We start from the raw sequence: 143328 nt of genomic DNA on the forward strand, positions 1-143328 counted from the left end.
AGAATAGGAAGAAGAGCCTGAAAGCCCGGAAGATACTGAAAGCGGGTTAGAATGGAAAACCAAAACGATGTCGTGTTTCTGTTACAAGAAAACAAAGAAAAAAAAAACAAAAAACCTTCATTCTTTGCTTTTATTCTTTTCATTTTCTTTTCAGTTTTTGGGTTGGGTTGCACTTGATTTGGTGATGTAATGAGAATCCTTGTTTCAATGATTTTTCTCCCTATACTTACTCAATACATCTTAAATCCTTCAATTTATACAATTTGCAATGTTGGTGGAATAGCTCAAGATAAGGCTAAGCCTCATCTAGTATATATCAAACTAGTTTATTCAATATATGTCATCAAATTAGTTTATTCAATGTCTAGATACGTACATTTACATATTGTAGACGAATTCCATTGTAGTAACTTTTGTTTGGGTTATGGTATAAAGTAAACACAACTTTGTTCAATGAATTCTATTAATTCTAGTTTATTCGATTTCCATTTTTTTGGGTTTACTATAACATGTTATCCATCTAGAAATTCCTTCTATCGAAATGAATGTTGTACTGGTTGTTTTGTAAACAAAATTCTAGGCTGAAGAAGAGATTAACAATAATGCACTTCTGCATCTTCTTGAATTGTGTTTAGCAATGTCATCTTTCCTCTTTTGGAATCTAGAACCCCAATCAATAATGAATTAAATGAGTATATCGATTTAGTTTAATATGTGGGTGTAGTTTGTTAGACGCCATGGGTGCTTAATTAATTTGAAACAAATGCTGTACTGATGATTCTTTGTTGCTATGGGGAAACAGAAGGGCAGGGGACACGATTGTTGGGTAGCCTGTCTTTTGTGCATCTCGGAAGGTGTTATTCGAAGGGTGTTTTGGATGGTGCTGGTTTTCTAGCCGTGGTAACGGCCCATTTTGTACGAGGGGAAGATCAGCAACAACCTCAGACAACCATTTTGATAAAATTTGCTGAAGAGGTGACTGTTCAATTTTTCTGAATTAGAATTTCACACACAACATTGGAGTTTCAACTGCATGGGCAGTTGGATGCATTTCAGTTAGATTCGATGGGAGTGGACGTGCCAAATTGCCAATTTACGTCCACTGACCCTGTGCAATATTTGAAAGTCCATCAATTTTCACTCCCCAAATATATTTAGCACAATGCTAGAGGTCATCGGGAGCTCACTGAACTTACGAGCATCAACACCCTTGTCATTGTTCTTGTTGAAAGCCAAAATCAAAATCCGGAAAACCCAGTGGAAATGAAAAAGTGCGAGAAGTGACCTGAATAATCAACGGTTTGGGGTTTGGTGATTATGTTGAAGGAGATTTGAGTTTTGGTTGGAACAGAGAGATGTCTAAATATAAAAAGTGTTTTGTCGTTTTGGGATAAAGCGCTCTAAAAGCCGTTCCTTGCTTTCATTGTATTATTGTAACATCAAGGAATGACCAAGGTTTTAAATATCGGTATCTTCATATCTATCGATACTTTGAAAAAGATCGAGAGATATCGGAAATATAGGGGATACATGATAACAAAATGCCGTTTTTGAAAAAAAAATCAATTTATTAGAAATTTAGAATTACATATAAATACATATGAATGTCAACTTCATCTACATCCAAAAAGAGACTCTAGGCGGTTGAAAAGTCACTCACTGGTCTACGAAAATGCAATAATCAGACCAAGACATATAACTCATATAGTGCGAATTGTAGTGATGAATATGATAATTATAGATCTCTTTAGAGATGCCGACTGTTTCCTCTATAAGGGGATAATAAGGATGAACTCAACTGGATGACTGATCATATACTTCTCCATATTGATTATATCCATAAGCATCATAACCAAATTTATTGTTGCCTTCATGAGATTCATTTGAGATCCCACTGCGCTCTGTGCCTAAACTGATAGAGTCAAAACTTAAGGCAATTGAAGAAACATCAGATGGGGTACTTTGATCATCAATTGCACCTCTAGTCCTCCTCCCATATCAGGTCTTCTCTTTAGCACCATGACCAGCTGTTCTCACTCTGTGGTCTTCATCTTGGGTGGTATGATCAAAATTACCTTCACAGGTAAATTGGTTTAATCCTCCATCCACAGAAGATTGTCCATATTCATATATTTCACCTCCACCACCTGTTCCTCTTCCACCCTCTCCACCATCATCAGAACTATCTGGAGTTGCTGTACCACCCCACGCATCATCACTATCTGAATTATCTTCTGAGTTTTTAACAACTTCTTCAGATAAGACTCTCTCTACGTTGATTTCAGCATTAGTTGCAGTTTCTACAACTTGTGGAAGAGGTCTTGACTTCCTTCTGCAATGTCATTTGACCTCATTTGAATAATTGAACCTTTATCTTCTTTCTATTATTCAACTACAGAGTTACAAACTACATACAGAGTTACAGACATAGTCATAGACTACACAGTACCAAATCTCTCCTCACACAGATTTGCATTTAGAGAATTACTTCTCACCCAAAATCGCCTTGAGGGTATTTCTCCTCACCTAGATTCGCCTTGAGGGGATTTTTTTCCTCACTTAGATTCGCCTTGAGGGGATTTTCTACTCACCTAGATTCACCTTGAGGGGATTTCTCCTCACTCAGATTTGCCTTGAGGAGATCTCTCTTCACACAGATTTTCATTTAGAGAATTACTGAGTTTTTTTTTTATATCAAATTTTACAAATATTTCTTCACTTTATCGGGGATATATTGCAAATATCTAATATATCGGGGATATTTGACGATGTCGGAGAAATTTCGGTCCGTCGAAAAAAGGAGATATCGGAAATATCGCAGATATTTAAAATCTTGGGAATGACTAGTAGTAAGGTAAAGGCAAGAGAGTTGGTGTTCATGTATGTCGGTGTTTATGTATGCCCCTACTTGATATCTCTTAACCATTTTGCCCTTCTATTTTTTGTATTTCCATTTTCACTATTTTATTTGTTTTTGGTACTAAGAGTCTCGCTTTATTCAAATGTGGAATCTCTTCCAACAAAAAGAAGATTAAAAGTAAACTGTAAAACAAACACTCTCCCGGAGCCGAGGGTTTTTTATTGGAGCTAATTGACCATGTAGGTATTTTGTTTCCTTCTTGAGAGGGGAAGCAACATTTCATTTTCTATTTCTTTGAGATGGGAAGTAGTTGACTATCTAACATAAACTATTATTAAATTACGCTTTTAAATATTTTAAAGATTTCTAAATAGGCTGAAAATTTGCAGAATTGATATATGTTTATAGATGTAAAACTTGAGTGGTTTAGATCAATAAAATGTAATTGAAAAGTGGTTCCCGTAGATGTCTTAAACTATTTAAAAAGAATATAAATCCTTTAGTCAAAAGTCATTGCATTCTTCACCAGCTTATAGAGATATTGTGAATACCACTCCAAAATAAAGAGAGAGAAGCTATTCAAGTATTCAAAGTAGGAGAGTTTTAAATCCTGATTTTGACGTCTTAGTCTATCCCATAACATGAAATCATTTTAGACGTACGTGCATAAATACAAGATCGAAGATATGCATACTGCCCAAATGTTGTCATTTCTATTCCAGAACTTACGCTTCTAACTAGATGAATATATATAAATTAACCTTTGATTGAGGAGCAGAAGTTAATAATTCATCTTTGATAACGTACACCAATCAATGCATTTCTGGCAAAGAAACTAATTAGTTAGTTATTGCATCGGCATAGGGATATGAACAATAATAAATAAAGTCAGTATGGGCATGTGCAACAGTGTATTTGTAGGCGATTTTTAGATATGCGTATGATATAATGCTAGTACCCAATCCAGAAGCGAAGTAAATATCACACGCATACTGTGATAGTCGCCTACAATGTGAATTGAGATTGAATCTAATCTATATCTCTTTACCGAAGAAAAAAATTAATGCGAGCTGACTAAATCCATGAGAGCAATAAACTTGATCAATATTAATTTGCAGGCTGGTATTCACTTAGTATATAGTAGTCATCAAAAGGAGATATATTGATAAAATCGTATTAAAAATCATATCGATCACAGAGAAACAAAAGCAATCTTGTAATACAATATATATATATAGAGAGAGAGAGAGAGAGAGAGAGAGAGAGAGAGAGAGAGCAATGCATGTACTCATATGCTTATATCATACTAAATCTGAGCAACTAGGTTTCCTTTGAATTAATCATTTCACTTTTGTATCTGACCTTCCCTCCTGTTCCATGCTACTGACTTTGTTTGATAAAGCTTTTCGATTCTTCTGAAGCTCAGTCGGGAGCTTAACGTCAGTTGCCAAACCAACAATTTCAAGAAACCTTATCAGATACCAAGTAATATCAATTTGCCACCATTCAAAACCTTGTCGAGCTGAGTACTCAAAAGCATGGTGGTTATTGTGCCAACCTTCTCCATGAGCTAGCAATCCAAATAACCTAAACAACACAATTTATTATATAATTAAATCACCGAGAAACATAAACATGAACGATGTACATAGTAAAACTACAATATGTAATACTATTAATTACCAATTGTTTTTGGACAAATCACCAGTATCCCATACTTGGTTTCCCCATATGTGGCAAATCGAATTTATCGAAAAAGTTACATGGAGAAAAAATACCGTTCTCACAGCCTATAAAATTATAATAAAAACAAAAAGAAAATAAGCAATAGTTAACTATTGGTTAAATAGAAAGGACGATGCATTTAGAAATTAGAAAAGGTAAGAGAAATTCTATTACCAGTGCCCAAACTAAATAGGGCATTCCTCCTATGCGATAGAGTACAACTCCACAAGCAATACAGTGATAAGGGTAGGTGTAGTGAAGAAACTTATAGTAGCTTTGTTTTTTCAAATCTCCAACATTGTATAGCCGTCCATCATACTGCACAATTTAAGTTAATGAATATTAAGTACGTGTTAGTTCAACCAAAAAAAAAAAAAAACTCAACTCTTATTTGTATTGGAAACAGTGAGTGAGGAGATCAAACATGCAGGAGACTTATACATACACTTCCAAAACGTTTACGAAAATCAAAGATCCAACCAATGTGACTAAACCAGAAACCCTTAAGAGGGGTATGAGGGTCGCTCGGGGTGTCCGTAAACTGGTGGTGACTCCTGTGCGAGCTAACCCATTCAAGAGGACTTCCCTATAAAACCGAAAACCAACTCCATAACTTTATAAATTACGTACAGAAAAAGCTTCAGCTTTTCCGATGTGAAATACATAACAATTAAAACAAAAAATGAAATTTAGGGTATGGCTGAACCTGAAGTGAATGAACGGCGCAATAGGCGAAGAAGTATTCGAGCCATTTGGGAAGCTTGAAGCTTTTGTGGGCGAGATTTCTATGGAAAGATAGAGTTATTCCCACACCGGTGACATAGTAGAGTACTACCGCCAACCAAAATGCTGACCAAGTGAAGTAAAATGGAGCCAGAAGAGCAAGGAGATGTATAGCAGTAAGGGTGAAAACACTAGCTATGTCGACACCGTTCCATTGCCTCCCCAGAAAATATACCGGCTTCTGCACCACCCAAAGTAGCCTTGCCATCGTCTTCAAGCTAAGCTTATATTAAGCTATGTTGCTTCTTTCTTCTGTAGTTGTGTATGAGTGTGTGCCCATATATATACACACGCACACGTACATGCATATTATAGCGAATGTAGGTGGAAGCTAATTATGGGAGCTGCTCGTTAGATTGTGATATTAATTGTTCATATTCATTAGAGTATTGGACTGCATGTATGCATTTACTTTTCGATGGTTTGAAGGGACTTCATTTTTGCCTTAATTAGTCGAACCATGCATGCATCATTTTTGGCATCGACTCATTAACTTCTCTCTTTATTTGGTAATTGATACGTACAAAAATATTAAAACGAGTTGAATTTCTGGCAGTGGCCTTCTTTTTCTAATCGGTTGTGCTTGTGTAGGTGAGGCTAGTATTGGTGTACCGTATACGTCACTAATTCTTCCAATCTGTACAAGTCCATATCCTTTTCTCTTGGGTTGAATATGTAAACCGTAACGAAGAAAAAGGAAAACTTATTAATTATGTACTTGGAGATTCAATAATTTTGCTGTTAGGCTATAAGTATCTAACCTGCAGATGCCGGGACAAAAACTAAGCATTAATTAACGGCAGCATCTATTGGCCGGTGGCCAAAACCATTGTCAGACTTGGTTATGGTTGGCGGTTGGTCGAGGTACAGATCGATCATTCATAGAGTATCAAGAGTTGCAGCCTATATAGAGAGTCGACTTACATAGTCTAATTATTCTATAGTCGCAGACGTCATGTGGTGGTCTGAGTCAATAATATTACTGAATTTAGTGAGGATCGTGCAGCGGGGTGAAAAAAAATTTAACTTAATAGACCAATAAGAAATAAGTACAAATTATTTGGACTAATGACATCAATCCGGATCATCACGTGTACAATGGTCCGAAATCATATTACAATCACTACTAGTAAAACAGCTAGTAGACACTGATTTCAATCCGTATGTGTAACTCTCATTACCCACTGAAATCTGTGTGGGATGGTCATTAGCCACCCTACACTCACGGATTAAATTTCTGTCCCATTTGAGGGGGGTGGCCATTGACTTTTGCGTACACAAAAAAGAGTCCGTGTGAGTTATTTAAAAGGGACCCACCAATCTCTCATTTGCTGTATATCCATTAGGAACATCAGTGTGAATGAAATATTGCACAAATCAGTGTGAACCCCATATACAATTTATAATTTAGTAAATTTTAGAAATTATAATTTTTTTAGTAAATTTTAGGAATTATAATTTTCAATTCTAATTAAAATATCTTTATATCTAGCAAAAATTTCTCAATTTATTGAAAAATAAAAGTCATATACGAAGGAGGCTTCTCGATCCCAACAAAAACATAGATCTCGATCCAATACAGAGAGATCAAACAAAAGGATAAAATCTAGTATTCTAGAATGAAGATTAAACCTCTGCAATAAGTAGAACTTATTGACAACATAAGAAAACTAAACAACAAAACACAAAAAAAAAATACATAAACAGAAAGAAAGATTGCAGCCCAGATCCAACTTCAAAACGTCGCGAAAAATGCCAATCCAAGCATCACTATTCCAGCCACCCAACAGATCGGACCAGATCCAACCTAACACATGCAAGATCTCCAACAAAACAGCGATCACAGAGGTGAATCAACCAAAAAGAAGCGCATACACCGACGATATCATCAACCACCCTGATGGGAGCACCGACGTCATCTCCTTTCCGATCCACCAAAACTGATCCAGCAACACGATCCGCCTTCAATGTTTGGGGCTGCTTCTTCTTGATCTATCTGCGCAGGGGCGGAAGCTCGGATTTTCTCTATATGCGTTCCACACAGACTAATATGAGTGGTTGTTTGATTAGAAGGAGATGAGACAGAGATTGGGATATTTGAGTATTTGAAATAGGCTTGGGAAAAGAGAGGAGATATCGACGCTCGACTGTAATTAAAGACCATAGCAGACGGGTAGACAGAGAGAGAGAGTAGATAAATGGAGTTTTTTAGTTTTGAAAGGCAAGAAAGAGAAGAATGCAGTTTTCACGTCCATGTACGTGTACCTAGTTAATTTTTTCAGTTAAATCCATTCATTTCAATCCACACTGATTTTTGTAAGTATTTATTTACTCACACTGATTTATGTGAGTGATTATTTACTCACACTTATATCTGTGAGTATTTATTTACTCACACTGATTTCTGTGAGTATTTATTTACTCACACTGAATTCTGTGAGTGATTATTTATTCACACTGACATCTGTGAGTATTTATTTACTCACACTGAATTCTGTTAGCAATTGTTATTCACATATTATGTTTTGAAATTCTTTCTAATAAATCTTTTAATTTTGAGGAAAGAAATAAAAATTTATTGAGTATAAAATTGTTTAATAAATTATATATTTATTATTCACACGGATATCTGTGTGTAAAAACTTTGTTACAGATATCTATGAGTATAAAGTTATTTAATAAATTATACTTTTGTTATTATTATACACGAATATCTGTGTGTAAAAACTTTCTTACAGATGTCTATAAGTACAAAGTTATTTAATAAATTATATATTTTTATTACACACAGATATCAGTGTGTAGAATATTTCTCACAGATGTCTATATCTATTAAATATTTAAGACACACGGACATCTGTGGCAAACATTATCTCACACAGATTTCAGTGACAATATTGTCAACATGTGCTCATGTAGGGTCCAGTAGATCATTTCACACTGATATCTGTTGCTAGAAACTAAATCCCACAGATTTTTTATCAGTGTGAAAGTCAGTAGGTTTAAAATCAGTGTGCAATAGCATTTTTGCTGGTAGTGAATGTTCCCTACAGAGAGTACTGCAGAAGAAGTAGTTATAATTTTGGCTCCACAAGCAATGGGGATACCAATTGCTAGCGTATCAGTCAAACTTATTACATAATTAAGTTCACATTCATATAGTCATTTAATTATTATCGGAATTATTTCAATGGTTTATCAAATACTTATCCATCTTTTTGTTTCATCCCAGCAGATAAAGCAAAATGTTTTGGAATTCCGACTTATTGGTTGGTTTGATATCTTTAAGTATTTATGATCTTTGTAGGAACTCAAAATATAAGCGGTTCAAGTTGAGCTTGTATTAATGTATAGTATCCCGAAATAGTATAAGTTTGTACTATGAAGCTTGAGGAGTTAAGGGCTTATGCACTCTATTACGTGTTCGGTAAAATATGTTGGATCAGAAGTACATTACTCCAAATTAAATGAAAAGGCCAAATAAAAAAACCAAAAATAAAAAACCAATGTCAAAGTTTTGGATTACGTTTAATGTTAGTGATGTGACTGTACATTTACTCAAATGAAGATAACTGCGAAAGTGCGGAAAAACCAGTTGCATAAATATGATGCATTCATGAAACCTTCTATTTAGGTTACTCCAAATTATGCTTTAGTTTGGATTATTTCACTGCAAGATGAAATAATCTAAACTAAAGCTGATAATATATACGTCCAACAATGGGAGAACCGCGTACTCTACCGTTCACAGAACGTACTATGCAATATTTTTAATTACAAAAGCTGATAATATATATGTCCAAAGTATTTTCCCGTATTTATATCATTAATACTAGACTCCAAACACACTCTATGGGTGTGGATAATTACGTGGAAAGTTATTCCACAGAATGTGGAGAAAATTGCTGCACATATTTTGCTTTTGATTTTTTTTTGTTAATTTTATTTATTTATTTATTTTTTTTTTTGAAAGGATTTGATTTAATTAGATATCAAAGCCATGAAAATAGGCCAGAGTCTAACAGAACTTACATAAGAAGAGCCGGAACAAACCGGATGTCCTATGTAAGTCACACATAAACTCATTAAAGTCTAAATGGTCGCTCGCTGAAACAGCAAGCCAACAAACTAAGTAAGAATAATCTCACTTCCTAAGGCAAAATCATTCATCTAGTCTAATCTTCCAGCACTCAATTGTGGTACACATATCAACTAGAAACATCTTAGAAAATATATAGAAATCACTCCCACTTGAGAAGGCTTGAAGTTCAGAATGTCTAGAAGCTTGTGGGACTTAAGCAAGCGCAGGTCCCTTCCCCGCAGGGTTGGAACCAACACCCTCTACAGCCTCCTTTGTTGCCAACAACCTCGGCATCAGGTTGCTCCTCGGGCCCTTCTGAAGATTCTGCAGTATAAAGCCCAAATTGAGTCCCCTATACACAGGCCCAATCAGCGGCCCATGCAGATCAGACCCAAATCCAGCCACAACCTCAGGCCCAATCAAAGTCAGCGGCCCAGTATCCAGCCCGGTCAAACCAGTGGTCAGCCCTAGGTCAAACCTAAGGTTCCCCGCCGGTTCTTCCAATCTCTCTTCTTGCTCGCAGCCCTTCACTGTAGTCACATCCAGGACCGGTAAAACAATCCCAGCCAACTCCAGGTCCTGTCCAATCACCGTCGGCGTCACGGCAAACCCTCCTGCCGCCTTCGTCCGCCCAGATCTGACATCGACCAACCAACTCCGACACCACGACACAGGGCCGGATCGCCGACACCAAAGCCGCAGTTCCGATTCGATCCGCCGACCCACGGCCAAAAAAACACCCTCAGTTGAGAATCCCATCAACCGGAGCCTTCGAGAATCTTGGTCGAGATCCTGACGTCGTTGCAGAAGAGACCACAGACTCTTCAATCCCACGTCGTCGTTATCTCGCCTTTGCCTGGGCTGGAGAGCACGAGACTCGCCGCCGCCATCACGAAAAAGAATTTTCGCTGTACCGGGTCGCTCCGCAGGTTTCGGAGACCCCTTTGCCATCCTTTTTAAGCTTGGCTCTTTTATTTATTTATTTGTGAATTGACCATTTTGTCTTTCTCAAATATTTCAGTTCAAATGTTTTTTTTTTAATATTTGAGGGATATTTTGGTAAATTTTTTTTGCTTTGGCTGACACACTATCGAGTCTACATGATGGCCGACGACATACCCCGAATCTCCACCCAAACCAAATGTCGGTTGAGTGGGACCACCTGAATATCATCGATGCCATCATAGTCACCTAACACCACCATCACCGACTTGTAGAACCATGGTTCTACTTACCAATTGGATCTTTGAATTGATAATGAAACCTTTTATTAGGCCAGATATTGAAAATGGGCAACATGAAACGATTTGAAATAGGCCAGATATTGAAAATGGGCAACATGAAACGATTTGGGTCGAGAACCGTTGGTTACTAGTAACCTTGCAACAAGGAACACATCAGTCCCCTCGTCCTTTTCCACCTTGAAGCTTAATCACCCTAGATAGCCAATGTCGCCATTATACAAGCTGCCATATCATCAATTGCCGCCATTGCAATTTGGATTAACAGGAAAGAGAGACAGATGAAAGAAAATTGCTAAGCTAAGAAAACCTGGTTGGTAAGAAATCATATTGGAAATGAAGATGAAAGGAAATCGGGGAATGAAGAAACAATAAGAGAGAAGGAGAGGGAAAGGAGGAAGGTATGATACGTTTCTCATTTATTTATTTATTTTTTAAAAGAACCATAGCTGTAAATCTGACATAGTGTTACTACAAAACCTTCCGCCTTTGACACTAGAGCCTATTTCCGTTTACCACCTCATTGTACCACATTCATCATCGTAGGATTTGGATATGCAGCGGCAACAGATGTGTAAAGACGTGCAAGGAGTTGATTAATAAATTATAAATTAAAATAAAATCAAGGGGAGGATTAGAGGAAAAAGGGTAACTACATATTATACAAGGCCATATTAAAAAAAAAAAAGCAAAAGACAAAAAAGTTAAGGAAATTCTTCACCAAAAAATTAGCCACAAAATTTAAAAAAAAAAATTGGAACATTTTTTTCCACCACGTTCTATAAAATAGCTACCCCAATAGTTTTCTCCCATACCCTATCCACACCCATACGATGTGTGTTTGGCTTCTAATTTATACTATTATTAAGAGAATAGAGTTTGTCAGTCAAAACAAAAAATTTTTACCAAAATATCCCTCAAATATTAAAAAATATTTGAGCTGAAATATTTGAGAAAGACAAATGGTCAACTCACAAATAAAAGAAAAACAAAACGAATTTAACCAAAAAAATTAAAAATCAAAACAAAATATGTGTAGCAATTTTCTCCACATTTTTTGGAATAACTTCCCAATGTTAAAGGAAAACTGAAATTGGGAGAGAATTGAGTCGTCCTTTCATTGATAATAGGGGCCTTTTTATATAAAGGATTACAAGACATAGAATCAGAGTTGTACAAGGAAAGATAATCGTACAATTAATCGGATATCTATGAATATCTTCGAGAATATCTCTAATTTTAAACCCTATTACAACTAGGTCAAGTAACCTAGAGTTTGGGCCAGACACATGTTCTGGATTTACTTGAACACTCCCCCTTGTGTCACCCAAATGTGGTGCTCTTCTCGTTGCCTCATTAAAAACCTTGCCGAGTAACAAAAACCCAGTGGGACAAAAATAACCTCGGTCGAAGGGGAAAAGGAGCACAACAAACCCTTCACGTTTCGAGACCATACATGTAGACATCTCCCCCTGATGACTACGGTCATGGGAGTTCGGATAACTTCCGCAAAAGACGCTACCAACATGTTCCTCGAAAGTGGAATTTAGGCAATGACTTAATGAGCAAGTCTGCCCCACGTCCTCATATTGAACCTAGTTCATTTTGATCTTGAGGAGAGTTCGCTGTTGCTGATTATCCTTGGTGTTGTCACTTTTGATGTAGCCTTGCTTCATTTGTTCAAAATAAGCAGCATTACCCTAAATGCTCGTAGGCTCATTTGTGGTAGACTTCAAACCACAATTGTTCGAACATGCGTAACTATGGATCCAATCCATATACATTTACGAACCACTTCGTGAAGAGCAATAATCTCTGCATTGTTCGAAGATACAACGACTAGGGTCTATTCTGTAGACCTCCAAGATATCACGGTCTTTACCTATGGTGAACACTTAACCAGTTTGGGAATGACCTATGTATGGGTCAGAGAGACACCCAATATCAGCAAAACCTTCCAAAATACATGTCGTTTTGGGATGGGGATAGTGGACACAGGCCACTGGCCACTGTTGCGGCGTTCCTGGTGTGTGATGGGTCCGAATCCATCATCTCTCTGTAGGGATAGAACAAACCCATATCAATCGTACATCTCAAGTACTGAAAGATATCTTTTACACCAATCCAATGGCGTCGTGTTGACGCAGAGCTATACCTTAGCTAACAAATTTACTGCAAATGAGATGTCCGGTCTTGTGCATTGAGTTAAGTACAATAATGCGCCTATTGTACTTAAGTAAGGCACTCTTGCCTCTAGCACATGGTACGCTCAAAGCAAGCGCATAATTTAACCCTGAAAACATCGTTAGTAGTATAAGCAAATAGGGATCGTTCTATTCCGGGGATTGAGGGTACACCTGTCATTGTCAAAAAATAAATAAAGAATTAAAATAATAAAGTAAAAAGTATTATGTACAAAAATAAAATAAAGAATAAAAATATATACAAGTTAATATAAAAAGGGGGGTTTTGAGATTATAGAATTGGAATTAAAATTAAATGAAATAAAGAAAGTGTAAAAACACATATACAAGGGTGGAACACAAGAAACAAAGATCAAAACTACAATCATATGAATGAAATCCAATTACAATTCCTATAGTTGATTATCTATGTCATGAGAAATAAGTTGACCATGTGAAACATTCGAAGCAAATGATTTCCCATATTTTACTTTCCTTGAATATTTAATCTAAGTGAAAGCACCTAAATTAAACCTATTGAACATGCAATCATAGTCTAGAAAACTAGCTAATCAAGAACACATTCAATGCATGAAGAACAAAGAAAGGATGTCAACCAAAGTGCACAACCTAGTATGAAAAAGTCCATCTATTTGCAATCCTCCTTAATTGATTTCGACTTTTGTCCAAAGCCTTTACTACTTAAATCTAGCACCAATTACATGCATATATCCTAAGTTGGCCATCAAAGAACACATACATATAAAAGTTTTCCATAATCCAAAATCAATTAAGCAATCTCACATAAGCAACATAAAAATCAACATAAAGAAATCACAATTTTTATTCAAACATAGAAATTGGGCTTAAACTTTGCCCTTAATGTTATTGTTAACTAGAAACAAATTCCTACGAAATTAAATAAGGAAAAAGAATGAATTACACCGTGAGTTGGAGATGGAGATGGAGTGCTTGAAACGTTGAAATCTTGAATCTTGGAAGCAAGCCTTCAAGGTGGACGATGGAGGATATGATATTCCCGGCTCCTTCTTCTTCTTCTTCTTCTTACTTGAAAACGCAGAATTTTGCAACTAGAGAATGGAGAGAAAAATGGAATGGAAATGGAGAGACAAAGAAGATGAAATGGATGAAGGAATGTCTTTAGAGTGAGAGGAGAAGGTGTTTATATAGGGAAGAAAAAGAAGAGTGAAATGATAAATGGAAGAAAAATAATGAAAGTGGTTTGTAAAATATGGAAAAGATGGAGTAATGATGAAATGAAAGCAAGGCATGAAGGTGTAGAAGTATGGAAGTGATGATGATCTATTGGAGCAGAAAAATATATCCAAGGAAAAAGAGAAAAGCATCTAGCTTTCTTCATGTGGGTAGGAAACATGAACATGTGATGTTGAGCTGTTTTTTAGATCAGTTTCTGCCCCTTTATTCCTTCAATTATTTCTCCAACAAGCATTCCCAATTTCACTATGACCTCTTCATAAAAAATGTTCCATTATGAGTGTAGATCACCCTGGTAAAATTTCAGATTTTTATTCCATGTGGTTGGGCCGAAAATGCTGCTGGACCTCTTACAGGTCCAGTTTTCCAGTTTTGCTTCTGTAGAAAATTGGGTTGATTGTTTGAAGGCCTTCCACTCAACAAAAGTTCTTGCACTCTTCATAAGAAATGATCCTTGGGCTGTCTAGAATGGATCTGGAAAGTTTCAGCTCATTTGAAGTTCATTTGGTCCGGCGGCCGCTCCTTCTTCCTTGCTTGGCTTGGTTTCTCCTAGCCGGAGTAGGAAAATGTGTAAAATTGACATTTTAGTACATTTCCATTTTTCTCCACCATTTATAGGTAAGTGTGGACCTAATGCTTATTTCACCATCATTTACTCCAATGTACCTAAGAAAATAGAAATTGAGTTAAAAATCGATTCGTTAAGGAATTAACTAAGCAAAATGTGAGGAATTAACTATTAAAATACCACATTAAAATGCTCCTATCAAATTCCCCCACACTTAGCTTTTGCTAGTCCCTTAGCAAAATCAAAAACTAACAAACCAAAAAGACTATGACACAAAACAAAGAAACCAACGAAAAAAATGACTAAGTATGGAAACAAAAACACAAAGACTCAAAGAAACCAAAAACGTAAAACACAAAGCAAAACACAAAGAAAAAAAAAAAAAAAAAAAAAAAAAAAAAACGTCACACATAAAAGAGTAAATTCAAAGACAAAGACCAAGATGTTGACATCACAAAGACCTCTATTGCCCTTTAACATATTGTCTCAGAAATCTCTTACTTTCACAACACCAAGATTAGCACTCAACCAAGAATCAATGTTAAGCATTCGAGAGTTAATTAAAACATATGATCCACACATACACAAGTAGGACTTGGTTGTAATAATGGTGATTGGGGTTTAGCTTAGCATGCTTCAGACAAGTATGATTCATATCCTCACAAGGTATATCCACTTTTTCTTCTCTCAGATCAAGGCAATGCTTAAAAGCTTATAATCACTCATTTATATGTGAGAGAACATATTTTAAGGCAGTCAAATAGCTCACATATATAAGAAACGAAAAGCACTTTGTGAATATAATTTTTTTTTTCAAAAGATCTCATGAAGGATATCAACTACTTGCACGAATGGACCCAAGCCATAGGTTCAACTCTTGTAACTCATCTCCACATCAAAGGCTGTCCCATCTTAAGGATCAAGAAGGTCCTCTCAAAGGTTGTAATGGGGCTAAGGCTCAAGGTTTAAAGAAATGAAAGGTAAGGATTATCAAAGTGTCCTAAAAACCTAGTAGAGCTCGTATGAATGTAGAGATCTCGAAATATTTCACCAAGGCATTGCAAAAACGTCACTTCCCCATAGAGGTAATATAAGAGGGCCAAATGTCTTCATGTTGGGCCCAATCTTCAATATAAACTTCCCTTGAACTCTAGTGAAATGGACAAAGGCCAAATTTTTCTGTAGTGGGCCTTCAATTCAAAGCAAACTCCAAAATCACTAAGTATGGGGGATGAAAGTCCATAAACATATATATATTTTTTTTTCTTTTTCTTTTTAGCCGTACACAATTTTTCTCTTTTCTTTTCATTTTTCACGGCTTCAACATATCTTTTTCTTTATGGACAAGTCTATCCCTACACTTGAACTTTCACCTCTTCTCAATCTTCATCCTTAGCACCAAACTCATGTAGTATGTCTCAAAAGATAGCTCCACTAAGTCCTTAGAACCAAGGGTAGGGTTGTAACTATACTAAGCTTCATGGTTAAGGATTTTAAGGGTGATGAACGAAAAGGCTCAAAGTAGGCTCAAAGGGGCTTATCTAGGGGGGTCCCACGACGGGCACAAATGGGGACACAAGTTTATTTGGCAATGGTGGTAATTCCTAGAGAACCTCTATCCCTTCCAGAATCAGGGCCATGTATTGATATCACGTCTCAACAAGCACAAGAGCGAATTCTAGCATTCTCTAGTCCATTAAACTTAATCTATGGCAAGCAGTCAATCAAGATGAAAGAATAATGAGATCATCAAAACATCGCCAAGAAATTAAGAATATATTTTTCATTTCACTCCAAGAAAAAGGGACATGGTTCAATTATCTCACATGGCTTTATGAATCACAACTCATCTTAACATGCTCATATTCTGTACCAAGGTCATGCAATCCATATCCACTACAAGGCACACATTTTTCATATATCTCAATTAACCAAAGAATACCATGTTTAAAATCATCTCAATGTTGTGATCCTCTTTTAGTCATGATTTCAGAGATATAGAATCATCCCAGACAGTTGAAAGGCATCCTAAGACTCAAAACAAAAACAAAAACAACGAAATTTTTTATATTTCTGACATTTTTCGATTTTTTTGTTTTGTTTTCTTTTTATGACAAAAACTAACTACAAGCATTAATCCTTCCCCCCACACTTAAATCATACATTGTCCTCAATGTTAAACAAGTTAGAGCATGCAATGAACAATTATCATGTGAATGGAATGATTAACTCAAGAAAACCTAAAAACAAAAACTAAAAACGCAAATAACAAAGATACAATCAGAAAATAGTAATAGAGGAGATAGAGTTTAAGAGAGCAAATCTGCGTTGATGGCTCCTCCACAGCTACGGTTGAAATGGGTTGCCTCCCATGCAGCGCTTAATGTTTAAAGTCTTTCAGCCTAGACTTGTACCTCCATTTACTCCTTTGGAGGAGCGGTATGCGGGCGAGTGGCAGCCTTCTTGCTGGTTTCAGCCTTCGGAGGAGGGTTCTGATGGAGTGACATAAATAAAAAAAAAAAAAAAAAAAAAAAAAAAAACGGGGGAGGCAAGGTTCGAAACCTTAACCTGCTACACGAAACCTTTGTCCCCAACCACTGGAGCACAAGCTGTGCTTAATATAATGTGTACAAATTTTATACTTATTATGTCATAAACGAACATAATAAAAATAAACGAGAGGCGAGGTTCGAACCTCAGACCTCTTGTACACGAACTTTACACTCAACCACTCGAGCACGGCTGCTCACGTTATTATCCATACCAATCCTTTTATTTAAACCAACTGTTTCAACTGTTTCAACAATTCGGCACAAAACATCCAAGACTGTTTCAGAAACTCGGCCCATCATGTCCAAAACTGTTTCTGAAACTCGGCCCATCAGGCCTCCACCCACAGCTACAGTGATGCCTTGATCCGAGACAGGCCCAAGTACGGCCCACTTGTGTCACGGCTTATCCCTTCCGTGATTTACGGCAGTCAAATCTGCTTTCGGCTACAGCTGTCCGCCACAGCGCCTCGAGATTCCCTCGGTCCCCTTACACGCTCTCCACGCGCCAACAACTTTTCCGGGTTTCAGGGCGACTTTAATCCAACGCGTAGAATGAATCACAGGAATCGTCCATCCAACGGTGGAGATCTGCTCACCTCGCTCTATAAATAGGTGCATTCTGAGGGCGCAACTGTTCACTCCAAAGGAACGAAAATCTCTCCTGAGTTCCAGCCCCTCTCTCCCAACTCTTCAGCTTTTCCTCTTCTTTCAAAACTCAAAATATTTCTTCTTCGATTCAATCCTTCTCTTCTGATCTTCTCTCCCATCTAGTTGATTCAATCCCATCTTTCCTCTGAACTTTCAGATCTCCAACACACCATCATCATCCTTAATCCCTTTAACAACAACTCCTTCAAACACTCGACAACTTTACTCTTCGATCTTCACATCCCCTCAACCCATCACCATGGAACCACGAACTCTGCAACTGATGGAGCTACAAACCCAGCAACAAATCGAGGATGGAGGAAACAACCAAGCAGCCGGGAGTAGTGCCAACACAGATTTCTGGCGAAGCCGTGCCAGGTGGGTTCCTACTCCAGATCAAATAAGGATCCTCAAGGATCTTTACTACGACAAGGGAGTTAAGCGCCCAACTACAGAGCATATTCACGAGATCTGTCTCCAGCTGAACCAGTATGGACATGTTGAGGGCAAGAACATTTATTTTTGGTTCCAGAATGTCAGGGCTCGAGAGAAGCAGATGAAGAGGTGCAATCAGGCTGCTCAAGTGCCCATGGGAACTAGTTCTCCTGGTACTGGTGGATCCATTGATCTCAATTTTGGGTCCACTGGTTCTACTGGTGCTGGTGGATCCATCGACATCAATTTTGGGCCAGCTGGTGGATCCATTGACATCAATTTTGGGTCCACTAGTTCTACTGATGATGGTAGATCCATTAATCTCAACTTTGGTTCCACCGATTCTACTGGTAATGAAGGATTTCTTGATTTAAATTTTGTTTCATATTCTTCCTCACACTTCAACACTAATACCAGTACAACTCTTTTGGCACAACAGGAGGACAAACATCCCTGCAACAACGAGGAGGAGATCACCAGGAGATTGAAACTCTTCCATTGTTCCCCATGCATGGTGAGGACATCTTGGGCATCATGAAGACTACTTCCGAGGGAGGTAGCGGTTATGGCGGTGGCTCTCACATTTCCCTTGAGCTCAGCCTCAACTCCTACAGAGATGCAGACATGGCTTAGTATAGAGTATTATTATTATTATTATTATTATTTTTTTTTTTATTATTATTATTATTATTATTATTATTATTTTTTTTTTTTTGTAAATAGCTGAAATTAATAAGACTGAATGAATGCATTTTTTAATTTTTTTTTATTTTATTATTATTATTTTTTTTTTTAAATTTTTTTTTTTTATTATTATTTTTTTTTTTGTAAAAAGCTGAATTTAATAAGACTGAATGAATGCATTTTATTTTATTTTTATTTTTATTTTTATTTTATTTTTATTTATTTTTATTTATTTTTATTATTATTAAAAAATATAGGACTCAAAAATATTTATAGGACACAAAATGAAAGACAAAAATATTTATAGGATTCAAAATGAAAGACAAAAATATAAATCCCTTCCCCCACACTTAAATATTGCATTATCCTCAATGTAATCAATTAAAAGCATGCAATGAAATAAGTAAGCATATAGGGATGGAATTTACGAAAATAACTACTAAAACAAAAAGAAAATGGAGGAGTAAAAGGGGAAGAGAAAGCAAATCTGATTATATTCTGAATTGGGTTGCCTCCCAAGCAGCGCTTGTATTTTACGTCTTGCAGCCAGACGGTACCTACATTAAATAAAGTTAGTAACTTAATATTAACAAAGAAATACAAAAAAAATAAACAAGTAACTATGAATTACAAACTACAAGTATAATTAACAAGTATTTTGTACATAAGACACAAGTTAAGTACACAAGTGAGTATAAAACGTAAAAAGTATTTTTACAAGTATAAAGTGTGAAACAACAAAATAATTTACACGTAAAGAGTATGCACAAGTATTTCTTTTGTTATAAACATTATTGATATCAAATCTAATTCCAAGCGGTAAATCAAGTGGACGTGCGGCCCAAGTATAGTCGTCTAGACACAAAGTCCCTCCTACATCCGTTGGGCAACCTTACTGAAATGGCCAGGTAGGGGAGAGTGAACACGAGAGGAAAAATCCATTTTGGCATGAGCTAAGCCCATTTATAAGCACTTCTGGATTCAAAAACCCGTCATGAACGTTGTCCCCTTCCTAGACACCATCTCACATAGGATATTCTTACTAGGATGTAAAAGGTCCTAAGTGTGTTAGACAGTTCAATGAATGTTAATAAAGGCCGCCCTCAACCTTAAAGGACCTGAACTAGGTACCAATAAGGGGTTTAGGCCAATATTAATAAACACGACTTCACCTATTCCTTCTTTAATTTACAACTCACAATTAAACTCGTATTCAACAATAAAAAAAAACAACCTAGTTAATTTAAACTAAGTATCAAACAGTTTATATACAACAATTATAAACAAAAACAAGTGATTTTTCAATTCCCCGGCAACGGCGCCAAAAATTGGTACGCTCAAAGCAAGCGCATAATTTAACCCTGAAAACATCGTTAGTAGTATAAGCAAATAGGGATCGTTCTATTCCGGGGATTGAGGGTACACCTGTCATTGTCAAAAAATAAATAAAGAATTAAAATAATAAAGTAAAAAGTATTATGTACAAAAATAAAATAAAGAATAAAAATATATACAAGTTAATATAAAAAGGGGGGTTTTGAGATTATAGAATTGGAATTAAAATTAAATGAAATAAAGAAAGTGTAAAAACACATATACAAGGGTGGAACACAAGAAACAAAGATCAAAACTACAATCATATGAATGAAATCCAATTACAATTCCTATAGTTGATTATCTATGTCATGAGAAATAAGTTGACCATGTGAAACATTCGAAGCAAATGATTTCCCATATTTTACTTTCCTTGAATATTTAATCTAAGTGAAAGCACCTAAATTAAACCTATTGAACATGCAATCATAGTCTAGAAAACTAGCTAATCAAGAACACATTCAATGCATGAAGAACAAAGAAAGGATGTCAACCAAAGTGCACAACCTAGTATGAAAAAGTCCATCTATTTGCAATCCTCCTTAATTGATTTCGACTTTTGTCCAAAGCCTTTACTACTTAAATCTAGCACCAATTACATGCATATATCCTAAGTTGGCCATCAAAGAACACATACATATAAAAGTTTTCCATAATCCAAAATCAATTAAGCAATCTCACATAAGCAACATAAAAATCAACATAAAGAAATCACAATTTTTATTCAAACATAGAAATTGGGCTTAAACTTTGCCCTTAATGTTATTGTTAACTAGAAACAAATTCCTACGAAATTAAATAAGGAAAAAGAATGAATTACACCGTGAGTTGGAGATGGAGATGGAGTGCTTGAAACGTTGAAATCTTGAATCTTGGAAGCAAGCCTTCAAGGTGGACGATGGAGGATATGATATTCCCGGCTCCTTCTTCTTCTTCTTCTTCTTACTTGAAAACGCAGAATTTTGCAACTAGAGAATGGAGAGAAAAATGGAATGGAAATGGAGAGACAAAGAAGATGAAATGGATGAAGGAATGTCTTTAGAGTGAGAGGAGAAGGTGCTTATATAGGGAAGAAAAAGAAGAGTGAAATGATAAATGGAAGAAAAATAATGAAAGTGGTTTGTAAAATATGGAAAAGATGGAGTAATGATGAAATGAAAGCAAGGCATGAAGGTGTAGAAGTATGGAAGTGATGATGATCTATTGGAGCAGAAAAATATATCCAAGGAAAAAGAGAAAAGCATCTAGCTTTCTTCATGTGGGTAGGAAACATGAACATGTGATGTTGAGCTGTTTTTTAGATCAGTTTCTGCCCCTTTATTCCTTCAATTATTTCTCCAACAAGCATTCCCAATTTCACTATGACCTCTTCATAAAAAATGTTCCATTATGAGTGTAGATCACCCTGGTAAAATTTCAGATTTTTATTCCATGTGGTTGGGCCGAAAATGCTGCTGGACCTCTTACAGGTCCAGTTTTCCAGTTTTGCTTCTGTAGAAAATTGGGTTGATTGTTTGAAGGCCTTCCACTCAACAAAAGTTCTTGCACTCTTCATAAGAAATGATCCTTGGGCTGTCTAGAATGGATCTGGAAAGTTTCAGCTCATTTGAAGTTCATTTGGTCCGGCGGCCGCTCCTTCTTCCTTGCTTGGCTTGGTTTCTCCTAGCCGGAGTAGGAAAATGTGTAAAATTGACATTTTAGTACATTTCCATTTTTCTCCACCATTTATAGGTAAGTGTGGACCTAATGCTTATTTCACCATCATTTACTCCAATGTACCTAAGAAAATAGAAATTGAGTTAAAAATCGATTCGTTAAGGAATTAACTAAGCAAAATGTGAGGAATTAACTATTAAAATACCACATTAAAATGCTCCTATCAGCACATCTTCGTCATCATCCTTTGGACGAAGAGGATCCTTTTCAGGATCAAGACTACGGACGATCATGGGGGTGCTTGAAGGTTTGACCTTGTCAAAATGCCTACCATCTATTAACACGATGCTCAAGTTTTAAACCGAGACATAATAGTGTTCTCCCAAAATCTTTCATCTCAAACTCAGATTTCAAGTGTTCAGCGGTTTCCCTTAACTCTTTAAGGGCTTCCTACAAAGATCATGTCCAACATGAACCGCGATAGAATCTGAAACTTGTTATAGAAAGGCGCGGGCATATCCCTTCCCAATCAAGTAGTCACTTTAGTGAGCGTTTCAACCTTATTGCAAACGCGCTCCGTGGTCTAGAGCCACTTGACTTGGGTAAATGAAGTCCACCATGAACCTTCATGCATATTTAGTATCTAGATCCCCACAGAGATACGTAGTGACCACATTCGTAAGCTGCATGATCAGTTATTCGGAAACTACCAAACTGACAGGGTAGTGGAGTGCAATGACATCCATTACGAGAGAATATGTCTCATCGTAGTCGATTCCAGGGCGTTTTATGAGAAGCCTTGCGCCATAAGGCGAGATTGCCATATCTTTTTCTCATCACGCTTTCTAACGAAGACCCATTAGTCAATAGGTTTTATGTTAGGAGGTGTTAGCATCACTAGCTCAAAGACCTTCCTCTTCATTAGAGAATCCAACTTAACCTGGATCACATCTTTCCATTTAGGCCAAATTTCTCTAAGTTGGCATTCATTCATCAACGGAGCGTGGTTCGATATCATCTGACTCAACAAACTCATGCGCAACGAAATGTGCAACTACATCATCAATTATGATGGAGTTTCTTTCCCACGTCTCATGTACACTAGTGTAATTTTCATAGAGCTCTATATTCTCAGGAGGTTCTGACGTTGAGGCGTCCCCCAACGATAACCATAACCCGGAAGATTCTCATGAGATGGATTTTGAGTCTTGATGATCAAATGATTGGAATGTGCCAAAGTATCCTTCGAACCCACGGGCCTCTTACGCATGCTAGCTGGGGCCATGACCTGTAACGCCAGAGTGCCACTTTCTTTGGCGTTGGTGCCATGCCTACCTCTGTGTAGGGTGGCGCTACGTCCTCTCGTAGGGACGTCCTTCCTTGCAGGCATATTTGCAGTAGATATGTGTGATCTCGTCATTTTTTTGGGGATTGAGATGAGACATAGTGGGGACAGGCCACGATAATTCCTGTCGTTCCTGCTGAACATCCATGTTCTTATCTCCCCCTAACGACGGAAAGACTGTCTCATCAAAGTGACAACCTGCAAATTTAGTGGTAAGGAGATCGCCTTGCAAGGGCATTAAGTGGCGGACGATTGTTGGAGTCTCAAATCTAACGTAGTTTCGCATTCGTCTGTAAGGACCCATCATAGAGCGCTGTGGCAGCGCAATTGGTACATAAATGGCACACTTAAAGATGCATGAGTACGATACTTGTACCCACTCACTAGCTGTAACGCAAAGGTAGATTGAGTGGCAGTGGGTCGTAGACGAATTAGCATAGTTGCATGCGATATTGCATCATCCCAAGCGGATATAAGAAGATTAGTGCGCATTACCAATGTCTGGGATACCATCGTAGTCGTTTCTGCGAGACCATTGGGTGTGTTCATGGGAATATGATGTCCAATATCAGTCCCAATGCAATAACCATCGAAAGTCTTCGATGTAAACTCTCTAACATTGTCAATTCCAATTGACTGAATAGGATGATCCGGGGAGTGAGCTCGTTGTCATATGATATGTGCTAGGAGTGTAGCATAAGCAGCATTACAAGTGGACAATGGCATAACACGTGACCAGCGTGTTTGCATGTCAACCAACATCATGAGATATTTAAACGTCTGCAAGTTGGTTGAATCAGTCCACAGAATCCCCATGGATTCTATGTAAGAACAGAATGAGTATTTTCATATCCTTTGCATAGGACGGTCTTAGTCCTAATTTCCCTACGGAACAGGCTTTGTAAAATGAGCGAGGGGCCTTAGAAGCAACCAATGAGGATTTTGGTTGGACCTGAGAGTCAGAAACACTATTTGAAGAAAATTTGGTGATTGCAGCATCACCTAGGGCGCCATCACCATGATGGGCACCATCCATGGCGTCATGGATAGGGACTGTGCCAGCCCTAGGCTAGTGGTGGACTGCGGCGGCGCCAGAGGCAGGACGACAGTGACACTTAGTCCAGAAATCAACTTTTGATTCATGCTTCGTTTCGCTCGAGAGAAAGGATGTCCATGTGAAGTCTTTAGTAGACGGATCATCATATCATGACTAGGATGGCCTATCCTATCGTGACAAAGCCAATATGTGTCTAAATCCAAGAGATATTCTCTCATGACTTTATTGGATTTAATACCTCGAATAGTGACATAGAGTCCACTAGAGAGACACATAAACTTCTCTAAGATGCGCCTTTGTTCGCAATCGTTAGAGGCATTGCAAAGGAACTCATTTCCATTCTCTACATGCTTTTTCGCATGAAATCCGTTGGCTATTCATAGATGCGATTTGCCCTAGGAGCGTAGAGAGTTTCTGTGACAGTAATTAAGGTGCCATTTGGGAACTTGGGCTATTCCATGTCCTTGAATTAATACTAATGACCCAGCCATAGTAGTCACAAAGTAATATTCTCATAATCAAAATTGAGTCATAATGAAAAGAACTCGAAATTTTATTCATAAGCCAAAGGAGTACATCATTGTCTCTTAACCATTAGGAGAATGTAATCCAAATGCTAGCTAATGCAAAACAAAGGTAGTCGCTTGACTTCTTTCGGTAACTCCAAAATAAATATGATCAGGTGAGTAGAGAGATGTCGGTGGAGCAAAGCTCGCTTATGTACCACTTATCTCAAAACCTTCCTAGACATCATACTCATTTTGGATGAGCCTATGTGAAGAAAAACTAAACCAATGGCATTTACTACAAAGTATATGGCAATTGCCTATTACATCTCTTGGAAAAATAAAGACTTAGACAGAATTGGTGATCTATTGATCCCAGCCAGATTTGTAGTCTTCAACCCTTCACTCTAGATCATCTTCATGATCTTCTTGTTCCACATAGTGAGCATCTCTTGCTTCACAATATGCTTTGTAGGCGGTGGCAATTTCTTCACGAGCTCTACAAATGTGTGCCCAATGATCGGATACTCCACATCGAGAACATACATCTCTATGCTCAGACTCCATTGATTGAGGCGCTTTGAAAGCGTCATTTAGATGGCTTTTAGTATTGGTGGCGCCACCGACATGGCCAGAGGCGTTGCCTCCCTCTCTCTTTCCACGTTGACCTCTTCGGTTCCGTGTTTGCCTATTTTGGCGGTTACCTTCCCAAGTAGAGCGATTATATGGACCAGAACGTCCAGAAGTATCCCTAAGATTAGGGTTTCGCTCTTGGCGCCCTCTCTTAGGGGCGCGACTATAATTGGATTCCGAAATATGCTTTGTTTCCACGGATCTCGAATTGTAGTTCTTCACAAAGATGTTGTCATGCTTTTCAGCGACATTCATAGCTCCAATGAGCTCATGAAATCTTGTGATCCGTCCTGCAGTAACATCAATTCGATAGTTCTTAGCAACCATCAATGCAGAGACGGGGAAGGTAGAGAGAGTCTTCTCAATCAACATCGCATCTGTGATCTCTTTACCACAGAATTCCATTAAGGATTTAATGCGAAGTGCTTCCGAGTTGTAGTCAAGAACTGACTTGAAATCACAGAAGCAGAGGCTATGCCATCTCACTTCTAGGTCAGGAAGCAGGGAGTCACAGATGTTGCCAAATCTTTCTTCGAGTGAGACCCACAACCTTCTGGGGTCTTCTTCATTCATACACTCATACTGGACTGAATCATCCATATGACGAGTCATTAGGATGATGGCTTTCGCCTTATTTGCCTCTAAGCCTGCTCTATTTGCTTCCAAAGCTTGAGCTTGCTCAACAGTTAGCACGTCCTGGCTAGGCTCGAGAATCGTATCCAGGATTCCATCAGCCTTGAGATGCTGGCGGACATCACGAACCCACTTGTGATATCCAGAGCCAGTTGTTCCCAATGGAGCAAAGTCCGATTTGTTCAGGTTACTCATCCTGAAAGAGAACAAGAAAAATGGTTGGTTTCGGAGCGGAAAAAGCTACCACGAAAACATATAAAATTTCGGAGCGTAGTCGCTTCCAAGAAATTAGGAATTTCTGAGCGTAATCGCTTCCAAGAAATTCAATTCCAAGAGGTATTGGATTAGATCGAAACAGTGACGTAAGTGGTCGATCATAAATTCTCTACAAACTCTAAGTTTGGAGATCTCAACAAGCTCCAAGCTTGGAGTGAGCACGAACCCCCACAGTTCAGCTTTTGGTCTCCCCTATGAAGAAGAAAGGGGGGTAGAAGAAGGGATGTTGCAAGTCCTCGAGAAAAAGAAGAGAAATTGAATTAAAAAATGGAACTTTTAGTAAAAAAACACCTCGAAATAGGTCGCCGGAAAATTTGACCGGAAAAAGTCACTCGAAATATGGCAGGAAAGTTGACCGTTCTGACGTGGCATGCTGCTAATGTGGCACTGGTGCTGACGTGGGAGATGACGTGGCGCTTTGCTGACATGGCAGATGACGTGGCAGAGTTGCTGACGTGGATGGTGACAGCATGCTGATGTCAGCGGCCTGGGCTGCCTTTTTTTTTTTTTTTTTTTCTTTCTCTCTCTGCCGTTTTTTCTGCAGAAGGTTCAGTGGGCCGGTTCACTGACTTTTAGGCCGGTTTTCACTGTTTTTCTTCCGGTTCCAGAATTCAGGGATCAAATCGCTGCTGCAGGAAAATTTTGGTAGCAATCGGAGGTCCGGAAGGTGGTGAACCGGTGGAGTATTTGCTGCGGGTGGTTTGGAGCTTCCGGTGGCCGGTTCGGTAGGTTTCCAGCCGGTTCTGGTGGTTCTGCCGCCGGTTCTGGACTCCTGCTGTGTAGGGCTTCAAGGTGTGATGTGGAGGCAGAAAAGGATTCAAGGTTTTGTATTCAAATTTAGGGTTTTTGCTTCTTGAATTAGGGTTTGGCTATTTGTTTCAGGGTTAGAGCTTCGTGCTGATAACATGTTTAAGGAAAACTGAAATTGGGGGAGAATTGAGTCGTCCTTTCATTGATAATAGGGGTCTCTTTATATAAAGGAGTACAAGACATAGAATCAGAGTTGTACAAGGAAATATAATCGTACAATTAATTGGGTATCTATGAATATCTCCAAGAATATCTCTAATTCTAAACCCTATTACAACTAGGTCAAGTAACCTAGAGTTTGGGCTGGACACATATTCTGGATTTCTTGGACACCCAAGTAATTATCCACACCCATAGAAGGTGTGTTTGGAGTCTAGATTCATTTAAAGAAAGGGGGAAAAACTGTAGCTTTAAATTTGCCACGATGCTATCGCCAAACCTTCTGCCTTTGACACCACACCTAGGGTTTGGATAAGTCGTGGGAACATATGTGTAATGACGTGCAAAGAGTTGATTACTAAATTTTAAAAAATAAAATAAAAGCAAGTGGAAGAGTAGAGGAAAATGGGTAACTATATATTATACAAGGCAATGTTCAAAAGAAAGAAAATAAAAAGAGAATACAAGGTATATGTCATGGACCAGTAGCAGGAAGCCAGGAAGGAGACGCCACATATAAAATACAATGGAAATATTCGTTGATGCCCATACCAAATAGAAGTGCTTTTTCTTCCTATCTCTTGTAGCTTTTCGTTTGTTTTGTATTGGTATATACTTGAGCTACTGAAAATTCGAAAAGTAATATATCCCCTGCCACAAGCAACCTTAGATTTACTTGGTCAATGATTTAGGCCAAAATTACATGGTATGTAACTTGGGACCGAAATAATCACATTTGAGGGAGAAAAATGTCCTAAAATAATTGAGCCGGTTGAAATTGTGATTACGAAAAAACTACCACTGATTAAAAAAAAAAAAAATTGTTATTACAAAGACTGTTATGAACCTTCCCTTGTAAAGCTTAGGTTAGATTTTTACAGCTTCTTAAGCTTTTGGATTAGATTGTTGTAAACAAATTGGATTAAACCAATTGATGAGTGTAGATAGAAATTACAGAATATCCTTTAACCCAGCCCTTAACCTCTAAGATAAAATATCAAGTCGACTATGAAAGCAACATGATACCAAAGAGCCAGAGATAGACACTCCAATCGAAATGAAATGAAAACGAAATGAAATGAAATCTAAATTCCTGTAGAAGGCTTTTTGCAGAAGTTGAAATATAGGGAGAGAAGCACACCCTAAACTTAGAAGACTTTTTCCCCACTAAATGAAGAAACACAAAAATATCAGCATCGAAGAAGAAACACCTTGCTGCATTATAAAGGTCATCATTCTTAGCGGATTACAGGCAATGATCTCATATTCTACATTTCTGTTAAGTTTGGCATAAATCTTTCCAATGCATATTGCAGTGATCCGCTTCAATCTTCAAACTACTTGGTAATCAGTCTCCGGCTACATGAACTTGCAATTATTCAACAGGTGAGGTTTGGAAATTAAGGCCTTAAAAACTACTGCGTTGGAGATGTAACATTTTACTTGAGACAGACTTTCAAGATCCTTAGGAATTGCATCATGAGTTAAATTGCAGCCAGGAAACAGTAATGCTCTTAAGGAAGCCAGAGGAGAATATTTGCAACAATTTTCAAGGCTAAGTAGAGAAAAGTTTCAGGTTCTTCAATCTTCCTATGGAGGCTGGCAATGCTGTTATGGCTGTATTATTTAAAAGAAGAGTTGTCAACCATCTTCCCAATGCCGGCATCCAATCTCTCAAATTTCAAACAGCCAGAAAGAACAAGCGTTTCATTTGCTTTCAACTCATAGAAACTCCTTGGAAGATCCTTCAGCCTTATGCAGTATTTGAGATTTACCAAGGCAAGGTTTTTGAGATCTCCAATGAACGTACTGGTGAATTTCACACAAACAGTCTTTCAGGATCAGATACGTACTGAAGATTTGGGAGTTTTGAAAAGTCTGGTGATTGTTTCAGGTCATGCGAATGACTGAGATTAACAAACTTCAACTGGATGGAGGATGAAGAAGTCCATCCATAATATAAACCCTTTAAAGAAAAAACACATCGGCCATATTTGTTGATTTATCTGTTCAATAAACACGTTTACAAACCAGCCATTAAATTGAAGAAAATATTATTCTAATCAATATTATGATAGCAAAAAGGTGTTGCTACTGATTCAGTAATTCTTGTACAATCAATAGACATGAGTCAGTGAACTGTTAGAACTACGTACAAGAGCTGTAATGATGACAGATCAGCAGCTGCGGAGAAACAAAGTAGCTAAAAATGTGCATACCACCATATCCTCCTACTGCCTTAACATATCTTCTCTTCTTGTCAGACAAATCGGGTCGTGTGTATCTATATACAAATTCAGAGTAAAAGCAACTGCTCTCTGGTGCTCTAGTTTTGAATCAGCATCAAAACTCACATTTGTGAGAAAAGATCTACCGCCCAAGTTTCTACTTCAACTTATCCACAACAAGGACAGGGTTAGTCATATCCAAAAAATAGCAAATCACTGGCTTTGGGTTTTCGATTTCATTTCAGTGACAGGAAACCTGTCTTCAGGTTGCTTTCGCCACATATAATTTGCTGCTTCAAGCTACAGAGGATGGACCAAAAACTTGTTTTGATTTACTGCCCAGTGAGACTTTTCTGTTCCTGCATCTAATGCAACTACATGGGTCACTGATGAATCCACTTCGGTTGAACATATGGCTCCCAGCTGCTCCGCCATCTTCCACAGGTGATGATTATCAGCCTGGACTTTTGAAGAAATTATACGGCTGAAAACAACTTTGCACCCCTTCAAGACTTCCTTCCTAACAGTTTTCAGAACCTACAAGAATACCCATATCCTATTAATATCATTGTCAGAACTGAAAGTAGTAGAGGCAAAGCTCTCCAATAATATATATCAAACATAAGAAAGAAAGGAAAGAGGTGAAGTTTTAGTTAAACGCAATATTCACCTGCCTTGCGTCTCTATATATAAGATTGCCTCCCAATTCCTACAAGATAGTTCACCAACAATGGATTAGTACACAACAACACCATATACTTTAATCAATAGAGACAGCAAGATGTACATACATAGAAGAAAATCTTGTGGATTCACTTAAGAAGGTCAAGAACATTTGCAAGAGCTCCTTCAGGCTCACTCTCATCACTCTTCAACTCTGAAAGAGACTCACAAGTGAACCCAAATTGGGCACAACTAGATCTAAAGAAATGATATCTTTCCATCAAAATTGTCCTTGTGCTTTATCCATGCCTACAATAACAGATAGCAACATCGAGAACCTATCAGAAGATTAACAAATTCACACATCATTAAAATGATTGCTAGTGTATCCTAAACATAATTTACTTGTATAAAATTTGTTTTAACATATTCTATCATACTGCTCGAAAAAGAATTGTTTAATATAAAACATGCAGAGATCATTAATTTGTGACTCTATCCAAACATAAAATCTATAATAAAAAGTTCATTTTCTAAACATTTCTTTTTTGAAAATATATATTGTTATAACATTAGGCAGTTAAGCTAGTTCAATGAGAGGTAATATATCTAGCTGGGCAACCCATGGATGGAAGATGCTATTATGACAATTTCAAACAAAGTTCTTCAAGGGAAATTCTGTTTAAACCACAAAAATTGGCTCCCCTTTAACAAGGTTAACTGGATATGAATGCACTTTAAAATTTCCAGTATTAACAAGGAAAAACTTACATTTTCTGTATCATCTAGTATCAGAACAGCACTTTCTTGCCCAACCACAATATCTAGACCCTTTTGATGTTTTTGGGTACCATCATCACGTGATATCACCCTATCACCAAAGTACTCTTTTTTGGGATCAAGCAACTTGGCCATTTCCAATGCATAGGCTCGATCACCCATAGTGTACACGTACATTTCAAACATTTCACTGGCTTTCTTCAAAAATGTCCTAATGAAGGGCCTTAACTTGGTCATCATACGCATAAAGTCCAGTCTGAAAAGGCTGCCCTTCAACTCATCTGAAAGTATCATATTGCAAGCAAAATCAAAAGATTCAAGTCAATAGTCCTTAGGGTAAATATACAAGCATGCACCTAAGCAACCAAGAAATGTGTAAAAATGAAGCACTAAAGATGCTACACAAGAAGAAAGACTTCAAAAGACTACATAAAATACCTGGCAGCGAATCTGGTGGGCTCATCAAATATTCTTCTTCTGCCGTCATATGATTCAGCTGGGTGGAATTTAGCAGTGTATGATCAAGATCCAGTACCAAATAAAGTTTCTTATTATTTAGTGATTTCCTAATGTCTGTGTTGCGTAACCGGTCGATTTCATCATTATTAAGTCTCAATCCCTGCACAAGAAAATGTTTCACACTGTATCACATCCAATATCTGATAACGCAAAAATGAAGCTACAATATATGGAAATGGATACATGCTGGATAGGTATCTTTCTATAGTAAATTTATAATTGCATCAGGTGATTAGTAAACGAATACAACTTAACAAGTCAGACCTGACTGGGACAAACAATGAATGCATGCAATGGTTATGATTGTTTCCAAACAGTAAGTTTATTTTTTGCATGAGGGCTTCAGTAAATCATGAATTACAGGTGACACCTAATGTGAAAGAATAGTGCTGTACAAACTAAATTATGGAAAACCATATGCACGTATACTTCCAGTAACCCAAAGCATTCAAACATTTCAAATTTCAACTAGTCATCCAGGGAGCACCTTGTGTATGTACCCAAATGTCACACCAGACTGCTCAATCAACCTCTGGCCACAAAGAAAACACATATCTCCAAATGACCCAGGATGTGCACACGTATCCTCCGTTGCCGATGCTTCTGCACATAATTGCAAGAAAAGCTTAAAAATAGGAAAGAGTAACTATATTCTTTGAGGTGGAGAAAAAATCATATTTGAAATAATATCCTGTGTTCAAAGCAATTTAAAACTTGGATGTTTATTAGTTATAATATCCTGTGTCCAAAGCAATCAAAAGTTGATGGTTATTAGACATGTACTCTCTAGCTTTCTCAGCCACACACACACACACACGAGCAAACACACTCATTTCTGTGGGGATTGAATCGCACACTAATACCTGAATACATGGTACATTCACTTTTCCCAAATAATCTACTTGTCTCTTAAAGAGAAAAAAAAATTACTAGTGGCTAAGTTTCCCGATTGAAAAAACTTTTATGTTTTCTTAAACAGGAAAGATGTTTCCTCCGGAACACTTTTGCCAGAAAATGAGAGTTTCCTTAGTTTTTTTCCTGGCATTGTTATGAAATACCATAAAACTTTTTCATCATCATAACTGAAGCATAGTGAGAAAAAAAAAAAAAGTTCTACAAGTGTAAATTTCAAAAATCTACCAAACGACGTTTTTCATCAAAACAAACAAGGCCAACAGCAAAGCAGTTCATCAAGTCTTTAGACAAACAACCAATAAACTTGATTCATATTCGAACATTTGTTATACATCTATACATATACAGCCCACAATAACAGCATTTAACTTTTCAGCTTTCACCGATTTTTAATAGACAGGAAAATAGACCAATAGGTAGATAAACATAACAAAAATGAGAGAATAGGAGCACTGTAGTAAGTCTTTGAACAAAAGCTCACTTACCAAGTAAGTTGGTCTTATGTATGCGTCATCTGAGACAGTTCAGAACACTTTGTACAGTATCAAGAAGTCATCTTCCACTGTTTGGAGTTAGAAAACAAAACACAACAGAATCCAAAAGATATCAATATGTTACCTGACTTTTGTTTTGGAACTCCTTGTGAAGTCGATCCATTATTTTCCTCTACGCTTTCCAAAGTATCTCCCTTACGCCTTTTTATCCTGCAATGCAAGTCACAAATCATATCTAAATCACTTCAAATAGAACTCTGACTTATAGTTTTACACAAATTGTACAATCTAATAGAAACTGCATTAAACACAAAACAAAGAAAATCTCCACACCTGCTCTCACTTTCAACATCACTGCCATCACCATCACCATCACCATCAGCTTCTTTATCTTCTTCATCTTCTTCCTCTGGTGATGACTCCGAAGAACCGGAGTCTAGTTCTCTCTCAAGCAACCCGGCAAAGTCATCACCGCTAGAAGAGTGTACTGGAGACTCGGCCAGACTCATCTAAATTGTACAGGGAATCGAATACTTTAACAAATGTTCACCTCAAAGTCGATGTAAATAGAAGATACACATAAAGTACCTCAAAAAAACACCCCACAGAAAAAAGGATCAAGATTTCTACTATATTTAACCCCCCAAAACAAAAGGACATAACTTCTCAACACTTATGGCTGCAACAATACCAATATTTCTACTCGTAGAAAATAAGAAAAATAAAGAATGTAGAAAGATAGCAACTTATATACTTTCACAGCTGATCAAAGCATTATTGCACAATGCTCAAAGAGCAACTAGGTCATGAACAACCAAATTCGTACCGAACAAAGACCTAACAAGTGATAAGAAGCTAGCAATTCGATTAATACTACGAGAATGAAAAGAAGCGTAGAAATCGATTTGGGTGAAAGAAAGCGGTAAAGCGAGAAGGAAATCACGAAGCCTAGCATTTATTTTATGATTTATGTTGCATTTATTTTACGACACAATCAAATTTAAACAGAGTACAGATCTCAAATCAAAGCTTAATGTCTCAACATACAGCCTGTTATTATCTAATTATTACAAAACTAATGCTTTATAAGACACACTTATTCCAGAACTAATACTCCCCACATCTATGCCTCAATTTCTATTTCATAATTGAAGCTGCATCAAACAGACACTTATATATAAGGATACAATACAGGTTGTTCTTATAGAGGTACAACAATGGTTTTGATAGGGAGGTGATATAAGCAGAGGCTAATTCTCAACTAATAACTGGTTAAAATTGTAGGAAGGCAATTTTAAAGTTCAGGGCTTCAAAAGAAATACTCTTTCAAAAACTTGAAAAACGTGATGCTCCTACTAGGCTAAACAACACATAAGATCAACAAATAAGAGTTTAATTGAAAACGATCATGGAAGTAACTAATTAAACAGGAACAGTTAGTGAAAGAGCTGCAGAGTAGGAAATCATTGGAAAATGGGGTTTTGGGAAAAATTTGGTATGCATTCTTCCCAATCCCTCATACCTATAACTTCATATCTATCACCCTTGCTCCCTTTCCCTCACTCCTCACTCGAACAAAACTGGAAGAATAACAAGAAGAAAATGACTTGTATTGGATCTGCCTGGAATCAATTTCCTCTCGGTGCAACAAATTTCGCTGAATAAATTCACAGAATTCCCAAATCTAAAATTCGAATCAAATGTACACTTGAACACTAGAAAAAGTTACAAAATTTGCTGGAAATTGAAAAACTCTGTCACATATAAGAAGCCACTCACCTATTTATAAGATGAAAAATCAAACCCACAAATGAAAAAATCTATTGTTGATATTCCCAAATCAAAAGCACACAATGAAAACCAAATTAATCGGCAAAAAGAAATTAAAATTGAAACCTCAAAAACAAAATGTACCAGAAGAACCATGATTGATGAACTTACTGAGATTTGAATGGCGTGGTGATTAGTCACCGTTTGAGCGTTCTCATCCTTGAACAGACTGAAATTTGAGAGTGAGATCTGTCGCGCAGGATATTACAAAGAGAAATGGATGAGAGTGTAATTTTTCAAAGAGACGCTGAGCTGGTATTTTTAGAGTTTCATTTACTTTGTTCCACTACAGTAGGATAACTGGATAAGCCGCTTCCCATGTAAGTTTCTCTTCATTGGCTTCTGTATTATACATATACTAGAGCTAGCACCGTGCTTTAGCACTGTTTGAGTGAAAGGACGGTTCTGCCCTCTGTTTTTCGTGATTTCCGGCCTGATCTCTCGTCCCGGCTAGGTCCTGATGTCTCATCCTGGGTAAATCGCTTTAGTCCACTCAGGCCTTGTCGAGATGAAAAGTCGCTAGGTCCTGATGTCTCGTCCTGGCTAGGTCCTGATGTCTCGTCCTGGGTAAATCGTTTTAGTCCACTCAGACCTTGTCGAGATGAAAAGTCCAGGTATTGCAATTCATCTATAGAGGATGGTACTTCACTTATGGCTGTGCCACTTATAACAAGAGTTCTCAAAGAATCCATTTTTCCTATATGCTTGCTCAACTTCTTAAATCTCGAACAGCCAGAAAGAACAAGAGTCCTAACAGAACGCAACTTGTAAAAATCCTCCGGAAGGTCCTTGAGCTTAGTGCAGCCTTTAAGATTTAGCAAGGCAAGTTGAGAAAGATCTCCAATGGACCTGTCAATCTCTGGCAAATTCACACAGTCTTTAAGGATCAAATACTGTAGATTTGGGAGTTCTGAAAAGTATGGTGATGTTGTTAGGTGCTGTGAATGACTGAGATTAAGTATCTCCAATTTCCAAAGCCGCTGTTAGACAACACCAAAAAAAGAACCAAGGAAAAGAATCAAAAATCCACAAAGAAGAAAAGCAGAGAGTGATGTAACGTAATAAACCAGAGGGAAGATGTTTGAAAGTTTCTTAATATACCTCCCTGAAATGCTCCCAGGGACCGTCGTACTGCAGGTCCAAAGAAACCAGGTAAAGTGTATTTTGAAACTCATGTCCAGTGAACTGTTTACGGAATCCTCGCAAGCAGAGCCATCTTAACTTCTTGGGAAGCTTGTTGAAGTCTCCAGTGAGTTTTACATACTTGAGTTGGAGCAATTTCAGTCCCCTCATCTTTCTAAATGCATTTGTACTGAATCTCAAGTTGTCATATCTTCGTGAATTTAGAGCGAGTCCTTCAGTCTCTTCAGTTCCCTGTTAACAGAAGGCACTAAATTAATAAAAAAAAAGGATTATTCGCACGTGAGAATATCAGAATATGATTTATCCACAGGCGTGCGGAAGAGTCATGAATGCATTTTAACTTTCTTACTAGTTACTACCACAATGTCACAATGAAATGACTGGATTACGGACACTAGAATATGAAATTAATGAAGCAGGACTATTAGAATTAGAGATAGGATGGCTTTGCGTAATTGAGCACTACTTCTTCACTATTAATTAGTATTAGAGATGGGAATAGGATGCCTATGCTTGTCTTGATTGGGCTGGGAGTACTTACAGATTCTTCTGTCAAAACATCTATTACATCTTCCTGACGCCACAATCTACTACGTCTTTCAGGGTGGTTCGGGCATTCTTGACGAACAATTTCTCTGCCCATGTCTCGAAGCAAATCATGCATCACTACCTTGTCTTTTTCATTAACAGTTACGAGGCAGCGTTCAGAGAGGACACTAATGGCTACACCTGCAAAAAGACCACAGCCTTCCAGTATTTTTATGACATGGTTTTTGTCCATTCCAATGAAGAAACAACATATGTGGAGGAATATGTGCCTCTGCCACTCCTCAAGTGCATCAAAGCTTATTCTGAGCTTTGACTGAATTTTGCCATCAGGAATTTTTTCCAATTTCTTCAGTGTGCCCTTCCAATCTCCTATGCTCCTTCCAAAGAGGAAAGACCCTAAAATTTCAAGAGCCAGTGGTAAACCTCCACAGTAAGTAACCACACTTTTTGAGAGTTCGATATAGCCTTTTTTAGGAGAATTTTGAAAGGCATGCCGACTGAAGAGCTCAAGAGCTTCTTCTTCATTCATTTCTTGAATTTGAATTAGATGATGTCTTGTATCCACTTCCGCTAGTTGTAGCAAATGTCGGTCTCTTGTTGTTATGACAATTCTACTTCCCGGACCAAAGGAATCACGCCTTATTGCCAATGCATTCAATTGGTCCTCATGATCTACATCGTCAACAATGACAAGTACCTTTTTGCTTCCAAGTTGTCTTCTGATCTCATTGATGCCTATGGAAACATGAACTATCTTGGTTGGTTTTAAGACATCAGAAAGAAGTCTTTCTTGCAGAGCAATCTTACCACTTGAGTCCTTTGCTGTTTCCCTAACATCTGCTAGGAAACATCTACTGTCAAAGTCATGATAAAATTTGTTATAGATGGCTTTGGCAACTGTTGTTTTGCCGATTCCACCCATACCCCAAATTCCAACCATGCGAACAGCATTATCTAATCCAACACCTAAACACTTGGTAATATCTTCAACACGAGACTCTATTCCAACTGGGTAGGGAGCTAAATTCAAGTATGGGGTGGTCAGCTGTCTGCATATCTCGTCAACAATGCTATTGATAAACTCTGCTTCATGCCTGTCAATTAGATTCAGAAGCAGAACTAAGAAGTATAAAGAAATCACCACATTGACTAAAGTTTTTTTTTGAGTTAATTACTGTTTACTCCCTATACTTATAGGGTTTCGTCGTTTCAGTCCCTGACCTTCGAATTTCACCTAAAAAGTCTCTGAACTCCCAATTTCCTCCTAATTAGTCCCTGCCATCAACTTTCAGTCAAAGACCCCGTTATTTTGCTGACGTGTCATTAATTTCAAGCTAAAATGTCTATTATACCCTTACTTACTCTTTTTTAATTTATTTTTTTCTTTTCTCTCCTTTTTTTTTTCTTTTTCTTTTTCTTTTTACATCTTCTTCTTCCAGCTCTCTCTCCTCTTCTTTTTTATCTCCGCCATCACCCCAATCTGCCATGGCTAAGCCAGCCACCCAAGTCATCTGCATCTAACGAGCACACTTCGTGCTTGTCGCCGCCAATAGAGAATCCAGTATGTGTGTTCGATCGGGGTCGATCAATTTGACCCGATCTTAATCCACCCAGATCCAAGAATCCTCTCCTCCACCTCCATAGCCCCAGAGCCCCCGTCATTGCTCTGATCAAAAACAAATGGCGGCTTCCTCGTTCGGCCTGCCATAGCCCCAGTTCCGGTCCGAGGTCAAGTCGGTCAGGCTCCGCCGCGACCGAATCGTAGTTGTTCCCGATTCCATGAAACTTCCCTCCTTCTTCAAATTCCTTCTCGAGATTTGAGAAATCCCAGTCGTATTGGTAAATCGACTCCAACCGATAACGCCGCCTTCCATAGATTTTGAAGGTTGTTCTGCTCTTCTACGTATTCCTGTTCCGGCTAAGGCTGCGAGGCCTTGATGCTCTTGGCGCGTGTGGCGGTGGCTTTGGGTTTGGTGGCGGCCTCCTTCTTCGCCGCCGGCCAGGCCTTTCTCTTGGCTCCTTTCCTCATTGTAAGGTTTGAATTTCGGACAGAGAGAGGCTATCGAGAATTTGGGTTTGGTGAAGAAGGTGTTTGTTTTGGGATATTGTTGCTTTATTTACTGGTTTGGGTTTGGAGAATTTCGGCCGTGGTATGATGCCATGCGGTGGCGCAGCGAGCTCGTGATCTGGGTTTTCAGTTGACGCCAAAGCTCTTGGTTCAATTCAAAGCTTTGGGATATTGTATTTCAATTTATAGATTTGAGATAATTGTTGCTTTATTTACTGGTTTGGTTGCGATAATTTAGAGTTCAGCTTGTTTTTACTTCTCTTGCAGATGGTGGAGGTGGTGGGTGGCGTTGGCGTTGGTGAAGGAGGAGAGGAGGAGATAATGGAGAGGAGGAAGAAGAGGTGGTGGTGGTGTTGGCGTTGGTGAAAGAGAGGAGGAAGAGGTGGTGTTTGGTGTTTGGGAGGTGACTGAGGTGGTGGTGGTGGTGTTGCCATTGCCGTTGGTGAAGGAGGAGAGGAGGAAGAGGTGGTGGTGGTGGTGGTGGTGTTTGGGAGGTGAGAGAGTGCGAGAGAATGGAAGAGGAAGTAAAGAGAAAAATAAAAAATAAAACAGAAATTTTTTTAACTGAGGGTAAAATAGACATTTCGGCATAAAATGGCTGCCACGTTAGCAACTTAACAGAGAAATTGACGGAAAATTGACGGCATGGATGAATTGGGAGGAAATTGAGAGTTCAGGGACTTTTTAGGTGAAATTCAAAGGTCAGGGACTGAAACGATGAAACCCTATAAGTATGGGGAGTAAACAGTATTTAATCTTTTTTTTTTTTTTTTTTTTGACTTTGTGAAGGGGCACCCAAAGGCTTCCTAGGCCCAAGATAAACCCCTTCGGCGCATGTGAAATGCTCCAACTGTGCATTGCAGCACAGTGCCTCGCCACTTTGACAGCTTCGGGGTTCGAACCTAGGTTGGGGAGCACACCCAACTAGACAAGAACCACTAAGCCACTTGCAGTGGTTTTGACTAAAGTTTAAAGGAGAAAAGAAGGACCAAACTGAAAAGATAGGAAGTAAAATATATATATAAAATAAAATAAAAAGGAAAAAAGAAATATATATATATATATATATATATATATATATATATATATATATATATTTATATTATATAAAAAAAAAGGAAAAAGGAAGAGTATTACCTATCAGCAATATCGAAGCCAGCCAAATTCGCCGCTCCTCTAAGAGCAGCTCTCCACCTTGCTATCTTATCTCTACCTTGATGTACTGTGGCTTCATGTCTCTCAAACGCATGAGCAAAGATACCGGTCTGGTTTCTGACATGTGAAGGATCGACATGATAGAATATTGGGAAAACCCGTTGCCTTTGTGTTTTTCTACACTCCATGATCTGCACCAGCTCCTCGAGACACCAACTCGAATCCGCGTAATTTTCTGAGAAGACGATGAGTGAGATCCTACACCCTTGGATTATCTCCACCAAATCCTCCGCTATGTTTTCTCCCCTTCTTAGTCCCTCGGCATCCCTAAACGTCCTGACTCCGGCACGAACTAGTGCCGCGTAGAGGTGGTCCGTGAAGGTCCTCCGTGTGTCTTCACCTCTGAAGCTCAAGAACACGTCGTACGTGTAGTTAAGGAACTCCGGTGGCCTTGAGGATGGTGTCCCCGATGGAAGCGATGAGGATGATGACGATGCCTTCATTGGAGTAAAGGGCTATGGATGCAGTGGTTTAGATTTGAGAAATGAAGATGGACAATCGGTAAGAAGAGCAAGTGTTAGAATTTGTGGCTTTGATACCACTGTTGTAATTTGATGCGGAAGCTTTAGAAGTAGTGGGCCAGGACAATTTGTTTAGGACGCGTTTCTTTCACCCAGTGACAGCGACCTTTTTTCTCCAGTTCTTGTTCATGGCCCCACGTTGGTTTCCACGAACCGACCTTTTCTTTTCTCGTAATGCGTAGAGATGGACACCGGATCCAAGGACTATTATTCTTGGCAATTTCAGACTCCGTTTTCCTTGGTCATTTCCAAGAAGTGACTCGTAGGAAAGGAGGGATTAAATTGAACAGCCACCCAGCCTTTTATGCAGTTAAATTCCAAGTATCCCATTATCAAAAGGAAGGGAGATGCCTTTAGCTCTAGAAAAAGTAATCATCTAATTACATTTTAGTTTCCTAATTATGGGGTGTTTTCAATTTCATACCAAAATATCAAAATTTTATCACTTACGTAGCTTAATTTGACTTTTTTTTTTGTTATTTTCAGTAGTTTTAATAATAACTTAACTTGACTTTGTTCGTTATTCAAAACCCCAAATCTTCCTAGATTACATATCACTATTAATGAATTAGTGAGCATAGAATAGTCCCAGACAACGTGGCAGTGTCATACGGTGGTCTGTACCAATAATATTACTCAAATTTAGTGGAAACCATTGCAAGAGGTGATAGAATAATAAAAATAAAAAAAACTGAACCAATTAAGATTAAGTGCATGTCATATAAACCAATGATATCAACCTGAACCACCACGTTTATCATAATCCTGGAGATGAACCTCGGCTTTTGGAAAGTTTTTTGTTTTTTGTTTTTTTTTGAAGTCCAATTTTTCCCTTTTACAAAAAAGAAAGAAGGAGCATTTTCAAATCCATATGGCTTATTCTCATTGTCCCCCCCAAAAAAAAAGAGAGAGGCTTCATCCGTTCTCTTACCCATCTATGTAGATTCTTAGCAAGTCGGATCAAGCTTCAGCCAATTACATAATATAATAGTCATTTCAAGCTTCAACCTCGCGTTCTGACCAAAAAAAAAAAAAAAAAGATGTTTCAACCTTCAGCCTAACAAATCATATAAGAAAACAGAACATCATGAAATTCGATCCAAAGATAGAATTCATATATTACATCTCGTGGAAGCATCACCAATCCAGTTTGATTAATAAAAAATCATATATGATAAACAACTTAGATCTCCAACTTTTCATAAAAGGACTACACCATCACCATCTATGGTGGAGGAGAAGCAGGAACTTTTTTCTTTTCAGAATAATTTATTCTCAGTTTTTTTAAGGTACAAAAATGAAATTGAAAATTAAAGTTAAAAAACTTGGAGAGGTCTACATACTAATTTAGAATATATGAACAAAACCACCCTAATCCGGGATCATATAATAATTTTTCCCTGTTAGAACCCCTCTCCAACTACAATTCCTCTTAGGGTTTTTTCCCACTTAGATCATGTGGAGAGTAAAAATTTTATGAAATTGAAGTAAATTCACAGACTCCTCACTTTAGAGGAGCCGGATCCACATAACAAAGATCCTTCATCGAAGTTCCAACGCAGACAAGCCATGGATTGACCTTGAAATTAGTTATACATTCCCATTTTGTTCTCTACTTTTCTACAGACCAAACACATCAAAATACAAAATTCCAAACTCTGCGTTTGCTTCTCTTCTCAATTCCGTTTTCCTAGCAAACACACAGAAATTACACAAGTAAAATAGTCAACAAACAGCACCTATATCCATCCGGAATATTATAGATATTTTCAGGATCTGACTGGAATATAAATACTTTGCAGTACTTGATCACCAGTTTCCCTGCAGCTTCTCTGATTTTGAGATTTCACTCAATTATTGCTTGAATTTCTACCTTAACTTTCAGCTGCTTTTTCTGTTATCTGTACTCATTTCGATACTGGAATTAAACTATTGGGGGAAGAATTATAAACATAACAAACAAAGATGAGAACAAACTATGCGGCAAAAAGCTTGCTGCTGTATGTGATATTACTCAAAGTGCTGATCAGATGACTCATGTCTTGGTCCTGCCTGATTACCAGCATCACTTGGAAAATATTCGTATGGGATAGGCTCACACCCATTCAAGACTGAACCCAGTTTTCTTCACTCTGAAACCAGATCCAATTGCAAACCTCCACAAAGTCATCACCTTCCAAATTGAGGGAGGGAGGGAGGGGGAGAGAGAGAGAGAGAGAGAGAGAGAGAGAATTTGGAATTATAGTTGGTAAATCTCCACTTGCAGGAAGGTTTGTGCAATTACAGAAACATGGACGTTCAAGGTGGGAAAGTGTTGAGAATATATACATCCCACATGGGAAAAATGAGACATTGCCTATGAGTTTATAAGGGTTTGGGTCACTCCATCTATTGCCAATTGGTTTTGGATGTGAACCTCAGATTACTTTATCATGGTATCAGAGCGGGTTATCCCAAGTGTGCAAGCCTCGCGCCCACACGGGCTACGTCACCCAAAGTTGTTCACGTGTATGGCTTGAAAATTCGCCACACACGCGGGGGCGTATTGAGAATATATACATCCCACATGGGAAAACGTCACCCAAAGTTGTTCACGTGTATGGCTTGAAAATTCGCCACACACGCGGGGGCATGTTGAGAATATATACATCCCACATGGGAAAAATGAGACCTTGCCTATGAGTTTATAAGGGTTTGGGTTACTCCATCCATTGCCAATTGATTTTGGATGTGAACCAACCAGGTTTCCTTGATGAAGAAAATCAATTCCTATGAACTTTAGAGAGAATCCATGCCAGCAGAGCCATCACAATGTTTAGAAAGATGGTCATAGTCTCCAATCAGCTCGACATAGTTGAGTTGTGTACAATAATAATGATATGAAGCACTGAAATGCGATGGAGCGTTATATGCTTTTGCATAAATGAAATTTGCAACTTATCTTTAGTATTGGATATGGGATGCATATGCTTGTCTTGAGTGGGAAGTACTTACAGATTCTTCTGTCAATATATCCAGTACATCTTCCTGACGCCACACTCTTCTACATTTTTCAGGGTCTTTGGGGTATACTTCCTGATGCCCATGTCGCGAAGCAAATTGTGCATTGTGAGTTTGTTTTTTTCACTAACAACTACAAGGCAACACTGAATGAGGACACTGATATCTATTACTGCAGAAAGACCACAGCCCTCGAGTATTTTTTATGACATAGTTTTTGTCCATTCCAATGAAGAAACAAGATACATCGAGGAATAAGTTCTTCTGGTTCTCACCAACTGCATCAGAACTTATTCTGAGCTTTTTCTGAATTTTTCCATGAGCAATTTTTTGCAATTTATTCCATGTGTTTTTCCAATCTCTTATGTCCTTCCTTCCAAAGCGAAAAGACCCTAAAATTTCAAGAGCCAGTGGGAAACCTCCAAAGTAGGTAACCACACTTCTTGAGAGTTCCAAAAATTCTGCCTCAGGACAATTATTTTGAAATGGGCCGACTAAAGAGCTCAAGAGCTTCTTCTTTATTCATTTCTCAAGTCAGATGTATGGTCACTTTAAGTTCCTCCAGCAAATGTTGATCTCTTGTAGTTATAATAATTCTACTTCATGGACCAAACAAATCACGCCTTATGGCTAATTCATTTAATTGCTCCACATCATCTACATCATCAACAATGAACTGATCTTTTTTTTTTCCAAGTCTTTCTTTTATCACAATGATCCCTCTAGGCAGCATCACCAACTTCTATTTTGGTTGATCTTACGATATCAGAAAGAAGTCTTTCTTGCAAATAAAACTTGTACCTTCAAAACTATGATAAAATTTGTTGAAGATGGCTTTGGCAACAGATGTTTTGCCCATTCCACCCATACCCCAAATTCCAACCATGTGAACATCATCATCTACTCCAACACAAAATGATTTACTAATCTCGTCAACGCGAAAATCTATTTCCAACCGGGTCGTTGGCCACATGCAAGTATGTGTGGGTCTCAGCTGTCTACTAGTCAGGTCAATAATGTCATGGAGAAACTTTCCCTCATTCCTGTCGATTAAATCCAGAAATAGAACTAATTATAGGACTCAGTGCGCAACTACAATGCTGAATTGAGTTAATATCTTATTGATAGTGACTACAGATTGCCAGAGGAAATAAAATTTATATAAAGGGTGAAGCTGTACAGATGCTAACAAAATGGACCAAAAAGAAAAAGGAAATTAAATTTAACAGCTAGAAGTAAAAAAAGGGCAAGTAATTACCTATTAGCAGTAGTACGAAGATGGAAGCCAGACAAATTTGCAGCTATCCACCTGGATACATTCTCTGATATCTATTTGCAGCTTTATAAATTACAAATGCCTTCGCAAAACTACCCGTCTGATGCCTGACATCTGAAGGATCAACATGATAGAATATTGGAAAAACAGCTTGCCCCAATGTTATTCTACACTCCATGATCTTCACCAGCTCATCAAGACACCATGTTGAACTTGCATAGTTCGCTGAGAAGCCTATGAGAGAGATCCTAGACCCTTCGATTGCCCTGATCAATGACAGTGATATATCTTCCCCTCTCCTTATTTTGTTGTCGATGAAGGTATGGATTCCAGACGCAACTAATTTACTGTTGAAGACTTGAAGTGGCTCGTGAAGTAGTTGTGTGCGTCTGCACCTCTGAAGCTCAAGAACACGTCGTACCTTTCTGTGAAGGAGGAGGATGAAGGCATTTCTGATTTGCTTCTCCCTCTGAAGCTCAAGAACCCGTTCTACCTTAAGTAATTGCTAATAAGAAATGAATAAAATCCAATGCTCACTCCATCATCTAGAGAGTGAGGTGGAATCTTTTCTTTTCCAGGTAATTCCCATGAATAAACTCATGTAGGACTTCAGTTGACTAGCTTTTTATTATTATTATTATTATTTTTTACTTTTTTTTTTACCAGCTTTTTCTTTAGTTACAACAAACCTTTAGCCTAAATTGATTCTGTGACAAAAAAAAAAATCTCTATTTTTCTTTTCATACCTATCATTCTGACAAGAATGTGCACATAACAAATGCAACACAAGATGCGGTTGCTAAGGCTAGATTTGTGGCCTCGACTGAACTACATATATCAGTCCATCTTTTACCACACATTCAATGTCCTTAGAACAACCGCAAATGCCTTGCGCAATTCTTGACAAGAGTGAGACTTGGAAGGCTCCATCAATGATCATCCGACCACTCAAGTAGTCCAACACAATATTCTCCTTTTTATCCACGATGACACTGCAAAGTTAAAATACACATTAAATGGCTCTCTTTGGGAAACAGGGCAAGACAAAACAATGCTTTGCATTTATTCTTACATTTCAAATAAATGCCTTTTCACTATGAATGCAGAAACTCAAATGGTCAAATTGACTCTTTGCACCTATACCATGTGACTGTAGTGTTTACTGTGTCGAGAGGCCAACAAAATGAATCTTCATCTACTTTGATTATGGTCATGTTCACAATTCCAGGAAGGTTGACTCAAAGCAACTTGACCCAACAACCGAGCAAGTTGACTCAATTCCAGGAAGGTTGATTCTTGGGAACCAATAATGCAAAAGACAAATTATAAAGTAGTGAAAATTCAAAATAGATGTTGGCTTCATAACCAAAACTAATTGACAATGGACGAAGTTAACCCTTACCTTGGAATCCCTTAAAATAGGTCTCTATTTTCCAACATGGAATTCATATTATCAACACTAATGTTTGCCCATATGATGGTGCAACTGTAAGTGACCCAGATATATCACCAGGCAACCACAAGCTGGTTACTAAATGTTAATTGTTGAAGAAACAAGCTAGTAGAGTAATATATGCCGTTCAAAATGTTGGAAGAGATTTAAAATTCAAACTTCCCGTTCCAAAAAAATAAGAATAAAGGGAAAAAGTTCTGAAGGAATATTCTGTAACTATATTAATTCATGCAAATATTTATTAGGCATATGCTTAAACAAAAGTAACTGAACATTCATACGCTTACCTTGAAAATCAATTAGTTTCAGCATAAATAGTAACCTGCGGTCGCTAAAGGCTAGATTTGTGGCCTTGACTGAACTACGTATATCAATCCATCTTTTACCACACCTTCAATGTCCTGAGGACAACCATAAAGGCCTTCTAATATCTTCCCCACGTCTGCAATTCTTGAGAAGAGTGAGACTTGGAAGCCCCTATCAAAGATCATCCGATCACTTGAGTAATCCCACATAATCTTCTCCTCTTTATCCATAATTACACTGCGACATTATCACAACCATTAAAAAAGGCAAGACAAAAGAATACTTTGAACGCATGCATTCTTCCATTTCCAATAAATGCCCTTTTACTAAGAATGCAGAAACTGAAATGGTCAATTGCCTCTTTGCACCTATACCAAGTGATTGTGGAGAGTTGACTGTCGAGGCCCAACAAAATAAATCTACTTGAACTTCACTAATTCTGATCGATGGCAAAGAAATGTTAACCAATGACTGACTGGCGATTTCAATGACTGGATGGTTTTAACTTTTAGCCGCAGCATCATGCCAATTAATTGTGAGATATCCTAGGTTTTTCTTGCCTTACAAACCGTCCAAATGTATCCAAAAAGTACATAACTTTCTGAAGCTGACTCCTCCAGTCCAGGAGTGAGAAGATGACAGTTCTTCATTCTTTACTTAATTCATATTTAAAAGTTAAGTTTAGGACAAACCTGTCATGAAGCCCAGCACCTGCATATCCTTCCAGAACCTTAGCATTCGAGTCTGTTCTGAATATGACAGACTGCTTGGTATACAGCCCTATTGGCTTGCTTGGATAACAATTAACCTGAAAGCCATAATCATGCTTGAGATGTCGATTTGTGAATGAAGCAAATATTGTCATCTGATATATTAAAAGTTTCCTTACGATAGGAGAGTTTAGATTGGCTTTCTGGGTTATGAAGCTCATGGCTCGTCCAGGATATGCACCCACCAAAGTCTCTCCCAAGTCCTTAACTATCTGTATTTTATAAAGAAAGAATGATGATCACATTTGATGGGGTGGTGGGGGAGAGATTTCAAACTCAGAGACAAATCATACCTCTCTGTAAATTTCTGCAGTATTCCCTGACAAGGGGAATTTTTTGTGTGAATAACAAAGGCATAATCGGCACATATGATTTCTTGAATTTACAGCCATGCATATGTTCTCATGGTCTAGTTTAGCTTTCTTACGACTAATAAAAGCTCTTTCATTCCACTTTGAAGCCCAAACCAGTTGAATAGGGAAAACAACAGATGTCATAATAGCATCATATGATGGATCTTACGTCACCAGAGTCTTGTAGTCGTGCACAAATTTCTGCCTGATAATCTTCCCTCTCTTGAGTATGTACCCAAATGTCACACCAGACTGCTCAATCAACCTCTGGCCACAAAGAAAACACAGATCTCCAAATGACCCAGGATGTGCACACATATCCTCCATTGCAGATGCTTCTGCACATAATTGCAAGAAAAGTTCAAAAATAGGACAAGAGTAACTACATTCTTTGAGATAGAGAAAAAAATCATATTTGAAATAATATCCTGTGATCAAAGCAATTAAAATTTGGATGTTTATTACTTATACTATCCTGTGTCCAAAGCAATCAAAACTTGATGGTTATTAGATATGTACTCTATAGCTTTCTCAAGCACGCACACACACACACACACACACAAGCAAACACACTCATTTTTGTGGGGGTTGAATTCCACACTAAAACTTGAATACACGGTACATTCACTGTTGGATGGTTTCAAGCCATGTTTTTCCCAAATAATCTGCTTGTCTCTTAGAGAGAAAAAAAAAATTACTAGTGGAAAGGTTTCCCAATTGAAAAAACTTTTTTATGTTTTCTTAAACAGGAAAGACGTTTCCTTCGGAACAGTTTTGCAAGAAAATGAGCATTCCCTTTGTTTTTTCTGGCATTGTTATAAAATACCATAAAACTTTTTCATCACCATAACTGAAGCATAGTGAAAAAAAAATATGTTCTAAAGTGTAAATTTAAAAATCCACCAAACAACGTTTTTCATCAAAACAAACAAGGCCAACAGCAAAGCAGTTCATCAAGCAATAAATTTGATTCATATTTGAACATCTGTTATACATCTTTATATATATATAGCCCAAAATAATTGCACTTAACTTTTTAGCTTTCACCAATTTTTAATAGACATGAAAACAGACCAATAGGTAGATAAACATAACAAAAATGAGAGAATAGGAGCACTGTAGTAAACCTTTGAACAAAAGCTCCCTGAGTAACTAATTTGGTTGTAGGTTGTATGTAGCAAACAGGTATGCGTCATCTAAGACAGTTCAGAACACTTTGTACAGTATCAAGAAGTCCTCTTCCACTGTTTGGGGTTATAAAAAGAAAAAAAAAAAAAAACCCAACAGAATCCAAAAGATATCAAAATGTTACCTGAGTTTTGTTCTGAAAGTACTTGTAAGGTCGACCCATGAGTTTCCTCTACGCTTTCCAAATCATCTCCCCTACGCCTTTTTATCCTGCAATGCAAGTCACAAATCGTATCTAAATCGCTTCAAATAGAACTTTGACTTATAGTTCTACAAAAAACTGTAGCATCTAATAGAAACTCATACTGCATTAAAAACATGAAACAAAGAAAATGTCAACATCATCAGCTTCTTTATCTTCTTCATCTTCTTCCTCTGGTGATGGCTTGGAAGAACCGGAGTCTAGTTCTCTCTCAGGCAACCCGGCAAAGTCATCACTGCTAGAAGAGTGTAGTGGAGACTCGGCAAGACTCATCTAAAATGTACATTGGCAATCGAATACATCAACAAATGTTCACCTCAAAGTTGACATAACAGAAGATATACACAAAGTACCTCAAAAACACCCCACAGGTAAAGGATCAAGATTTCTACAAGTAGAAATCAACAACCAAAAAAGGACATAACTTCTCAAACACTTATGCCCGCAGCAACACCAATATTTCTACTCGTAGAAATCAACAACAAAGAATGTAGAAGGTAGCAATTCGATAGATTGAACGAGAATGAAAGAAGGGTAGAAATCGATTTGGGTGAAAGAAAGCAGTAAAGCGCGAAGGAAATCAAGAAGCACAAGCATTTGTTTTATGAAAAGGAAGGATGAAATGAAGTAGTGAGTGTACCGTGGTTGCGAAAGACCAACAGTGATGGGGCTCCTCAAATTTTCAAGCTTTGGAAGACAAACAGAGAAAAGGAAGAAGAGCCTGAAGCCCGGAAGAAACTGAAAGCGGGTTAGAATGGAAAACCAAAACGATGTCGTGGTTACGTTACAAGAGGAAAAAAAAACAAAAAACCTTCATTCTTTGCTTTTATTCTTTTCATTTTCTTTTCAGTTTTTGGGTTGGGTTGCACTTGATTTGGTAATCTAATGAGAGAATCCTTGCTTCCTTTCAATGATTTTTCTCCCTATACTTACTCAATACATCTTCAATTAATACAATTTGCATTAATGTTGGTGGAATAGCTCAAGATAAGGCTAAGCCTCGGCTAGTATATATCAAACTAGTTTATTCAATGTCTAGTTACCTACATTTACATGTTGTAGATGAATTCTATTGTAGTAACTTTCGTTTGGTTTATGGTATAAAGTAAACACAACTTTTGTTATCCATCTAGAAATTCCTCCTATCTAAATGAATGTTGTACGTACTGGTTGTTTTGTAAACAAAATTCTAGGCTGAAGAAGAGATTGCACATAATTGTTAATGCACTTTTGCATCTTCTTGAATTGTGTTTAGCAATGTCATCTTTCCTCTTTTGGAATCTAGAACCCCAATCAATAATGAATTAAATGAGTATATCGATTTAGTTTAATATGTGGGTGTAGTTTGTTAGACGCCATGGGTGCTTAATTAATTTGAAACGAATGTTGTGCTCATCATGATTCTTTGTTGCTATAGGGGAACTGAGACACGATCGATTGTTGGGTATCCTGTCTTTTGTGCATCTCGGAAGGTGTTATTCGAAGGGTGTTTTGGATGGTGCTGGTTTTGTACGAGGGGAAGATCAGCAACAACCTCGGACAACCATTTTGATAAAATTTGCTGAAGTGGTGACTGTTCACTTTTTCTGTATTAGAATTTCATACACAACATTGGAGTTTCAACTGCATGGGCAGTTGGATGCATTTCATTTAGATTCGATGGGAGTGGACGTGCCAAATTGCCAATTTACGTGCACTGACCCTGTGCATTTGAAAGTCCATCAATTTTACTCCCCAAATATATTTACCACAATGCTAGAGGTCATCGGGAGCTCACTGAACTTACGAGCATCAACACCCTTGTCATTGTTCTTGTTGAAAGCCAAAATCAAAATCCACCCATATGTGGAAAACCTAGCGGAAATCAAAAGGTGCGAGAAGTGACCTGAATAATCAACGGCTTGGAGTTTGGTGATTGTGTTGAAGGAGATTTGAGTTTTGGTTGGAACAGAGAGATCATCTAAATATAAAAAGTGTTTTGTCGTTTTGGGATAAAGCGCTCTAAAAGCCGTTCCTTCACTTCCTTGCTTTCATTGTATTATTGTAACAGCAAGGAATGACTAATAGTGAAGGATTGAATTTCTAGGGTTTCAATCGGCCCCTTTTGTTCCAAGGTAAAATTCGATCAATTGACTTATAATTTGACTTTAGTGTAGTTGGGAAAGTTGTTGTACATGTTGTGAAGAAGATTTTTGGTTTAGGAAGTGTGGCCAAATTTTGAGTTTGACGGCGGCGCCGCTATCTGTGGCGGCCGTTTCCAGCCACCTCAGGAACAGTTTCTGTTCCTCTTTTCGATCTACACATCGATTCGAACATGTCGATATACAATACATAATTTTCGAAGATCGTATGATTAAGTTATGAATTTTTTCGGTTTCGATCCTTGAGGATCAGACTGTCCAATCGACTTGTAATTCTGATATGATGATCGTAAAACTGTCCTGATGACTTTGTGAGGTCATGGATGAAGATCCGACCGTTGGGTCTTCGTATAATTCTGAAATGACGATTCAAAGGGCGATCCATGAGGATCCGACCGTTGGATCATTGTATAATTTAGATCCAACCGTCAGATCATCATATAATTTGGATCCGACCGTTGAATCATCGTATAATTTGGCTCTGACCGTTGGATCATCGTACGATTTAGATTCGACCGTTAGATCATTGTATGATTTAGATCTGACCGTTAGATCATCGTATAATTGTGTTTTGTGAATTGTGTGCTAAGTTGAGATCGTATTTGATTAGGTGATTCACGGATTTGTTTTGCGGACGGTTGTGATTTTGATTTTGAGCTGTTAAGAAGACGCAACTGGATTAGAGGTGAGTAAATCTCTCATGGTTCATATTACGAACCGAATGCTATTAATTACTTTATTTAAATCGTAATTGTTGTGAAAATATTTTATGGAAATAAATATTTATTTTAAATTATATGGGCTTGATCTACTACGGTCCATTGGTAAGTAAAATGATATTTAACTATATAAAAATGAATTTCACGGTTTTACTACGTGTGGACTATAGTTGGTATTAGTGGTCATTCCTGTGAGGATGATTACGTGTGTGTGTGTGTGTGTGTGTGTATATATATATATATTTATGTGAATATATCTGGAATGGTGTGACATTGAGATGTGTGGAATTGTCATCATTTTGGTTATAATATGGAATTGAATATGTAATTGCCATAATTATATGTGATAATCATTATTGATGAATGTAGATTTGAAATTATGGCTGACATTGGTGGGTCGTATGGGATTCTGGGAATGTTTGGTTCTGAGGGCCGAATGGTCCAAAGTTCGACAGTTATAGTAGAAACCGAAGTATGATTTGTTCTGAGGGCAGGAATGTCCAAAGTTCGACGGTTATAGTATTAACCAAAGTATTTGTTGTTCTGAGGGCAGAATGGTCCAAGGTTCGAAAGTTATTGAGATAACCTGGGTGAAATATATCGATTACTTGAATCTTGGCGAGGTGACAGGTAAATATTTAGTTAGAGCTCTAACCTGTTGTGGGATAACGTTAAAATGGTAACGTTATGTAGTTAGGGGATTGTTGGGATGTCTCCTTTGTTTGTTTTCCATGAGTTGGGTTGATGATTAAATTGTGGATGTTGAGGTTGTTGGTTTGTTTATTGAGTTAAAAGGAATTGTGACATAAATTGTTAGCTGGTTTTTATTTTGAGTTTACTCATACAAGCTTTGCCAAAGGCTTACCGGGTTTTGTTGTTTGCAATCCCGGTACACTATTCAAACTGTGTAGTAGCAAATTCTGCAGGTCAGGAAAATCAGGGTGGTGATCTAGTTGGGTAGTGCAGCGGTGTTATGAGCGGCACTAAGTTTATTTCTGTGTGTTTTGTATGCTCCTATGAGCTTAACTTTTATTTAAGTTGATGTTGTAGTGATTCGAGAGATAGTTGCCTTGAGATTGAAATTTGATTTGAGTGGTGTTGGTTTATTGAAAAAAAATAAAAATAAATTCTAAGTGTTGTGAACAGGTTGTATGATTTATCACATTTCTGATTTGAATTCTTTATTCAAAATTTAGGGCGTGATAGTTTGGCATCAGAGCATAAGGTACATATTTGGTGACAAGTTAGTACTTCTTGAGCGATGGCCCGTCTGCAGCGGATCCCCATCATGTGCTCTTCGGTATTAACGTAGTCATTGGGTATGTAGGAGTGTTAGGGTCGGTTGTCTAGAATGTTAGAACATTAGAATGTCATAAGAACTTTAGGCGTCGCCTTGTGTTAGTGTCATGGTTGATATGAGCTTGTATATGATTTATAAATTATTTAAGTTTTATATATGCGTATTAACCAAGCGTACCATGCTCCCCAAGTGATGGATAACCTGGAATGCAGAACCAGGGGTCGAGGAAGAACCCGAGGTAGGGGTAAAGCAGAAGTTAGAGGCAGAGCTAGAGGTGGGGGCAGGTTTCGCCCTGTTGATGAGGTTTATGAGCAGGAGATAGATGCATCAAATGTTGAGCTGCCTACTCCACCAGTGGGTGAAGTAAGCGACCCCACTTGTCTGTTGAAATTGGCCAGAGACATTAATTGTCTGGGAGCAGCCAAGTTTCAGGGAGGTACGGATTACATGTTGGCTGATCGATGGATTGAGGATATGTAGACCTATTTTGAGATGGTTGTTTGTGATGAGATTGAGAAAAGAAAGGTAGCCATTTTCATGCTCCAGGATGAGGCTAGGGTGTGGTGGAACTGCACTCAGAAGACTACAGATATGTCTATCCTGACTTGGGATGGATTTGTGAGGATATTCAGAGAGAAATACTTCCCAGCTTCTGTGAGGGAACAGTTGGAGAGGGAGTTTCTCTCACTAGTATAGGGGAAGATGAATGTGAGACAGTACAAGGCAGAGTTCTCCAGACTGTACCGGTTTGTGAAACCATTAGATGCTGAGGATCTGGCTAAGAAGTTTCAGCGGGGGCTGAAATGCTGAATGCTTCTATTGAGCGAGATGTGGCCATTTTGGAACTGAAGACAAAGGAGTAAATCTTAGCTAAAGCCCTGATCATCGAGCAGTAGAACCTAATCCACAAAGAGAAGGAATCAGTTGAGAGAGATTCCCTAGGAAAGGAAAAGGCAGTGGCAGGGAGCAGTGGGTCCAAAGACTTCAGAGGCGGGTTCTGGAAGAGACAGAGGACTCATTTCCACCATCAGGCCCCAGGTAGGATAGCAGCAGCTCCTCCTCTTATTCGGGCTGCACCTATCAGGCAAGCAGCACCACCAGCACCTCTAAAATGTTATAATTACAATGATTTGGGCCGTACTGTCAGGGCGTGCCCAAAACCAAGGACTAGGGCATGCTTTCGATGTGGACAGACTTGGCATTTTGCCAAGGATTGTACTCGACCTCAGCAGGACAGGCAGGAGAACCAACAAAGACTATTACGAGCAGGACATGCTAGGGTTTTCACTATTGGTCAGCATGGCACAGGGGTGGAAGGTACCTTATATGTTTATAACTATCTTGCTAGACTATTGTTTGACACGGGAGCATCCCACTCTTTCATATCTAGTTCCATAGTGGATGTGTTGGGTTTGATTGCCAGGCTTCTTACTAGATCATTATATGTTACATCACCTCTTGGTGTATCTCTTGAGCTTGGTATGTTTTATGATAATTACCCTATTGGGATTTGTGGTAGAGAGTTCTCTGCATCTTTGATTGTGATTTCGGCTCACACGTATGATGTGATTTTGGGTTTGGATTAGTTGAGGCCGAACCATGCTATGATTGATTGTTTTAAGATGGTGGTGTCTTTTCATATCCCTGGACAACCAATGTTTCATTATCGGTGTCTGAGATAAGATACCGCCATGAGGGCAGGAATCTTGGCCCATATAGAGTCAGTGGGTAGTACTTCAGTTATTGCAGAAATTCCGGTAGTTTCAGAGTATGCTGATGTGTTCCAGGAGATACCAGGGCTACCTCCGAAGAGGGTAATGGACTTCTCCATTGATGTGATACCAGGTACTGCTCCTGTATCGAAAGCACCTTATTGGATGGCTCCAGCTGAACTTCAGGAGTTGAAGGTTCAGATTGAGGGATTACTTGCACAAGGGTTCATTAGAGCCAGCGTTTCTCCTTGGGGTGCACCAGTACTGTTTGTAAAGAAGAAGGATAGTTCACTGCGGTTATGTGTGGACTATCGACAGCTGAACAAGATGACAATCAAGAACAGGTATCCTTTGCCTAGGATTGATGACTTGTTTGATCAACTTAGAGAGGCTACTGTGTTCTCTAAGATTGATTTGAGATCCGGATATCATCAACTGAGGGTGAAGGAGTTGGATATCCCTAAGACGGCATTCAGGACCATGTATGGGCAATATGATCGAGTTTCTTGTCATGCCTTTTGGTCTAACAAATGCACCTACAACATTCATGGACCTTATGAATCGTACGTTCAGTCCTTACTTGGATCAATTCGTGGTAGTGTTTGTGGACGACATCTTGATCTATTCCAAGTCGTCCGATGAGCATGATAAGCATTTACAGATTGTGCTGCAGATTTTGAGAAAAGAAAAGTTGTATGCAAAGTTTGAGAAGTGCGAATTTTGGCAGAAAGAGGTCAAGTTCCTTGGTCATGTAGTTTCGAAGGATGGAGTCTCTGTGGATCCTTCTAAGGTTGAAGCAGTCATGAGTTGGAGTCGCCCTACTACTGTTATAGAGATCCGTAGTTTCCTTGGATTGGCAGGGTACTACAGGCGATTCATTGAGGGGTTTTCTTGTATTGCTTCGGTTTTGACCAAGTTGACAAGGAAATGCGTTCAGTTTGTGTGGACTAAAGAATGTGAAAAGGCTTTCGGTAAGATGGAGACTAGATTGACTACAGCTCCAGTGTTGATTATTCTATCTAGTGGCGGTGGTTTAGTTATTTACAGTGATGCTTCTCATCAAGGTTTGGGGTGTGTGTTGATGCGGCATGGTAGGGTTGTTGCTTATGGCTCTAGACAGTTGAAGGTACATGAGAGGAACTATTGCCTTGAAGATTTGGAGACATTATCTTATGGTGAGAAGTTCAAACTCTTTTGATCATAAGAGTTTGACGCGCATATCTATTCTCCCAGAAATAGTTGAATATGAGGCAGAGAAGATGGATGGAGCTCATCAAAGACTATGATTTCACCTTGGAGTATCATCCCGGAAAGGCCAATGTAGTGGCTAATGCCTTGAGCAGGAGACCCCGAGGTATTGTGGCATTTCTTATGGTTCAAAAGTGGCTCATGTTGGAAACTGCATCCGAGTTTGACCTTAAGCCAATAGGAGAAGGACAGGGAATCTTTCTTGGTAGTATTACTTTACAGCCTACATTGATTTTCAAGATCATTCAGAGTCAAGTGCATGATGAGTTTTCTCAGGCGAGATTGGCAGAGATGACTACTGCTTTGAATAAGGAAGGTCCTTCTGAGTGGATAGTTAGAACAGATGGTGGGTTGAGATTTCGATCAAGATTGTATGTTCCGAGTAGTGACAATCTCAAGGACGAAGTCATGCGGGAAGCACATCGATCTCGATATACTGTACATCCAGGGAGCACCAAGATGTATATGGATCTACGAAGACAGTTTTGGTGGAATGGGATGAAGAGAGAGTGGCAGAGTATGTGTCTATGTGTCTTACCTGCCAGCAGGTGAAGGCAGAGCATCAGAGACCTGCAGGTATGTTGAAGCCATTACCAATCCCTGTCTGGAAATGGGAAGAGATCTCTATAGACTTTGTGACTGGATTGCCTAGGTCCAGACAAAGTTATGACTCGATATGGGTGATTGTTGACTGTTTGACGAAGTCAGCACATTTTCTTCCTGTGGCAAAGATTTACTTGGGTGATGCCTTGTGTAAGTTGTATCTCAATGAGATAGTGAAGCTTCATGGTGTGCACGTATCTATTGTTTCAGATCGGGATGCTCGATTCACTTCAGAATTTTGGCGTAGATTTCATAAGGCATTTGGAACATCTTTAGCTATGAGCATTGCTTTTCATCCACAGACAGATGGGTAGACTGAGAGAGTGAATCAAGTGATGGAAGATATGTTGAGGGCTTGTGTCTTGGACTTTAAAGGAAGTTGGGCAGATCATCTACCGTTGGTTGAGTTCGCCTACAACAACAGCTATCATTCCAGTATCGGCATGGCACCATATGAGGCTCTTTATGGTTGGTCATGTAGAACTCCTATCTGTTGGGCGGAAGTTGGAGATAAAGAGTTCTTGGGTCCTGAGATTGTTCAGGAGACTACTGAGAAGATCACTACTATCCAAGACAGGATCCAGACAACACAGAGTAGACAAAAGAGTTATGCTGATTTGAAGAGAAGACAGGTTGAGTTTGAAGTGGGCGACCATGTGTTCTTGAAAGTCTCCCCTATGAAGGGTGTGGTGAGATTTGGCAAGAAGGGAAATCTGGCACCAAGATATGTTGGACCCTTTGAGATTCTGGAAAGGGTCGGAGATTTAGCATATCGACTTGCATTATCTCATAGCATGTCTGGTGTACACAATGTCTTCCATGTGTCTATGTTGAGAAAGTATATCCAAGATGAGTCCCACGTGATTGATCATGGTACAATTGAAGTAAATACGGATGTAACATTCATGGTGGAACCTGTGCGTATCTTGGATAGGTCGACAAAGAAGCTTCGCAGAAAGGAGGTTGACTAAGTGAAAGTGTTGTGGAGTCATCACGATGAGGGTAATGCATCATGGGAGTTAGAGTCTGACATGAGGACGAGGTATCCACAGTTGTTTGTTGATGAGTGAGCTTGAATCTCGGGACGAAATTCCTTTAAGGGGGGTGGATTGTAATAACCTCAATTTTCATATTAATTTCATGTATTATTCGTAGAATTAATGAACGTATCATTTGCTTGAATTGTAGTGTAAATGCCTTGGTCGATTTGAATTATCGAAAAATCAAAATTGTTAGTACGTTTTAGAAGCTCGAAACGTAGATTCAAAAGTTGACTTTTTATGCATTTGGAATTTGGGAAAACTTCCTTCATGAAAGTCATAGAGCGCATCAATACGAGTTCGTGCCAAAACTTTCCCTTCTAACTAAGACCGATGAATATAAATCAACCAATGATTGAGGAGCAGAAGTTAGTATTCATCTTCGATAACACCAATCAATGCATGCATTTCTGGCAAAGAAACTTATTAGCTAGTTATTGCGCAATTAACATGCATATAACGGAGCAACCAACCCCTTCAACATCTCTCATAATGTGTTCTACGCTGTTGAAAGCTAGATCCACATGAGGTGTGTGATGCATAGCTAAAAAAACGCCAGTCACTATCTGAATGACTAAACAAATACCAGCTAACGGACCGAACCCCTACTAATAACTAAGATTGCTCGGGGTTGGATAATCTATCAAATGCTAATTAAGTGTGGAGGATATCGGTTGTTTAAGAAGAGAGAATCGTTGGTTCCTTATAGTGGGGCTATGAACAATAATAAATAAAGTCATCAGAGTGGTAGTGTGCAGAGATTTTTTTTGTAGGCACTAATGAAATCAACTAAACTACCTTCTAATCCAATAGTCCTTAATCGAATACTCCTAAAAAGCCAAACCCAACAAAAGTTACAACATTTGCACAGAGCAACTACCTTTTACACCGACAAACACCGAACAAAAAACAATCCTGTCGCTCCCAATACTTCTTTGATAAGCGCCCAACAACAAAAGATCAAACAGAACTCTATCTCATTTTCGGGAACGGATTCTATGCACCGACAGTGTACTTGCACTGACAAATATTTTAATACTACGAAGCAATCTCAACCATTCATATGTGGGGTCGGTGATCTATGTAATCTAAGCCATTCATACATGCAAACTTTTCATTAACAGACATTAACAGACGTTAACTTTGTAAAGACTGAATCAAAAAAAAATTAAACAAGTGAAAAAGGTAAAAAATTTTAAAGGGATAAACCAGGGTAAATTTTGAAATGAAATCGACCGAGGGAGGGACTAGAACATTGCGAATCGGGTAGACGACGATATTGTGTAAGTATTGACTCGGCGTGAGCCGCCGCGTGGGAAAGTACAGAAGCCGGCACATGGAGGACCTCGGCGGGATCGAGGTTCGGCCGCCCGGTGACTTGACTGGTTAGTAAGCCTAAGGGCAACTCCAACCATTGGGTGCCATACCAGAACTGGGCTAAAAATGAGACTTTTCATCTCCAACGGATCAATTTAGGGGGATCTGGTTCTGGAATTATAGGACTTGGCTCTAAACCAAGTCTCATATATGAGACTTTTTCAGAACCAAGACCCGTGTACAGTGTATTGGGGCCACAAGTTGGGCTGTGGCAGCCCAAGGCCGGACGAAACGCGCGAGAGAAGAAGGAGATGGTGACGCGCTGGGCTGTAGGGAAGAAAAAGGCTGAACGCGCGCGTGGTGCGCTGGAGGAAGAAGAAGACTGCAAATCAGCTGCTGTTGTGGGCCCCGCTTGACGATGTTGTCCCCTGCCGGCCGTTTTTGTACTGTGCAACGGTCACGGGAAGGACGGCTCAGATCTGTCCATTTTTAATATGGACGGCTCTGATGTCGTCCCAATATTTTTAATTTTTTTTTTACTCTAACGGTTATATATTTAATCCAAGGGCTCAGATTGGAGGAGAAAAAATGATCAATGGCTCTTGTTAAATTGAGGATGATTAATTCCATTTTTAACCAAAAAATTAAAAAAAAATTATCAGAAAATAGGGGAAAAAAATATACCCGTTGGAATAGTAAATATTAGGAAATTCTATAAATACCAATTCATTCACCAAGGCAGGCCTCATTGAACAACGGTGAACATCCAAGGACGTTAATATCATTCAGGGAACCTGGAAGTCCGAAGAAGGCGTGCCAAATCCAAGTATCGTAGGAGGCCACCGCTTCCAAGATGATTGTCGGCTTCCCCTTGTAGCCAGTATACTGCCCTGCCCATCCGCTGGGACAATTTTTCCACTGCCAGTGCATACAATCAAGGCTCCCGATCATCCCCGGGAATCCCCTTTCTGCAGCTTTGTCGAGTAGCCGTCGCAAATTTGCCGGTGTTGGTTGGCGGAGGTAAGTCTCATGGTACACATTCCAGATTGCTTTCGTGAAGTGCTCAAAAATCTCAATAGCAGTGGACTTCGCAATATCTAGGTAATCATCGCAGAAGTCAGCTGTGATGCCATACGCGAGCATCCTCATGGCGCATGTAAGCTTTTGTTCAGTGGACAAGCTGACTCTCCCAGTAGCATCTCTTCTCTGAACAAAATATGGGTCGTAGTTGGCCACGTCGCGCATCATCCTGTCAAAGACCCAAGGTTGCATTCTGTATCGCCTACGAAATATGTTTGGTTCATACCTGCACGGATCCGTGAAGTATTGAGCTTTGAGTCGAAGATCCATAATCTCTCGATCCCTAGCCTTATAAGTACGACCTTCCGAGGAACCACCCCATTGTGAATCCTCATCTTCCAGCTCTTGGATTTGCAAGGCAGCGGCAGACATCATCATGGCTCTTCGACGGTTTCTCGTGACGGACTCTTCTTGATCTTTCTGCAACCATTTCGTCAAACGATTCATTGCAGAAATAGTTTGACAAAATCAAAACGAAAAGAATATGGAGATTTGTAGGCTTCGGATATGAGAAGGTTTGTTAATTTGTGAGAGATGAGGATGACAATGACCTCATATTTATGGACGGTTTGAAATGATATCATGAAATAAGATATGACACGTGGCGGTCAAAGACTCAACCGAAATTTGGACGGCCAATTAGGGATTGACACGTGGCTCATGAAATCACATCCAAATTCAGTTGTTTGTCATATATGCCGACACAAAACATCAAAATATCTTCTAAATAGTTTACTCGTTTGTCATACATGCCGACACAACACGACAAAAATATTTATTATGAATTTTTTTTAAAAAAAAAAAATAATTAAATGATAAGAATAATTTGTACATATTATGATAAAAATTAAAAGTAAAATTTTTACCTTATTTAATTAAATTAACATATTTTTAATATAATATTCATAAACATTATAATCATATACTATTTTAATCAAGAAAAATGAAAATAGCACCCCCATATAGCACCTCATTGTTGGAGATGAGAATGAGTCTTATATGAATAGTACAACAAGGGGGTGCTAAAATGAGAATAGCACCCCCAAATAGAACCTCCTTGTTGGAGTTGCCCTAAAGTGACGGTTTTTCATTATATGAGCGGTCATGCGGTGGCGAGTACCAATCTGCAAAGCTTTTAACTTTTCCGGTGGAGCTTCACTAGGCCAATAACGTTAACACACGACACTTTTTACACAACGAAAAAAAAAAATTTGTTGTGTGATGTGGGAAAGTGAATCATACAACTCTTTTAAGAAAGCTTCATTGTCTAAAGCTGTTAAAATTAAAAAGATTTTAGCTGGAAGGTGATTGCACAACAATTACAAAAATGATATGTTGTGTGAATGAAAAAAAAAGAACGGCATATTTCCCTCGTACTTTTACTCAAATGTGGCTCCAAATTTTTACTAAATTGCACAACAGAATTGTTAATTTTGTTGTATGAGAGTAACTTGCAGAATGTCATACAATAATTTTTTACTTTGTGTTGTATGATCAAGGAAGATATTTAGGGAATCCCTACTAAATGCCACTCATTCCCCCAAAAACATAAATATTGGAAATCATATTGTAAGTTCCTACAACATAACTCTCTTATTTCTATTGTGTGAATGAAAATGCCTATTCTAGCGCCAAAGTCTATTCAATTAGCGGGAACTTTCCCTTTTCTGAACCTCAGCTAAATTTTAACTTGTACATAATCAGACAACAAAACGTAATGTATATGTTGTCTGATTCATGAATAAAAAAGAAACAAGTTAAAAGAACGGTCTTTGACTTAGGTCTTTGACTTCGTGTACACTTACACTTAGACAAAGTGGGTAGCCGTTTCCTCAACACAAAGAACAACCTCTTCTCTCCTCAAAAAACTCAGAGCTACCATGGCAAAACTTCTCATCTCAACACGACCTGCATCACCCCTCATCAAAATACTATCATCCACCATCTCGCCATCTCGCCATCTCTCATGAATTAGGGTTAGGAGTTCTACTGTCGCCATCTCTCATCAATAGGGTTCTACTCGTCGCTTAGAGAAGGGTTAGGGGTTCTACTCAGTTTGATTAGGGTTCCATTTGTGGGAAGAAGAAGGAGGAAAAGAGGGTTTCAATCTGCTAAGATTAGGGTCCCATTTGTGGATTCGGGGATTTTTGGGCTACTTGATTTGGGGGTTTCTCGGCTACTCGAACTGGTGAGTTAAATTTTGTTTGGGCTGTCTCAATTTGGTTTTGTGATTATTCATTGCCTTTCATGTGTCGATTTGATGAACTTTTTCATTGGCATATGTGGGTTTTCTAGTTCGGAATTGGAAGAAGCTATTGTGGGTATATTGATTCCAAGCTATTGGGTTAAAGGCATTCTTCTTCAGCAAAACATTCAGGCCATTGTTGCTATCGTTTTGTTCACGGTACAAATGTTAGTTCTCTTCTGTTTTCCTTTTCTGTAGAAACAGCTTATGGTTGATTTAGAATGTGATGGTTGGTTAGATTAGGAAATTTGTTTGATGTGAAAAGTGAAATGTTACCTTCTTTCCCTTTCAATTTCTCCTTGATGGTTCAAATATTGCACACCATGTGTTTGATAGTATGCCTCAAAGACAACCACCAAGCTGAACCAGTGGGATGTTCTGTTGTTTTCAAAAAAGCTATACTTCTTCTTTTAATCTCACTTTTTGATACCTTAAAATAGATTCTTCAATGATAGTTTTAAACTTGGTTTCATGAAAAATGAAGTTGAAATGAGATACTTATGCTATTTTGAAGTTAGCAGAGTGTTTCAGGATTTCTGCAGAAATCAGCATTTTCTATCACTTTGGATCTCTGTTTGACCATTCATTTGAACTCCGAATGACTTGAAATTTTGAAAAATTGCAGCTCTATATGTCTAGTTTAAATCTGGAGAGTTGTGCTTGAAATCACTAAAAGGATGATTGTTGGTGAATTTTTCTTTCTTGCTACCAGTTTTCTGAAAATTTCTGAAACTTGCAGGTAACTAACAGCTCTCATATTAAATTCTCTACAATATTGGTGATATACTGATGATCACTTGCCTTTGACAGATGGGAGACTCAGTGCAAGAGTGAAGTATGACTTGAGTGACGATTTCAATTTGCTCAGGTAAAGTTTTGTTGGTTTCATTTTCAGAATACTCTTCCTTTTGTGTGTGTGTGTGTGTGTGTGTGTGTTTAGAAATGTGTAAGTAATGACCTAATTGACATTCTTTTCCCTTTCCAGCTTACAAATGAGCCACATATGTCTCATGGCATTGTCAATGTTGATTACAAGGTCAGATTACCCTTAGCATATATATATATATATTGTGTGTCTATATTCTGGCATTATAGTTGTTTTCTGATCCTTATATAAACTAAAGAATTGCAAGTGCCCACATCTATTTTAAATTAATCTCCCATCTTTCCAACCGTGGAATGTATTTAGATGAATTAGGAGTGGTAATGATACTTGCATATCTGCATGTTCTCTAGGAATACTTCCATTGACTATATCAGTACCATAAAAACTGATACTAAAGTAGTTTTGAATCAGTTAACGTAGCTGGGATGTGCATACTGATACCTATGGTCAAGCTGCGTCAAATTTAGTTGCTGGAACTAATCTTGAGCAGACTATTCAACAGATAATGGATATGGGTGGTGGAAATTGGGACAGAGAAACAGTTACACGTGCACTTCGAGCGGCTTTTAACAACCGAGAGCGAGCAGTGGACTACTTGTACTCTGTATGTCTACATTTCTTTAACTCTTAGCTATTATATTGATGTATTTAGCTGTTGACATAGTGTTGTTCAGAGTATTCCAGAAACAGCGAAAGTTGCAGTGCCTGTGGCTCATTTCCCTGCAAGTCAGGCAACCGAAACAGGCATAGCCAATGCTCCACCTATCTCCGGAGCACCTAATTCAGGTCCCCTGAATATGTTTCCGCAGGTAAGTCTTATGATTGTGGAAGGACTTTCTTTTAATTTTATGCGGCTGTATGTTTATCTAAGTTGGAATTCTCCAGGAAGCACTGTCCGGTGCTGGTGCTGGTGCACTTGGATCCCTCGACTTCCTTAGAAACAATCATCAGGTAAGCATCCTGTTACAATACTTCCTAACATGTTCTTATCATTGTTGTACAAATCATTAAATTGACATGATTGGATCATATCAAATTTTTGCAAATATATTGTATGAAGTTACGAACCATCACAATGTGCATAGTATGATTTTATTTGACATTTTGATGTCGTGTGCTATTTTCACTTTCTTATTTTTTTTATTTTTTTGTGGAAGTATAGAAGCCAATGAAAAAAGGTTGAGCACATATTATCACCACTGTAGCATCTATGTTTCACTAAAGTCAACTGCATGCTGGTCTTTGTATGTGTCTAATGAATGGGAAATGTGGGAGATCATGTCTGATTTAGATGCATGTTTGTTTGCTTTATTAAGTTGTTCATGATGAGGATTTTGATTTACTTATTTTGTTTCCATTACAGTTCCAAACATTGCGCTCAATGTTACAAGCCAACCCACAAATTTTACAGGTATGCATATGAATTGCATCTTTTCACATTAGTAAATGCGATGGTTTCTTTTTAAGCATTCTGCTTTTGTTACAGCCCATGCTGCAGGAACTTGGAAAGCAAAACCCACAGCTTTTAAGATTAATTCAGGAGCACCATACCGAGTTCCTTTAGTTAATAAATGAACCTCTTGAGGGTTCTGAAGGGTGAGCATTTATACATGCGAATTTCTTAAACCATAGTCATCAAAATGCCTAATTAATCCTCAAAAAGCTTAGCAGACCTGAAAAAGAAAATGTGTATTTGGTTTGCTATATTGACTTCAGTTACCACTGTTTTTAAGGACTATTCCATATGATGAATTGGTTAGCTGTTCTATAGTGAGGCTGGCTTCTTGAGTTTTATGGTCGCTACTAGTTATGTAAAGGATAAAGTTGATTCTAGCTATCTGGTTTTTGATCATTGAGATAACTTGATGAACATGTGTGTGTCATTGTACTAAGTTCTACTTTGTCCAGGACTACAAAGGATTTCATGAGACAACTAAGCATGCTCTTTAGAAGTTTAAATCTTGTGCTTTGTTCTATTCTGTGCAGGACCGAAAGGGATCCAGGGAGTAGGGGTAGAAGCTTGGTATTTTCATATGTGGAATGAGGGGGATAAGTTTGTCGTCAATACATATATCTAGGAGCTATTAGAATTATTTTTTTGTCTTAATGTATGGATGATTGGGAAATACATCCTTTGTAGACACGTGATTCTTTAATGTATGAATCGGAGTACTTCAATTGATGAATTGGATTCAAATTTCTTTTCAATTTTGATCAGTACCATTATTTAGGTAATCATGGAGCATTAATTTTGCCCAATTCTGATCACACAATGATCAGGTAACAATCATACCACACTAGTACTCTACAAGCTGTTGTGTGAGGAGTAATGAAACAACAGAATAATTCTAACTCATGTTGTCTGACAAGCAATCAAACAACAGACCAGACAAGAACTTAGTTGTCCTAATCTAAATCATACAACAGAAAAATTAAAAAAAACGTTGTCTGATAATGTTTTCCAACAACATCTTGAAACAAGTTTCGTTGTCTGATGCATGCACCAACCATGCACAGCATGGCTGCGCTGCAGCTCTGCCTACCATCTGCCGAGGGAAGGCACAACGCTGATAACAAGAGTATGTCGACTGTTTTTATATCATACAACGGTGCATCACCGTTGTGCTATTTTTCATCACACAACGCGCCGATACACAACGGTGGCTGTCCATATCCCACAACGAAAAATATCCGTCGTCTGTTTCATTTTTTGGCCTAGTGCTTCAAGTTGAAGGAAGTCGATGAAGATCGGAAGAGTAAGCAAATCTGAGATTCTGGTTTCTGGGTTTCTGGTTCAGATTAATAACTAGTTACAATACAATATAAATATAAAAAGGAAGAAAGCCTTCTCACGAATTGTAGTTAGTACAGTGGTAGGGGTACCCAATTATGAACCACGACAACGTTTGAGTTTTTTTTTTTTTGCCCTTTTGTGTTTATCTTTTGCTTTTTTAATAAACTACGGTACTTGAAGAAAATACATAAATAAACAAAAAACAAAAAACTAGTTAGTATTTCTTTTCATGATTTTTATTTAATTTTTTTTGTTTTTATTTTTCCTTTTTAATAAACTACAATACTTCAATAAGACTTCAAAATATATAAATAAACAAAACTATACTGATTACAGAAAGATGAAGTAAAAATATTTCATAGACATTTTATTTAACTTTGAATATATTTTCCTCTCTAGGTTCTGGCCACTTCCAGCTCATCTCTATAGTTGTTTTTTCTTTAATAAAGTACATACTTAAATAAAATGTTGTTACTTTAAATTATTAAAAAATAGAATTGCATTACTTGTTCGACTTTTCTTAAACAAAAAAAAAATAAAAAAATAAAAAATTTCTTTAGAAACCTAAATTACTTGAATAAAATTTTAATTACGGGCATTTTAGTTTGATAGAATATGGTTGACAATGTGGATCGAAACATAAATAAATACTAAAGAGAATAAATTTTTTAGCATAGCCATTTCATACCATATTGATCACATCCAACGGTCAAATTAGTGAATTTCTTTTTCGTCCAAGTTGTTTGTCTTAGAAGATATATGTTTGTATATAACCAATGAAAAAGTTTGACCACACCAGTAAGCATGTAGAGATTTCGTTTATATTGAAACATTGATAATGACATAAAAGAGATTAAAAGAGATTTGGCATTGTTTATATATTCAGCGCATAGTAATATGCACTGTGTGAAACAATTAGCCATGTTTGTCATCATTTAGGCCTTGAATGAGATGGTCAACTGTTAGTTATATATAAAAGAAAAAAAAAACTTTATTTTTTCTAAACAAATATTAATGAATCATTAAAATTGTTACAGTAATTCAAAAGACCGTCGTGTGAAAAAAATTGGCATGGTTCGTGGTAGGCCTCATCAAAAAGCCCGCAGATCAAGTGGACCGATGGAGGCCCGCCGGCCCGCAGGGCTAAAAGCCCGGCTCGGCCCGTTAAAAAGCCAGCCTTGGTGGGTAGAGGGTCGGCCCGGCCCTTAAAAGCTCGCTAGGCCCGGCCCGTAAAAGCCCGTAAACTATTATATATGTATGTGTTGTATATTTATAAACACACATATATCTATATAAGTATATATATTTATAAACACACACACACACACACACACACACACACAGATATATATATATATATATATAAACACATATTCTATATAAAAGTATGAGAACTTCCACACATATATAAACACGCACACATATTCTTTTATATATATATATGTGTGTGTGTGTGTGTGTGTGTGTGTGAAGTTCCCATACTTCTATATAGAACATGTGCATATATATTCTATATATCATGACGACGGTTGACCGATTCGATTGGATTCGAAAATATGGTGAAATTGGCTAAATTTTTTATCACACTCATAATTTATTGTAATAATCTCATCCAACGGTCGGTTTTTCCATTTTTATTGAATTGATAAGGGTTGCTCTTTAGAGTGTATGATATATAAATATAGGTTTATAAGAATAACTAAGTTTGACCTCGTTGATTGAATTCGAAACGAGAACCAAATTGGCTGAATTTTTTACAACCACCATAAAACATTACAATCTCTCCATCGAGCGGTTGGTTTCTCTAAATTCATTTTCTACTTCATGGTTGCTTTAGAATGAACATCAATAATTTAAATGCAATGTACAAGTCATACAACTTTAGGAGGCAAATTGATATAGGCCAACGTCTTTGTAATTAAAATTGAAATTTTTATCTTATGTACACGCACATCCATCGATAGGATATTTACAGACGTGATGTGAAAAAATAAGCACGTTTCGCGATCGTCAAGCCATCGGTCAACCAAGAAAACATACAAGTGACGATGGTTGACCAATTTGATCGGATTCAAAAATATGGTGAAATTGGCTAAATTTTTTACCACACTCATAATTTATTGTAATAATCCCATCCAACGGTCGGTTTTTCCATTTTATTTGAATTGATAGGGGTTGCTCTTTGGAGTGCATGATATATAAATATAGGTTTATAAGAGTAACTAAGTTTGACCTAGTTGATTGAATTCGAAACGAGAACCAAATAGGCTGGATTTTTCACAACCACCATAAAACATTACAATCTCTCTATCAAGCGGTTGGTTTCTCTAAATTCATTTTCCACTTCATAATTGCTTTGGAATGAACCTCAACAATTTTGAAGAACAACTTGAAGTTCGAGTTACCTTAATCAACTAGAAACTATATATGTGTAGTTACTACTTCACCAAAACCATCTTATTGCTAGCTCTGCAAAAGCTATAGCGAAATCACGCTAAAGTGCTACAGCATAATCGTAAGATTGCACCAGATACGAAAACAATGTTGTACTGATGTGGTCTTTTCAGGGGCGACATTACAAGCTAGGTTTTGCCATTTGCCAGGCAGCTGCAGGTGGACTTCCATATACAGCATAGCATAGAATATTAACAGAGAAATATTTACAGCTTTCATTATCTTTGTAATTTTAATCATAGAAAAGAACCTTTGTAGCTACATTTTGTGATCTAAAAGTGATGGTTCTGCGATCTGATATTTGTCTTTTCTGTTTCATCTTCTCGTTGATGATAGAAATTACAAACAAATACTTAAACTCCAGGATGCCATACTTCAGGATATTGCTGCTTAAAAATAAGGGAAAATTTCGCAAACAGTACACCAAGTAAAGGCCACTAATAATTCTTATACATAAAGTTCCAAACCAAACATTTCGGTACACGAAATCTGAAACTCGACTCACTATCAGTACACGACGTCAATTTTTGACACCAAAATGTCCATTATGCCCTCAGTTCTTTTTTTTTAATAAATTTTTTTTTCTGTTATTTTTTTTCCTTCATTTTTTCTGTTATTTTTTTTCCTTCGTTTTTTCTGTTATTTTTTTTCCTTCGTTTTTATCTCTTTCTTCTTCCTTCTTCTGGGCTCACTCCCTCGCTTCCAACGCCGCCTTCCTCACCTCCACGCTCACTCCCTCGCTTCCAACGCCGCCCTTGCCCTCCAATTGGTGAGATTTATGGTCCTACAGCTTATATTTGTAACTCAGCCAATATTTAGTCATGTGAAAAGAAAGAAAGAGATAAAAACGAAGGAAAAAAAAAACGAAGGAAGAAAAAAAAATAACAAAAAAAACGAAGGAAAAAAAATAACAGAAAAGACAAAGGAAAAAAAATAACAGAAAAAAAAAATTTATTAAAAAAAAAAGAACTGAGGGCATAATGGACATTTTGGTGTCAAAAATTGACGTCGTGTATTGATAGTGGGTCGAGTTTCAGATTTCGTGTACCGAAATGTTTGGTTTGGAACTTTATGTATAAGAATTATTAGTGGCTTTTACTTGGTGTACTGTTTGCGAAATTTTCCCTAAAAATAAATGCAACATATAAGTCATACAACTTTAGGAGACAAATTGGTATACATCAACGTCTTTATAATTAAAATTGAAATTTTTATCTTATGTCCACACATATCCATCGATGAAATATTTATAGACGTGATGTAGAAAAATAAGCAAGTTTCGCGATTGTTACGCCATCGGTAAACCAAGAAGACATAGAAGTGACGACGGTTGACCAATTCGATCGGATTCAAAAATATGGTGAAATTTGTTAAATTTTTTACCACACTCATAATTTATTGTAATGATCACATCCAACGGTTAGTTTTTTTATTTTATTTGAATTGATAGACGTTGCTCTTTGGAGTGTATGATATATAAAGGGTTAAATAGTGCTTACTCCCTATACTTATAGAGTTTCATCATTTCAGTCCCTGACCTTTGAATTTCACCTAAAAAGTCCCTGAACTCCCAATTTCCTCCCAATTGGTCCCTGCCGTCAAGCATCCGTCAAAAACTCCATTATCTTCTCCTAAAAAATCTATTATACCCTAATTTACTTAAAAAATATATATATATTTCTCTTCCTCTTTTTATTTTTATTTTTTTATTTTATTTTTTCTTTTTACCTCTTCTTCTTTCAGCTCTTTCGCCTCCTTCTGTTCATCTCCTCATCTAGATGGTTCCAATCCACAGATCTTCAAGAGGTGAAATGAAAAAAAGGAATAAAATAGAGAAAAAATAAATTAAAAAAAAAATAAAAGTAAGTGAGGGCATAATAGACATTTTTGGCAACTTTAACATAAAATTTTGACGGCAGGGACCAATTGGGAGGAAATTGAGAGTTCAAGGACTTTTTAGGTGAAATTTGAAGGTCAGGGACTGAAACGATGAAACCCTATAAATATAGGGAGTAAACAGTGTTTAATCCATATATAAATATAAGTTTATAAAAAAATTAGTATCTTTAAAGATTTATTTGTAAATAAAGCCCGCAAGGCCAGGTCCAAAAAAGCCTGCAAGGCCCGACCCGCAAAAGCCCGAAAAAGCCCGCAAGACCCGCTTTATATGGACGGGCTTGGATCCTTCAATTTACAATAAAGCCCGGCCCGGCCCGGCCCGGTACTATTTAAGGCCCAGCCCAAGCCCGCTATATATGATGAGGCCTAGTTCGTGGTCATTATGTCCTTAGTCAATCAAGAGATTATATATGTTACTTCGGTTTGCCTAAGTGGATGGAAATCAAAACTATGGCGAAATTGGCTAAATTTTTTAAAACATGCATAAAATAGTACAATCTTCTCATCCAACGGTCGGTTTCTCCAATTTCTCGTGTCTTAATGAAGTTGCTCTTTGAAAAATCTAATTGATAAATATATGGTTGTAAATTAATCGAAGTAGAAACGAGAATGAAATTGGATTTATTTTTGGAAAATGTCAATATATCAATTTTTAATTTCATTTTTTTAGAATGAAATTAATTTAAGGAAAATTTATTAATGTGAAAAATTTAAGAAATTATAGTGGAGTGCATGGGTAAGGTAATGCAAATGCATTACTACTATGGTAATGTCAAATGCATTAGTACATATTACTATCCGGAAGAATTTAAGGAATTAAAGTAGAATTATTAGAAATTATAGACTTAATATCATAAACAGTTTAGAGACTTCGGGAATATTCCTGAATTTTTTTTGATGTAAAGTTTTCAATTTATGAACTCAATAATAAAGTACACGACGTGAGGAGTCCGTAAGAATTTTCAAAATTTTTTTTTGGACATCTGAGCTATTTATTACGATTTTCTTTATCTTCATAATTATGAAAAATTATTTAAGGGAAGAGCCATTAACGTGGTAAAATCTGAGTCGTTGATCAAAATTTGATTCTAGGATATAAATATGCAATTCAGATCGAAGAGCCTAGAAGCATCGGGCCTCTCAACCCGTTTTCTCGACCCACGAAGCTATAACGGTGACCCGACCATATCTTCGCCTTTAGGCGACATTGCGGCAGCGCACCAGTCTCATCCGAGTCGCATCTCTATCTTCGACGTCCCTGGTGTATTGGTTAGTCCGTTCGTCGAATGTGTGGGAGAATCGAAGGTTCTCATCTATATACAAATTACCCAGCAATGACCTCGTTCCAAAACTAACAAGAAACAAGAATTGTACGACACCACTTCACTTGAAGCTTTCGAAGGGTTAGCGACCTTGGGCTCCCAGACCGGATCGAAGGTGGGGTGGCCGGCTTTCTTGGAGACCTCGAATATCAACGATTTTTCCGATCCGCTACAGGGCCCATGTGGTGGCCGGGGAGGAGATGGGCTGGAGCTTGAGGGAGAGGGATGATAGCCTTCACCGGAGAGCTGGAACCTGGTTCATGCCAGAGCCCTGGGAGACGAGTACGGTGCCTTGGTTTATGGGAATTGTGGGGGATTCCCTTCAGGAGGTTCTCAACAATGGAGCTCTCTTGATCAAGATGGAGGAAAAGCGGGCGTGCCTGCTTTCATTCTGAAATGGGGTTTGGTGATGTTTGTGCGTCAGGGGGGTGAGAGAGGATGTGAGAGGTCATGGTAAAATCAAATATTCACCAGGTTTTACTTTTTTTTGTCTTATGACCTAGATCTTGACTAACGCCTTCAGTAGTAACGGAACCCTATTTTTTAACATCCACGTGACTATCACATGGTCAGTGTAGTTGCACATAGGTGCATGGAATACACTCTCCTCATTTTCACTCTATATCAAGATTGTAAACAACATCAGAATAGAAAGCCCAAATATTCAACAGATCCATAATAACAGCCCAGAAATTAAAAGGCAAATCGGCTCAGAAAGAACTAACCGCTGAGATGATGAGGTGAGAATCTCCTTTCCTGAATCTCTCTCTATCTCTTTGTACAAAGCAAAAGACACACACCCGATCTCTGCTTGACGGGTTTCTAGACTTTCTGTGGAAGCTAAAAACAAAGCAAGTACACAGGTGGGTTACGATTCTCTGCTTGACGGGTTTCTAGACTTTTTGTGGCTACCCGAAATTGTGAGAAAAAGCCAGGGGCAAAACCGTCACTCTCTTTCAGGCCCTTGTGAACAGCAACTGTCCTTTAGTATATAGAAAATAAATATAATACGCTCCCACAAACTCAGCCTATATCCTACTGTCTTATCCTGGGTAAATCGTTTTAGTCCCCTCAGGCCTTGTCGAGATGAAAAGTCCAGGTTCATTTTATCTACAGAGGATGGTACTTCACTTATGGCTGTGCCACTTATAACAAGAGTTTTCAACAACCTCATTTTTCCTATATGCTTGCTCAACTTCTTAAATCTCGAACAGCCAGAAAGAACAAGAGTCCTAACAGAACGCAACTTATAAAAATCCTCCGGAAGGTCCTTGAGCTTAGTGCATCCTTTAAGATTTAGCAAGGCAAGTTGAGAAACAAGTCCAATGGACTTGTCAATCTTTGGCAAACTCACACAGTCTTTAAGGATCAAATACTGTAGATTTGGGAGTTGTGAAAAGTCTGGTGATTGTCTTAGGTAATGTGAATGACTGAGATCAAGTATCTCCAATTTCCCAAGCCGCTGTTAGACAACACCAAAAGAAAATGAAATATCAAAATCCAAAAAGAAGAAAAGGAGAGCGTGATGTGTATTAATTCAGAGGGAAGATGTTTGAAAGTTTCTTACTATACCCTGGAATACTCCCAAACTCGTACGAGATTGCTGTACCGCAGGTCGAGAGAAACCAGGTATGGTTCATTAAGAAACCCATTTCGTATGACCTGTGCAGAGAATCCTCGCAAGCAGAGCCAGATTAGCTTTTTGGGAAACTTGTCGTAGTCTCCAGTGAGTTTTACATGGTTGAGTTGGAGCAATTTCAGTCTCTTCATGTTTCTAAATGCATCTGCACTGAAACTCATGTTGTCAGATCTTTGCAAATTTAGAGCGAGTCCTTCAGTCTCTTCAGTTCCCTGTTAACAGAAGGCACTAAATTAATAAAAAAAAGGATTAAATACTTGTTACTCCTCGTACTTTTCCCTGAAAAACAGTTTGGTCCCTCGCCTTTTAAATTAAACTGAATAGTCCTTATTCTATCAAATTCTCATATAACAAGTCCAAAATGATCCGAAATGACTATTATGCCCCTCATTTCATATTTTTATTATTATTTTAATTTTTTCTCTATTTTTTTAATTTTTCTCCCTTTTTTTTATATTTTCTCTCCCCCTCCTTCTCTCTCTCCCCTGACCTCTCGCTCCCTCTCTCTCCCTCGACCTCTCCTCTCCCAACTCGATCTCCTCCCTCCAGCACGCTCAACCACCGCATCGGTCCTTCCTCATTCAACCACACCTGCCGCCCTGGTCGATCTGCCCTTGCCAACCACCCCCGGTGATTCTCGCCGACGCCCACCCGCGTCGCTCCGCTGCTCCGATACACGCGCCGTCGACCTGTTCATATAGGGACACCAAATCCCTAAACCAGTATTCTCCTCTCATAAACCTTGTTTCCACCAGTTTGGGTTAAGTCTCCACGCTCTTCTTCTCTTTCGTTATCGATCAATGATTTTGCGGTTCTGTTATATTCTTTCTCTCTTGATTCCAAATTCATATATGGGAGTGATTCAATTTGTTCTCTTCCTATGTATTTTTCGCTGTTTGTGAATTGAGGTACCTCTGGGTTTTCCTGATTTAGGGCTTTCTTTATTTTCCAGTTATGTATAAACCGCCACTACTGAAGTATATTTGAACGGTGGTTGAGCGTGCTGGAGGGAGGAGATCGAGTTGGGAGAGGAGAGGTCGAGGGAGAGAGAGGGAGCGAGAGGTCAGGGGAGAGAGAGAAGGAGGGAGAGAGAAAATATAAAAAAAAAGGGAGAAAAATTAAAAAAATAGAGAAAAAAATTAAAATAATAATAAAAATATGAAATGAGGGGCATAATAGTCATTTCGGATCATTTTGGACTTGTTATATGAGAATTTGATAGAATAAGGACTATTCAGTTTAATTTAAAAGGCGAGGGACCAAACTGTTTTTCAGGGAAAAGTACGAGGAGTAACAAGTATTTAATCCTAAAAAAAAAAAAGATTTATTCGCATGTGAGAAAATGATTTATCATTTATCCACAGGTGCGCGGAAAAGTCATGAATGCATTTAACTTTCTTACTGCCACGATGAAATGACTGGACTACGGACACTAAAATGTGAAATTAATGAAGCACATAATAGATGGGATGGCTTTGCGTAATTGAGCACTGCTTCTTCACTATTATTAGTATTAGAGATGGGATGCCTATGCTTGCCTAGATTAGGCTGGGAGTACTTACAGATTCATCATTCAATACATCTGTTACATCTTCCTGATGCCACAATCTACTACGTCTTTCAGGGCGGTTCGGGGATTCTTCACGAACAACTTCTCTGCCCATGTCTCGAAGCAAATCATTCACCATGAGCTTGTTTTTCTCACTAATAGTTACAAGGCAACGTTGGAGCAGGACACTGATTTCTATTTCTGGAGAAAAACCACAGCCCTTAAGTATATTTATGACATAGTTCTTGTCCATTCCGATGAAGTAACAACATATATGGAGGAATATGTTCCTCTGGCTCTCATCAATTGCATCAAAGCTTATTCTGAGCCTTGACTGAATTCTGCCATCAGGAATTTTTTCCAATTTCTTCAGTGTGCTATTCCAATCTCCTATGCTCCTTCTAAAGAGAAAAGACCCTAAAATTTCAAGAGCCAGTGGTAAACCTCCACAGTAAGCAACCACTCTTCTTGAGAGTTCGACATACTCTTCATTAGGAGAAATATTTTGAAAGGCATGCCAACTGAAGAGCTCAAGAGCTTCTTCTTCATTCATTTCTTGAGCTAGATGTATTGTATCCACTTTCAGTAGCTCTAGCAAATGCCGGTCTCTCGTTGTTATAATAAGTCTACTTCCCGGACCAAAGGAATCACGGCTTATAGCCAATGCATGCAATTGGTCCTCATGATCTACATCATCAAAAATGACAAGTACCTTTTTGCTTCCAAGTCGTTCTTTTATTACATTGACCCCTCTGGAAACATCACCTACCACAATCTTGATTGGTTTTAAGACATCAGAAAGAAGTCTTTCTTGCAGAACAATCTTACCATTTGAGTCCTTTGCAGTCTCCCTAACATCTGCTAGGAAACATCTACTGTCAAAGTCATGATAAAATTTGTTATAGATGGCTTTGGCAACTGTTGTTTTGCCGATTCCACCCATACCCCAAATTCCAACCATGCGAACATCATCATCTAATCCAACACCTAAACACTTACTAATATCATCAACACGAGAATGTATTGCAACTGGGTAGACAGCTAAATTCAAGTATGTGTTGGTCAGCTGTTTGCATATCTCGTCAACTATGCTATTGATAAACTCTGCTTCATGTCTGTCAATTAGATTCAGAAGCAGAACTAAGAAGTAGAAAGAAATGACCAGGTTTAAGCTTAAAGGAGAAAAGAAGGCCAAACCGAAAAGATACCGTATGATCAACCAAAAAGGATAAAGGGGTAACAGCTTGCAGTTAAAAAAAAAACGGAAAAACAAAAAAACAGAAAGAAAAGTATTACCTATCAGCAATATCGAAGCCAACCAAATTCGCTGCTCCTATGAGAGCAGCTCTCCACCTGGCTATCTTATCTCTACCTTCCTTTTGTTTTTCTGAGAGCATGTTTTCTGAAAATATAGACCAATTAAAACCTTGACAATCGATTAAGAAATTCAGCTTCTGCAAGGTCAGCTTTTAATTTTTACCTTCATATTTCTGAAACGCATGAGCAAAGCTACCGGTCTGGTTTCTGACATGTGAAGGATCAACATGATAGAATATGGGGAAAACCAGTTGCCTTCGTGTTCTTCTACACTCCATGATCTGCACCAGCTCCTGGAGACACCATCTCGAATCCGCGTACTTGTCTGAGAAGACTATGAGAGAGATCCTACACCCTTCTATTATCTGCATTAATTTCTCCTCTATGTTTTCTCCCCATCTTAGTCCCTCGGCATCCCTAAACGTCACGACTCCGGCACGATGTAGTGCGGCGTAGAGGTGGTCCGTGAAGGTCCTTCGTGTGTCTTCACCTCTGAAGCTCAAGAAAACGTCGTAGGACGTCCGGTATTTTAAGGGCTCCCATGGGGATGGTGGCCCCAATGGCGACGGCACCGGTGGCGATGAGGATGATGACGGTGGCGGCATTGAAGTAATTAAAGGGCTAAGGTATGCGGTGGTTCAGATTTGAGAAATGAGTCAAATGACGAACAATTTGCTTCGCTTCTCGCATGCTCAACCTAAACCGGTAAGAAAGCCAAGGTCAAGGTCATGTCGACGTCGAGTTTTATTTTTTATCCAGAGTTGGTGGCTACAATTTTCTACGCGTTTCTTCTTTTATATTTTACTTCTTTTCTCAGTCTCCAGTTCTTGTTCATGGCCCCATGTTAGTTTCCAGGAACCCATTCTGTTTCAATCCAGGAATTATTATTCTTGGCCAATTTCAGACTTCTGTTTTGCTTGGATTTCCACGAAATGACTTGTTGGACACTGTAGCTATCCCATGGAGTTCCTAATATGCAGTTCAAATCCAAGTATCCTATTATCAATGTAGAAGTTGAAAAGTCAACTCTATAGAAATTAGGAATAGAAAATTAAGTTTAAACAAGTAATTATTAATGTAGAAGTTATGCGTCCATACATGTGTGCAGGAACAAGTGCCAAGACTTGAGTCATTTAGAATTTTAGATATACAAGAAGCATAGTGATTTTACGATTTTACCACATATCAAGCAAAAGGTCATTAAGCCGAGATATGTGCAGATAATAATCGGAATCCGGTCACCTCCCAGAAAGCAGGGTTCCCTTCCTCTTGTTGGAAGTGGTCAAACCACATAATTAAACATCAATGTTTTAACAAGATATCTTAAGAAAGGCAAAAGACAGTATGGCAATTTGCAATAGTAGATACCATACATAGTTTGATTCATGACACAACAAATATAATACAATAAACAAAACTGACTGATCAGATGACTCATGGCTAGGTCCTGACTGATTACCAGCATCACTTGGAAAATATTCGTATGGGCTAGGCTCACACTCAATGGTTTCACTGATAAGTTTGGGATCCCATACAAGACTGAACCCAGTTTTCTTCACTCTGAAACCAGATCCAATTGCAACTTCAACCTCCACAAAGTCATCATTTAACAAATTTACTCGCCAAATAACTTCATGTGAAGTTATTTCAGTGAGATGAGTTGGCTTGACAACAAAGCTAATGAGCTTGGTATAACTTGTAACAAAAATGGATATACCACTTGGAGACATGCCCTCGTCAAAACAAGAAAAAACTACGCAGACAGTGAAAGCTTGTAAATTAGTTTGAGGCACTTGGAAAAAGACTTGGTCACTTTCTCTGACATATGTGAGCTGCCTTTGGAAAATAATTTCCCCGCAAACAAATGCCACCGTCTCCCGTTGCAGTCAATCCTTATATCATATTAAGCAGATACAATATCAATACGTGAACTGCTTCGGAAAATCATTTCCCACCGTCTCCTGTTGCAGGAGGGAGGGACGGAGGGACAGGGGAGGGGGGAGAGAGTTTGAATTTGGAATTATTGCAAGTGCAGTGCAGTGATCTGATTCCAAGTGTGTGTGTGAGAGAGAGAGAGAGAGAGAGAGAGAGAGAGAATTTGGAATTATTGCAAGTGCAGTGCAGTGATCTGATTCCAAGTCCTTCGACCTAGTTGGTAAATCTCCACTTGCAGGAAGGTTTGTGCAATTACAGAAACATGGACGTTCAAGGTGGGAAAGGCCACTGGGTTCTGGAAGGTTATGAACATTACTGCTTTCCAATGAGTAGTTCAGGTTTTTCAATCTTCCCATATAGGGTGGTACTCGACTTATGGCTGTGCCACTTACAACAATAGTTTTCAGTGATGTCATCTCCCTTATGTCCTTGACAAAATTCTCAAATCTTGAACAGCCAGAAAGAACGAGAGTTTCAATATCTCTCAACTCATAGAAATCCTTTGGAAGGTCCTTGAGCATTTTGCAGTCTTTAAGCCAAAGCAAGTCTTTTTACCATCGCCAATACTGGTGCATCTCTGTCAAACTCTTGCAGCCTTTCATGATCAAATACTCAAGATTTGGGAGTTTTAAAAAGTCTGGTGATTGTGTTGGGTAATGTGAATGACTGAGATCAAGAATCTTGAACTTCTCGAGCACCTGTTGAACAAGACCAATAGAAAACGAAAATCAAAATTCAAAAAGATAAGAAAGAAACAGTTCAAAAGTTTGGTTCAGCTTAATCTACCCTGGGATGTTCCCAAACTTGTACGAGATTGCTGTACTGCAGGTCCATAGAAACCAGGTTTCCTTGATGAAGAAAATCATTTCCTATGAACTTTAGAGAGAATCCATGCCAGCAGAGCCATCTCAAATGTTTGGAAAGATGGTCATAGTCTCCAATCAGCTCTACATAGTTGAGTTGGAGAAATTTCAGTTTCATCTTTGTAAATGCTTTTGTTCTGAAACTCTTTTTCGGAGATCTTTGCAGATTTAGAGCAAGCGCTTTAATCTTTTTAGTTCCCTGTCAACAGAAGGCAATAAGTAAGAAAATCTTGTTTGCATGTGAAAACTGATTTATGCTCATGTCGAAGAGTCATGAATGCCGACTGGATTCTGTACAATAATAATGACATGGAGCACTGAAATGCGATGGAACGCTATATGCTTTTGCATAAATGAAATTTGCAACTTATCTTAAGTATTGGATATGGGATGCATATGCTTGTCTTGAGTGTGAAGTACTTACAGATTCTTCTTGAACAGCCAGAAAGAAAGAGAGTTTCAATATCTCTCAACTCATAGAAATCCTTTGGAAGGTTCTTGAGCATTTTGCAGTCTTTATGGTTTACCAAAGCAAGTCTTTTACCATCGCCAATACTGGTGCATCTCTGACAAACTCTTGCAGCTTTTCATGATCAAATACTCAAGATTTGGGAGTTTTAAAAAGTCTGGTGATGGTGTCGGGTAATGTGAATGACTGAGATCAAGAATCTTCAACTTCTCGAGCACCTGTTAAACAAGAGTACAAGACCCATAGAAAACGAAAATCAAAATTCAAAAAGATGAGAAGGAAACAGTTCAAAAGTTCAGTTCAGCTTAATCTACCCTGGGATGCTCCCAAACTTATATGAGATTGCTGTACTGCAGGTCCATAGAAACCAGGTTTCCTTGATGAAGAAAATCATTTCCTATGAACTTTAGAATCCATGCCAGCAGAGCCATCTCATATTGTTCTGAAACTCTTTTTCGGAGATCTTTGCAGATTTAGAGCAAGCGCTTTAATCTTTTTAGTTCCCTGTTAACAGAAGGCAATAAGTAAGAAAATCTTGTTTGCATGTGAAAACTGATTTATGCTCATGTCGAAGAGTCATGAATGTCGACTGGATTCTGTAGGAGCGCTATATGCTTTTGCATAAATGAAATTTGCAACTTATCTTTAGTATTGGATATGGGATGCATATGCTTGTCTTGAGTGGGAAGTACTTACAGATTCTTCTGTCAATATATCTAGTACATCTTCCTGTCGCCACACTCTTTACTACATTTTTCAGGGTCTTCGGGGTATTCTTCATGAACAACTCTGCCCATGTCGCAAAGCAAATTGTGCATTGTGAGTTTGTTGTTTTCACTAACAACTACAAGGCAACGCTGAATGAGGACACTGATATCTATTATTGCAGAAAGACCACAGCCCTCGAGTATTTTTATGACAAAGTTTTTGTCCATTCCAATGAAGAAACAAGATACATCGAGGAATAAGTTCTTCTGGTTCTCACCAATTGCATCAAAACTTATTCTGAGCTTTTTCTGAATTTTTCCATGAGGAATTTTTTGCAATTTCTTCCATGTGTTTTTCCAATCTCTTATGTCCTTCCTTCCAAAGGGAAAAGACCCTAAAATTTCAAGAGCCAGTGGTAAACCTCCAAAGTAGGTAACCACACTTCTTGAGAGTTCCAAAAATTCTGCCTCAGGACAATTATTTTGAAATGCATGCCAACTAAAGAGCTCAAGATCAGCTTCTTCTTTATTCATTTCTCAAGTCAGATGTATGGTCACTTTAAGTTGCTCCAGCAAATGTTGATCTCTTGTAAAGTAATCTTACCATTTAACTGCTTCGCAGTTTCCCCAACATTTGCAAGAAAACTTGTACCTTCAAAACTACGATAAAATTTGTTGTAGATGGCTTTTGCAACAGATGTTTTGCCCATTCCACCCATACCCCAAATTCCAACCATGTGAACATCATCATCTACTCCAACACATAATGATTTACTAATCTCTTCAACGCGAAAATCTATTTCCAACTGGGTAGTTGGCCACATGTAAGTATGTGTGGGTCTCGGCTGTCTGCTAATCAGGTCAATAATGTCATGGAGAAACTTTCCCTCATTCCTGTCGATTAAATCCAGAAATAGAACTAATTATAAGACTCAGTGTGCAACTACAATGCTGAATTGAGTTAATATCTTATTGATAGTGACTACATTGCCAGAGGAAATAAAATTTAAATAAAGGGTGAAGCTGTACAGATGCTAACAAAATGGACCAAAAAGAAAAAGGAAATTAAATTTAACAGCTGGCAGTAAAAAAAGGGCAAGTGATTACCTATTAGCAGTAGTACGAAGATGGAAGCCAGACAAATTTGCAGCTATCCACCTGGATACATTCTCTGATATCTATTTGCAGCTTTATAAATTACAAATGCCTTCGCAAAACTACCCGTCTGATGCCTGACATCTGAAGGATCAACATGATAGAATATTGGAAAAACAGCTTGCCCCAATGTTATTCTACACTCCATGATCTTCACCAGCTCATCAAGACACCATGTTGAACTTGCATAGTTCGCTGAGAAGCCTATGAGAGAGATCCTAGACCCTTCGATTGCCCTGATCAATGACAGTGATATATCTTCCCCTCTCCTTATTTTGTTGTCGATGAAGGTATGGATTCCAGACGCAACTAATTTACTGTTGACTCAATTCCAGGAAGGTTGATTCTTGGGAACCAATAATGCAAAAGACAAATTATAAAGTAGTGAAAATTCAAAATAGATGTTGGCTTCATAACCAAAACTAATTGACAATGGACGAAGTTAAAATAGGTGTTTGAATCTTACCTTGGAATCCCTTAAAATAGGTCTCTATTTTCCAACATGGAATTCATATTATCAACACTAATGTTTGCCCATACGATGGTGCAACTGTAAGTGACCCAGATATACCACCAGGCAACCACAAGCTGGTTACTAACTAAATGTTAATTGTTGAAGAAACAAGCTAGTAGAGTAATATATGCCGTTCAAAATGTTGGAAGAGATTTAAAATTCAAACTTCCCGTTCCAAAAAAATAAGAATAAAGGAAAAAAGTTCTGAAGGAATATTCTGTAACTATATTAATTCATGCAAATATTTATTAGGCATATGCTTAAACAAAAGTAACTGAACATTCATACGCTTACCTTGAAAATCAATTAGTTTCAGCATAAATAGTAACCTGCGGTCGCTAAAGGCTAGATTTGTGGCCTTGACTGAACTACGTATATCAATCCATCTTTTACCACACCTTCAATGTCCTGAGGACAACCATAAAGGCCTTCTAATATGTTCCCCACGTCTGCAATTCTTGAGAAGAGTGAGACTTGGAAGCCCCTATCAAAGATCATCCGATCACTTGAGTAATCCCAGACAATCTTCTCCTCTTTATCCACAATTACACTGCGACATTATGACAACCATTAAAGAAGGCAAGACAAAAGAATACTTTGAACGCATGCATTCTTCCATTTCCAATAAATGCCCTTTTACTAAGAATGCAGAAACTGAAATGGTCAATTGCCTCTTTGCACCCCCTATACCAAGTGATTGTGGAGAGTTGACTGTCGAGGCCAAACAAAATAAATCTACTTGAACTTCACTAGTTCTGATCGATGGCAAAGAAATGTTAACCAATGACTGACTGGCGATTTCAATGACTGGATGGTTTTAACTTTTGGCCGCAGCATCATGCCAATTAATTGTGAGATATCCTAGGTTTTTCTTGCCTTACAAACCGTCCAAATGTATCTAAAAAGTAAATAACTTTCTGAAGCTGACTCCTCCAGTCCAGGAGTGAAAAGATGAAAGTTCTTCATTCTTTACTTAATTCATATTTAAAATTTAAGTTTAGGACAAACCTGTCATGAAGCCCAGCACCTGCATATCCTTCCAGAACCTTAGCATGCGAGTCTGTTCTGAATATGACAGACTGCTTGGTATACAGCCCTATTGGCTTGCTTGGATAACAATTAACCTGAAAGCCATAATCATGCTTGAGATGTCGATTTGTGAATGAAGCAAATATTGTCATCTGATATATTAAAAGTTTCCTTACGATAGGAGAGTTTAGATTGGCTTTCTGGGTTATGAAGCTCATGGCTCGTCCAGGATATGCACCCACCAAAGTCTCTCCCAAGCCCTTAACTATCTGTATTTTATAAAGAAAGAATGATGATCACATTTGATGGGGTGGTGGGGGAGAGATTTCAAACTCAGAGACAAATCATACCTCTGTAAATTTCTGCAGTATTCCCTGACAAGGGGATTTTTTTTTGTGTGAATAACAAAGGCATAATCGGCACAGATGATTTCTTGAATTTACAGCCATGCATATGTTCTCATGGTCTAGTTTAGCTTTCTTACGACTAATAAAAGCTCTTTCATTCCACTTTGAAGCCCAAACCTGTTGAATAGGGAAAACAACAGATGTCATAATAGCATCATATGATGGATCTTACGTCACCAGAGTCTTGTAGTCGTGCACAAATCTCTGCCTGATAATCTTCCCTCTCTTGAGTATGTACCCAAATGTCACACCAGACTGCTCAATCAACCTCTGGCCACAAAGAAAACACAGATCTCCAAATGACCCAGGACGTGCACACATTGCAGATGCTTCTGCACATAATTGCAAGAAAAGTTCAAAAATAGGACAATAGTAACTATATTCTTTGAGATGGAGAAAAAAATCATATTTGAAATAATATCCTGTGATCAAAGCAATTAAAATTTGGATGTCTATTACTTATACTATCCTGTGTCCAAAGCAATCAAAACTTGATGGTTATTAGATATGTACTGTATAGCTTTCTCAGCCACACACACACAAGCAAACACACTCATTTTTGTGGGGGTTGAATTCCACACTAAAACTTGAATACACGGTACATTCACTGTTGGATGGTTTCAGGCCATGTTTTTCCCAAATAATCTGCTTGTCTTTTAGAGAGAAAAAAAAAATTATTAGTGGAAAGGTTTCCCAATTGAAAAGACGTTTCCTTCGGAACAGTTTTGCAAGAAAATGAGCATTTCCTTTGTTTTTTCTGGCATGGTTATGAAATACCATAAAACTTTTTCATCACCATAACTGAAGCATAGTGAAAAAAATATGTTCTAAAGTGTAAATTTAAAAATCCACCAAACAACATTTTTCATCAAAACAGACAAGGCCAACAGCAAAGCAGTTCATCAAGCAATAAATTTGATTCATGTTTGAACATCTGTTATACATCTGTATATATATAGCCCACAATAACTGCACTTAACTTTTCAGCTTTCACCAATTTTTAATAGACATGAAAACAGACCAATAGGTAGATAAACATAACAAAAATGAGAGAATAGGAGCACTGTAGTAAGCCTTTGAACGAAAGCTCCCTCAGTAACTAAGTTGGTCTTAGGTTGTATGTAGCAAACAGGTATGCGTCATCTAAGACAGTTCAGAACACTTTGTACAGTATCAAGAAGTCCTCTTCCACTGTTTGGGGTTATTAAAAAAAACCCCAACAGAATCCAAAAGATATCAAAATGTTACCTGGGTTTTGTTCTGAAAGTACTTTTAAGGTCGACCCATTAGTTTCCTCTACGCTTTCCAAATCATCTCCCCTACGCCTTTTTATCCTGCAATGCAAGTCACAAATCGTATCTAAATCGCTTCAAATAGAACTTTGACTTATAGTTCTACAAAAAACTGTAGTATCTAATAGAAACTCATACTGCATTAAAAACATGAAACAAAGAAAATGTCCACACCTGCTCTCACTTTCAACATCATCAGCTTCTTTATCTTCTTCATCTTCTTCCTCTGGTGATGGCTCGGAAGAACCGGAGTCTAGTTCTCTCTCAGGCAACCCGGCAATGTACATTGGCAATCGAATACATCAACAAATGTTCACCTCAAAGTTGACATAATAGAAGATACACACAAAGTACTTCAAAAACAACCCACAGGTAAAGGATCATGATTTCTACAAGTAGAAATCAACAACCAAAAAAAAAAAAAGCTATATTTAACCCCCAAAACAAAAGGACATAACTTCTCAAACACTTATGCCCGCAGCAACACCAATATTTCTACTCGTAGAAATCGAGAACAAAGAATGTAGAAGGTAGCAATTCGATAGATTGAACGAGAATGAAAGAAGCGTAGAAATCGATTTGGGTGAAAGAAAGCAGTAAAGCATTCGTTTTATGAAAAGGAAGGATGAAATGAAGTAGTGAGTGTACCGTGGTTGCGAAAGACCAACAGTGATGGGGCTCCTCAAATTTTCAAGCTTTGGAAGAGAAACAGAGAATAGGAAGAAGAGCCTGAAAGCCCGGAAGATACTGAAAGCGGGTTAGAATGGAAAACCAAAACGATGTCGTGTTTCTGTTACAAGAAAACAAAGAAAAAAAAAACAAAAAACCTTCATTCTTTGCTTTTATTCTTTTCATTTTCTTTTCAGTTTTTGGGTTGGGTTGCACTTGATTTGGTGATGTAATGAGAATCCTTGTTTCAATGATTTTTCTCCCTATACTTACTCAATACATCTTAAATCCTTCAATTTATACAATTTGCAATGTTGGTGGAATAGCTCAAGATAAGGCTAAGCCTCATCTAGTATATATCAAACTAGTTTATTCAATATATGTCATCAAATTAGTTTATTCAATGTCTAGATACGTACATTTACATATTGTAGACGAATTCCATTGTAGTAACTTTTGTTTGGGTTATGGTATAAAGTAAACACAACTTTGTTCAATGAATTCTATTAATTCTAGTTTATTCGATTTCCATTTTTTTGGGTTTACTATAGCATGTTATCCATCTAGAAATTCCTTCTATCGAAATGAATGTTGTACTGGTTGTTTTGTAAACAAAATTCTAGGCTGAAGAAGAGATTAACAATAATGCACTTCTGCATCTTCTTGAATTGTGTTTAGCAATGTCATCTTTCCTCTTTTGGAATCTAGAACCCCAATCAATAATGAATTAAATGAGTATATCGATTTAGTTTAATATGTGGGTGTAGTTTGTTAGACGCCATGGGTGCTTAATTAATTTGAAACAAATGCTGTACTGATGATTCTTTGTTGCTATGGGGAAACAGAAGGGCAGGGGACACGATTGTTGGGTAGCCTGTCTTTTGTGCATCTCGGAAGGTGTTATTCGAAGGGTGTTTTGGATGGTGCTGGTTTTCTAGCCGTGGTAACGGCCCATTTTGTACGAGGGGAAGATCAGCAACAACCTCAGACAACCATTTTGATAAAATTTGCTGAAGAGGTGACTGTTCAATTTTTCTGAATTAGAATTTCACACACAACATTGGAGTTTCAACTGCATGGGCAGTTGGATGCATTTCAGTTAGATTCGATGGGAGTGGACGTGCCAAATTGCCAATTTACGTCCATTGACCCTGTGCAATATTTGAAAGTCCATCAATTTTCACTCCCCAAATATATTTAGCACAATGCTAGAGGTCATCGGGAGCTCACTGAACTTACGAGCATCAACACCCTTGTCATTGTTCTTGTTGAAAGCCAAAATCAAAATTCGGAAAACCCAGTGGAAATGAAAAAGTGCGAGAAGTGACCTGAATAATCAACGGTTTGGGGTTTGGTGATTATGTTGAAGGAGATTTGAGTTTTGGTTGGAACAGAGAGATGTCTAAATATAAAAAGTGTTTTGTCGTTTTGGGATAAAGCGCTCTAAAAGCCGTTCCTTGCTTTCATTGTATTATTGTAACATCAAGGAATGACCAAGGTTTTAAATATCGGTATCTTCATATCTATCGATACTTTGAAAAAGATCGAGAGATATCGGAAATATAGGGGATACATGATAACAAAATGCCGTTTTTGAAAAAAAAATCAATTTATTAGAAATTTAGAATTACATATAAATACATATGAATGTCAACTTCATCTACATCCAAAAAGAGACTCTAGGCGGTTGAAAAGTCACTCACTGGTCTACGAAAATGCAATAATCAGACCAAGACATATAACTCATATAGTGCGAATTGTAGTGATGAATATGATAATTATAGATCTCTTTAGAGATGCCGACTGTTTCCTCTATAAGGGGATAATAAGGATGAACTCAACTGGATGACTGATCATATACTTCTCCATATTGATTATATCCATAAGCATCATAACCAAATTTATTGTTGCCTTCATGAGATTCATTTGAGATCCCACTGCGCTCTGTGCCTAAACTGATAGAGTCAAAACTTAAGGCAATTGAAGAAACATCAGATGGGGTACTTTGATCATCAATTGCACCTCTAGTCCTCCTCCCATATCAGGTCTTCTCTTTAGCACCATGACCAGCTGTTCTCACTCTGTGGTCTTCATCTTGGGTGGTATGATCAAAATTACCTTCACAGGTAAATTGGTTTAATCCTCCATCCACAGAAGATTGTCCATATTCATATATTTCACCTCCACCACCTGTTCCTCTTCCACCCTCTCCACCATCATCAGAACTATCTGGAGTTGCTGTACCACCCCACGCATCATCACTATCTGAATTATCTTCTGAGTTTTTAACAACTTCTTCAGATAAGACTCTCTCTACGTTGATTTCAGCATTAGTTGCAGTTTCTACAACTTGTGGAAGAGGTCTTGACTTCCTTCTGCAATGTCATTTGACCTCATTTGAATAATTGAACCTTTATCTTCTTTCTATTATTCAACTACAGAGTTACAAACTACATACAGAGTTACAGACATAGTCATAGACTACACAGTACCAAATCTCTCCTCACACAGATTTGCATTTAGAGAATTACTTCTCACCCAAAATCGCCTTGAGGGTATTTCTCCTCACCTAGATTCGCCTTGAGGGGATTTTTTTCCTCACTTAGATTCGCCTTGAGGGGATTTTCTACTCACCTAGATTCACCTTGAGGGGATTTCTCCTCACTCAGATTTGCCTTGAGGAGATCTCTCTTCACACAGATTTTCATTTAGAGAATTACTGAGTTTTTTTTTTATATCAAATTTTACAAATATTTCTTCACTTTATCGGAGATATATTGCAAATATCTAATATATCGGGGATATTTGACGATGTCGGAGAAATTTCGGTCCGTCGAAAAAAGGAGATATCGGAAATATCGCAGATATTTAAAATCTTGGGAATGACTAGTAGTAAGGTAAAGGCAAGAGAGTTGGTGTTCATGTATGTCGGTGTTTATGTATGCCCCTACTTGATATCTCTTAACCATTTTGCCCTTCTATTTTTTGTATTTCCATTTTCACTATTTTATTTGTTTTTGGTACTAAGAGTCTCGCTTTATTCAAATGTGGAATCTCTTCCAACAAAAAGAAGATTAAAAGTAAACTGTAAAACAAACACTCTCCCGGAGCCGAGGGTTTTTTATTGGAGCTAATTGACCATGTAGGTATTTTGTTTCCTTCTTGAGAGGGGAAGCAACATTTCATTTTCTATTTCTTTGAGATGGGAAGTAGTTGACTATCTAACATAAACTATTATTAAATTACGCTTTTAAATATTTTAAAGATTTCTAAATAGGCTGAAAATTTGCAGAATTGATATATGTTTATAGATGTAAAACTTGAGTGGTTTAGATCAATAAAATGTAATTGAAAAGTGGTTCCCGTAGATGTCTTAAACTATTTAAAAAGAATATAAATCCTTTAGTCAAAAGTCATTGCATTCTTCACCAGCTTATAGAGATATTGTGAATACCACTCCAAAATAAAGAGAGAGAAGCTATTCAAGTATTCAAAGTAGGAGAGTTTTAAATCCTGATTTTGACGTCTTAGTCTATCCCATAACATGAAATCATTTTAGACGTACGTGCATAAATACAAGATCGAAGAGCATATACTGCCCAAATGTTGTCATTTCTATTCCAGAACTTACGCTTCTAACTAGATGAATATATATAAATTAACCTTTGATTGAGGAGCAGAAGTTAATAATTCATCTTTGATAACGTACACCAATCAATGCATTTCTGGCAAAGAAACTAATTAGTTAGTTATTGCATCGGCATAGGGATATGAACAATAATAAATAAAGTCAGTATGGGCATGTGCAACAGTGTATTTGTAGGCGATTTTTAGATATGCGTATGATATAATGCTAGTACCCAATCCAGAAGCGAAGTAAATATCACACGCATACTGTGATAGTCGCCTACAATGTGAATTGAGATTGAATCTAATCTATATCTCTTTACCGAAGAAAAAAATTAATGCGAGCTGACTAAATCCATGAGAGCAATAAACTTGATCAATATTAATTTGCAGGCTGGTATTCACTTAGTATATAGTAGTCATCAAAAGGAGATATATTGATAAAATCGTATTAAAAATCATATCGATCACAGAGAAACAAAAGCAATCTTGTAATACAATATATATATATATATATATATATATATATATATATATATAGAGAGAGAGAGAGAGAGAGAGAGAGAGAGAGAGAGCAATGCATGTACTCATATGCTTATATCATACTAAATCTGAGCAACTAGGTTTCCTTTGAATTAATCATTTCACTTTTGTATCTGACCTTCCCTCCTGTTCCATGCTACTGACTTTGTTTGATAAAGCTTTTCGATTCTTCTGAAGCTCAGTCGGGAGCTTAACGTCAGTTGCCAAACCAACAATTTCAAGAAACCTTATCAGATACCAAGTAATATCAATTTGCCACCATTCAAAACCTTGTCGAGCTGAGTACTCAAAAGCATGGTGGTTATTGTGCCAACCTTCTCCATGAGCTAGCAATCCAAATAACCTAAACAACACAATTTATTATATAATTAAATCACCGAGAAACATAAACATGAACGATGTACATAGTAAAACTACAATATGTAATACTATTAATTACCAATTGTTTTTGGACAAATCACCAGTATCCCATACTTGGTTTCCCCATATGTGGCAAATCGAATTTATCGAAAAAGTTACATGGAGAAAAAATACCGTTCTCACAGCCTATAAAATTATAATAAAAACAAAAAGAAAATAAGCAATAGTTAACTATTGGTTAAATAGAAAGGACGATGCATTTAGAAATTAGAAAAGGTAAGAGAAATTCTATTACCAGTGCCCAAACTAAATAGGGCATTCCTCCTATGCGATAGAGTACAACTCCACAAGCAATACAGTGATAAGGGTAGGTGTAGTGAAGAAACTTATAGTAGCTTTGTTTTTTCAAATCTCCAACATTGTATAGCCGTCCATCATACTGCACAATTTAAGTTAATGAATATTAAGTACGTGTTAGTTCAACCAAAAAAAAAAAAAAACTCAACTCTTATTTGTATTGGAAACAGTGAGTGAGGAGATCAAACATGCAGGAGACTTATACATACACTTCCAAAACGTTTACGAAAATCAAAGATCCAACCAATGTGACTAAACCAGAAACCCTTAAGAGGGGTATGAGGGTCGCTCGGGGTGTCCGTAAACTGGTGGTGACTCCTGTGCGAGCTAACCCATTCAAGAGGACTTCCCTATAAAACCGAAAACCAACTCCATAACTTTATAAATTACGTACAGAAAAAGCTTCAGCTTTTCCGATGTGAAATACATAACAATTAAAACAAAAAATGAAATTTAGGGTATGGCTGAACCTGAAGTGAATGAACGGCGCAATAGGCGAAGAAGTATTCGAGCCATTTGGGAAGCTTGAAGCTTTTGTGGGCGAGATTTCTATGGAAAGATAGAGTTATTCCCACACCGGTGACATAGTAGAGTACTACCGCCAACCAAAATGCTGACCAAGTGAAGTAAAATGGAGCCAGAAGAGCAAGGAGATGTATAGCAGTAAGGGTGAAAACACTAGCTATGTCGACACCGTTCCATTGCCTCCCCAGAAAATATACCGGCTTCTGCACCACCCAAAGTAGCCTTGCCATCGTCTTCAAGCTAAGCTTATATTAAGCTATGTTGCTTCTTTCTTCTGTAGTTGTGTATGAGTGTGTGCCCATATATATACACACGCACACGTACATGCATATTATAGCGAATGTAGGTGGAAGCTAATTATGGGAGCTGCTCGTTAGATTGTGATATTAATTGTTCATATTCATTAGAGTATTGGACTGCATGTATGCATTTACTTTTCGATGGTTTGAAGGGACTTCATTTTTGCCTTAATTAGTCGAACCATGCATGCATCATTTTTGGCATCGACTCATTAACTTCTCTCTTTATTTGGTAATTGATACGTACAAAAATATTAAAACGAGTTGAATTTCTGGCAGTGGCCTTCTTTTTCTAATCGGTTGTGCTTGTGTAGGTGAGGCTAGTATTGGTGTACCGTATACGTCACTAATTCTTCCAATCTGTACAAGTCCATATCCTTTTCTCTTGGGTTGAATATGTAAACCGTAACGAAGAAAAAGGAAAACTTATTAATTATGTACTTGGAGATTCAATAATTTTGCTGTTAGGCTATAAGTATCTAACCTGCAGATGCCGGGACAAAAACTAAGCATTAATTAACGGCAGCATCTATTGGCCGGTGGCCAAAACCATTGTCAGACTTGGTTATGGTTGGCGGTTGGTCGAGGTACAGATCGATCATTCATAGAGTATCAAGAGTTGCAGCCTATATAGAGAGTCGACTTACATAGTCTAATTATTCTATAGTCGCAGATGTCATGTGGTGGTCTGAGTCAATAATATTACTGAATTTAGTGAGGATCGTGCAGCGGGGTGAAAAAAAATTTAACTTAATAGACCAATAAGAAATAAGTACAAATTATTTGGACTAATGACATCAATCCGGATCATCACGTGTACAATGGTCCGAAATCATATTACAATCACTACTAGTAAAACAGCTAGTAGACACTGATTTCAATCCGTATGTGTAACTCTCATTACCCACTGAAATCTGTGTGGGATGGTCATTAGCCACCCTACACTCACGGATTAAATTTCTGTCCCATTTGAGGGGGGTGACCATTGACTTTTGCGTACACAAAAAAGAGTCCGTGTGAGTTATTTAAAAGGGACCCACCAATCTCTCATTTGCTGTATATCCATTAGGAACATCAGTGTGAATGAAATATTGCACAAATCAGTGTGAACCCCATATACAATTTATAATTTAGTAAATTTTAGAAATTATAATTTTTTTAGTAAATTTTAGGAATTATAATTTTCAATTCTAATTAAAATATCTTTATATCTAGCAAAAATTTCTCAATTTATTGAAAAATAAAAGTCATATACGAAGGAGGCTTCTCGATCCCAACAAAAACATAGATCTCGATCCAATACAGAGAGATCAAACAAAAGGATAAAATCTAGTATTCTAGAATGAAGATTAAACCTCTGCAATAAGTAGAACTTATTGACAACATAAGAAAACTAAACAACAAAACACAAAAAAAAAATACATAAACAGAAAGAAAGATTGCAGCCCAGATCCAACTTCAAAACGTCGCGAAAAATGCCAATCCAAGCATCACTATTCCAGCCACCCAACAGATCGGACCAGATCCAACCTAACACATGCAAGATCTCCAACAAAACAGCGATCACAGAGGTGAATCAACCAAAAAGAAGCGCATACACCGACGATATCATCAACCACCCTGATGGGAGCACCGACGTCATCTCCTTTCCGATCCACCAAAACTGATCCAGCAACACGATCCGCCTTCAATGTTTGGGGCTGCTTCTTCTTGATCTATCTGCGCAGGGGCGGAAGCTCGGATTTTCTCTATATGCGTTCCACACAGACTAATATGAGTGGTTGTTTGATTAGAAGGAGATGAGACAGAGATTGGGATATTTGAGTATTTGAAATAGGCTTGGGAAAAGAGAGGAGATATCGACGCTCGACTGTAATTAAAGACCATAGCAGACGGGTAGACAGAGAGAGAGAGTAGATAAATGGAGTTTTTTAGTTTTGAAAGGCAAGAAAGAGAAGAATGCAGTTTTCACGTCCATGTACGTGTACCTAGTTAATTTTTTCAGTTAAATCCATTCATTTCAATCCACACTGATTTTTGTAAGTATTTATTTACTCACACTGATTTATGTGAGTGATTATTTACTCACACTTATATCTGTGAGTATTTATTTACTCACACTGATTTCTGTGAGTATTTATTTACTCACACTGAATTCTGTGAGTGATTATTTATTCACACTGACATCTGTGAGTATTTATTTACTCACACTGAATTCTGTTAGCAATTGTTATTCACATATTATGTTTTGAAATTCTTTCTAATAAATCTTTTAATTTTGAGGAAAGAAATAAAAATTTATTGAGTATAAAATTGTTTAATAAATTATATATTTATTATTCACACGGATATCTGTGTGTAAAAACTTTGTTACAGATATCTATGAGTATAAAGTTATTTAATAAATTATACTTTTGTTATTATTATACACGAATATCTGTGTGTAAAAACTTTCTTACAGATGTCTATAAGTACAAAGTTATTTAATAAATTATATATTTTTATTACACACAGATATCAGTGTGTAGAATATTTCTCACAGATGTCTATATCTATTAAATATTTAAGACACACGGACATCTGTGGCAAACATTATCTCACACAGATTTCAGTGACAATATTGTCAACATGTGCTCATGTAGGGTCCAGTAGATCATTTCACACTGATATCTGTTGCTAGAAACTAAATCCCACAGATTTTTTATCAGTGTGAAAGTCAGTAGGTTTAAAATCAGTGTGCAATAGCATTTTTGCTGGTAGTGAATGTTCCCTACAGAGAGTACTGCAGAAGAAGTAGTTATAATTTTGGCTCCACAAGCAATGGGGATACCAATTGCTAGCGTATCAGTCAAACTTATTACATAATTAAGTTCACATTCATATAGTCATTTAATTATTATCGGAATTATTTCAATGGTTTATCAAATACTTATCCATCTTTTTGTTTCATCCCAGCAGATAAAGCAAAATGTTTTGGAATTCCGACTTATTGGTTGGTTTGATATCTTTAAGTATTTATGATCTTTGTAGGAACTCAAAATATAAGCGGTTCAAGTTGAGCTTGTATTAATGTATAGTATCCCGAAATAGTATAAGTTTGTACTATGAAGCTTGAGGAGTTAAGGGCTTATGCACTCTATTACGTGTTCGGTAAAATATGTTGGATCAGAAGTACATTACTCCAAATTAAATGAAAAGGCCAAATAAAAAAACCAAAAATAAAAAACCAATGTCAAAGTTTTGGATTACGTTTAATGTTAGTGATGTGACTGTACATTTACTCAAATGAAGATAACTGCGAAAGTGCGGAAAAACCAGTTGCATAAATATGATGCATTCATGAAACCTTCTATTTAGGTTACTCCAAATTATGCTTTAGTTTGGATTATTTCACTGCAAGATGAAATAATCTAAACTAAAGCTGATAATATATACGTCCAACAATGGGAGAACCGCGTACTCTACCGTTCACAGAACGTACTATGCAATATTTTTAATTACAAAAGCTGATAATATATATGTCCAAAGTATTTTCCCGTATTTATATCATTAATACTAGACTCCAAACACACTCTATGGGTGTGGATAATTACGTGGAAAGTTATTCCACAGAATGTGGAGAAAATTGCTGCACATATTTTGCTTTTGATTTTTTTTTGTTAATTTTATTTATTTATTTATTTTTTTTTTTGAAAGGATTTGATTTAATTAGATATCAAAGCCATGAAAATAGGCCAGAGTCTAACAGAACTTACATAAGAAGAGCCGGAACAAACCGGATGTCCTATGTAAGTCACACATAAACTCATTAAAGTCTAAATGGTCGCTCGCTGAAACAGCAAGCCAACAAACTAAGTAAGAATAATCTCACTTCCTAAGGCAAAATCATTCATCTAGTCTAATCTGCCAGCACTCAATTGTGGTACACATATCAACTAGAAACATCTTAGAAAATATATAGAAATCACTCCCACTTGAGAAGGCTTGAAGTTCAGAATGTCTAGAAGCTTGTGGGACTTAAGCAAGCGCAGGTCCCTTCCCCGCAGGGTTGGAACCAACACCCTCTACAGCCTCCTTTGTTGCCAACAACCTCGGCATCAGGTTGCTCCTCGGGCCCTTCTGAAGATTCTGCAGTATAAAGCCCAAATTGAGTCCCCTATACACAGGCCCAATCAGCGGCCCATGCAGATCAGACCCAAATCCAGCCACAACCTCAGGCCCAATCAAAGTCAGCGGCCCAGTATCCAGCCCGGTCAAACCAGTGGTCAGCCCTAGGTCAAACCTAAGGTTCCCCGCCGGTTCTTCCAATCTCTCTTCTTGCTCGCAGCCCTTCACTGTAGTCACCTCCAGGACCGGTAAAACAATCCCAGCCAACTCCAGGTCCTGTCCAATCACCGTCGGCGTCACGGCAAACCCTCCTGCCGCCTTCGTCCGCCCAGATCTGACATCGACCAACCAACTCCGACACCACGACACAGGGCCGGATCGCCGACACCAAAGCCGCAGTTCCGATTCGATCCGCCGACCCACGGCCAAAAAAACACCCTCAGTTGAGAATCCCATCAACCGGAGCCTTCGAGAATCTTGGTCGAGATCCTGACGTCGTTGCAGAAGAGACCACAGACTCTTCAATCCCACGTCGCCGTTATCTCGCCTTTGCCTGGGCTGGAGAGCACGAGGCTCGCCGCCGCCATCACGAAAAAGAATTTTCGCTGTACCGGGTCGCTCCGCAGGTTTCGGAGACCCCTTTGCCATCCTTTTTAAGCTTGGCTCTTTTATTTATTTATTTGTGAATTGACCATTTTGTCTTTCTCAAATATTTCAGTTCAAATGTTTTTTTTTTAATATTTGAGGGATATTTTGGTAAATTTTTTTTGCTTTGGCTGACACACTATCGAGTCTACATGATGGCCGACGACATACCCCGAATCTCCACCCAAACCAAATGTCGGTTGAGTGGGACCACCTGAATATCATCGATGCCATCATAGTCACCTAACACCACCATCACCGACTTGTAGAACCATGGTTCTACTTACCAATTGGATCTTTGAATTGATAATGAAACCTTTTATTAGGCCAGATATTGAAAATGGGCAACATGAAACGATTTGAAATAGGCCAGATATTGAAAATGGGCAACATGAAACGATTTGGGTCGAGAACCGTTGGTTACTAGTAACCTTGCAACAAGGAACACATCAGTCCCCTCGTCCTTTTCCACCTTGAAGCTTAATCACCCTAGATAGCCAATGTCGCCATTATACAAGCTGCCATATCATCAATTGCCGCCATTGCAATTTGGATTAACAGGAAAGAGAGACAGATGAAAGAAAATTGCTAAGCTAAGAAAACCTGGTTGGTAAGAAATCATATTGGAAATGAAGATGAAAGGAAATCGGGGAATGAAGAAACAATAAGAGAGAAGGAGAGGGAAAGGAGGAAGGTATGATACGTTTCTCATTTATTTATTTATTTTTTAAAAGAACCATAGCTGTAAATCTGACATAGTGTTACTACAAAACCTTCCGCCTTTGACACTAGAGCCTATTTCCGTTTACCACCTCATTGTACCACATTCATCATCGTAGGATTTGGATATGCAGCGGCAACAGATGTGTAAAGACGTGCAAGGAGTTGATTAATAAATTATAAATTAAAATAAAATCAAGGGGAGGATTAGAGGAAAAAGGGTAACTACATATTATACAAGGCCATATTAAAAAAAAAAAAGCAAAAGACAAAAAAGTTAAGGAAATTCTTCACCAAAAAATTAGCCACAAAATTTAAAAAAAAAAATTGGAACATTTTTTTCCACCACGTTCTATAAAATAGCTACCCCAATAGTTTTCTCCCATACCCTATCCACACCCATACGATGTGTGTTTGGCTTCTAATTTATACTATTATTAAGAGAATAGAGTTTGTCAGTCAAAACAAAATTTTTTTACCAAAATATCCCTCAAATATTAAAAAATATTTGAGCTGAAATATTTGAGAAAGACAAATGGTCAACTCACAAATAAAAGAAAAACAAAACGAATTTAACCAAAAAAATTAAAAATCAAAACAAAATATGTGTAGCAATTTTCTCCACATTTTTTGGAATAACTTCCCAATGTTAAAGGAAAACTGAAATTGGGAGAGAATTGAGTCGTCCTTTCATTGATAATAGGGGCCTTTTTATATAAAGGATTACAAGACATAGAATCAGAGTTGTACAAGGAAAGATAATCGTACAATTAATCGGATATCTATGAATATCTTCGAGAATATCTCTAATTTTAAACCCTATTACAACTAGGTCAAGTAACCTAGAGTTTGGGCCAGACACATGTTCTGGATTTACTTGAACACTCCCCCTTGTGTCACCCAAATGTGGTGCTCTTCTCGTTGCCTCATTAAAAACCTTGCCGAGTAACAAAAACCCAGTGGGACAAAAATAACCTCGGTCGAAGGGGAAAAGGAGCACAACAAACCCTTCACGTTTCGAGACCATACATGTAGACATCTCCCCCTGATGACTACGGTCATGGGAGTTCGGATAACTTCCGCAAAAGACGCTACCAACATGTTCCTCGAAAGTGGAATTTAGGCAATGACTTAATGAGCAAGTCTGCCCCACGTCCTCATATTGAACCTAGTTCATTTTGATCTTGAGGAGAGTTCGCTGTTGCTGATTATCCTTGGTGTTGTCACTTTTGATGTAGCCTTGCTTCATTTGTTCAAAATAAGCAGCATTACCCTAAATGCTCGTAGGCTCATTTGTGGTAGACTTCAAACCACAATTGTTCGAACATGCGTAACTATGGATCCAATCCATATACATTTACGAACCACTTCGTGAAGAGCAATAATCTCTGCATTGTTCGAAGATACAACGACTAGGGTCTATTCTGTAGACCTCCAAGATATCACGGTCTTTACCTATGGTGAACACTTAACCAGTTTGGGAATGACCTATGTATGGGTCAGAGAGACACCCAATATCAGCAAAACCTTCCAAAATACATGTCGTTTTGGGATGGGGATAGTGGACACAGGCCACTGGCCACTGTTGCGGCGTTCCTGGTGTGTGATGGGTCCGAATCCATCATCTCTCTGTAGGGATAGAACAAACCCATATCAATCGTACATCTCAAGTACTGAAAGATATCTTTTACACCAATCCAATGGCGTCGTGTTGACGCAGAGCTATACCTTAGCTAACAAATTTACTGCAAATGAGATGTCCGGTCTTGTGCATTGAGTTAAGTACAATAATACGCCTATTGTACTTAAGTAAGGCACTCTTGCCTCTAGCACATCTTCGTCATCATCCTTTGGACGAAGAGGATCCTTTTCAGGATCAAGACTACGGACGATCATGGGGGTGCTTGAAGGTTTGACCTTGTCAAAATGCCTACCATCTATTAACACGATGCTCAAGTTTTAAACCGAGACATAATAGTACGTGTTCTCCCAAAATCCTTCATCTCAAACTCAGATTTCAAGTGTTCAGCGGTTTCCCTTAACTCTTTAAGGGCTTCCTACAAAGATCATGTCCAACATGAACCGCGATAGAATCTGAAACTTGTTATAGAAAGGCGCGGGCATATCCCTTCCCAATCAAGTAGTCACTTTAGTGAGCGTTTCAACCTTATTGCAAACGCGCTCCGTGGTCTAGAGCCACTTGACTTGGGTAAATGAAGTCCACCATGAACCTTCATGCATATTTAGTATCTAGATCCCCACAGAGATACGTAGTGACCACATTCGTAAGCTGCATGATCAGTTATTCGGAAACTACCAAACTGACAGGGTAGTGGAGTGCAATGACATCCATTACGATAGAATATGTCTCATCGTAGTCGATTCCAGGGCGTTTTATGAGAAGCCTTGCGCCATAAGGCGAGATTGCCATATCTTTTTCTCATCACGCTTTCTAACGAAGACCCATTAGTCAATAGGTTTTATGTTAGGAGGTGTTAGCATCACTAGCTCAAAGACCTTCCTCTTCATTAGAGAATCCAACTTAACCTGGATCACATCTTTCCATTTAGGCCAAATTTCTCTAAGTTGGCATTCATTCATCAACGGAGCGTGGTTCGATATCATCTGACTCAACAAACTCATGCGCAACGAAATGTGCAACTACATCATCAATTATGATGGAGTTTCTTTCCCACGTCTCATGTACACTAGTGTAATTTTCATAGAGCTCTATATTCTCAGGAATAGGTTCTGACGTTGAGGCGTCCCCCAACGATAACCATACCCCGGAAGATTCTCATGAGATGGATTTTGAGTCTTGATGATCAAATGATTGGAATGTGCCAAAGTATCCTTCGAACCCACGGGCCTCTTACGCATGCTAGCTGGGGCCATGACCTGTAACGCCAGAGTGCCACTTTCTTTGGCGTTGGTGCCATGCCTACCTCTGTGTAGGGTGGCGCTACGTCCTCTCGTAGGGACGTCCTTCCTTGCAGGCATATTTGCAGTAGATATGTGTGATCTCGTCATTTTTTTGGGGATTGAGATGAGACATAGTGGGGACAGGCCACGATAATTCCTGTCGTTCCTGCTGAACATCCATGTTCTTATCTCCCCCTAACGACGGAAAGACTGTCTCATCAAAGTGACAACCTGCAAATTTAGTGGTAAGGAGATCGCCTTGCAAGGGCATTAAGTGGCAGACGATTGTTGGAGTCTCAAATCTAACGTAGTTTCGCATTCGTCTGTAAGGACCCATCATAGAGCGCTGTGGCAGCGCAATTGGTACATAAATGGCACACTTAAAGATGCATGAGTACGATACTTGTACCCACTCACTAGCTGTAACGCAAAGGTAGATTGAGTGGCAGTGGGTCGTAGACGAATTAGCATAGTTGCATGCGATATTGCATCATCCCAAGCGGATATAAGAAGATTAGTGCGCATTACCAATGTCTGGGATACCATCGTAGTCGTTTCTGCGAGACCATTGGGTGTGTTCATGGGAATATGATGTCCAATATCAGTCCCAATGCAATAACCGTCGAAAGTCTTCGATGTAAACTCTCTAACATTGTCAATTCCAATTGACTGAATAGGATGATCCGGGGAGTGAGCTCGTTGTCATATGATATGTGCTAGGAGTGTAGCATAAGCAGCATTACAAGTGGACAATGGCATAACACGTGACCAGCGTGTTTGCATGTCAACCAACATCATGAGATATTTAAACGTCTGCAAGTTGGTTGAATCAGTCCACAGAATCCCCATGGATTCTATGTAAGAACAGAATGAGTATTTTCATATCCTTTGCATAGGACGGTCTTAGTCCTAATTTCCCTACGGAACAGGCTTTGTAAAATGAGCGAGGGGCCTTAGAAGCAACCAATGAGGATTTTGGTTGGACCTGAGAGTCAGAAACACTATTTGAAGAAAATTTGGTGATTGCAGCATCACCTAGGGCGCCATCACCATGATGGGCACCATCCATGGCGTCATGGATAGGGACTGTGCCAGCCCTAGGCTAGTGGTGGACTGCGGCGGCGCCAGAGGCAGGACGACAGTGACACTTAGTCCAGAAATCAACTTTTGATTCATGCTTCGTTTCGCTCGAGAGAAAGGATGTCCATGTGAAGTCTTTAGTAGACGGATCATCATATCATGACTAGGATGGCCTATCCTATCGTGACAAAGCCAATATGTGTCTAAATCCAAGAGATATTCTCTCATGACTTTATTGGATTTAATACCTCGAATAGTGACATAGAGTCCACTAGAGAGACACATAAACTTCTCTAAGATGCGCCTTTGTTCGCAATCGTTAGAGGCATTGCAAAGGAACTCATTTCCATTCTCTACATGCTTTTTCGCATGAAATCCGTTGGCTATTCATAGATGCGATTTGCCCTAGGAGCGTAGAGAGTTTCTGTGACAGTAATTAAGGTGCCATTTGGGAACTTGGGCTATTCCATGTCCTTGAATTAATACTAATGACCCAGCCATAGTAGTCACAAAGTAATATTCTCATAATCAAAATTGAGTCATAATGAAAAGAACTCGAAATTTTATTCATAAGCCAAAGGAGTACATCATTGTCTCTTAACCATTAGGAGAATGTAATCCAAATGCTAGCTAATGCAAAACAAAGGTAGTCGCTTGACTTCTTTCGGTAACTCCAAAATAAATATGATCAGGTGAGTAGAGAGATGTCGGTGGAGCAAAGCTCGCTTATGTACCACTTATCTCAAAACCTTCCTAGACATCATACTCATTTTGGATGAGCCTATGTGAAGAAAAACTAAACCAATGGCATTTACTACAAAGTATATGGCAATTGCCTATTACATCTCTTGGAAAAATAAAGACTTAGACAGAATTGGTGATCTATTGATCCCAGCCAGATTTGTAGTCTTCAACCCTTCACTCTAGATCATCTTCATGATCTTCTTGTTCCACATAGTGAGCATCTCTTGCTTCACAATATGCTTTGTAGGCGGTGGCAATTTCTTCACGAGCTCTACAAATGTGTGCCCAATGATCGGATACTCCACATCGAGAACATACATCTCTATGCTCAGACTCCATTGATTGAGGCGCTTTGAAAGCGTCATTTAGATGGCTTTTAGTATTGGTGGCGCCACCGACATGGCCAGAGGCGTTGCCTCCCTCTCTCTTTCCACGTTGACCTCTTCGGTTCCGTGTTTGCCTATTTTGGCGGTTACCTTCCCAAGTAGAGCGATTATATGGACCAGAACGTCCAGAAGTATCCCTAAGATTAGGGTTTCGCTCTTGGCGCCCTCTCTTAGGGGCGCGACTATAATTGGATTCCGAAATATGCTTTGTTTCCACGGATCTCGAATTGTAGTTCTTCACAAAGATGTTGTCATGCTTTTCAGCGACATTCATAGCTCCAATGAGCTCATGAAATCTTGTGATCCGTCCTGCAGTAACATCAATTCGATAGTTCTTAGCAACCATCAATGCAAAGACGGGGAAGGTAGAGAGAGTCTTCTCAATCAACATCGCATCTGTGATCTCTTTACCACAGAATTCCATTAAGGATTTAATGCGAAGTGCTTCCGAGTTGTAGTCAAGAACTGACTTGAAATCACAGAAGCAGAGGCTATGCCATCTCACTTCTAGGTCAGGAAGCAGGGAGTCACAGATGTTGCCAAATCTTTCTTCGAGTGAGACCCACAACCTTCTGGGGTCTTCTTCATTCATACACTCATACTGGACTGAATCATCCATATGACGAGTCATTAGGATGATGGCTTTCGCCTTATTTGCCTCTAAGCCTGCTCTATTTGCTTCCAAAGCTTGAGCTTGCTCAACAGTTAGCACATCCTGGCTAGGCTCGAGAATCGTATCCAGGATTCCATCAGCCTTGAGATGCTGGCGGACATCACGAACCCACTTGTGATATCCAGAGCCAGTTGTTCCCAATGGAGCAAAGTCCGATTTGTTCAGGTTACTGATCCTGAAAGAGAACAAGAAAAATGGTTGGTTTCGGAGCGGAAAAAGCTACCACGAAAACATATAAAATTTCGGAGCGTAGTCGCTTCCAAGAAATTAGGAATTTCTGAGCGTAATCGCTTCCAAGAAATTCAATTCCAAGAGGTATTGGATTAGATCGAAACAGTGACGTAAGTGGTCGATCATAAATTCTCTACAAACTCTAAGTTTGGAGATCTCAACAAGCTCCAAGCTTGGAGTGAGCACGAACCCCCACAGTTCAGCTTTTGGTCTCCCCTATGAAGAAGAAAGGGGGGTAGAAGAAGGGATGTTGCAAGTCCTCGAGAAAAAGAAGAGAAATTGAATTAAAAAATGGAACTTTTAGTAAAAAAACACCTCGAAATAGGTCGCCGGAAAATTTGACCGGAAAAAGTCACTCGAAATATGGCAGGAAAGTTGACCGTTCTGACGTGGCATGCTGCTAATGTGGCACTGGTGCTGACGTGGGAGATGACGTGGCGCTTTGCTGACATGGCAGATGACGTGGCAGAGTTGCTGACGTGGATAGTGACAGCATGCTGATGTCAGCGGCCTGGGCTGCCTTTTTTTTTTTCTTTCTCTCTCTGCCGTTTTTTCTGCAGAAGGTTCAGTGGGCCGGTTCACTGACTTTTAGGCCGGTTTTCACTGTTTTTCTTCCGGTTCCAGAATTCTGGGATCAAATCGCTGCTGCAGGAAAATTTTGGTAGCAATCGGAGGTCCGGAAGGTGGTGAACCGGTGGAGTATTTGCTGCGGGTGGTTTGGAGCTTCCGGTGGCCGGTTCGGTAGGTTTCCAGCCGGTTCTGGTGGTTCTGCCGCCGGTTCTGGACTCCTGCTGTGTAGGGCTTCAAGGTGTGATGTGGAGGCAGAAAAGGATTCAAGGTTTTGTATTCAAATTTAGGGTTTTTGCTTCTTGAATTAGGGTTTGGCTATTTGTTTCAGGGTTAGAGCTTCGTGCTGATAACATGTTTAAGGAAAACTGAAATTGGGGGAGAATTGAGTCGTCCTTTCATTGATAATAGGGGTCTCTTTATATAAAGGAGTACAAGACATAGAATCAGAGTTGTACAAGGAAATATAATCGTACAATTAATTGGGTATCTATGAATATCTCCAAGAATATCTCTAATTCTAAACCCTATTACAACTAGGTCAAGTAACCTAGAGTTTGGGCTAGACACATATTCTGGATTTCTTGGACACCCAAGTAATTATCCACACCCATAGAAGGTGTGTTTGGAGTCTAGATTCATTTAAAGAAAGGGGGAAAAACTGTAGCTTTAAATTTGCCACGATGCTATCGCCAAACCTTCTGCCTTTGACACCACACCTAGGGTTTGGATAAGTCGTGGGAACATATGTGTAATGACGTGCAAAGAGTTGATTACTAAATTTTAAAAAATAAAATAAAAGCAAGTGGAAGAGTAGAGGAAAATGGGTAACTATATATTATACAAGGCAATGTTCAAAAGAAAGAAAATAAAAAGAGAATACAAGGTATATGTCATGGACCAGTAGCAGGAAGCCAGGAAGGGGACGCCACATATAAAATACAATGGAAATATTCGTTGATGCCCATACCAAATAGAAGTGCTTTTTCTTCCTATCTCTTGTAGCTTTTCGTTTGTTTTGTATTGGTATATACTTGAGCTACTGAAAATTCGAAAAGTAATATATCCCCTGCCACAAGCAACCTTAGATTTACTTGGTCAATGATTTAGGCCAAAATTACAGGGTATGTAACTTGGGACCGAAATAATCACATTTGAGGGAGAAAAATGTCCTAAAATAATTGAGCCGGTTGAAATTGTAATTACGAAAAAACTACCACTGATTAAAAAAAAAAAAAATTGTTATTACAAAGACTGTTATGAACCTTCCCTTGTAAAGCTTAGGTTAGATTTTTACAGCTTCTTAAGCTTTTGGATTAGATTGTTGTAAACAAATTGGATTAAACCAATTGATGAGTGTAGATAGAAATTACAGAATATCCTTTAACCCAGCCCTTAACCTCTAAGATAAAATATCAAGTCGACTATGAAAGCAACATGATACCAAAGAGCCAGAGATAGACACTCCAATCGAAATGAAATGAAAACGAAATGAAATGAAATCTAAATTCCTGTAGAAGGCTTTTTGCAGAAGTTGAAATATAGGGAGAGAAGCACACCCTAAACTTAGAAGACTTTTTCCCCACTAAATGAAGAAACACAAAAATATCAGCATCGAAGAAGAAACACCTTGCTGCATTATAAAGGTCATCATTCTTAGCGGATTACAGGCAATGATCTCATATTCTACATTTCTGTTAAGTTTGGCATAAATCTTTCCAATGCATATTGCAGTGATCCGCTTCAATCTTCAAACTACTTGGTAATCAGTCTCCGGCTACATGAACTTGCAATTATTCAACAGGTGAGGTTTGGAAATTAAGGCCTTAAAAACTACTGCGTTGGAGATGTAACATTTTACTTGAGACAGACTTTCAAGATCCTTAGGAATTGCATCATGAGTTAAATTGCAGCCAGGAAACAGTAATGCTCTTAAGGAAGCCAGAGGAGAATATTTGCAACAATTTTCAAGGCTAAGTAGAGAAAAGTTTCAGGTTCTTCAATCTTCCTATGGAGGCTGGCAATGCTGTTATGGCTGTATTATTTAAAAGAAGAGTTGTCAACCATCTTCCCAATGCCGGCATCCAATCTCTCAAATTTCAAACAGCCAGAAAGGACAAGCGTTTCATTTGCTTTCAACTCATAGAAACTCCTTGGAAGATCCTTCAGCCTTATGCAGTATTTGAGATTTACCAAGGCAAGGTTTTAAGATCTCCAATGAACTGGTGAATTTCACACAAACAGTCTTTCAGGATCAGATACGTACTGAAGATTTGGGAGTTTTGAAAAGTCTGGTTATTATTTTAGGTCATGCGAATGACTGATATTAACAAACTTCAACTGGATGGAGGATGAAGAAGTCCATCCATAATATAAACCCTTTAAAGAAAAAACACATCGGCCATATTTGATGATTTATCTGTTCAATAAACACGTTTACAAACCAGCCATTAAATTGAAGAAAATATTATTCTAATCAATATTATGAGATAGCAAAAAGGTGTTGCTACTGATTCAGTAATTCTTGTACAATCAATAGACATGAGTCAGTGAACTGTTAGAACTACAAGAGCTGTAATGATGACAGATCAGCAGCTGCGGAGAAACAAATTAAGTAGCTAAAAATGTGTACCACCATATCCTCCTACTGCCTTGACATATCTTCTCTTCTTGTCAGACAAATCGGGTTGTGTGTATCTATATACAAATTCAGAGTAAAAGCAGCTGCTCTCTGGTGCTCTAGTTTTGAATCAGCATCAAAACTCACATTTGTGAGAAAAGATCTACCGCCCAAGTTTCTACTTCAACTTATCCACAACAAGGACAGGGTTAGTCATATCCAAAAAATAGCAAATCACTGGCTTTGGGTTTTCGATTTCATTTCAGTGACAGGAAACTTGTGTTCAGGTTGCTTTCGCCACTTATAATTTGCTGCTTCAAGCCACAGAGGATGGACCAAAAACTTGTTTTGAATTTTGATTTACTGCCCAGTGAGACTTTTCTGTTCCTGCATCTAATGCAACTACATGGGTCACTGATGAATCCACTTCGGTTGAACATATGGCTCCCAGCTGCTCCGCCATCTTCCACAGGAGATGATTATCAGCCTGGACTTTTGAAGGAATTATACGGCTGAAAACAACTTTGCACCCCTTCAAGACTTCCTTCCTAACAGTTTTCAGAACCTACAAGAATACCGATATCCTATAGGCAAAGCTCTCCAATAATATATATCAAACATAAGAAAGAAAGGAAAGAGGTGAAGTTTTAGTTAACGCAATATTCACCTGCCTTACGTCTCTATCTATAAGATTGCCTCCCAATTCCTACAAGATAGTTCACCAACAATGGATTATTACACAACAACACCACATACTTTAATCAATAGAGACAGCAAGATGTACTTACATAGAAGAAAATCTTGTGGATTCGCTTAAGAAGGTCAAGAACATTTGCAAGAGCGCCTTCAGGCTCACTCTCATCACTCTTCAACTCTGAAAGAGACTCACAAGTGAACCCAAATTGGGCACGACTAGATCTAAAGAAATGATATCTTTCCATCATAATTAGATTGTCCTTGTGCTTTATCCATGCCTACAATAACAGATAGCAACATCGAGAACCTATCAGAAGATTAACAAATTCACACATCATTAAAATGATAGCTAGTGCATCCAAAACATAATTTACTTGTATAAAATTTGTTTTAACATATTCTATCATACTGCTCGAAAAAGAATTGTTTAATATAAAACATGCAGAGATCATTAATTTGTGACTCTATCCAAACATAAAATCTATAATAAAAAGTTCATTTTCTAAACATTTCTTTTTTGAAAATATATATTGTTATAACATTAAGCAGTTAAGCTAGTAGTTCAATGAGAGGTAAAATAACTTGCTGGGCAACCCATGGGTGGAAGATGCTATATGACAATTTCAAACAAAGTTCTTCAAGGGAAATTCTGTTTAAACCACAAAAATTGGCTCCCCTTTAACAAGGTTAACTGGATATGAATGCACTTTAAAATTTCCAGTATTAACAAGGAAAAACTTACATTTTCTGTATCATCCAGTATCAGAACAGCACTTTCTTGCCCAACCACAATATCTAGACCCTTTTGATGTTTTTGGGTACCATCATCACGTGATATCACCCTATCACCAAAGTACTCTTTTTTTTGGGATCAAGCAACTTGGCCATTTCCAATGCATAGGCTCAATCACCCATATACATGTACATTTCAAACATTTCACTGGCTTTCTTCAAAAATGTCCTAATGAAGGGCCTTAACTTGGTCATCATACGCATACAGTCCAGTCTGAAAAGGCTGCCTTTCAACTCATCTGAAAGTATCATATTGCAAGCAAAATCAAAAGATTCAAGTCAATAATCCTTAGGGTAAATATACAAGCATACACCTAAGCAACCAAGAAATGTGTAAAAATGAAGCACTAAAGATGCTACACAAGAAGAAAGACTTCAAAAGACTACATAAAATACCTGGCAGCGAATCTGGTGGGCTCATCAAATATTCTTCTTCTGCCGTCATATGATTCAGCTGGGTGGAATTTAGCCATGTGTGATCAAGATCCAGTACCAAATAAAGTTTCTTATTATTTAGCGATTTCTTAACGTCCGTGTTGTGTAACCGGTCGATTGAAGTCTCAATCCCTGCACAAGAAAATGTTTCACACTACTGTATCACATCCAATATCTAATAATGCAAAATAAAGCTACAATATATGGAAATGGATACATGCTGGATAGGAAAGAGTAACTATATTCTTTGAGGTGGAGAAAAAATCATATTTGAAATAACATCCTGTGTTCAAAGCAATTTAAAACTTGGATGTTTATTAATTAGTTATAATATCCTGTGTCCAAAGCAATCAAAACTTGATGGTTATTAGACATGTACTCTCTAGCTTTCTCAGCCACAAACACACACAAGCAAACACACTCATTTCTGTGGGGGTTGAATCGCACACTAATACCTGAATACATGGTACATTCACTTTTCCCTAATAATCTGCTTGTCTCTTAAAGAGAAAAAAAAATTACTAGTGGAAAAGTTTCCCGATTGAAAAAACAAACTTTTATGTTTTCTTAAACAGGAGATACGTTTCCTCCGGAACACTTTTGCCAGAAAATGAGCGTTTCCTTTGTTTTTTTTCTGGCATTGTTATGAAATACAATAAAACTTTTTCATCATCATAACTGAAGCATAGTGAAAAAAAAAAAAATGTTCTAAAGTGTAAATTTCAAAAATCTACCGAACAACGTTTTTCATCAAAACAAACAAGGCCAACAGCAAAGCAGTTCATCAACTCTTTAGACAAACAACCAATAAACTTGATTCATATTTGAACATCTGTTATATATATATATATATATATATATATATATATATATATATATATATATATATATATATATATAGCCCACAATAACTGCACTTGACTTTTCAGCTTTCACCGATTTTTAATAGACAGGGAAATAGACCAATAGGTAGATAAACATAACCAAAATGAGAGAATAGGAGCACTGTAGTAAGTCTTTGAACAAAAGCTCACTTACTAAGTAAGTTGGTCTTATGTCTGCGTCATCTGAGACAGTTCAGAACACTTTGTACAGTATCAAGAAGTCTTCTTCCACTGTTTGGGGTTATAAAACAAAACACAACAGAATTTGTTCTGGAAGTCCTTGTGAAGTCGATCCATTAGTTTCCTCTACGCTTTCCAAATTATCTCCCTTACGCCTTTTTATCCTGCAATCAAGTCACAAATCATATCTAAATCGCTTCAAATAGAACTCTGACTTATAGTTTTACACAAATTGTAGTATCTAATAGAAACTCCTTCTGCATTAAACACGAAACAAAGAAAATCTTCACACCTGCTCTCACTTTCAACATCACTGCCATCACCATCACCATCACCATAAGCTTCTTTATCTTCTTCCTCTGGTAATGACTCCAAAGAACCGGACTCTAGTTCTCTATCAAGCAACCCGGCAAAGTTATCACTGCTAGAAGAGTGTACTGGCACTACTAGAATTTTGCTCTTAGACATCACGACAATTACATCGGTGAGGAATTCACGCGTTGTAAAAAATTATTTTTAACATCGATTTCTGAAAATTCGATTTCTATTTATATAATTAACATTGTTTATTACTGTTGACTGATGTCCATATTTTGATTTCAAAATTTTTAAAAACGCGGGCGGCTACAAAATTTTCCCACTTTAGTTCACTCACTTTATCTCCAACCTTTGCACATAAAACTTGCGACCCATTTTCTCTCTCGCGCTCTTCCCCGAAACCTGTCCCTCTTCTCCTTTCCCTCCCGCTCACGCTCTCTCTCTCCCTCTCTCTATCTCTCTCCCCTAGTCCCCCTCCCCTCCAATATAACCAAAACCACACAACCCTAGAAAATGAATTCGCAGAGATTTCTTTGTGGCCGGCTCATCTCGGAGGTGTAGCCTGGCGTTGACTCGTCGGAGGAAGGCGAAGAAGATGGTGGCTACGATGAGTCCACCCCGGTGGTCAGAGATCGGTGACAGAGGAGAGAGATTCCTCCAGATCCATTTTCTCTCTCCTTTCCCTCTCTCTCGTCTGTGCTTCTCTCTTCTCTCTCGTCTGTACTCTGGTCTCAAGTAAACTTAGAGGTAAAAAATTCAGCTAATCCATCCTCTTAAATCTTTGGGCCTTTATCAATTTTCACTCTTGAGTACTTGGACTTGGTCGGAACCAATGATAGGGTTCATTCTGTTTTTCAGGCAAAGAAATCCAAGGAGGATCTGAAGGAAGCCTGCTGGTATGGGTTTGCTTAATCTCAATTTCAATGCTATTTAGGAATTGTGCTAGTGTAATCTCAATTTCACTATGACAGATCATGCTCAGATGCTCTTGAACATCTTACGAATTTGGGCCATCTTCTTTTGCAGGTCTCTAGTGTTTCATGATTTTGTGGCGAAGTGCCTGACAAAAGAACATCGGGTTCGAGCGTGAAGAAGAGTGACGGGTCAGAGTATTTGGAAAACGGGTGGGATCCGGATATCAGCTTTCCCATCACATTTCGGTTAATTGTGAGTAGTAGTGGAGCCCTTTGATTATGTTTTTGATGATAAAGATTTAATCTTTAAGCCTAATTTAGTCATTGCTTAGTTTTGAATTGGGAATTTACTATGGATCACAGAGTGTCTCTATTTTGCTTCTGTTTTTCAACTTCCGAACTTTAGTTTTAGCTGATTTCATGCTTTTCGGGTAATGAATATTGCAATGATTGAGAGGAAGAATGGATTGAGAGTTATTTAGTATTGTCCGCAGAGAGAATGAGAGTCAATGGCGTTAATGGAGATGAAGAAGAGATTGAATTCGATCCGGGTTCACCTCCACCGTTCAAATTGGGTGATGTTAGAGCGGCAATCCCAAAGCATTGTTGGGTTAAGGACCCATGGAGGTCCATGAGCTATGTGGTTAGGGATGTGTTGGTGGTTTTTGGGTTGGTTGCGGCTGCGTTTATGTGAACAAGTGGTATGTTTGGCCTCTGTATTGGGTTGCTCAGGGAACCATGTTTTGGGCTCTCTTTGTTCTTGGTCATGATTGGTAAGCTCTAATCACTCCCCTAATTTGAATTTGTTGTTTTGGTGTTTGAAAGATTTTTTTTTTTTTGTAAATTTTTGTGTGGTGGTGGTGTTCATTGTTTGTGTGGTTTTGGATTGTGTAGTGGACATGGAAGCTTTTCGAACAATCCAAAGCTAAATAGTGTGGTTGGACATCTATTGCATTCTTCCATACTTGTACCCTATCATGGATGGTATGTTAGTGATGATTGATAAACTGTTTTGTCATTATGAGTTTTGTTTTCATGTGTTTGATCAGCATTAGCATAAGATGCATTAAAGTGTGAAATGATGATGAAATTGTGTAGGAGAATTAGCCACAGGACTCACCATCAAAACCATGAACATGTTGAGACTGATGAATCATGGCATCCGGTTCGTCTTTTTTCTTGTTTTTTTTTAATTTTTTTTTTTATGAATTCAATGTTCTTGTTCTGCTTTTCTTGAGGCATCCTGGGTTTCTTTATTTGTTTGAAGATGATAAAGTTGCATTCTTGCAGTTGTCTGAGAGAATTTACAGAACTTTGGATAAAACAACAAAAATGTTGCGGTTCACTTTGCCTTTTCCCTTGCTTGCATACCCTTTCTACCTTGTAAGTTTTGAGTGCTTGAATGTTAATCCGGCCCAGAAAATTCATGAAATTAGTAGCTGATTATTATTGGTTTTCTGCAGTGGAATAGAAGTCCAGGAAAGACTGGTTCTCATTTTGAGCCAAGCAGCGACCTCTTTGTCCCCAATGAGAAGAAAGATGTGATCACTTCCACTATATGTTGGATAGCCATGTCTGCTTTGCTTGTGAGATTATCATTTGTGATTGGTCCTATTCAAATGCTTAAGCTCTATGGAATTCCCTACTGGGTAAATTCTACATCTTTAATTTCATATTGGTTTACACTCTACTCTACAAGTAGGATTGCTTTTACCAATCCAATCAAAGTAGGACTCTGTTTCAATGTTAGGTGTTTGTCATGTACTAAACTACTAATCCAATAAAAGAAAATTTATATTTGATTTCTGCTTTAATGTTAGGTATTTGTCATGTGGTTGGATTTAGTGACCTACTTGCACCATCATGGTCACGAAGACAAGTTACCGTGGTATCGTGGAAAGGTACAAAACTGTTGCATTCATGATAGGGATTGTCTTCCATATCATACCACAACAAGGAACTAATTTCTCTGGATACTTTTCATCTAGTCTTGTTTAAGCTAGTCATATAGCTCGTTCAAAGTTTCAAGGTTTTGAAATTTCTTCCAAATGTTTTGGTAGGAATGGAGTTATCTGAGGGGAGGGCTCACAACACTTGATCATGATTACGGATTGATCAATAACATCCATCACGATATTGGAACCCATGTGGTCCATCATCTTTTTCCTCAAATCCCGCCCTCACTACCATTTAGTTGAAGCAGTAAGTACCAACGTGAATTTAATTAGAATTAATACACATACCTGCAGGTTGTTGATGCTTTGCTTCTTGAACTTGTAGACAGAGGCGGCCAAGCCGGTGTTTGGGAAATATTTGAAGAAATCAGGACCTCTACCGTTCCACCTACTCGGAAGTTTTATAACAAGCTTGAAAAAAGACCATTACTTCAGTGACTCTGGGGATGTTGTGTACTACCAAACCGACCGCGAGCTTAGTTCAAAGTAAAGCTTCAATCTTTAGTTAAGTAGACCAAAAAAAAAAGTTTCAAGTAGCAACATTTCTTGTGTTGGTCGTATTGCCATTCAATCATTCTGTGTTCCACAGTGTGGTTATTCCAGCCTGGTGAGTGGCAATTGTTAGTTGGTCTTCAACTGTTATTCTGAGGCTTTGCTTTGCAGTTGCTTCTTATTTCTTTTCTCTGCTGTTTTGGTGATTCATATGGGTTGCGTATGTCTTTTCCTTACTCAAATCAATATATTTTTTTCTCCTTTTCTTTTTATTGTATCTACAAACAGAGCAACTTGTCTTCATATATTTTATTTAGGAGACTTTAATCTTGTTCTTTTCTTTTGCTATTGTATATGGAGAAGTTTAGGCCATATGTCCCCTTCTCCCTACTCTTTGTACTGTTTTTATCAATAATATTAATGAGAATTTTCTTTTGCTTACCACTAGTATTCTCATTGTGATACTTTTCTAGTGTAGAAACTGATTTAGTAGTCACTTCTAAACTAGAAATTGAAGCAAAAAGAATGAAGACACAACAATTTGAAATAACAAACTGATGTTATAAATGACTCATGACATCAGTTCTATCTATAGAACATATGTCTAATACTGATATATAAATCACTTTCTTATGTAAAACGATGTCATAGTAGGATACGAAATCAGTTTTTTATAAATCAAACGATGTCTATAGTCATTTTATACATCAGGATCTTATAAGAAACTGATGTCCAAAGTCATTTTTAACATCGGCTAAAAACTGATGTCTGGGATTTCCTGATCTTTAACATCACCCACTAAGACATCGGATGATTTTTTTTTTAACATCGGTTTCTGGCTGATGTCTAAGACCAAAATTCTAGTAGTGCGGAGACTCGGCCAGACTCATATAAATTGTATAGGGAATCGAATACTTTAACAAATGTTCACCTCAAAGTCGATGTAAATAGAAGATACACATAAAGTACCTCAAAAAAACACCCCACAGAAAAGGATCAAGATTTCTACTATATTAAACCCCCAAAACAAAAGGACATAACTTCTCAACACTTAAGGCCGCAACAATACCAATATTTCTACTCGTAGAAAATAAGAACAATAAAGAATGTAGAAAGGTAGCAACTTATACTTTCACAGCTGATCAAAGCATTATTGCACAATGCTCAAAGAGCAACTAGGTCATGAACAACCAAATTGGTACCAAACGAAGACCTAACAAGTGATAAGAAGCTAGCAATTCGACTAATACTACGAGAATGAAAGAAGCGTAGAAATCGATTTGGGTGAAAGAAAGTAGTAAAGCGCGAAGGAAATCAAGAAGCCTAGCATTTATTTTATGATTTATGTTGCATTTATTTTACGACACAATCAAATTTAAACAGAGTACAGATCTCAAATCAAAGCTTAATGTCTCAACATACAGCCTGTTATTATCTAATTATTACAAAACTAAAGCTTTATAAGACACTTATTCCAGAACTAATACTCCCCAGATCTATGCCTCAATTTCTAGTTATCTATAAGTATACAATACAGGTTGTTCTTATATAGGTACAGCAATAGTTTTGATAGGGAGGTGATATAAGCAGAGGCTAATTCTCAACTAATAACTAGTTCAAATTATAGGAAGGCTATTTTAAAGTTCAGGGCTTCAAAAGAAATACTCTTTCAAAAACTTGAAAAACGTGATGCTCCTACTAGGCTAAACAACACATAAGATCAACAAATAAGAGTTTAATTGAAAACGATCATGGAAGAAGGCACTCACCTATTTCTAAGATGAAAAATCAAACCCACAAATGAAACAATCTATTGTTGATATTCCCAAATCAAAAGCACAAGATGAAAACCTAATTAATCGGCAAAAAAAGAAACTAAAAATTGAAATCTCAAAAACAAAATGTACCAGAAGAACCATGATTGATGAACTTACTGAGATTTGAATGGCGTGGTGATTTGTCACCGTTGGAGCGTTCTCATCCATGAGACATGGCAGAACAGACTGAAATTTGAGAGTGAGATGAGGCGCAGGATATCACAAAGAGAAATGGATGGGAGTGTAATTTTTCAAAGAGACGCTGAGCTGGTATTTTTAGAGTTTCATTTACTTTGTTCCGCTACAGTAGGATAACTTGATAAGCCGCTTCCCATAAGTTACACTCTTCATATTGGCTTCTGCAGCTCTGCTTATGGCTCTGAAAAAGCGACTTAATTGCCAAGCACCGGTTTGTCCATTCCTTATAATTTAAGAAGCTTACAAGCGCCCTCAATCCTGGCTGCTGATGTCTCATCCTGGGAAAATCGTTTTAGTCCACTCAGGCCTTGTCGAGATGAAAAGTCCAGGTATTGCAATTCATCTATCGAGGATGGTACTTCACTTATGGCTGTGCCACTTATAACAAGAGTTTTCAACAACCTCATTTTTCCTATATGCTTGCTCAACTTCTTAAATCTCGAACAGCCAGAAAGAACAAGAGTCCTAACAGAACGCAACTTATAAAAATCCTTCGGAAGGTCCTTGAGCTTAGTGCAGCTTTTAAGATTTAGCAAGGCAAGTTGAGAAAGAAGTCCAATGGACCTGTCAATCTCTGGCAAATTCACACAGTCTTTAAGGATCAAATACTGTAGATTTGGGAGTTGTGAAAAGTCTGGTGATTTTGTTAGGTACTGTGAATGACTGAGATTAAGTATCTCCAAATTCCAAAGCCGCTGTTAGACAACACCAAAAGAAGAATAAGGAAAAAAATCAAAAATCCACAAAGAAGAAAAGCAGAGAGTGATGTAACGTATTAAACCAGAGGGAATATGTTTGAAAGTTTCTTAATATACCCTGAAATGCTCCCAAACTCGTACGGGACCGCTGTACCGCAGGTCCATAGAAACCAGGTAACTTGCATCCCGAAACTCATCTCGAGTGATCAGAGAGGATCCTCGCAAGCAGAGCCATCTTAACTTTTTGGGAAGCTTGTTGCAGTCTCCAGTGAGTAGTACATACTTGAGTTGGAGCAATTTCAGTCCCCTCATGTTTCTAAATGCTCCTATACTGATACTCAAGATGTGAGATCTTTGCAAAATTAGAGCGAGTCCTTCAGTCTCTTCAGTTCCCTGTTAACAGAAGGCACTAAATTAAAAAAAAAAAAAAAAAAAAGGATTATTCGCATGTGAGAATATGATTTATCCACAGGCGTGCGGAAGAGTCATGAGTGCATTTTAACTTCCCTACTTCCACAATGATATGACTGGATTACGGACAATAGAATATGAAATTAATGAAGCAGTACTATTAGAATTAGAGATAGGATGGCTTTGCGTAATTGAGCACTACTTCTTCACTATTAGTATTAGAGATAGGAATAGGATGCCTATGCTTGTCTTGATTGGGCTGGGAGTACTTACAGATTCATCTCTCAAAACATCTATTACATCTTCTTGACGCCACAATCTACTACGTCTTTCAGGGTGGTTCGGGGATTCTTCACGAACAATTTCTCTGCCCATGTCTCGAAGCAAATCATGCATCATTACCTTGTCTTTTTCATTAACAGTTACGAGGCAACGTTCAGAGAGGACACTAATTGCTACACCTGCAGCAACACCACAGCCTTCCAGTATTTTTATGACATGGTTTTTGTCCATTCCAATGAAGAAACAACATATGTGGAGGAATATGTGCCTCTGCCACTCCTCAAGTGCATCAAAGCTTATTCTGAGCTTTGACTGAATTGTGTCATCAGGAATTTTTTCCAATTTCTTCAGTGTGCTCTTCCAATCTCCTATGCTCCTTCCAAAGAGGAAAGACCCTAAAATTTCAAGAGCCAGTGGTAAACCCCCACAGTAAGTAACCACTCTTTTTGAGAGTTCGATATAGTCTTCATTAGGAGAATAATTTTGAAAGGCATGCCGACTGAAGAGCTCAAGAGCTTCTTCTTCATTCATTTCTTGTGTCAGATGTATTTTATCCACTTTCACTAGTTGTAACAAATGTCGATCTCTTGTTGTTATAATAATTATACTTCCCAGACCAAAGGAATCACGGCTTATTGCCAATGCAGTCAATTGGTCCACATGATCGACATTGTCGACGATGACAAGTACCTTTTTGCTTCTAAGTCGTTCTTTGATCACATTGATGCCATTGGAAACATCACCTACCTCTATCTTGGTTGGTTTTAAGACATCAGAAAGAAGTCTTTTTTGCAGTGCAATCTTACCACTTGAGTCCTTTGCTGTTTCCCTAACATCTGCTAGGAAACTTCTACTGTCAAAGTCATGATAAAATTTGTTATAGATGGCTTTGGCAACTGTTGTTTTGCCGATTCCACCCATACCCCAAATTCCAACCATGCAAACAGCATTATCTAATCTAACACGTAAATATTCACTAATATCTTTAACACGAGAATCAATTCCAACAGGATAGACAGCTAAATTCAAGTATGGGGTGGTCAGCTGTCTGCATATCTCGTCAACAATGCTATTGATAAACTCTGCTTCATGCCTGTCAATTAGATTCAGAAGCAGAACTAAGAAGTATAAAGAAATCACCACATTGACTAAAGTATAAAGGAGAAAAGAAGGACCAAACTGAAAAGATAGGAAGTAAAATATATATATATAATAAAATAAAAAGGAAAAAAGAAATATATATATAAAATAAAATAAAAAGGAAAAAAGAAGAGTATTACCTATCAGCAATATCGAAGCCAGCCAAATTCGCCGCTCCTCTAAGAGCAGCTCTCCACCTTGCTATCTTATCTCTACCTTGATGTACTGTGGCTTCATGTCTCTCAAACGCATGAGCAAAGATACCGGTCTGGTTTCTGACATGTGAAGGATCGACATGATAGAATATTGGGAAAACCCGTTGCCTTTGTGTTTTTCTACACTCCATGATCTGCACCAGCTCCTCGAGGCACCAACTCGAATCCGCGTAATTTTCTGAGAAGACGATGAGTGAGATCCTACACCCTTGGATTATCTCCACCAAATCCTCCGCTATGTTTTCTCCCCTTCTTAGTCCCTCGGCATCCCTAAACGTCCTGACTCCGGCACGAACTAGTGCCGCGTAGAGGTGGTCCGTGAAGGTCCTCCGTGTGTCTTCACCTCTGAAGCTCAAGAACACATCGTACGTGTAGTTAGGGAACTCCGGTGGCCTTGAGTATGGTGGCCCCGATGGAAGCGATGAGGATGATGACGATGCCTTCATTGGAGTAAAAAGGGCTATGGATGCAGTGGTTTAGATTTGAGAAATGACGATGGACAATCGGTAAGAAGAGCAAGTGTTAGAATTTGTGGCTTTGATACCACTGTTGTAATTTGGTGCGGAAGCTTTAGAAGTAGTGGGCTAGGACAATGGGTTTAGGACTTCAGTTTTAGGAGCAAGAGTCTGGTAGAAAGAGTAGTTAAAGCAGAGGAGGTGTTTTGTATTAGAATTTGTGGCTCTGATACCACTGTCAGAATTTGTGGCTCTGAAACCACAAATTCTAACAGCAAGCTCAGGTCAGGTCAAGTAAACGGTTTGATTTCTTATTCAGAGGCATCATCAACGCGTTTCTTTCACCCAGTGACAGCGACCTTTTTTCTCCAGTTCTTGTTCATGGCCCCATGTTGGTTTCCACGAACACACCTTTTCTTTTCTCGTAATGCGTAGACATGGACACCGTATATTCTTGGCAATTTCAGACTCCGTTTTCCTTGGTCATTTCCAAGAAATGACTCGTAGGAAAGGAGGGATTAAATTGAACAGCTACCCCAGCCTTTTATGCAGTTAAATTCCAAGTATCCTATTATCAAAAGGAAAGGAGATGCCTTTAGCTCTAGAAAAAGTAGAAAAATGATTAATTACATTTTAGTTTCCTAATTATGGGGTGTTTTCAATTTCATACCAAAATATCAAAATTTTATCATTTACGTAGCTTAACTTGACTTTGTTTGTTATTTTCAATGATCAATATATAGTTTTAATGATAGTTTTGATTTTTTTTTTTTTTTGAAGAGCCCGAGGGCTAAAATATATTCATCATAACCCAGAAGTTACATATCATTCCGCTGCCATCTAGACAGATAAGAAGATAGTGGTAATACCCACAGTGGTACATAGAAAATAGACCTACTCATTGTACAATCAAATACCTAGACATAGCGGGATCCTCCTTTGGTACTACGCCGGAGGCGCTAGAAGGATCCAGCCCTCCCAACCTAACTCTTAACTAGCAAATCTAGTCGCCTAGAGACCTCAATCGATGTACAACTAGAGACACTGAGAATTAAGTCAACAAGACCAAGACCAATTGCTAAAACTAGATGCACAAAGGTGCCTAGACTGTTCCTGAATGTAGGGAATTATTGAAGACTAACCAAAGTAAATAGGGTCTAGGTCAAAACCAACCCAGCCCAAAATAGCAGCCTAATAGCCCCAAGAAAGAAACCCAACTCAGGCCCAACAATGAACATCTTGACCTAAGCCCACATTCCATCTTCACCCTCACTGGTCGACCGCCACCACCCGATACCAAACCCTGCCGCCGCAACTGACGCCAGCCCTCGCCACTGCCACTGACGCCAGCCTCGCCGCCGCAAGGCAATGCCCGACTTCGCTGCCTCAGCCCACGTTGAAGCCCGACTAAGCCACGCCGAAACTAGTCTGATCCAACATGCCGCCGCCACCGTCCAGCCCCTCCATCACGTCGTGATCATGGAGATGCCTTGACGATGCTCGACCCGCGTTGTACCGCCGCCCATTGGGCCCAAGATTTCTTCCGGTGCTCGTCGCCAAAAACCATCCAGAGCATGACTCGAGCCAAACCCTTCTCCAAGAAGCTTCCGGGCATCTAGTTTTCAAATTCCCGTCCGGCAGCAGCCTCTAGCAGGTGAGGCAAGCCAACGCCGTCCATGAGCGCCGCCGGACAAGAAGAAAAATTGCTAACCCTAGACCAAGAAACAGTCCGAGTTTTGTGGGGCAGGACTTTTTTTGTCGTTAGCTTCTTAATGATAGTTTTGATGATTTAATGATAGTTTTGATGATTTAAGTTATGAGGGACATATTATTGATGAAGTTAAGTCTTTAGTTCAGTCTTTTAATTCCTGTAGTGGGCAATTTGTGTAACGGGAAGGCGATGGAATTCCTCACCGGTTAGCAAAGGAAGCCTTGAAAATTAGTCAACCTTTTCTTTGTTTGGAGTCCCAGCCTGATGGCTCCATCAGTGTGTCAATATGGACTTTCAGTGTGAAGTCTAGTTTGGGAAGCTTTTACGCAATCTCTACCTATTGATGATTGCTATCACCGTTTCCACAACTCGTTGTAATTGATTCATATTCAATGAAGTTCTTCTTTGATAAAAAAAAAAACATTAACTTTATTTGTTATTTTCAAATTCAGAGTTAGAATTTCTATTACAAACTGTTAGATGTTGATGTGGTTGTTTTTTTTTTTTAGGGCAACGGAAGACTGATCCATTGATGGTAAATCATATGACCTCACTCGGTCAAGCATGAAGGGTACAAACACCCCTCATATTACAATGAATGCTCTCGAAGAGTACTAAATCCGAAGAAATCCAAAAAAAACTAAAGATCAAACTGACTGCACAAGCAGTCAGACTAAAACCTAAAGGGAATGCAAAAACTAAAACCTGAAAGAAACTAACAACAAAATTTATTCTGACATAACCCTAAATCTCCGCATCTGCCTTGATTAGCTTGGGGCCTAAGACCATCTTGGTGTACCCCTCCACCCGTCAAAATAGTTAGGCCTCATCAAAAAGCCCGCGGATCAAGTGGGCCGATGGAGGCCCGCCGGCCCGCAGGGCTTTTGGCCCGGCCCGGCCCGTCAAAAAACCCGCAAAAGCCCGCCTTGGTGGGCCGATGGAGGCCCGCAAAAAAGCCCGCAAAAACCCGGCCCGGCCCGCCAAAAGCCCGCTAGGCCCGGCCCGTAAAAGCCCGCAAAATATTATATATATATGTGTGTGTGTGTGTGTGTGTGTGTGTGTGTTATATATGTAGATATATCTATATGTGTGTGTGTGTGTTTATAAATATATATATATATATATAGACACATATAGATATATATTTGTGTGTGTGTTTATATATATATATATATATATATATATATAGTCATATAGATATATATATATATATATATATATATATATATCAATATATCATATATGTGTGTGTGTTTATATATATATATATAGAGATATATATATATATGTGTGTGTGTGTGTGTTTATATATATATATATGTGTGTGTGTGTGTTTATATATATATATATATATATATAGAGAGAGAGAGAGAGATATATATATATATATATATATATATATATATATATATATATATATATAGATATATCATATATGTGTGTGTGTTTATATATATATATATATATATATTAATATATATGTGTGTGTGTATAGAGATATATATATATATATATATATATATATATATATGTGTGTGTGTGTGTGTGTGTGTGTGTGTGTGTGTGGGGAAGTTCTTATATAAAATATGTGCATATATATATTCTACATATCGGTTGACCAATCTGATCGGATTCGAAAATATGGTGAAATTGGCTAAATTTTTTACCACACTCATAATTTATTGTAATAAACTCATCCAACGGTCGGTTTTTCCATTTTCTTTGAATTGATAGGGGTTGCTCTTTGGAGTGTATGATATATAAATATAGGTTTATAAGAGTAACTACGTTTGACCTAGTTGATCGAATTCGAAACGAGAACCAAATTGGCTGAATTTTCTACAACCACCATAAAACATTACAATCTCTCCATCGAGCGGTTGGTTTCTCCGAATTCATTTTCTACTTCATGGTTGCTTTAGAATGAACCTAAACAATTTAAATGCAATGTATAAGTCATACAACTATAGGAATAAAATTGGTATAGACCAATGTGTTTGTAATTAAAATTAATTTTTTTTATCTTATATCCACGCACATCCATTGATGGAATATATACAAACGTGATGTGAAAAAATAAGCACGTTTCGCAGTTGTCACGGCATCGGTCAACCAATAAAACATATAAGTGACTACGGTTGACCAATCCGATCGGATTCGAAAATATGGTGAAATTGGCTAAATTTTTTACCACACTCATAATTTGTTGTAATAAACTCATCCAACGGTCAGTTTTTCCATTTTCTTTGAATTGATAGGGGTTGCTCTTTGGAGTGTATGATATATAAATATAGATTTATATGAGTAACTACGTTTGATCTAGTTGATCGAATTCGAAACGATAACCAAATTGGCTGGATTTTCTACAATCACCATAAAACATTACAATCTCTCCATCGAGCGGTTGGTTTCTCCGAATTCATTTTCTACTTCATGGTTGCTTTAGAATGAACCTAAACAATTTAAATGCAATGTATAAGTCATACAACTTTAGGAATAAAATTGGTATAGACCAATGTGTTTGTAATTAAAATTAATTTTTTTTATCTTATGTCCACGCACATCCATTGATGGAATATATACAAACGTGATGTGAAAAAATAAGCACGTTTCGCGGTTGTCACGGCATCGGTCAACCAATAAAACATATAAGTGACTACGGTTGACCAATCCGATCGGATTCGAAAATATGGTGAAATTGGCTAAATTTTTTACCACACTCATAATTTATTGTAATAAACTCATCCAACGGTCGGTTTTTCCATTTTCTTTGAATTGATAGGGGTTGCTCTTTGGAGTGTATGATATATAAATATAGGTTTATAAGAGTAACTACGTTTGACCTAGTTGATCGAATTCGAAACGTGAACCAAATTGGCTAGATTTTCTACAACCACCATAAAACATTACAATCTCTCCATCAAGCGGTTGGTTTCTCCGAATTCATTTTCCACTTCATGGTTGCTTTAGAATGAACTTAAACAATTTAAATGCAATGTATAAGTCATATAACTTTAGGAATAAAATTGGTATAGTCCAATGTGTTTGTAATTAAAATTAATTTTTTTTTATCTTATGTCCACGCACATCCATCGATGGAATAATACAAACGTGATGTGAAAAAATAAGCACGTTTCGCGGTTGCCACGCCATCGGTCAACCAATAAAACATATAAGTGACTACGGTTGACCAATCCGATCGGATTCAAAAATATGGTTAAATTGGCTAAATTTTTTACCACACTCATAATTTATTGTAATAAACTCATCCAACGGTCGGTTTCTCATTTTCTTTGAATTGCTATATGTAGCTCTTTGGAGTGTATGATGTATAAATATAGATTTATAAAAAATTAGTGTCTTTAAAAATTTATTTATCAACAAATTAGTATCTATATATAAATATAGATTTTTTTTGGTACAATATAGTTATATAGATTATTATCTTTGGTTGTATTTGATCATTATCCATTGAATTTCCAAAGCTTGATTAAAAAAAAAATATACTTGTGTCTTTAAATATTTATTTATAAATAAAGCCCGCAAGGCCCGGCCCAAAAAAGCCCGCAAGGCTAAGCCCGGCCCGGCCCGAAAAAGCCCGCAAGGCCCGCTTTATATGGACAGGCTTGGATCCTTTGATTTTTAATAAAGCCCGGCCCGGCCCGGCCCGCAATTATTTAAAAATATAGCAAGGCCCGGCCCGGCCCGGCCCGTTGACGACCCCTAAAAATAGTGAACAACCCGGATCTAGGATCATGTTGAGTCCAGCCCACAGCAAGCTTACCAAAAGGCCCGGCCCAACTTCAGCCCAAAACAGAAAGAGGAGGGAAAGTGGGCTTAAGCCCAAAAGCCCAGCCCAACTCCCACTGACCTCACTCTGAGATTGGATCGGAGAGCACCGGAAACCTAGAAGGCTCGCCGGAGCCGCTGCTACCCTACACACTCGACCTCTGCCCTACCAACATCTCCGGCGGTCGACCTCGCTCTTCAGCCATTGGAAGAATTCGACGGAGCCTGGTGTGGGTGCTCACCAAACCTCGCTGGCAATCAAGTCCGCCGCCAAGCCTCGACCCGACTTCACTCCCAAATCCGCTGCACAGATTCAATCACTACCACCAGTCGACGTTTGCTGCGACTGTACGCGCACTAATCTAGAAACCGACGTCGATACCAATCCGACCTCTGTGCGACAAAGCTCTACCTCTGAGCCGTGACCTTGGCCTCTCCACCGCAAATCGAAGGAAGAAGTCTTCCCCGCCTGCTCTACCGAACCGAGAAGGCGACGCCGAGCGTCAAAAGAAAGCGGACGAAGCCGCCGCCCTGCTTCACGAAACTAGGGTTTCGGAATGCAGCTCCGCGAAAAGTGGAGCACTAGATGTTGATGTGGTTGTTAAGTGGTGATATGCCTATTAAATCTTGACATAGCATTGCCACGTAGATTCAAAATAAGGAGAAAAAAAAATTATTCAAAACCTCAAATCTTCCTAGATTACCTATCACTATTAGTGAATTAGTGAGTAACTATTCTATGGTCCCGGACACGTGGCAGTGTCATAAGGTGGTCTGGACCAATAATATTACACGAATTTAGTGGAAACCATTGCAAGAGGTGATAGGAAAAAAAAAAAAACCGAACCAATTAAGATTAAGTGCATGTCATATGAACCAATGATATCGACCTGGACCACCACGTTTATCATAAGGATCCGGATCCTCTCCTAACCCAACAATCTACCTAAGCTACCTAAGCTTTGAATGAGGTGATGACACATGGCTTTTATGAGATCCAATGGTCTACAACAAACTCACATGATTTTTCTCTCTTATTTTTAACTTTTATTTTGTCTTTGCCCATATTTCTTCTGTCTGTACTTTATCTTCTCACTTCTGTTCTTTCTCTCTTGCTTTCTGTTCTTCTATCCCAATTACCAGACCCAAAATCTCATACTTCTATCACCACCCCTGTGCGCTCTTCTTAAGTAGAGGACCTGGGTCTATGTATGAATCTGAGTATTTCATACCATATCTACGAAATCAATTACCACAACATCAAAATAGAATCTCAAAATGAGCACAATCACAATTGCTTCTTCCCTAAAACTCTATGAAAATTTCAGAAAATCAAGAGCTCCCATCAAACCCATCGAAACCCACTTAAGAGTATTGTTAAGGGTGCTGATTGCTGAGTGAATTGTATTTCTTCTGGGTTTGATAGCTTGGTATCAGAGTCTCCATGGCTCACGCTGATACATGATCATCTATCCGTCGGCGCTGCTTCTTCGATTGGTTTTGGGCGATTTCCAGTTCAAGATTCGAGCTCCTTCATTTGTTTGATTAATTTTACTTGATTATATCATCTTTATCTGGGCTTGTTCTTCATCGGTTCATCCCTTGAATTTTGGGATATGCATTTTGGATTGAGCTTTTTCTGGGTCAATCACTGATGATTTTCAATAAAGAGGAATCAAAGAGTAATCACTACGAATGAGAGAGAAAGACAAAAGAAAGATGGGCAGTGAAAGGAAAAAACAAAGCATGAGTTAGTTGTAGGCCATTGGATTCGATACCGACACGTGTCTTAATCTTCTTCAAAGCTTAGGTATAGGGCTGGGCACGGGCCGGGACGGGCTGAAATTGTTGTAATCCTGAAGCCCGTCCCGGAAGTAAAGTTCGGTACGGGCCGGGACGGTTTAGGCAGTTTTGAGAATTGATCCAGACAGGCCCGAACCCTATCGGTATCTGGCCGGGACCGGGACCAATCCGGGACAGTCCCGAAAAAAAAGAGAGAGGGAGGTTTCCAGTTTCCTGAGCTTGCAGGATTTTTTAATTAAAAAAAAATTTGATCGTGCATCTTCCCAGACTGACCTCTTGGCTCTAGCCATGAATTACAACCAACTAAACAAAAATAAAGCAAGCAATACAACTCAAAGATCAAATTTTACAAGCCCTGTTCTCAACTTTTACAAACCTAGATCTCAAGAAAAGGAAAATAATTAAATTACCCTGCATATACCATTTCTTTCACAGAACATGCACAAATTGACAAAACCCAGATCTTAAAAAAATCATTAAAATCGATAGGGACAAATCTGGGAGGCCATCCTTGTGGGTGGTGCGATGATTGTTGTGCCACCGAGGTCGACTGGAGATGGTGGTGGGATGCCGAAGGTACAGTGGTGTGGTGGTGATGTCTAGAGTGCAGAGACTACTTGAAAAAGAGATGCTCAATAAAGGTTGAGGGAGAGAGAGCCAGAGAAGGGATCGATGAACATGGAGGAGAGAGAAAGATATATAAGCAAGAAAAGAAAGTGGAATAAAGGATGAGGGAGAGAGAGCCGGAGAAGGGATAAACATGGAGGGGAAAAAGATAAGAAAGATAAGAAAGTGGAATAAAGGGTGAGGGAGAGAGACCCTGACACAGAAAGGGAATGAACGCGGAGGGGGAGGAGAGAGAGGTAAGAAAGAGAAGAAGTGGGAGCCTGGGAGGGATAAATATATAAATATATAAATATATACACTTCGGGACGGGTCGGGCCTTTACAAGATTCCAAAGAGCCGAACTGAAGCCCGTCCCGTTTAAACGGAACGGGTCGGGACGGGCCCAAACAGTGAAATTTGAAATTTCTATACCGTTCCGTCTCGCCAACTTTCGGTACGGGCTCGGGTCGGGTTCGGTATTCCGGTTTCAGGTGCCCAGCCCTACTTAGGTAGGTTAGGCAAAATATAAGATTAGGAGAGGATCCTCTCCCTTATCATAATCTTGGAGTGCTTTCATTCATAACACGGCTTTTGGAAAGTTGTTTATATTTTTTGAAGTCCACTTTTGTCCTTTTGCAAAATGAAAAATGGTCCGTACGGTACCCGACATTTAACTCCTTATAACTTTTGGTACCTGAATTTCAAAAAATATTAATACGGTACCTCAGGTTCTTAGCCCGACCAAAGATTGGTACATATAGCCGTTACCTCCGTTATGGAGCTTGCCACCTGGCAATTTTAGAAGGACATTTTCGTTCATTCTTATATTAATTAAATTTTTTTCTCTAAAATCATTTTTTTCATCTCTCTCTCTCTCTCTCTCTCTTCATTCTTATCTTCTTTTTGTTTTTTTTTTTTTTGCCTGGGACCAATTCCTCTCTTAATTGGTTTGCTTTGAATGTGCGAAAGGTATGTCTAGCTTTCACTAGATGGGATTCAGATTTGAAATATAGGAATTGATGATTTTTCCTCTGGGCATGAGATTGGGTATAAGCCATACTCTTCATGGATGGATTGAGAGATAAAGACCCATTGATTTAGGATGAGTTTTGTCTTTTTCATTTCTCTGAATTAATTCCTCCATCTCAGATACAAATCCGTTCAATTTCATATTTGGGAGGCCGGGGAATGGAAGAAAGGTTACTAATGGTGGTAATGGCTTCAGCCAAAGATACTATGGTAATGGAAGGGTTACTAATAGGATTAGTCAAGAGAATCAGAAAAAAGAAGCAAAACCAAAGCCTGTTATTGATGCCGAGGGTTGGCAATTAATTGGCAACTGGTAGAGTATCGAAGTGGAAGGAGAGGCGAGAGGGTCTGATCTTTATCATGATAATTTGAATGAATTCGTTGTTGTGGCAAAGATAAAGCCTCTTGATGTTGTTTTACTAATGGTGCCTTGTCTTTGTCCACCCACCAAGATCAATCTCTATCTCTATCTCCATTCCACCTTTACTAGGCACTTTTTTTTATATATTTTTTTTCCTTTTTCTCTCTATAATATGGGTTTTATGCAATTATTGCTTTTTCTACGATGTTTTTGATTCTTCTGATTGCGTCATATTTTGATATCTGCAAAGGGGTTTTGTTTTGTTTTGGTGTTTCGCTGATAATGGGTGCTCTAATTGCTGCCAAATTTGTTTTTGCAAATTGGGTTTTGGTTTCACTACTACACAAAGTGAATCACACGACATGTAACAGACGACATACGATATTTTGGTGTCGTCTGAGTTAGTCAGACGACATATTAGTTATATTTGTCGTTTCTTCTCAAACTCAGCCAACACATTGTAATCAATTGGAGTTTGGTGAAATTGATAACTTTAAGACAATAGTTATTAGGACATGTGTTGTCTGAGAAATCAGAAAAAACAAAAAAGTTTAATTTATATTTATTTTTGTAGCCAAAACACAAATCCCTATCTAGCTCAATTCCCTCCCTTGGTCGTATCGAAACCAAAAACTTCCCTCCCTTTCTTGAAAAAAATTAGGTCATTCTCCCTCCCTTTCGCTCTCACCATCTCACCATCTCAGTAGCCTATCGAAACCAGAAATCGATACACTCTCGCTCTCACTCTCAGTCTTACTCTCTCTCGCTCTCGCCTCACTCTCTCTCCGCCTCTCACTCTCACTCTCTCTCCGCTCGAAGTCGCTACCTGGTCAGGTGGTTTACTTTCTCCGCTGCCTCAGCTCGAAGTCGCCGAAACTTAAGGCCGCATCAACTCTGGTCGAGCTAGAGAATTGATTAGTCTACAGGTACTATATCCCTCTTTGTTTGATTAGGGTTTGGAAATTTTCAATCTGGGTTTGTTGGGTATGATTGGGTTTGGGTTTTATTTGAGTTTGAGATTTTGAGATGTTGATGTCATTGCTTGTTCTAGTTATAACGTGAATTGGGTGGTGTTTGGGAGGTCCAAGGGTAAAGAAGGATAGCCGACTTGTCTCTCTTCTTCTCCTCTGGTCTGTCTTCATCTTCTTCTTCTGATTTTGGTTTTGCACTTGGTTGAACTTTTATAGAGAAAATGGAACTGGGTCTTGCTTCACATGTTGTTTTTTATTTAAGGAAGATGAAATTAGAGAACTTTCTGAGTGGTCTGGCTTATTTTCTTGTAAATTGGATGTTAGTGGAAATATTATATAAGTATCATGAGACTTGTATGCAACTTGTGGACTCAGAACCTGCATTTGAATTTGTTTAAAGAGTTATATTTTTAAACACACTTAATATAATGGTATAGTACAAATCTGTAATGGATCCAAGGCTCATTTGGAATCCATCTCCTCAAAACCTTTCAATTGAGTTATGCCATCTACTAAGATCCAAAGGGTTGTGGGCACATTTATTTGTTTGAGCAAGTTTTGTTTTGTCTGACACATTTATTTGTCGTCTATTGAATGAGTGGGGCTGCTGCAAGATTGTAGTTAATGCTTATAGTTAAGTCTTGTCAAGATTGGTAGTGCGTAATAGATCAAAAATTTCTATCACTTGGCTACACTTTTAGCTTATGAGCAGTTCTTTTAAGGATTTTGGTGTTGTCAACTAGGTGGTGATCAGTTGTGAAAACTTAGGAGTGTACTTAGAGAAATGTTTAAGAGTCATTGAATGCGATTTTAGACTATGGTGTATATGATTAGTCTCTTCTTTGGGATAACAGTAAACATAAAAAATGAAAGGTCAACTAAGGTCAAGTGGGATGCAATTAAGTCAAGAGTCCATCTTTGCATGACTTCATATAAGTGGAACCAAGCTTGATTACTAAAACTGTGTTCAGCTACCTTGTTTTCTAATATGCGATTCCATTTCAATTTCTGTTGTTTTAACTAGGATCAAAAGCTTCTGCTTGTTGGTCTTAAGTTGTCATCGACTTTGCTTCTTTTCAACTCATATTTGTAATTATGTATTGCCAACTCGATTTAGTTCAGGATGAAGCTGGTTAGTTATGTTTCATTATTCAGATTGTGTATGTGCATTGACTTAGGGAGAGGAGGTTAGAAACTTAGAATTGGATCTGGGTTGTGTTGGGTATTAACCTGCTGTATAGGTTTGAAATGGGAAACTGCCACTTGTAGACCTTGTAGTGTGAAGAGAGTATCATGCTTGGTTTGTCTTATCTTCTAATAGCTCGGGCTTCCCGTTGTATTTTTTGCTATGCTTGTCCTTCATCTTGTCAAGACTATTTGCCACACGTTTTGTTGAGTTGTGAGCATGCTCTGAAATAAAATAACTTGTATACCAAAGGACCTCTCCTTGTTATCTAACTTAAAAGAATGCAACTAATATAAACATGATACTTTATCAAAATAGAGATATACAGTGAATTCAATGGTTGCTTAATACTTTGCAGTAAGTGAATTGTGTGATTACTGGCATTAATTTGTTGCGCTGGAGCAAAGATGTGGTTATGATATTGATCTTGAAATTTGTTACCATGTTAGGTAGATTTGCCTAAAGTTCAAAGGGTTGAAGAAGGTCAGCTGGTGTTGGTTGGACTAAATTAAGCTTGCTATCCTTAAGGTATATCGATCACTTATTTTCTTCTTTGGACATGAATGTATAAAAGGCCTCATGACTGTGGTTTGCTGCTTGTGGTTGTCAGTTATGTAATGTATATATATGCTTTATAATATGGCTTAATTATCCTTAGTCTATAAATATGGTAATGGCCGGTTTGGAAATTAAAAGAGAATATGTAGCAGTCTTCTAATATGTGACGTTTTATGTTTTGGTGGAATACGGAAACATTTGAATTGAATTGGCTTCTTCTGTTTTTTGGTTTTCTTCTTCTTTTAAAGTAGCTGCATTATGTTGATACATATATAAGATAATGCTTTTCGAAGTTGGCAGATGTGAAGTTTTTTTTTTCTTTTTAATATGGATAAGTACTCGTGTATATATTGCGTTGATACATTAGAGAATGCTTTTTTTAAGTTGTCTGAACTTAAGTTTGTTTTCTTTTTAAGATGGATAAGTCTTGGATGCATGCTGATAGGAGATCACATACATATAAGCTAGGTGTTCAGGAATTCCTTAAGTTTGCTGTAGAGAATGCAAGCGATATAGATCATATCTCTGTCCCTGCGCTAAATGTGGGGGTACAGATGGGTTCTTATCAGCTAGGATGATAAAAGATCATCTATATTGGAATGGTATAGATGAGAGTTACAAAGATTGGGTATGGCACGGAGAACCTTCTAGGGCAACGATGAATGCCATTGAAGGGATATCTGAAGCTACTGTTGATATGGTAGAAGATGGAGATGGGGCAGATAATATAGGGCTGGAAGATCAGGGAGAAAATAGGGCTGGTGAGGATGAGCAGTTTATCGATAATGGTGAGGAAGAGCAGTTTGTTGATAATGGTGAGGATGAGCAGTTTTCAGCAGAATCGAATGACTTCATGAAGCTAGTTGAGGATGAAGATAAAGCTTTGTACCCTGGTTGTACGAAGCACACAAAATTAAATGCACTTATACAGACCTATAACCTTAAAGCAAAACATGGCATGTCTAATGTGTGCTATTCTGACATGTTGATCATGATCGCCATGTTTCTTCCTGAAGGTAATGAGATACCAAGTTCACATTATGAGGCCAAAAAGACTTTGGTTTCATTAGGAATGGACTACAAAAAGATACATCCATGTCCTAATGACTGCATTTTGTATAGAGGACAGCATGCTGATGCAACTAGTTGTCCTACATGTGGGGAGTCAAGGTGGAAATTAGGGAAAGATAGTATTGTGAAGCAAGGGGTACCCGGGAAGGTATTGTGGTACTTTCCCCCAATCCCAAGGTTCAAGCGCATGTTTCAGTCCACAAAAACTTCCAAAAGCCTAACTTGGCATAAGTATGAGAGGAGGAAGGATGAGTTTATGCGTCATCCGGCAGATTCCCCCACTTGGAAGTTAGTGGACCAAAAATGGCCAGACTTTGGCAATGACCCTAGGAACCTCATACTCGCACTTTCATCCGATGGTTTCAATCCCCACATCTCTTTGAGCAGTAGATATTCTCTCTGGCCAGTTATACTAGTTACGTATAACCTCCCACCATGGCTGTGCATGAAAAGGAAGTTCATGATGCTAACTATGCTGATTTCCGGACCTAAACAACCCGGAAATGACATTGATGTGTACTTGCAGCCCTTAGTTGATGATTTAAAAGCTTTGTGGGATGGGATAGATGGAGTGTATGATACATTTAGAGGAGAATACTTCAAACTGAAAGCTGTTCTCTTTTGGACAATTAATGACTTTCCCGCTTATGGGAACTTGTCGGGCAGTGTCACTAAGGGATACAATGGCTGTCCTATATGTTGTGAGAACACAAAACCTCATCGGTTGTCTCATGGACAAAAGATGAGCCATATTGTTCATCGGTGATGGTTACCGCGCCATCATCCTTATAGAAGGCAGACTAAGGAGTTCAATAACCTACCGGAATATGAAACTGCCCCTGAACCTTTAAGTGGAGAAGAGGTCTTGCAAAGGGTTGAGGGGATGAACCGGCCATTCGGTAAAAAGAACCCTTCTCCAACATATAAGGGTCTAGAAGATGAAAGCAGACCTTGTTGGAAGAAGAAGTCCATATTCTTTGATCTTGAGTATTGGAAATTTCTTTCGGTTCGACATAATCTCAATGTCATGCACATTGAGAAGAATGTATGCGATAGCATTATTGGTTCATTATTCAACATTCCTGGAAAAACAAAGGATGGAGTCGCTGCTAGGTTGGATATGGTAGATATGGGCATAAGGACTGGTTTGGCACCAGAACCTGGGAAAAAAAAAAGACAAGCTGCCTTTGGCAACTTGGAATCTGCTGGTAGAAGAGAAAAGAGCAATGTGCATGTCTTTTTTCAGCATGAAGGATCCTTACGGAATTTCCTCAAATATAAGGAATCTTGTTTCCTTGGATGACCTAAGGCTGGTGGGGCTCAAATCACATGATTGTCATATGGTCATGCAACAGCTACTTCCTATTGCTATACGTTCAAGTTTAGAGAAGCCAGTCCGGTATGCTATCATTCGGTTTTGTTTGTTCTTTAAGGCTATATGCAGTAAAGTGATAGATGTTAGAGAGCTAAAAAAAATGCAAGAAGACCTAGTTCTGACAGTTTGTGAGCTTGAAAAGTATTTTCCACCTTCGTTTTTCGACATCATGATTCATCTCACAGTTCATCTTGTCAGAGAAGTTGAGCTTTGTGGACCAGTATTCTTTAGGTGGATGTACCCTTTTGAAAGGTACATGAAAACCCTCAAAGGCTATGTTAGAAATCGAAACCACACTACACCAAAAATCGCATCAGACAACGGCAGAAAACCGATGTGGGATTTGGAGTCCCACCGTTGTAGAGTGAGCCGTTGTCTGATGAAAAATCAGACAACGGTGGAACACAGTTGTGTGAGAAACATTCAGACAACAGGTATGTGTTATAACTGTTGTGTGATAGCTCGGCAGATGGCTCGGCAACTGCGCAGCAGTTGAGGCGCTGTCTTCAGACAACAGTGCCAGTTTTATGCTGTTGTATGTTAAGCGTGTCAGACAACATATTTTTATTCTGTCTGTTGTCTGATTGATCTTCAAACTTCAGTTCTTGGACTATATCTGTTGTGTGATTAACTTTAGGACAACACAGTTCAATTGATTCTATTGTGTGATTAACTTTTAAGACAACAGAGTTCAATTAATTCTGTTGTCTGAGTATAAATTAGAAGACACTGATTTGTTAAAAACCGATGTGTGATATGATTGATTACAATGTGTTTTTGTCCTATTTTTGTTACCTGATCATTGTGTGATCAGAATTAGGCAAAATTAATGCTCCATTATTACCTAAATAATGGTACGTCTAGATCGTTGATCAATTGGAAAGAAAACACATTGCAAATGCTCAAATGAGTAATCAAACCTATTTCATATATCTCTTAATGTTAAAAGCATTTCCCAAAATCCGATACAACTACGTAAAACATGCCACATATAGAGTTTGTGCAGGAACTTGGTTTCAATAGCCAACATATTGATACAAACTCGTCTTCCCACTATTCCAGGAACTTAGTCTGTGCAGCCATGGTGTCAAACCTTTAAAGTTGAAGCGAGTGGTTTGCAATTTCTGTCCAAATGTCCAACCAAAGACACCTCAGCCAAAAAAGCTAGTCCAGAACCTATACAAACAAATAAGCTTCAGAAAATTGAAATTCCCTTCTATCCATCAGAACACAACCTTCTGCCTGCCATCCAAAAGTGCATATATCCAATTGTTATGCTTATGATTTAAATATTGAAAGTTGCAAGTCAAGTTGTCCAAATAGAAGTCATATACATCTCTGAGCTGTATATTAGTCATTTGCTACACTCTTAATATGATTTGATTGATACATGCTAATTGTCACGCCCCGAATTTTAAATACAATTAAAATCCGAAACATGAATTATACAACTTAATAGAATAAACGTCCTGAATTTTTTTCTCACAACAACCACACTTCACACCTCTCAATAATACATCTCACAATTTACAAAGCTGTAAACTGAAACAAAAACTCTAACCCGCACGATCTCCGCCTTGATCTTCCTGACCTGTAGGATTTCCCGCTACACCATTTGAATTTAATAGTGCACCGGGAATTGGCAACAACACAAAACCCGGTAAGCTTTAAAGAAATCTTTAAAGCTCGTATGAGTAAACAAGAAAGGAATGTTAATTTTATTAAATTTTACTTCTTTTAACTTGAGTAAAACAACCAACAATCACAACATCTGCAAGAAAACATCAAGAACTCACAGAAATCCACAAGAAACCCATTTCCACAATTCTCAAGTCACAATACACCACACTGGTCCTACAACCTTCCACCACTTATATCACCACTTTTGTCTACCCCGACAACACGTTAGAGCTCTAACTACATCGTCACTTGTCACCTTGGCCTAGGTTCAATTGATAACGATGTACTTAATAACCCTCGAACTTTAGGCCCACAGCCTTCAGAACGATTCACTGGGTAACTTAATAACCCTCGAACTTTGGGCCCACAGCCTTCAGAACGATTCACTGGGTAACTTAATAACCCTCGAACTTTGGGCCCACAGCCTTCAGAACGATTCACTGGGTAACTTAATAACCCTACATTCTCCAACTCTAGACATCCCACAATGTCAACCATGAATATCAACATGAACTCACCAATTATGATCATCACAAATAAATATGGTATGTCACATCTCAAACCATAATAATTAAATCACCACAATTCAACACTCTTCAATGTCACACCATTCCACATATAATCACGTAAATATATATATATGTAATTATCCGCTCAGGAATAATCACTAATACCAACTATAGTTCACATGCAATAAAACCAAGAAATTCATTTTGTATAATTAAAATCGTTTTACTTACCTATGGACCGTAGTTGATCAAGTCCATATGATTTTAAAACAAATATTTATTCCACAAATATTTTCACACAATTGCGACAAATAAAGTAATTAAATTTATTCGGTTCGTAATATGAACCAAATGAGCACAGTGAGGTTTACTCACCTCTAATCCCGCTGCGTCTTCTTAACAGCTCAAAATACGATTCACAATTGTGCGCCAACTCAAACCGTCAATCACCTAACCAAATACGATATTTATCTTAGCGCACAAATCATAAAACACACTTATACGAAGATCCAGCGGTCGGATCTTCACCCATGACCACACAAAATCATTGGGACAGTCCTACGATCAACATATCAAAACTATAATTCCATCGGGCGGTCCGATCTTCACAGATCACAAATCGAACGATCGAAATCGATCGAAATCGTAAAATTCTTAACTTAATCATACGATCTCTAAAAATTATGAATTATATATGCAAACGATCGTATCGACACGTAGAACACAACAATGGACAGAAACTGTCCTTAAGGTGGCCGGAGGTCGCCGGAAACCACCATCACAGTGGCGGCGCCGCCACCCATCCAAAGTCAAAATTTGACAAAACTCCCAACATCAAAGTCCTTCATCTCAACTCCAATTTCACTTTTCATAACTACACCAAAGTCAGATTATAAGCCAAAAGAGTCGAATTTTACCTCACAACATTTTCAGATCGGATGAACCCTAGTTTCCAAATCGTGCGAATTCGATCACCACAGCTTGATTTGATGCAACCCACCTTAGGATAAATGATCTACATCCTCAGGAGTGCAGAATCCCTTCAAGAAAAACGGCAAAAGGTGACCGGAGGAGGGAGAACAATAGTGGCGAAGTGAGGCGATTTCCAACTCGGCTGCACCATGTTCTTCGACTTGCAGAGACCACCACGATGGTTATTTCCCATCGATGTCTTCTTGAAAGTTTTAAAGGACTTCAGGGCGAACGAATTTGCTTTTGGAAGCAAGTCGATTAGAGGTCTGTGGAAGGAGATATGGCCGGACAAAGGAGAGCCCAGAAAACTGGAATTTTTGACGTTGTAGTCCATTTCTCGGCCTTATACTGTCGTGTACGGTGCTTCCCAGGATGAATCACCACCACATACGTGTAGAGGGGTCTGAGGCAAGCAGGATTCCCTTTGGAATTGTGCCGATCGGTCGCCGGAGGAGGAAGAACGAAGGTGACGAAGGGAGGGGGTCGCGGCTGGGCTCGGGAGAGAAATGGGGAGAAATTTCTGGAGTTCCAGAAATTCTGTCCTCATTTGCAATTTTCGGATTTTTCTCTTATTTATAGAAAAATCTCAATTTTCAATATTCATAACTTATTCATACGAACTCCGAATATTGCGTTCTATATATGCACGCGATCGTATCGACGAGCTCTACAACTTTCACGAAGGAAGTTTTCCCAAATTTTGAACGTATAAAAAGTCAACTTTTTAAGACCCCCTAAATAACGTTCGTTTTCGAAATAAAATCGTTCGAACTAATTCCACAACTCCTTCAAGCTTCGTATTCGTGCCCACGCCTACGAAATCATTTCCAAAATGTCATCGGACATTAATTTGAATTTTTCGGGTATTACACTAATATATACCAACCAATGTTACTTACAAACTTCGAATCGATATAGTGATCATTTATGTATGAAACAAAAGAAGTATATAGAGTTAACCATTCTGACCACAGACATCAATCTTCAGAAATTTCTCATAAAGAAGTATATAGAGTTATTTTAATAATTGGAACACATACTGATATTATACAGCATATCTCATTATCAATCGTCTGAACTCAAAGATAATATACATTCAAGAACTACTAAAGTACTATCAAACATAGGGGTTTGGGTAATGTCTAAAGTTCCTTCACAAGACGAATAACATATATCATTCATAATGTTATATCAGAAGTAAATATTATCTCAGAAAATAACTAAAAGGCATCTGTTCAAAACCGGGTGATCCTGTCAGAATAAAGAGATGAAATAAAAAGATAATCTTCACAAGGATATCATTATACAACTACGCAGCCAAATTTCCTGGAGAATCTGAAAAGCGAGCACTTTTTTTCTATATTCAACCTCATAGTACTCAGAATGGCAACCTTGGGTCGAACAATGACCAAAAAGTGAATATTCCAACCCAACATCCTCACACAATCTTCATATAGTTTAAAATTTGCCATTTCATCAATAACTTTTATTGGACTCATTACCAATCTCATTCCAAACAAACAAGGCATACAAGAAAATAGCACGAGTTACACAACGGAGAACTACAGGAAATGAAGAAGGCCAGAGCATTCACATCACAGATGAAAGAATACTTCATCAGGCTATGAAAGAAGAAGACACATTCACCGAGTAATTAAATGAAATTTAGGAACGATACCAAGTTTATCTTCCCTTGCACAAGCGAAAAATCCCAAGCAATATACGAATTTATCGAGTCCACAAACAGAGAAACCTAAAAGAGTGATGAAATTACAAAATGCCATAAGTTTGGAGCAGTATTGCAATAATATTTGACAGAGAAACTGAATAGGATAATTGCAGGATTGTTTCTATACCACAAACCAGCTAGTTAAGAAGGTTGTTTCTGAACCTATATTACTTACTAAGTTTCTTCACTACCTACTATGCTAAGCTTGAGTAAATCTTATAACACATTACTCAGTTTAGATGGACAAGTTTTCAGATTTTTCTTACTCTCAATGTACTAGAATTGAAAACTTGTAGTTTTTTTTTTTACAAACACCAACAAATCATAAATCAAATAACACATTACCCAGTTACTTGGGGTTTCAGTCACACATTCAAACTGATCCCTCAATCACATCTAGACTAGATAAAGGGTGATGCTGATCCGAATGAATATAAGTAGCATCCACCCAAAATTAAAGGAGTCCAATAGATATGAAACATACCCCATGTGTTTTACCGGCAGGAACATTTGTCTCTTTGTAATCATCATTATTCCTGTACAGGAAGCGAATAAATATTATATATTATATATGTATATACATATTTTGAATGTAGAGAAGTGAAGCATGATAAGGAAAAAAAGAAAAGGAAAGAAAGAAAAAGAACAGAATCTAACCCTCCATCTAATGCACCAGCAACCTCTGCTGAAATAAAAAAGGGCGAATTCGCAAAAACCTCACTGAAAAAAATGCATATTACATTAATTGATATAGAAATAAGCAGCTGAAAGTCTAGCGGCAGTGGGCAGTACATTTGAAGTCAGATTTGCGGCCCAAGAAGACAACACAACTTCATTTTGGCATTTAGCTATCTCAGTTCATGCAAACTTAAATGATGAATGATTAGAAGCAGCATACCATGAAATCTATTTGTCAATTTTCACTTTTACGCATTTTTGGGATGAAAGGGTGTAAAGAAATAATCAAACACTAGCTAAAAGGAAAGGGTAGATAAATTGAAACTTTGAAAGTAATATGCTTTTTTTAAGAAGAGATGGTGAAAAGAATCATTACCATAAATAATAACATCAACGTCTAATGTTACCAAGTCAACAGAGGAAATATCATTAATACCTGATAAACCTAATAAACTTTCAAACTCAGTGGTGTAGACGTCAACAGATTGTTCCAAGACAGCTACCTCTTGCTTGTTTCTGCTCATTATATGAAACAAAAAGTCAATGCAAACAAAAGTGCAACAGGAAAGATAAATAGGAATATGGTTTGGATAGAAAAACTAGAGATAAAAATTATGCAAAGTGTCTCACAATTTTCTAGTTTCAAACCGCCCCCGAGACAGCAAAATAGCCAGACGTATAAGAAGCACCAAAGTTGTAAGGCTGTACAAAGGTGGTCCATAACGCTGTCGTTGCTCTTCCATGGGCCTATTAATAAAGGATGCAGTAAGCTATTATGTTCCTATCGAAGATGCTATAAACTCTACTCCCCCAAAAGAACTTACCCATCATCATCATTTATTTGGGGAACAAAATCTAGTAAAACCTGCACCGAAAAGCAAGTGTGCCAGAACAGTTACAAATTATCATAGTCTCAATGTGTAATATTACTGAGGTAAAGCATGCATTTAAAAAATATCTCAGAATAATGTACACTCTGAAACTGCATCAAAAATCACCCTCTCACTAGATAAATACACGGACAACATGAGAGAACCACAAAGGGAACCCTAATAGTTGGCACACCAAATCGTGAAGTGCTAATCAGACATTAAGAACAGGTAACTGTTGCAATGGACAAAATAGGAACTAAAAATAAAGGTCCAAACAAGGATAGAGTAATGACCAAACCAGCCAAAATAAAAGTGGCAGGCAAATGCCACAAGAGCATACCTGTGGAACCCCAACCAAGTACTTGACAAGGGTTTTGTAGACACCAGTAGCAGAAACAAGCTGTGCCAACAGTCTCCTCCTGGAAGGGCCATGAACAACTAGTATGTAAGGTGGATCACAAGCAGCAACCTGACTCGGTAAACAAAAATAAAAAAGCGAGGAGTCTCACCTCTCCATTTGTTGTTTCCACAGGAGAGCATAACGATCACGTATACTTGCCCCAGAACTAATCATAGCATCAATCTCCGCTAGCTTGCTTATTCCTCTCAGATTACTCCCATTCCTCTCGGATCGCTCCCTCTGCAGTCTAATAAGCCTCCCCTGAAAATCTTGAGGAATGTAAGTCATAACAGCAAACATATTCACAATCCCATCCCAACTCCAAAACCTCAACATTAACAATAGGGATCAAACAAACCTGTATTGAACACACGCTCAGAGTTCTTAGCTTGAAACGATTCCAATGACTTCAAGGTCGTATTGAACTTATGATGCAGGCGAGTGAAAACAGTAGCAAGCTGAGCATCCTCAGGACTCGATCGAGAGGGAATGACATTTCTTTTAGCTTTAGCTGCTGAATCCCGTTGGTAGCATTTCCTTAGTTTTCCTTGATCTGGTTGATAAGTTTCCCCCTTGAAGCTCTGATGCTTCACAATAATTCTAGCTTATTTTTCTTAACAAGTCAACTGTCTTCCTAAATTTTAATAACTTCCTACAAGACCCTTAGCATATCCTAGTGAGTGCAATGTCTCAAAAGTATACTAAATCAAAAATGGGGTGTGTATTCACTAAATATAAATCTAGCACAAGTTCAAGTACTTACAGGAGCTCCTGAGCTGGATGCTCCCTGCAAGTCAAACAATTTGGTTTTGCTGATCATACACAAAGCAACAAAGCAACAAAAGGTTCAAATCTAGAACAAAGTAAGCACCAAGTCATCACTAACCTTCCAAACAAGCATGGCATCTTGATTGGTTCCCTTCTTGCCCTACTAAGTATACAAGTAAGCAACTTTGCTGCCGCCATTGCTAATCAACCTGCCAGGAATCTCAACTGATGACCTACATCTCCTCTATCACCCACCTTTTCACCTCTGGTTTTCTTCCTCGTAATCCATCTCTTTGAGCTCTTTGGAGGAGAAGAAGTACCAACATCCTTCATAATGCTCAACTCCAGAGTATCAATCCTCTTCCCTAAATCAACAATTACAAATTCTGGGTAACCTGGAAATAGCCAAGAACTTAAATCAAACCTTCAAAATCAATAATTTGCATCGATTCAATAAATTTCAAACAAAACCCCAAATTTTCTAATCTAACCCATCGACCTGGTATTGCGTTTATCCCCAAATTTCAACATTTTCCGTTTCAATCCCAAATCCATAGCTCCATATCTAACTCCGATACTCAAAACCACAAAAAATCCAAATCCCAACCCCAATAGCTGATTTCCGCAATCAAAATTACTTACCAGAATGTTATCTCGCCCTGAATTGCTATCGAAATCAGGAAGCCTTGTAAAAACTGAAGCGAATCCCAAACCCTAATTTTATCCGACTCCGATTACAGACCCCAGGCAATCGATTGAGAGCAATTTCAAAGGAGGAAAATGAATGCGAAGCGATGAGAATCGAGAGGAGAGTCGAGTTTGCCAGCCTTAACCGTAAAAACTCGGTTGGGGTTTTCCATAGAGCTCTTTTGATTTAGGGATCCTTCGCGTTAAGGCGTTCCAACGGAGAATCCCGACCCAATCACCAGACCAACGAATTGAAATGGAGTTTCTAGAGAAAAACTATAAAACTGGGAGAAGATGGTGATGGCCGAGTGTTTTGACTTTTGAGAAGAGGGTGTTTTCAGAATGATAGTGTTTTGCTAGAAGAAAAGGCCGAGTGTTTTGTTCTAGTGCTTGGAAATAAATCAAGTGGGAGACAAAAGTCACAAAACTCTTTAAGCCTAGCCTAGATAAGTTGTCAAAGGCGCGAGCAGCTGACTCCTTTTATTTTGTATTCATGAATCAGACAACACATAAATGAAGTTATGTTGTCTGATTCTGAAGACATTTAATTTGAGCTGAGGCAGTAAGGAGGGAAACAGGCGGCAATGGTGCAATCAAAAAATCAATTTTGGCGCTAGGGATAAACATTTCTCATTCAGAAAACACAAATAAGTAATTACGTTGTAGGAGTACATATATGCAACTTACATTTGAATCAAAATTTGCTCGTTTTGGAGGGAAATGAATGACAATTTAGATGCACATTCCTCACTTGGACAACAGAAAGAAAAAAACTGTTGTGTGACATTTTATAATCTACATTCATACAACATATATAACTATTATGTTGTACTATGTAGCAAAAACTCAGTGCATGTGAGGTAGAATTTGGAGCTGAATTTGAGTGAAGGTAGGAGGGAAATGTGCCGCTCATTTTTCTTTTCATTCACACAACGAACCATCCTTATAAATGTTGTACAATGTTCTTCTATCTAAAAAATTATGAATTGTAACATCTTCGCACAACGGAAGCTCCTTAAACATGTTGTGTGAAGCAATTTCCATCAACACACAACATAAAAAAAAATTTCGTTGTGTGAAAAGCGTAGTCTGTTGAGGTTTTTGGCGTAGTGCCATCCAGAGGGTTGCATTGCTGAGTCCTATATTGCTGAAGAAGCCGTGGAATTTTGCTCAGAACGTGCACTTTCTGAAGATACAGTTGGCATCCCATCAGTAGGCATATTTGATGTAACTTGCAGCAAACCCTTATCTGGTGCTACTATTGTATCTGTCTATGGAAGGGAGTTGGAGCTAGCACATCTATGTGTGTTACAGAATACAGAGGAAGCAAGACCATACTTCGAGTAAGTATACATTACACTTTCAATCTATTGTTTACATTTGTACAGCTTTCCGCAGTTAAAAATGTTAGTTTTGATCACATTTATAATTTTGCAGAGAACATATGGAGATTTTGAAGCATACCTATCCAAGGTTAAAAAAAAATGAAAATTGGCTGACCAATAAGCAAAATTTAACTTTTGTTAGCTGGATAAAGGAGAGGGTACGTGTCGTTAACAAAAGTATCAATTTCATTATAGTAGTCTTCATTACTGGTTAATTTTTGAATAAGTGGCTGTGCATTAATATGTTTATATGTTTTCATAGGTTCTTGAAGGATTGGGCAATCCTAATCATGGTATCTCTGAAACTTTGAGGTGGATTGCAGATGGACCGAATCCGGATGTACCTACATTTTGTAGTTACGTCATGGTCAATGGGGTTCATTTCAATACCAAGGAACGTGATGATGTTAGGAAAGTGCAAAATAGTGGTGTTTTCCTAAATGCCCGTGCTTTACAAGTATCTAGTGCGAAGGACAAAAACCCCAAACTGGATGATATGCAATTTTATGGGGTGATTACATCAATTTGGGAGATGGACTATCAACAGTTTAGAATCCCTGTGTTTAAGTGTGATTGGGTTGAAAATGCCAAGGGAATTATAGTAGATGAGTTTGGGTTTACGTTGGTAAACTTGAATAGGATAGGTCATGTGGCCGATCCATTTGTTTTAGGTAAGGATGTGAAACAAGTATGGTATGCATCTGACCCTCTTGATGATGATTGGTCAGTAGTTATTCAATGTCCTGATAGAGATTATGCCCACGATGGGGATGAAGAAGAAGAGCTTGACAATCTGGAACTTGAGCAGAAGCCCTTTGTAGCAAGAATGCCAGCAATTGAGTCGTATGACAATGCAGTTGGTGATGATGAGAACCGCTACTTGCAAGAAGGGAATGAAGGGATATGGGTTGATAAATGATAACTCTCGAAGTTATCTGTTTAAGTTAGGGATTTAACAAATCTCCCCTAAACCCATTTGTAGTATAGGCAGTTAATGTTGAGGCACTTTTAGCATGTGTAATGATCATTTTTTGATGATGTCTGATAATGCAAAATGGTTGAATTCTCATTTACTTATCTGACGTTATAAATATTATGAACTTGATTGTATTTGCTTTTGTGTTTATTTTTGAATCGCAACACTTAATTATTATAAATGAAAAGCTGACTGTATTTGGTTTTGTGTTTTCAGATTATGACACCTTCAACGCGAAGACCTTCATCTCAAGCACTAGCAATGGCTAAGAGAATGAGAGAAATTCAGTTGGGGACAAGGTGTACTACCAAGAGATCAAAGGGAACCAGTAAGGCTTCAGTACACGGTGCATCAAAGGCCTTGTCATTGAAGCGACGACGTCATTCGAAGGGTTCAAAAGCTGTCAGAAAAGAAGGACTGAAGTTGCTTAAACGAGGGTGTGTAACTATGTGTCGCATTGTGAGGAGAAAAATTATTGGAAAGAAGATGACAGTTAGCTTTAACGATAAAGGAGAACCCATAGGGAAAGCTGGTAAAGAAATCACTACTACAAAAATTGAATCAGACGAAGGCTAAAAACCGTCGTCTGATATGGAGGCAAAGCGTCGTCTATCGAGGCGCTGTCTGATGAAGATCGATTGTAGGGAACCGTCGTGTGAAGGGCTCGGCAGCCTGTCGACAGCATTAGCTGTTGCGTGACT

At 38.2% G+C, this 143328-nt stretch overlaps 11 protein-coding genes and 5 pseudogenes across 24 annotated transcripts; 3 read left to right on the forward strand and 13 right to left on the reverse strand.

Moving 5' to 3' along the window:
* The window catches only part of LOC133744098 (alpha-glucan water dikinase 2-like), a 5969-nt pseudogene extending 5953 nt beyond the window's left edge, over positions 1–16 (reverse strand).
* Positions 17–4074: 4058 nt separating this feature from the next.
* Positions 4075–5627, reverse strand: LOC133744095 (palmitoyl-monogalactosyldiacylglycerol delta-7 desaturase, chloroplastic-like). The gene is made up of 5 exons (XM_062172224.1): positions 5292–5627; positions 5031–5171; positions 4760–4903; positions 4544–4650; positions 4075–4447 (listed from the first exon to the last, which is right to left on the reverse strand). The coding sequence occupies exons 1-5, from the start codon at positions 5574–5576 to the stop codon at positions 4201–4203; spliced, it is 924 nt and encodes a 307-aa protein (XP_062028208.1). The 5' UTR covers positions 5577–5627; the 3' UTR covers positions 4075–4200.
* Positions 5628–29439: 23812 nt separating this feature from the next.
* LOC133744102 (RNA polymerase II C-terminal domain phosphatase-like 4) lies at positions 29440–35255 on the reverse strand (annotated as a pseudogene).
* An 817-nt stretch (positions 35256–36072) lies between these two features.
* On the reverse strand, positions 36073–40464 carry LOC133744101 (disease resistance protein RUN1-like). Its single transcript, XM_062172233.1, has 2 exons — positions 39772–40464; positions 36073–36248 (listed from the first exon to the last, which is right to left on the reverse strand). The coding sequence occupies exons 1-2, from the start codon at positions 40290–40292 to the stop codon at positions 36218–36220; spliced, it is 552 nt and encodes a 183-aa protein (XP_062028217.1). The 5' UTR covers positions 40293–40464; the 3' UTR covers positions 36073–36217.
* A 4865-nt stretch (positions 40465–45329) lies between these two features.
* LOC133746069 (alpha-glucan water dikinase 2-like) lies at positions 45330–49659 on the reverse strand (annotated as a pseudogene).
* Positions 49660–56035: 6376 nt separating this feature from the next.
* Positions 56036–56955, forward strand: LOC133744320 (uncharacterized). Its single transcript, XM_062172451.1, has 2 exons — positions 56036–56476; positions 56587–56955. Exons 1-2 carry the CDS (start codon positions 56036–56038, stop codon positions 56953–56955), a joined length of 810 nt encoding a protein of 269 aa, XP_062028435.1.
* Positions 56956–59724: 2769 nt separating this feature from the next.
* Positions 59725–60525, reverse strand: LOC133744321 (uncharacterized). The gene has a single exon (XM_062172452.1). The coding sequence runs from the start codon at positions 60523–60525 to the stop codon at positions 59725–59727; it is 801 nt and encodes a 266-aa protein (XP_062028436.1).
* Positions 60526–62022: 1497 nt separating this feature from the next.
* LOC133706600 (ubiquitin receptor RAD23b-like) lies at positions 62023–64967 on the forward strand. Of its 4 annotated transcripts, none has more exons than XM_062132125.1 (10): positions 62024–62266; positions 62374–62490; positions 62949–63062; positions 63134–63191; positions 63309–63359; positions 63712–63813; positions 63884–64018; positions 64095–64160; positions 64573–64620; positions 64696–64967. In XM_062132125.1, the coding sequence occupies exons 5-10, from the start codon at positions 63327–63329 to the stop codon at positions 64771–64773; spliced, it is 462 nt and encodes a 153-aa protein (XP_061988109.1). In that variant the 5' UTR covers positions 62024–62266; positions 62374–62490; positions 62949–63062; positions 63134–63191; positions 63309–63326; the 3' UTR covers positions 64774–64967. The 4 variants fall into 4 exon arrangements, with proteins under 4 accessions (XP_061988111.1, XP_061988109.1, XP_061988110.1 ...); XM_062132126.1 differs by having other exon boundaries at positions 62374–62482; XM_062132128.1 differs by having other exon boundaries at positions 62030–62266; positions 63621–63813; positions 64696–64943.
* A 7657-nt stretch (positions 64968–72624) lies between these two features.
* Positions 72625–76831, reverse strand: LOC133744322 (disease resistance protein RUN1-like). The gene is made up of 5 exons (XM_062172453.1): positions 76347–76831; positions 76163–76268; positions 74880–75981; positions 73251–73529; positions 72625–73140 (listed from the first exon to the last, which is right to left on the reverse strand). Exons 1-5 carry the CDS (start codon positions 76786–76788, stop codon positions 72625–72627), a joined length of 2445 nt encoding a protein of 814 aa, XP_062028437.1. The 5' UTR covers positions 76789–76831.
* A 196-nt stretch (positions 76832–77027) lies between these two features.
* Positions 77028–81460, reverse strand: LOC133744323 (disease resistance protein RPV1-like). The gene is made up of 8 exons (XM_062172454.1): positions 81324–81460; positions 80762–81051; positions 80293–80621; positions 78905–79180; positions 78686–78816; positions 78375–78565; positions 77606–77936; positions 77028–77211 (listed from the first exon to the last, which is right to left on the reverse strand). Exons 1-8 carry the CDS (start codon positions 81458–81460, stop codon positions 77028–77030), a joined length of 1869 nt encoding a protein of 622 aa, XP_062028438.1.
* Positions 79607–85490, reverse strand: LOC133742106 (alpha-glucan water dikinase 2-like; annotated as a pseudogene).
* Positions 85491–89255: 3765 nt separating this feature from the next.
* Positions 89256–90915, reverse strand: LOC133746158 (palmitoyl-monogalactosyldiacylglycerol delta-7 desaturase, chloroplastic-like). Its single transcript, XM_062174316.1, has 5 exons — positions 90581–90915; positions 90320–90460; positions 90049–90192; positions 89833–89939; positions 89256–89736 (listed from the first exon to the last, which is right to left on the reverse strand). The coding sequence occupies exons 1-5, from the start codon at positions 90863–90865 to the stop codon at positions 89490–89492; spliced, it is 924 nt and encodes a 307-aa protein (XP_062030300.1). The 5' UTR covers positions 90866–90915; the 3' UTR covers positions 89256–89489.
* A 14529-nt stretch (positions 90916–105444) lies between these two features.
* Positions 105445–117715, reverse strand: LOC133744093 (disease resistance protein RUN1-like). 7 transcript variants are annotated; one of them, XR_009863365.1, is made up of 12 exons: positions 116982–117715; positions 115693–116794; positions 115126–115401; positions 114230–115005; positions 112092–112214; positions 108909–109010; positions 108591–108780; positions 107514–107684; positions 107068–107356; positions 106418–106603; positions 106297–106335; positions 105445–106194 (listed from the first exon to the last, which is right to left on the reverse strand). XR_009863365.1 is itself a non-coding variant. In XM_062172223.1 (4 exons), exons 1-4 carry the CDS (start codon positions 117500–117502, stop codon positions 114535–114537), a joined length of 2370 nt encoding a protein of 789 aa, XP_062028207.1. In that variant the 5' UTR covers positions 117503–117715; the 3' UTR covers positions 114229–114534. The 7 variants fall into 7 exon arrangements, 1 of the variants encoding a protein (XP_062028207.1); XR_009863367.1 differs by having other exon boundaries at positions 106418–106632; XR_009863366.1 differs by lacking the exon at positions 112092–112214.
* LOC133744324 (RNA polymerase II C-terminal domain phosphatase-like 4) lies at positions 105946–109309 on the reverse strand. The gene is made up of 9 exons (XM_062172455.1): positions 109272–109309; positions 108909–109010; positions 108692–108780; positions 107514–107684; positions 107251–107356; positions 107068–107167; positions 106418–106603; positions 106297–106335; positions 105946–106194 (listed from the first exon to the last, which is right to left on the reverse strand). The coding sequence occupies exons 1-9, from the start codon at positions 109307–109309 to the stop codon at positions 105946–105948; spliced, it is 1080 nt and encodes a 359-aa protein (XP_062028439.1).
* On the forward strand, positions 108913–114223 carry LOC133744094 (omega-3 fatty acid desaturase, chloroplastic-like; annotated as a pseudogene).
* A 15173-nt stretch (positions 117716–132888) lies between the features above and the next one.
* Positions 132889–140834, reverse strand: LOC133744097 (uncharacterized). 5 transcript variants are annotated; one of them, XM_062172226.1, is made up of 13 exons: positions 140222–140834; positions 139698–139974; positions 139575–139598; positions 139170–139398; positions 138921–139080; positions 138752–138830; positions 138364–138404; positions 138170–138286; positions 137976–138055; positions 137519–137581; positions 137346–137397; positions 136811–136885; positions 132889–133147 (listed from the first exon to the last, which is right to left on the reverse strand). In XM_062172226.1, the coding sequence occupies exons 2-10, from the start codon at positions 139710–139712 to the stop codon at positions 137526–137528; spliced, it is 801 nt and encodes a 266-aa protein (XP_062028210.1). In that variant the 5' UTR covers positions 139713–139974; positions 140222–140834; the 3' UTR covers positions 132889–133147; positions 136811–136885; positions 137346–137397; positions 137519–137525. The 5 variants fall into 5 exon arrangements, with proteins under 5 accessions (XP_062028210.1, XP_062028212.1, XP_062028214.1 ...); XM_062172228.1 differs by lacking the exon at positions 132889–133147 and having other exon boundaries at positions 136052–136885; positions 139698–139944; XM_062172230.1 differs by lacking the exon at positions 132889–133147 and having other exon boundaries at positions 136052–136885; positions 139170–139392.
* Between the last annotated feature and the right edge of the window lie 2494 nt (positions 140835–143328).

This window comes from Rosa rugosa, chromosome 4 (assembly GCF_958449725.1).
Source record: "Rosa rugosa chromosome 4, drRosRugo1.1, whole genome shotgun sequence".
NCBI lineage: Eukaryota > Viridiplantae > Streptophyta > Magnoliopsida > Rosales > Rosaceae > Rosa > Rosa rugosa.

Excerpts from the sequence above, each read along its gene's own strand:
- LOC133744323 (XM_062172454.1), bottom strand. The coding sequence starts at position 81,460 with ATGGAGTGTAGAATAACATTGGGGCAAGCTGTTTTTCCAATATTCTAT. Across the intron at positions 81,052-81,323 it reads GCAAATAGATATCAGAGAAT|GAATGAGGGAAAGTTTCTCC; the intron begins GTATCCAGGTGG and ends TTTAATCGACAG. Across the intron at positions 78,566-78,685 it reads AGTTTGACAGAGATGCACCA|ATTTGAGAATTTTGTCAAGG; the intron begins GTATTGGCGATG and ends TGGCTGTTCAAG.
- LOC133744101 (XM_062172233.1), bottom strand. The coding sequence starts at position 40,292 with ATGAAGGCATCGTCATCATCCTCATCGCTTCCATCGGGGACACCATCC. Across the intron at positions 36,249-39,771 it reads GGCTTCGATATTGCTGATAG|GGAACTGAAGAGACTGAAGG; the intron begins GTAATACTCTTC and ends TTCTGTTAACAG.
- LOC133744324 (XM_062172455.1), bottom strand. The coding sequence starts at position 109,309 with ATGGGTCGCAAGTTTTATGTGCAAAGGTTGGAGATAAA. Across the intron at positions 107,357-107,513 it reads CCCACCAGATTCGCTGCCAG|ATGAGTTGAAAGGCAGCCTT; the intron begins GTATTTTATGTA and ends TGATACTTTCAG. Across the intron at positions 106,604-107,067 it reads TACTGGATGATACAGAAAAT|GCATGGATAAAGCACAAGGA; the intron begins GTAAGTTTTTCC and ends CTGTTATTGTAG.
- LOC133744097 (XM_062172226.1), bottom strand. Across the intron at positions 138,831-138,920 it reads TGGAAACAACAAATGGAGAG|GAGGAGACTGTTGGCACAGC; the intron begins GTGAGACTCCTC and ends TGGCCCTTCCAG. Across the intron at positions 138,405-138,751 it reads ACTTGGTTGGGGTTCCACAG|GTTTTACTAGATTTTGTTCC; the intron begins GTATGCTCTTGT and ends TTTTCGGTGCAG.
- LOC133744093 (XM_062172223.1), bottom strand. The coding sequence starts at position 117,502 with ATGAAGGCATCGTCATCATCCTCATCGCTTCCATCGGGGCCACCATAC. Across the intron at positions 116,795-116,981 it reads GGCTTCGATATTGCTGATAG|GCATGAAGCAGAGTTTATCA; the intron begins GTAATACTCTTC and ends TCTAATTGACAG. Across the intron at positions 115,402-115,692 it reads ATGTTTTGAGAGATGAATCT|GGAACTGAAGAGACTGAAGG; the intron begins GTAAGTACTCCC and ends TTCTGTTAACAG.
- LOC133706600 (XM_062132127.1), top strand. The coding sequence starts at position 63,327 with ATGTCTCATGGCATTGTCAATGTTGATTACAAG. Across the intron at positions 63,814-63,883 it reads CAGTGGACTACTTGTACTCT|AGTATTCCAGAAACAGCGAA; the intron begins GTATGTCTACAT and ends AGTGTTGTTCAG. Across the intron at positions 64,161-64,572 it reads TCCTTAGAAACAATCATCAG|TTCCAAACATTGCGCTCAAT; the intron begins GTAAGCATCCTG and ends TTTCCATTACAG.
- LOC133744320 (XM_062172451.1), top strand. The coding sequence starts at position 56,036 with ATGAGGCAGAGAAGATGGATGGAGCTCATCAAAGACTATGATTTCACC. Across the intron at positions 56,477-56,586 it reads CACATCGATCTCGATATACT|GTGAAGGCAGAGCATCAGAG; the intron begins GTACATCCAGGG and ends ACCTGCCAGCAG.
- LOC133744322 (XM_062172453.1), bottom strand. The coding sequence starts at position 76,788 with ATGCCGCCACCGTCATCATCCTCATCGCCACCGGTGCCGTCGCCATTG. Across the intron at positions 73,530-74,879 it reads ATGTATTGAATGATGAATCT|GGAACTGAAGAGACTGAAGG; the intron begins GTAAGTACTCCC and ends TTCTGTTAACAG. Across the intron at positions 73,141-73,250 it reads GAGTTTGGGAGTATTCCAGG|CGGCTTGGGAAATTGGAGAT; the intron begins GTATAGTAAGAA and ends GTTGTCTAACAG.
- LOC133744095 (XM_062172224.1), bottom strand. The coding sequence starts at position 5,576 with ATGGCAAGGCTACTTTGGGTGGTGCAGAAGCCGGTATATTTTCTGGGG. Across the intron at positions 5,172-5,291 it reads GCGCCGTTCATTCACTTCAG|GGAAGTCCTCTTGAATGGGT; the intron begins GTTCAGCCATAC and ends TCGGTTTTATAG. Across the intron at positions 4,448-4,543 it reads GATTTGTCCAAAAACAATTG|GTTATTTGGATTGCTAGCTC; the intron begins GTAATTAATAGT and ends TGTGTTGTTTAG.
- LOC133744321 (XM_062172452.1), bottom strand. The coding sequence starts at position 60,525 with ATGAATCGTTTGACGAAATGGTTGCAGAAAGATCAAGAAGAGTCCGTC.
- LOC133746158 (XM_062174316.1), bottom strand. The coding sequence starts at position 90,865 with ATGGCAAGGCTACTTTGGGTGGTGCAGAAGCCGGTATATTTTCTGGGG. Across the intron at positions 90,461-90,580 it reads GCGCCGTTCATTCACTTCAG|GGAAGTCCTCTTGAATGGGT; the intron begins GTTCAGCCATAC and ends TCGGTTTTATAG. Across the intron at positions 90,193-90,319 it reads TTCGTAAACGTTTTGGAAGT|TATGATGGACGGCTATACAA; the intron begins GTATGTATAAGT and ends TAAATTGTGCAG.